Source organism: Leucopleurus acutus, assembly GCF_964270905.1.
Source record: "Leucopleurus acutus genome assembly, chromosome: 20".
NCBI classification, from domain to species: Eukaryota; Metazoa; Chordata; class Mammalia; order Artiodactyla; family Delphinidae; genus Leucopleurus; species Leucopleurus acutus.
The window spans coordinates 4,149,848-4,291,599 of record NC_139162.1 but is presented as its reverse complement, the minus strand read 5'-3'; the positions used below and the strand labels follow the sequence as shown (position 1 = coordinate 4,291,599).

Sequence of the window (141,752 nt, the reverse complement as noted above, 5' to 3'; positions counted from 1 at the left end):
TCGGCACCGTGGGCACCTGCGTGTGGCCAGCTGTCCTGTGCATTGTGGGATGTGAGCATCGTGGCCTCAGCCACTGGATACCAGTTGCACTCCCCCTCCAGTTGTGACAACCAAAAACATCACCAGACATGGCCGAATGTCCCCTGGGGACCCAAATCACCTCTAGATGAGAACCACTGCCATAGCGAATTTGACCGCTTAGGACTTCATAGAAACAGCATCATAAAACATGTACTCCAAAAAAAACAAAAAAAAACATGTACTCCACACCTTCTTTCACCCAAATAATCTGCAGTTATAATTGTCCCCGTAGCAGTGTTAACACAATCCTTTTGTGTTGAAATCTGCAGGGGGCCGGGGCCAGGGCCAGGGTCAGGATGGGAGGCAGATTTAAGCTCACAGAAATATATGCAGAGTGTGCCAGTAACTAAAGTATCAGTGTATCCACTGGTAAGTGATTCTCAAAATGATAAACTCTCATAGTCCGGATAGAAAACCCTTTTATTCCTGGTTACTGGTGATTGAATGGTCCCCTGATAAGCAAATGCCAGGGTAACCAGGTGACATTGAGTTTTCGCACAGCAGCTTCTTAATCCCCACCAAAATCTTAGGAAGGGGGCCGGCTAGTCCCGTTAAACGAGGAAACAAGCTTACCTGGTGGTGGTTTGCAGTCGCTGCGTTCCGTCCACCGTGGAGCGCCTCCTGTCAGTCCACCTTGGAGAGACGGGTCAGAAAACAGTGTCCCTGTCCTCTGGAGGAAGTTTGCTGAGGTGACAGTGCTGGGATCCTGCTTTCTGGTCCCCGGGCCAGCTCACCCTGCTGCCCACAGGAGGGCGACCAGTGCATCTTGGTGGCTCCAAGCTTTAGTGGAGGGGCCAACGGCTGGTTAATCACACAGCCCTGCCCCTTCATCTCACCCATGCATTTGCCACCTTGAAAGCCAATTCCGAAAGCCCAGTGCAAAACAAAAACAGAACAACCCCCTTCCCCAGAAAACCTGAAAGCAAATACCTTCATCCAAACATCACCAGTGCTTGTCTCTGTAGGTACCTGCCCCCAGTCTATTCGTGTATTCCAGTTTTTCTACACCGGGCATTTTTTACTTTCTAAGTTTAGAAATATTTTCTCCTCTGTGTCTCCAAGCCTGTGTTGCCAGACCAGGTAGCTGCTGTAGCCCCCCCCTCCCATCCCCCACTTCTCGAAGACCAAGGGTCCGGGGTTCTCTTAAGTTCTGAAGTTTGGCCATGTTGCAATGCCAGAGGCTTATCTTGATTCCAGTAATTAGAGAAACACATCTGTCAAACCAGTACCCTCTTGGAATTCAAGCACTGGTTTGAGAATTAATACGAAATTCAGTTGAGTGCATTCGAATGCAAGCATCGAAGTCCACGTTTGAATAAATACAGAGAGCACAAGTTGTCTGGGCACCGCGGGCCGTTCTGTTGGGATGAGTTCAGCACAAACGAATCCTCAATCTGAGGGTTAAACTCTTATGTAAATGCTTATGGGTTTACAACTTCTGGGGGAAATAATGCCTGGGAAAATGTCTTTGGGGTTTCATCAAACACTTGGAAAATAATCTGAAAACATTTTTCCAAACCCCAGGTAGTTCCAGCCCGGTCCTAATTGATAATAACTGTGTCTTCATGGCCTTTCTCTGTCCATTCTTAGTACCGTAACTGCCAAGGAGACCTTTGCGCTGAGAATTTATGCTGGTGCCAGTGGGGTCTGGGGATCAGGCAGCTCTGGCCAGTCTGTCTCCACCATCACATAACAGCCTCCCCCTCCTCCAGAAATGCTCGTAACTATTATGAGAGTCAGATCTTGGGTTAATTTTAACTGAATTTAGTTCATTCATCAGACCATTATTTGGTACCGACTCAGTGCTAGGTTTTTCTTCTTGTTGCAGGCAGCTCATAAACGAAATGAGGCGAGGAGTCTGACAGCTCCCGTCTTGAAGGGTTCGCAGTTAGTGGGAGAAAGCAGGACCTAGGCAGTGGGGTGGAGACAGCAGTGAGTGCTGGTCACAGAACAGGAGTTGGGGGCTGGGAGAGCTCAGAGGAGGGGCTGTCTGGGCAGTGTGAGTTCAACCCTAGTCTTACTGTGGATGTCTTTTACCAGATTAAGGAAGTTCCTTTCTACTCTGAGTTTTTGAGCGTCTTTAATCATGCATGGGTGTTGAATTTTGTCAGATGTTTTTTTCTACACCAATTCATATGATTCTGTGTTTTTTCTTCTTTAGTTTATTAATATGGTGGAGTGTGTTGATTGGTTTTTTGCCTGCATTACTGGGATAAACACCATTTGGTCATGGTGTAGTGTATTTTTTATACATTGCTGGACTCTATCTGCTAATATTTGTTGAAGATTTTTGTGTCTGTGTTTGTGATGCACACTGGTCCATGCACATTTCTTGTATTGTCTTTGTACGGTTTGGGTGTCAGAATAGTACTGGCCTCTTAAAATGAATTGGTAAGTGTTCCCTCCTTGTGTAGGACTGGTGTTATTTCTACTTGAAACGTTTGGTAGTTTTCACTAGTAAAACTATCTGGGCCTAAAGATTTCTTTTCCGGAAAGTTTTAAACTACAAGTTCAATTACTTTAATACATATAGGACTCCTGGATAATCTCTTTCATCTTGGGTGAGTTTTGGTCATCTGTGGCTTTTCAGAAATAGTTCTAATTCATCTAAGTTGTTGAGTTTAAGTGCAAAGAGATGCTCAGGGTGTTCTCTCATTATCCTGTTAGTGTCTCTGTGGTCTATCTATGGTGTTAACTCCTTTTTATTCCGCATATTGGCCATTTGTGTATGTCTGTCTGTCTCTCTCTTTTCTCAGCCTTGTTAGAGATTTGTCAAATTTTACTGGCCTTTTAAAAGTTTTAGCTTTTGATGTCATTGATTTTCTCATTGGTTTTCTGTCACTGGTTTCAGTGTCATTAATTTTTGCTTTTCGTCTTTATTATTTTGTTTCTTCTGCTTCCTTTGGGTTTATTTTGCTCTTGTTTCCCCAGTTTCTTAGGGTGGGAGCTTAAATGGTGGATTTGAGACCTTTATTATTTTTTTCCTAGTATTTTCTAATGCTATAAATTTCCCTCTAAAGATGGCTTTAGTTGCATCCCACCAATTTTGATACTTTGTATTTTCATTTTCAGTTCAAAACATTTTCTAATATGTCTTGAGAGTTCCATGCATGTGCAGCACGGAGATGAGCCTAGGAGTTCCTCTGCCACATCATGGGTCGCTTTCTTGAGTTCCCTCCTCCTCCCACCTCCCCAGACTCCAGTTCTCCTTCCCCCTCCCATGGCCACAGAGCCTGGGCCTTAGTTCCTGGCTCTGCTATGCTCTTCCTGCCCCTGTCTGCCTCCAGGACCAAGTGGCAAGAGGTCAGAGTGAGGGAAAAGCTACGGGGGTGCCCCCGCATTCTTGGGACCACAGTTTTTCTGATTAGAGAGAAGCTTTTCAGATTTTGAAGTTCCAGGTGCCTGCCCAACCGCCTCCCTGCCGCAGACTCCCTGGAGGCCGGGACAGGAGACAACGGGGGAAAAACAGAACAAAGGGAGAATAACTCAGGGCACTCCCCACTCTCTCTAACTCTTCCCTTTGCTGTTGCCCAGTGCAGAAACAGAAGGGTTCTCTCGGAGCTCTCTCTGCCCCGCCTGGTGCACGGTTCCCTCCCAGCGCCTGTGAGCTCAGGCCAGGAGATACCAGGAGAAGCGTGGAAACTCACCGCCGCCCCAGGATGCCTTGAATTCTAGCTCTTCCCCCAGTCTGTCTGCCTCTGTTTACTTCTGAGTTGATTTCAGTGGGAGAGGCAGGAAGGACAGTGCTGGTGCATCTTGACAGCACCAAACCTCCATGGTTTTATTTTTAATAATGATAATCACTGTGGGAGCCCATGGCAGCTGAGGGTGTCAAGGAACTCAGCACGTCCTGGCATCGCAGGGACCCAGAAGTCAATCAGGTTTAAGCTTAGAAGCCTTTTTCCTCTATAATAGTTTAAGGTTCACCCTGAATTCAACTCTCCTGGGCGCGTGTGCGTCCATCTCCATCCCGATTGTATGTGTTGAGCTGATTTTCGTTCTGCTTTTCGTTGGAAAAGTGGAGAAGGTCAGAGTGGATTGGGTTCTTAGGGAGCTGGCCGAGGCCTGTCGTGTTACAGACGGAGAAACTAAGCCACAGAGAGGACAGGTGTGGCAGAGTGAGGGTCCTACCTGGCCTCTGTGTCCCAGGCCCAGGCTGTGACACCACTGGAGGGTGCTTGGGGTCTCGGCTAACAGAGCACGATGCATCTAGGCAGTGGAACACTTGGGTCAAACGCACGTGGCACAGAGTCTGTATTTTAAATACTAATTATAAGAGCTACCACTTAGTAAGCACTTAATGCGTCCTGACCAATGTGCACTTCATAGTCCTCTCATTTATCTCCACAGCGGCTCTTGGAGGTAGATCATGCTTACCATCCTCGGTTACAGAGGGGAGTGAGGGCCAGAGAAGGCAAGTGATTTTCTCAAGGACACACAGCAAGGAAGCACTAATGCAGGGATTCAAACCCAGGCCCATTTTTATGGTGCCTCTTAGCCAGGATAAACTAAAAAATCAAATTCTGAAGACACGTCTTCCCGGTAAACACAGCGGGCTGGCTGGCTCATCCTTCAGGGACATACTTTGGCAATTTCAGCGTTCTGCTGGTCACAACCTTTCTGATTCATAACCGGCGGATCAGCCCCTGTGTCACAGAGACCTCGTAAACAGCTAAGTCGTTAACCTCTCAGATGAGTTTTGTTTACTGGCAGGAAATACTGGCAAAAGAAGAGTTATCCTTGAAGAGTTTGTACGTTGATGATGTTTTGTTTTGATTAAGAATTCTGGGAGGCCAGAGATGCCTTTCTGTGTAGAGAGCTGCCGTTTCCCTGCCAGAGTTGGCTCCTTCTGCAGATGCAGCAAGATCCCGTCACTCACGGGACCTTTAGAACCTTGTCTTCCGCTGACCCATCCCTGTCCTGGTCAGCAAGACTGACTCAGCGGCCCGAACCCTGACCCGTCGTCCCCTAGGGCTTGCCAAGAGGTGGAAGTAGGAATTTCCCTTACTCCTCATTTTTTTTTTTTTTTTTTTTTTTTTGCGGTACGCGGGCCTCTCACTGCCGTGGCCTCTCCCATCGCGGAGCACAGGCTCCGGACGCGCAGGCCCAGCGGCCATGGCTCACGGGCCCAGCCGCTCCGCGGCACGTGGGATCCTCCTGGACCCAGGCACGAACCTGCGTCCCCTGCATTGGCAGGCGGACTCCCAACCACTGCGCCACCAGGGAAGCCCCCTCCTCATTATTTTGATCAATCTCAGAAACAGGCTGCAAGTGGGGCTACCCTGGGACCCCACCCACGCACGAAAAGCACTTGGTCCCCATCATTTGTGCGTGCGCCGCACAGAGGCCGGAAGTGGATTTGCTTGGTGTTCTCAATTAATGGGGAAGCAGCACCATGCCTCCAGCTGCCCTCAGTCCATACTGAGGACAGACCAGGCGGCTGCAGGTGCGAACTGTTTGACAGGCACGTGTCTCCTCCACGTTCACCTGATGCCCAGCTCTTGCAGGTACCTGGCAGGTCGTCGTACACTTGATGGTGCCTTAGAGGGTGGGGAAGCCCTCCCCCATCTGCTGTCCAAGATCCCTGGCAACAGGTGTTCCTTTGCGCCCTCTGTTCCTCCCCCTCTCCCTTCTCTCCTTGTTTTTTTCTTTCTCTTCCCTCCCTAATATTTCTTTCATTTTCCTGTTTTGCACATTTCCCCCTAAGGTAATACATGCTCACTGGAAACGTGTTTGTTAGTCATTGAACAGCAAGGAAAAAAATCCCAAACCTCTGTAATCTCAACATTCATATGTGTGAATATTTCTTTTTGGCCTTTTTATATTCACACACTCACACACACACACACATGTATGTATATGTATGTTTTTAGGTTTGTACCCTTATATGATGCTCTTTTTCTCTGTTTTTGTTTAGTATGTTTTAGAAGCATTCCCTCTTGTCATGGAAAACACCATTATTTTTTTTTTTTTGGCCGTACGCGGGCCTCTCACTGTTGTGGCCTCTCCCGTTGCGGAGCACAGGCTCCCGACGCACAGGCTTAGAGGCCATGGCTCACGGGCCCAGCCGCTCCACGGCACTTGGGATCTTCCCGGACCGGGGCACGAACCCGTGTCCCCTGCATCGGCAGGCGGACTCTCAACCACTGCGACACCAGGGAAGCCCAACGCCATTATTTTTAATGGTCGTTCTAGGGATTTCAATAGGCATCTTTAACTGATCACAACCTACGTAGTGTTCCTATTGAATTACTCCAGGAGAATACAGGACCCTTGCGACAGTATATTTTCATGTACCCCTCCCCCATACTAAATGCCACTGTAGCCACATATATCATCTCTATACACATTGTAAACCAGCAACTCATTGTCATCCCAGTTATCAACTTGTTCTTTATGGATTGTGCTTTTGATATTGTATCTAAGAAATCACCTCCTAGCCCAAGGTCTCAGAGAGTTTCTCCTGTGTTTTCTTCTAGAAGTTTTATGATTTTAGGTTTTACACGTAGGTCTCTGATTTGATTGGGTTCATTTCTGTATATGGTACCAGGTATAGATCAAAGTTAATTTTCTGCATTTAGATATTTAATTCTTCCAGCACCTTTTGTTGAAGGTACTCGAAATCCTTTCCTCATCAGATTTGCCTTTGCACTTTCACAGACAAAAAATTGACCATATGTGTGTGGGTCTTGCTTTCTTGTTTTATGTTAACAATCTTGAATAGGAATGTAAACCTACCTTTTTTTCTTTTTTCAAATTTGTTTTGACTATTTTATATTCTTTGTGTTTCCATGTGTATTGTAGGATCTGCTTGTTAATGTCTACCCCAAATAACTTGCTGTGATTATTAGTTTTTGTTGTTATTATATAAGTATTAGGTATACAGCATTATAGTTCAACATCTGTATATACTACAGAGTCGTCACCACCATGAGTCTAGTTACCACCCATCACCATACAGTGGACCCTCTTCACCCGTTCCACCCACCCTCCAGCCCCTTTCCTCTCTGGTAACCACTAATCTGTTCTCTGTATGTATGAGGTTGTTTTTAATTGAAGTACAGTTGACGTATAATGTGTTAATTTTAAGTGTACCGTCTATGAGTTTTGTTGGTTGGTTTTGCTTCGTTTTTTAGATTCCACATATGAGTGAAATCATGTGGTATTCGTTTTTCTCTGACTTATTTCACTTAGCATAATACCCTCTAAATCCATCCATGTTGTTGCAGATGTCAGGATTTCATTCTTTTTTATGGCTGAGTAATAATATTCCATTGTATATATACACAGCATCTTCTTTATCCATTCATCCATCAGTGGACACTTAGGTTGTTTCCATACCTTAGGCTGTTGTAAATAATGCTGCAATGAACATAAGGGTACAGGTGTCTTTTTTTTAATCTTTTCTTTTGTTAAAAATTTTTTTTGATTTATTTTTGGCTGTGTTGGCTCTTCGTTGCTGCATGCGGGCTTTCTCTAGTTGCGGTGAGTGGGGGCTACTCTTCGTTGCGGTGCGTGTCTCATTGCAGTGGCTTCTCTTGTTGCGGAGCATGGGCTCTAGGTGCGCAGGCTTCAGTAGTTGTGGTGCATGGGCTCAGTAGTTGTGGCATGCGGTCTCAGTAGTTGTGGCTCGTGGGCTCTAGAGTGCAGGCTCAGTAGTTGTGGTGCATGGGCTTAGTTGCTCTGCGGCGTGTGGGATCTTCCCAGACCAGGGCTTGAACCCATGTCCCCTGCATTGGCAGACGGATTCTTAACCACTGCGCCACCAGGAAAGTCCCCAGCACCTTGCTTTTTTATACAATCTGACAACCTCTGCCTTTTAATTGGAGTGTTGAGATCAGTTATGTTTAAAATAAATAACATCGTTGGGTTAAAACCTGCCATCTTGCTCTTTGCTTTCCATTTGTCTTATCTTTTGTTACTTTTTTATCATTTTTTCTTCTCTTAGATTAATTGCATAGCTTGTCTGATTCTAATTTATCTCTTTTATTTACTTGTAGATATTTAGAAAGTTGAAGTTTCATTAGGGATGTACAGAAAGTAGCCATTTTCCCTAAAATAATAAGACCAGTCATGAAACAATTAATTGGTTAAGGAAAAGGTCAATAATAATAAAAATGCATATTTGGGTTTGCCTCTGGTTACCAGTAGGAAACAGAGTAAACCTACCCCAGAAGCCAAGTGCCTTTTATTCCCCAAGCTCACAGGTGTGATGTCTATGGTTTGAATTGTCAAAGGAGCAAGATGGAGAGTTCTGGAAATTTGGGAGAAGTGAGGTGATGGCTAAAAGCCCAGCCCGCAGCAATGACGAGCTCACCTCGGCTCCCCTTTTCCCTGTGGTTTTCCTCCCTTCCCTTGTGCTAAGCGTCTCTCTGCGGAGCTGCGTGTTCCATGCTCCAGAATGTCCCTGGCCGCAGCATACTTCTGACTAGTGTTTTCCAGTAATCGCGAAGTCCAGCAATTACTCTTGGGTTGGCTGGCGTGTCTCTCCAGTGCGTCGGTTTTAGGGCATATTTTGGTGACGGGCGTGAGTGACAGCGCACCAGGCACCACACTCAGAGCTTTGTCTACGTCAGTTCATCTGCTCCTTCCAGCAGTACTGGGAGGTCCCCGCTGTCGTTAGCCCCACTTTGTGGGTGATGAAACTGAGGCTCCAGCCCTTCCAGCAGAGGCTGGAATTCACGTCTGGGCTGTCCACCCATCAGAACCCATGCTCTGAACCCCGGAGCTGTCCCCGAGGGGGCCCGTTGTGCTCGGATCTCCCATTTTTGTCTGTTCTCCCCCACGGCTGAGATGAACAGTGAAATGTTTAACAGGGCCTTCTGAAACGTCTTCCCCTTAGGAATCAGCCCTGTGCTGGTGCTGAGCAGACAGAGGGAACGAGACATGGTCTTTGTCGTAGAGATGCTGTTGCTGGCGTCACCTGGCTTCCACGTCTGCAGGTAGCTGGGGAGGGGGGTGGGGATCACCTGATCTGTGCCAGGTTCCGCTGGGCTTGCCTCCAGGCGGCAGGTTGGATCCCATTCCAGCTCCCACATCTTTGTTCTGTGCCCAGTCCCCCAAGTGTGGCCTGTTCTCCTTGTGGCCATCATAGAAGCCCTTTGAACAAAGAAAGTGATCAGACATGGCCAAGTTCAAAGCCAAGAGATGGGGCGTAATCTCTGCCCACCAGCCACGCAAGCCCCCAGGCCATGGGGCCGCAGAACAGTCTTCCAGCCTAGTGACGAATCAGTAATTCAGTTGATTCCATTTACTTCATCCGTTTTGACAGGTGAGTAAAGTAAATTGCATGATAAATGCAAGAAAAGAGGAAGCACAAGGTGCCGCTGAGGAAGACAGTGACCTAAGCACCTGTGACCTGCCAACCATCTGTCTTCACCGAGGAGGTAGCGTTTGTGCTGGGTCATGCGAGGCGGGAGCTCCCCAGGCGGAGGGGGTAGAGCACGTGCCAAGGCCCAGGGGCACGGAAGGGCCCTGTGGGCTCAGCGGCAGGAGGCGGAAGCATGGGTGGCTGTATGTGTGAGGGGAGGCGCAGGGAAGTGGGTGCAGTAGCGGGAGAGGACCCCGGAAGGCAGCCAGGGATGAAGCTGGAGTGTCTTGGTCAGGCTTGAACTTTCAGATGACAGTTCTGGCCGCAAAGTGGAGAAGAGAGGAGGCACAGCAATAATGACTATCGCTTACAGGTTTTTAAAGAAGTGCTGGGCACTTTGCGTTTAAACCTCACAACCACCTCATGACATCTGTATTATTATTATTGGGGGGGGGGTAGTTTTTAATTTTTAATTTTTTGGCCGCTCTGCTCGGCGTGTGGGATCTTACTTCCCCGACCAGGGATGAAACTTGTGCCCCCTGCATTGGAAGCGCAGAGTCTTAACCACTGGACTGCCAGGGAAGTCCCCTGTATTATTTTTTTTAGCATACAAAGCAGTGAGTTTTAACTTACTGTAAAGTCTTTCCTCACTGGCCAGGCTTGACGAGCTGGAGGCTTGAATGTGCTCACCTATAGGGGAAGGGAAGGGTCATCTCTTAATGCACTGTATGATCCCATTTACAGGACCTGCTGGAACAGGCAAAGCTGGGGGAGGTGGGAGGGGCGGGGAGGTGAGGGAGGGCCCAGGGCTGACTGGGGAGGGGCATGAGGTGGTGGAAACATTCTACCTGTGATTCTGGTTGTGCGGTATAGACGTTTGTTGGAACTGGTTGAGCTCTATTTGAAGTCGACCTCCTATAGGTTTGATTTTAAAACGCCTCTGCGGCCCCCTGCTGGTGGGTTTGGGTCAGTGTGGGCGCCGCTAGTCAGTGGAAGGGGATCATATGACAACACGCAGATGCCCCTTCCTCTTTTGTGTTTCGGGGTACCTGGCCTTTCCCCTTCTCAGCTGAGGCTTCTGTCTGCCTCTGGGGGACCAGGGATGCTTCAGGAGCTCAGCATGAGAGAGGAGTCGGAGTCTAGCTTTTAGAGTTCTTACTGAGATCAGAGGCCTGAAAGTGGACACCGGTAAAGAGAAAGGTTTTCTAAATCCCTTTAGCTCCCACTTATGCGTCAAGAGCCAGGCCTGTTATCACCAAAAATTCTACAAATAACAAATGCTGGTGAGGGTGTGGAGAAAAAGGAACCCTCCTACACTGTTTGTGGGAATTTAAGTTGGTGCAACCACTGTGGAGAACAGTATGGCGGTTCCTTAAAAAACTGAAAATAGAACTACCATATGATCCAGCAATCCCACTCCTGGGCATATATCCAGAAAAGGTGAAAACTCTAATTCAAAAAGATACATGCGGGCTTCCCTGGCGGCTCAGTGGTTAAGAATCCGCCTGCCAATGCAGGGGACGTGGGTTCGAGCCCTGGTCTGGGAAGATCTCACATGCCGCAGAGCAACTAAGCCCGTGTGCCACAACTACTGGGCCTGTGCTCTAGAGCCCGCGAGCCACAACTACTGAGCCTGCATGCCACAACTACTGAAGCCCATGCGCCTAGAGCCCCTGCTGTGCAACAAGAGAAGCCACCACAATGAGAAGCCTGCGCACTGCAACAAAGAGTAGCCCCCGCTCGCCACAACTAGAGAAGGCTTGTGTGCAGCAGCAAAGACCCAACACAACCAAAAATAAATTGAAAAAAAAAAAAAAAGATACACGCACCCCAGTGTTCATAGCAGCACTATTTACAGTAGCCAAGACATGGAAGCAACTTCAGTGTCCGTCGACAGATGAATAGATAAAGGAGATGTGGTACGTATATACAATGGAATACTACTCAGCCATAAAAAAGAATGAAATAATGCCATTTCCAGCAACATGGATGGATCTAGAGATTATCATACAAAGTGAAGTAAGCCAGACAAAGACAAGTAGCATATGATATCACTTATATGTGGCATCTAATAAAAGTGATACAGATGAACTTATTTACAAAACAGAAACAGACTCACAGGCATAGAAAACAAACCTATGGTTACCAAAGGGGAAAGGGTAGGGGGGAGGGATAAATTAGGAGCTTAGGGTTAGCAAAGACATGCTACTATATATAAAATAAACAAGAAAGACCTACTACATAGCACAGGGAAGTATACTCAATATTTTTTAATAACCTGTAATCAGAAAGAGTCTGAAAAACAATATATATATAACTGAATCACTTTGCTGTACACCTGAAACTAACACAACATTGCAAATCAACTGTACTGCAATTAAAAAAAAAAAAAGCGCATTGAATTTGGCCTCCACGCTGATTATCAGCCATAGGGGAGTAAGATTCAGGGCTTCGTGAAAGGGGCATCCTTGCAACACAAGAAGGTGGGAAATCCTTCCTTCCCAGCTCCAGCCGGGTGAGGGAGGGGGGAATGAGAAAGAAATGGGGGTGGCGAAGTGCCCTGGGCTGTCCCCCTGGGTGCCCCCCCTGCCAGAGCTGAGGGAAGGAGGGAGATTAAGGGGGAGGCTGAAAGCAGAAGGACTCAGAGCCACCCCCAGTGCGGCATGGAGGGGAGAGCACCGTGCACCGGGCGAGCTCCAACATGGGGCAGCGCCGTGGGCCCAGGCTGCTGCAGTGGCCTGGCTAGGAGGGAGTGGCCGTAGCTGAGCCCAAGCTTGCTGGAGTGCATTGAAGGGGCCTGCTAAAAAGCTGTGTCCACGTGCCAACCCCCAGAATGGCGAGTGTGACGTCGTTTGGAGAAAGTCTGCAGATGTGATCAAGTGGTCATGTAGCAGATCTCAAGATGAGATCATCCTGGGTCACCCAGGTGGGCCCTCACTGCAATGACCAGTGTCCCTCTGAGAAGAGGAGAGGCTGTGTGAGGACGGAGGCAGAGATTGGGGTGATGCAGCCACAGGAATGAACGCCTGAGCCCCCAGAAGCTGGAAAGGGCAGGAAGGATCTGCCCACACTTTGATTTCAGACTTCTGGTCTCCAGAACTGCAAGAAAATGAATTCCTGTTGTCTTCAGCCCCCCTGTCTGTGGTCATTTGTTCTGGCAGCCCCAGGATGCTAATATTGGCTCCTGTGTCTCGTAAAAGGATCTGGGGGTTGGGTGGGTTCCCCTCCCCTGGGAAAACCACAAAGACCCTAAACTTTCCTCCCACCGCAGGAGGCATCACAGGAAGGAGTCAAGGAAGAAGCAGCCGTGAGAGGCTCTGGGTGGCGCCTCTCAGATTAGTGACCTGAGACTTTTGAATGAGCAGAGATGCTCTGAAGTGAGAGAAACTGGGATACTGCTTATTGTCAAGTCCGAGCACCACTTCCCACATCACCTCCAACCGCCCCGTTATAGAAAATAGAGACACACCTCTGAGCACATGTGTGAGCGTAGCTGTCAGTCCCACGGGGATGAGAAGTGCACGGAGGAGCAGGACAACGAGGGGAGACGCCGAGGATGCCCGGAGTCTCTGCCCGCGGTCTCGGCCACGGTCACGTCCAGTCTGGTCCGAGCTTCTGCGGGCGTCCTGGGGCTCCCCCAATGGTGGAGGGTGGCTGCTGCCCACGGGGATGAAGGCTGAGCCTGGCCCCTGTCCGATTTTTGCATCTGGAAAGTGTTACTTGATTGCTAGAAAAATAAGCAGGCGAACCCGGGTCGTTTCCGGTGAAGAGGCTCTAAAGCGGCACCTCTGGAGCCAGATGACTCAGGGCTGAGCCGAGTGCCGTGTGGTGTGCGAGCCGCGCTGCCTGGAAGCCGTTCCCTGCGCTGCAGCTGACTCACAGTTGTTTCCCCTTTGAGGGGCAGCACGGGAGCCTGTGGCCCAGCTTCATGACTGCCCCGATGCCCTTTTGCAGCCACAGCGAATCATGGATCAGTGTTAGTGTCCTCTGGCTGCTGTAATAAGTGAACCAAACCTTAGAGACTTAAAACAGCATATAAATCAACATAAATCTATGGTCTTGCAGGCCTGCAGGTCAGAAGACCAAAATGGGTCTCACTGGACTACAGTCAGGGTGTCGCAGGGCTGGTTCCCTCTGGAGGTTCCAGGAGAGAATCTGTTTCCTGGCCTCTTCCTGCTTCTAGAGGCGCCTGCATCCCTTGGCTCTTGGCCCCTCCTCCAGCCTCAGAGTGCACCCCTCCAACCTCTGCTTCTGCATCACACCTCCTCCTTCTCCGACTCTGACCCCCACCTCCCTTTTCTTTTTTTTTCCTGTTGAATTTTTCTATTTCTGTTCAGTAACAATACCATAAAAATAATACCTTGAGATTTTTATATAATTTCTTTCTTCCGTGAACACATTTATCCTCACAACATCCCTGTGAGGTAGGGAGAAATCAGGTACTCTTTTTGGCAGTTTCAGGAAGGGAAACTGAGTCACACAGAGGTTAAATCACTTGCCTGGGACACAGAGAACACCAGCAGAGTAAAGTCGGGGAAGTGGGAATGCCAGGGTGAATCACTGCTGAACTTAGGAACCAAAACATTTTCAGATGTGGGAACATTTGGCATAGATTCCAGAAAACTAGAAATGAACTACTTCCTAGTGTTAAAGATTAGAATATTGGTCATTCTTTTAAAAGTGATATTAGAGGATTACTTCCTGAGTTTTCCATTCTTACACTGAGAAACAATAATAAGTACTAGTAAGGAAAAGGAGCTATGACTTCACCATTAGCATAATCAAAATAAGATTCACCTATAATTTTTTTTTTTTTTTTTTGCGGTACGCGGGCCTCTCACTGCTGTGGCCTCTTCCGTTGCGGAGCACAGGCTCCGGACGCGCAGGCTCAGCGGCCATGGCTCACGGGCCCAGCCGCTCCGCGGCATGTGGGATCTTCCCGGACCGGGGCAAGAACCCGCGTCCCCTGCATCGGCAGGTGGACTCCCAACCACTGCGCCACCAGGGAAGCCCACCTATAAATAATTTGAAGTGACTGTTAAAAATAATAAGACAAGTCCTAGAAAACTGAACTAGCATCAAGGAACCTAATCATACTGTGAAGTAAAAAAAGCAAACAAAAACAGATAAAAGCTTATGGAAGACCTTCACTATCTGAAAAAAAAAAAGGGAAGAGAAGGATGGGTGATGGTGGGGGCAGAGTATCTCTGACAGACTAATTTGTCACATAGTGACACACATTTTCTTTAATTGGAGCCCAGACATGTTTTGCTCTGCCAGGGCTGCTGCTAAAAAGGCCATAGGTTGCAATGGAGAGATCTCGAATGCTGTCTCCCCTAGATGCCCGGTGAGGTTCCCAGTGTTCCCAGCCCCTGTCAGCCTGTTTGCCACGTTCTGTTAAAAGTTTGAATCCCCTTGGAAATTCCCATGATTGTTTGGACCAGACTCCATGGTAGACGTACCTTGTGCATTTGGCATCATTCCTGGTGGTGGCTCTGCCATACTTTGCTGTCCTGAAGCTCCTCTTTGGGCAAATCCAAGCTTGAGCCAGTGCAGCCCAGTCAGTCTGGCTGGGATCCTCCTGGTGCTGGAGTGACTGCATCCGTTGTTGCTGATGCCAGGGCCACTGCTGCCAAGGCTGTCCTCCTTGAATCCACATCCTGACTTCTAAAGTATATCTGACTTTCTCAGAGGTTCACCTCCTGTTTAAAATTTAGGTGGATTCACAACTACAGCTTGGAAGCATAGCAGCAAGATTACTTACGCCCCACTCTGGTTCCGGAACACCGTGTCGCCACTGTTCCTATAATACCCTGCCTCCCTCTTGTAAGGACGCTTGTGCTCACACTGGACCCACAGGATAATTCAGGATAATGTCCTCATTTCCAGATCCTTAATCACATTAACAAAGTCCCTTTTACCATGTGTAGTGGGTTGCCTAGCATTCCCCCAAATTTCATCTTCACCCAGCCCGCAGAATGTGATCTTATTTGGAAATAGGGTCTTTGCACATGTAATCAAGTTGGGCTCCCACTGGAATAGGGTGGGTCCTCATCCAGTCACTGGTGTCTTCGTAAAAAGAGGGAAATTTGGACACAGACGCACAGGGAAGATGGCCGTGTGACCATGGAGTCAGAGATCGGAGGGATGCAGAGCCTAGGAACCCCAACTTGCGACCAGCGGAAGCTGCCGGAGGCGTGGAACCCATCCTTTCCCAGAGCCTTGGCGGGAGCAAGGCCCTGCTGACTCCTGGATTTTGGACTTCTGGCCTCCAGAACCGTGAGAGCATAAGTTTCTGTTGTTTTGAGCCTTCCCATTTTTGGTCCTTTGTAGTAGCCCTAGGAGGCTAACGCATCATATAAGCACATTGACGGGCTTCAGGAATCAGGATGTGCACATTTTGGGGGGCCGTTATTCAGCCTGTCACAGAGCCTTGGAGGAGCGGAGAAACTTCCATGCTGGGGAGGAGCTGAGTTGCTGGAGACTGCAGTTAACCCAGGTATGAAGTCTAGGTTTGATACCATGGGCTTTAGCGCAAGTGACGCCATTTCGGGCCTGCGGTTTTCTTTTTTTCATTTTTTTTTTTTTTTTTGAGGTACACGGGCCTCACCTCTGTGGCCTCTCCCGTTGCGGAGCACAGGCTCCGGACGCGCAGGCCCAGCGGCCATGGCTCATGGGCCCAGCCGCTCCGCGGCATGTGGGATCTTCCCGGACCGGGGCACGAACCTGTGTCCCCTGCATCAGCAGGCGGACTCTCAACCACTGCGCCACCAGGGAAGCCCTGTGGTTTTCTTTTTAACAGACTTCAACATGCAGATTTGGGGGGCGGGGTACACAGTTCAGCGTATAAGAGAAATACAAAATATTCCCTGGGATTCTTCCCTGGGAAAGTTGGCTGTTTGGAGGGGGAATGTATGGCTTTCAGGACATTCTATCCTTGACCAGGTTACATGGCGTGGTCTGTTTTGGTCAGCCTTTGCCATGTAACAAAGCATCCCGAATCATAGGGGCTTCACACAATGCAGTGTATTATCCTCAGGTTCTGTGGGGTGGTCCTGTGGTGTCACTGCAGGGGACTGACAGCTTGGCCAGGGCTGAGGGTCCAAGGCCGCTCGCTCATGTGCCTGGCGGTTGGGGCTGGCTCTCAGCTCAGGTACTGCGGTCCCCAGCCCCCCGTACTCCCCATCGTCTCATCCTCCAGTGGGTTAGACTGGGCTTCTTTATAGCACAGTTGTCTCTGGGTCTGAGGGAGTGACAGCAGAAGCTGCAGACCCTGTGGGTCCCAAGCTTGGAGCAGGTGCCCCATCACTTCCACCGTAATCTATTGTTCAGAGTAAACCACACAGCCAAGCCAGGTATAAGGGCCGAAGAACAGACTCCACCTGGTAAGGAGCTGAGGGGCAGAGCCACAGCAGGGCGAGGACACGGGGAGGCGGGGGTCACTGGGAGCCGTCATGCTAACGATTGGCCACGTGGTCGTGACTCTCCTGAGGAGATGATTCCAGGTTTGGCTTGGGTTGACAGCAAGCCCCAGTAAGCAATAGACCCAGGTCATTCAACTGACGATTGGGAACACATGTGCGCAGGGAGAGGCCCTTCTCACAATTGTCCCCGGTCGGAGACCCGCTAGGGCTTGCACGTCTGCACGAATCCACTGACTCACCCCGCCACAGCCTGCCAGGGACTCCAGAAGTCTGTCTTCCATTAGGGCCAGTATTTAATAGGAACACAGAGGCCGCCCCATCATTTGGAAATAAGAATCTCAATTTATCTTGGTTTAGACAAGAAGGAAGACAGAGCCCTGTCACGTTCTATTCAGTAGATCACGGGGTATTAATGACTTCGGTTGTTGCCATTGTCGAGTGCTTTCTTGGGAGTCAGAGATGATTCTGTTACAGTCAGCAAACATTTGATGACCGCATTCTGTGTGCCCGGCCCTGTGCAGTAAAAGCAAGGAGCGGATTGACCCTTCCCGTCCCTGTTACCTGTCGCTGCTGTACAAGAAACCGCCGCCAAACTTACCACCTCAGGACAGCACCGGTCATTGGTTTTGCTCGTGCATCAGCTGCGTCTGGAGGACCCGCACTTGCAACCGCACGTTGGTGCTGGCTGCCGGCTCTCCTCTCCGGGGCAGCTTGGGCTTCCTCACGGCATGGCGGTGGGCTTCCAAGTACAAGCGTCCCATGAGGAAGAAGTGGAAGCTACCAGGTTCTTAAGGCCTAGTACAGCGTTACTTCTGCTGTATTCTTGGGCACACAGTTCAGAGTCAAGGTAATAGTGTCCTTGCAAAACTCATGTCCGCTGGAACCTCAGAGTGGGGCCTCGTTCGGAAAAAGGGCCTTTGCAGGTGTAATACCACGAGGTCATGCTGAACTAGTGTGGCCCTAATGCATTGTGACTAGTGTCCTTATATGGAGAGGAGGGGACATGGCAGATCAGAAGCTGGAAGAGGAGAGCAAGGATCGTCCCCTCCAGGTTCCAGGGGGAGCCTGGCCCTGCCGACACCTCGATTTCAGACTCTGGCCTCGGATAGTGTGAGAGAACAAACTTCTGTTGTTTTGAGGCACCCAGTTTGTGGTCATTTGTTCTGGCACACCTGTGACACGGATACGCTCATTTACCCTGCTTTTCAAACTCTGACCGCACACTCCATTTATTTGATAGTTTTCTGGGGTGGGGGAGATTAGGGAGGGTGTCCCATAGGTGATAGTGCTTGGGAGGGACGGTATTTATAGAAATAGGAGTGACAGGACTTCCGTGGTTAAGAATCCAATGCAGGGCCTCCCTGGTGGCACAGTGGCTGAGAGTCCGCCTGCCGATGCAGGGGATGTGGGTTCGTGCCCCGGTCCGGGAGGATCCCACATGCTGCGGAGCGGCTGGGCCTGTGAGCCATGGCCCCTGGGGCTGCGCGTCCGGAGCCTGTGCTCCGCAACAGGGGAGGCCACAACAGTGAGAGGCCCGCATACCGCAAAAAAAAAAAAAATCCAATGCAGGGGACACGGGTTCAAGCCCTAGCCCGGGAAGATCCCACATGCCGCAGAGCAACTAAGCTCATGTGCCACAACTACTGAGCCTGCGCCTCTAGAGCCTGTGCTCCACAGCAAGAGAAGCCACCACAATGAGAAGCCTGCACGCCGCAACTAAGAGTAGCCCCCGCTCGCCACAAGTAGAGGAAGCTTGCGCGCAGCAACGAAGACCCAACACAGCCATGAATAAATAAATATATTAAAAAAAAAGAAACAGGAGTGTTGACGACTCAGAGGACACAGGTGAGAGGGATGATACTGAGAACTCTCGACAATTAACTCGTTACTACAGCAGCTCTGTAAAGTGAGTCTGTTACTATTCCCATCTCACAGATGGAGAGATCGAGGGACGGGGAATCAAAGCACTTGCCCAGGGTCTCAAGCCAAGAGGGACAGAGCTTGGATTCAAGGTCCAGCAGGAGATCTAGAGGCTCAGGGCCCCTCCCTAGCAGGAGGGTGCAGTGCTGTGATTCCCTTCCTGGGGGCTGGAGGGGAGACCAGTTTTCATTCTGTTCATCCGTCACTCCCCCGGCTGGTGTGCAGGGGTCCAGCTCACATAAGGACCCAGCACACACACTGGGGGGTGCCGTTCGTGAGAGAACAGGCAGCATGGGGATGCTTGGCTTCCCCCCAGGCTGGCAGAAAGGTTTAGGATCTTCCAGAAATGCCACACCCTGGGTGTGGAACCCAGGGCCCAGCCTCCTCTGGAACAGCCTGATCGTCATCCGGGGAGAAAGCAATCACCGTTGTAGCGTTTGCCAAAAGAGCTGTGTTTCCTGAGGCGTTCCCAGCCACAGTCATCGGTGTTCTCTGGCTCTTCTCCTTGGATATTGGAGAGAAGAGAGGGGGGCAGAAACCCTGGTGATGGCGGGAACCCAGGCATGTTTCAGGTTAATGATTTCAAAGCAGTGTGAGCAGGGAGTCTCATGGAGTTGTGAAATGTAGTCTTCCCGTTTTCATAAAGACACAATCATACTTCCATTTTGTTGTTTGCCTCCAAGAATGAAGAGGTTCCAGACGGATGATTCAAAAGAGAGAAAACAGGGACTTCCTGGAGATCCAGTGGTTAAGATTCTGCACTTCCACTGCAGGGGCCGCAGGTTCAATCCCTGGTCTGGGAACTAAGGTCCTGCATGCCGCGCAGTGCGGCCCAAAAAAACCCCCCCAAAACCCCAAAAACCCAACGAAACAAAAAAACAGAAGAGAAGACAAACAATAACAGCAGAAAACAGCCTCCCTTGTTCTGACGTTAGATTTATTATCACTTTTAAACTAAAGACGTTATCAGGATTGGCTACTAGGGAGGAACAAAAACCCCACCCCTCCTCCCCACCTACATAAGGATAGAAGTTTATTTCTCTTTTATATAAAAGAAGTCCAATGTAGGTAGTAGAACTGATATAGAGACCTGTATGAGTCATGGACCCGAGTGCCACCATTTATGGCTTCTGTTCCCAAGGTACCTCATGGTCCAAAGTGGCTGCTGCACTCCAGCCATCATGCCCATATTCTAGGCAGGAAGGAAGAAGGAGAACCGCGAAGGGCAAACCTCCCCCTCCCTTTAGGGAGACTTCCTTGAAGCCACACAAAACTATTCCACTCACTCCTCCTTGACTTAGGTGAAGTTCTACGGAAAGGAGAAGGCGCAAGGCTGGCTGAGAAGTATCATTTTTTAGCTGAGTGACAGTGCACTCGGTTAGAAATCAAGAAGCTTCTTATTTTTAAGGAAGAAAAGAGATGAGCTCTGTGGAGGCAACTTGAGCATTCTGTGTCGCTGCTGGGGAATTTTGTGGTGAAAGGGATCTAGCACTGAGACGGAGCATTGGGAAGCTGGCATTATTGTCCCAGGATGGCCACAAAGTGTGTCACCCTGGGTGTTGATGATTTGGCAACCTTATCACTTTTCATAAGCTTTTCCTCGGTTGAGGAGGAAGGATTCACGAGTGTTCCAGGATAATTGTTTGTACTTCAAAACCATTAAAGCGTGTCCATCCCAAATCCTGTAAAGAAAAGCTCCCTGAATGTTCCAGTACTTTCTAACCAAAGAATTTAATAGGTTACTCCCTTATGACCACCTCCTTGCTTCCACAGGTATCCCTTGCTAGCTGGAAGCTCACAGTTGGAACTCGGGACCTGAATAGATTCAGAAAGAGAGGGAGGGAGGGAGGGAGGGAGGGAAAGAAAGACAGAGAGGGTGCCCCCCGTTGGACCTATTAATGATCAATTACCACATCACAGATTTGTTAAAAGCCCAGGTTTTGGGGTCCGCTGGGTTCACAGCCTCTGTATCTCTTGTTGTGAGATCTGGGCCACCTGTTTATGCGTGTGAACCTCAGTTTTCTTTTCAGTTTAATGGGGTTGCTACAGATCCCACCTCACAGTACCGGCATGAGGGTGGGAGACAGGATTCATGCAAAGCACTCAGATGATGAGCTGGGGTTCCTAGTTCCCTCTTGTGGGCTCGGGGTTCACCCAGCACCCAGGTGCCCAGAGAGAAAGGAGCTGTTTGGGGGGCTGTGGCTGACTGTCCTCTTTGGTGCCAGGAGCTCCCCCCAAGACATCCATTCCAGCTCCCCTGGCCCCGGGCCATCCTCCCCATGGCTGCCTCATGATCTTCCCCAGATGGAAGTCTGCCTTTTGGGGGCTCCTAATTCTCTCCCCCCAGGTTCACATCTACATTGCTTAGCAGGCTCGCTCAGGCTCCCACCCCCAGCCTCGCCTCCCCAATATGTCCCTGTGTTCCCTGTTCATCCTTCTAGACCCATCTCTCTGGGCCGGCTCTCTGCCAAGCCCCCCTGCCTTGGATCCTTCCCCACTCGGATCAACAGCTCTGGCTGCCCCGGCCACTGGGTGAACACGTGCGCCGGGTCCTGTCCCCCGGCCACAGGCTTGTGGTGATGGCTGGGTGTATTAGTTTGGGTTCCCCCCAAACAGCCTGTGAGACAGGATGTGAGTGCAAGTAGTTTATTGGGGAGATGATCCCCGGAAATACCAGGAGGAGGGGGAAAAGGGAAAGAGCGAATGAAGAGTGGGCATCATGTCAGCTATCACTGGGGCACCCGGAGCATAGTCCCCTGGGTTCTCTGGCAGCAAGTGTCATCCCCTGAGCGGTGAGGGAGCTGGGGCACCTATACTCCAGGTCTTATTCAGTTATTGGTTGAGGGCTTCCCTGGTGGCACAGTGGTTGAGAGTCTGCCTGCTAATGCAGGGGACACGAGTTCGAGCCCTGGTCTGGGAGGATCCCACATGCCGCGGAGCAACTAGGCCCGTGAGCCACAACTAGTGAGCCTGTGCGTCTGGAGCCCGTGCCCTGCAACAAGAGAGGCCGCGATAGTGAGATGCCTGCGCACCGGAGTGAAGAGTGGCCCCCGCTTGCCACAACTAGAGAAAGCCCTCGCACAGAAACGAAGACTCAATCCAGCAAAAATTAATTAATAAACTCCTACCCCCAACATCTAAAAAAAAAATTATTGGTTGATGCTCTTCCAATGGGTGTGATTCCATGCCAGTTTTGGCCTGCCATGGGCATCGTGCCCAGAGGCAAAGGAATGTCTGTGCCGGCAGCTGGAAGTCAGGCAGGCAGGCACTGCAGCCGTCGGGGTTTAAGGACCAGGATGGGGCATGACAGCATCTCCTAAAGTGGACGTGTGGCCTGAGCAGGGCCAATCGTGTCTTTGCCTGGGATTTTACTTCTCAGTTTGTAGCCAGGTGGAAGGTGTGGCCTGTTGAATCATAGCTGCCAGTGGCCACCTTCTCTGCCTCGTGGGGTGAACAGAGGAGCCAGGCAGAGCCCAGAGAGACGGGGGGAGGTCAGGGGAGGGGAGGGGGATGTGACCATCTTCTTTGAGGCCCTGGTCCCAGGTGTACCTGAAACTGTCTCTCCTCTGGGCCTCCCACTCACAGTAGCCGATACATCACCTCTTTTTCTTCCTCAGTCTGTCCTAGTTACGTTTCCACAACCTGCATCTGGCCCCCCATCACGTCTATCCGTGACGCCTCTGTTCACCCCTCGGTCCAGACACCCGCCCCCTCTGGGCTCCTTGGAAGCCTGTAGGTCCCTGTCACTGCCCTCAGCACAGAGGATGCATTGACTGTCCACCCGGGGTCCCCCCATCACAAGGCTTGTCTCATGTCTGCCTTATTCATCTCTTTATTCCCAGAATGCCTGGTCCAAAGGAAGTCCTCAGTAAATGTCATCAAATAGAATAAAAAGTGAACTCCAGCATTCATTAATTTTAAAAATATATTTACATTTTCTGCCTGTATTACTTCTTGTGGGGTAACTTGAGGTGGATAAGTTTGCTTTCCACCGTTGGCTGAAGAATTCCTTTAATTTGCTCTAAACTACCTCTCTCGAACTTTAAGGGGGTGTTCATCATATTCTGGGATTTGGTGTTCACTTTTCCTGTGTGAGTCATAGTTTTTATATAGTTAAATAATACCACAGCTCAGCCTTTGGCGTCCCAATTTCTTCTTGTAAAAAGCCTTCCTCTTTGTATGGCTAGACTTTTTCAGTTCTTTCCTATTTCTCTCCTATATTTGCCCGCACTTTGTCTGACATATAGTAGGTGCTCAACTAATATTCAGTGCATAGAAGAATGAAGGCACAGATATCCTCAGAGAATAGAGAGACTCCTGGATTTCCTTCCCTAGACCTCAGGGTCCTCGTCTTAGTTTGGGTTCCCAGAAGCAGACCCTGAACTGAGGATTTGCGGGCAGGCAGCTTATTTGAGAGATGCAAGGAATACAGGAAGGAGATACAGGGAAGGGAAGGAACGTGGTAAAGTGTACAGCATTAAGCCGACAACTGTGTGATCAGCTAGAGAATCCTTCTGGGAAACATCCACCTCGGAATCATCTCAGCCGAGAGCGCAGGATCTGGGGTATTTACACCCCCAGCCCTGTTAGCCTCTGTCAGCCGATGCCTCAGGGGCATTAAGTCAGTCCCAGGCAGTTTGGGGCTTTGGTCTCATTTGATTGGCCATGGATTGACATTTGCGCCAACAGGGCCCGTTAGATTCTCTCTCTACGAAGTTAGAACTGGGAGATGATTGGGCATAACCTGAGCTGGAACCTGCAACAAGGGAGACGATAACTCCCATGCTGGTGGGATGGTCATGTCCACAGGGGATGGGCAAGGCCTGGCTGCAGAGGGAGAAGGGAGGGACCCCTTTCAGAGTGTGAGAAATAGACAGTACTGCCAGCGTGCTTGACACCCTTCCAGGACTCATGCTAGTTCTTTGAGGGTCTTGGCAGTGCTTGAATTCCCCAAGAACCCAGTATCCTACCAAGAGCCCCCCTTCTGTGCTTAAGCTAACTTGAGTGCGTTTCTGTTACTTGCAACTTCAATTGATCAAGATCTTACCCTAGATTTACACCCGCCTCCGCCAAAGAGTTGCCTGCCAACATAAGATGTGGAGCTCACACTTGTACCCTTCCTCTCCGACAAGTCAAGCAAATCCACCCCACTGAGATCCCGGAGGACCGCGTGATCGGCACCTGTCAACAGAGGTGTCATCATCTTCCCCGTCCTTTTCGTTCCTCTTTCTAAGCCATGCCCATCACAAGATGGTAACGCCTGTGTCTCCTTGACTCAAATTGTTAGTGGTCTTTGATGCCGAATTGAGGCTCAGTGCAGCTGCTGAATGGGTGTGGCAGGAACAGACGGGAAGCTGGAACTCCACAGCCTTAGCTCTTGGTGTCCAAATCAGAGGCGCCAATCAAAACAACTGGTGAGAAGATGTTGGTGTGAGTTCAAGACCCATTAGTTCTATGGCAACCACCTCACGAGATAGGAAGGAAAGACCTTGATGCCGTCTGGCGCAACCCCACCGTTTTGCAGACGTGGGTGGTCCTCCCATCAGCCCGTCTTGGTTCCAAGAGAGCGAGTGGAGAGAGGGGTGGAACCTCTACCAGGCCGGAGCGTTCCTTTTTCCAGATCGCGCTTCATTATGACCAGAAGGGCCTTTTCCTTGGTCTCAGACTCTCCATGACTTAACTCCTGCCTGGGTACAAACGGGATCCTTTGCTGGGATTTCCAAGGATATAAGTGGCCAGTCCCTTCTCAGGAGGACTCTTGGGTGCCTCTCGGTTCTTTCCTATCCGGGACCTCCCAGGAGCCCATGTTGCCCATGACACACCATTTTATTCAAATTCAAATGTTATTTTTTGGAAATTAGAGTCTAAGATTGCACAATGATGGAAAAGTTGATGGAAAGCAAACCCCTCTCTCTGTACCTTGTTGGCCCCTCATAACAATAATATTAACTAATACTTGCTAAGTGCCAGGCCGTGTTCTGTTTTCCATATATTAACCATTTAATGGCAGCCCTGAAGAAGGAAGATGCTGTTATCATCACCGCACTCTACAGATGGGCAGCTGAACACAGGCCAGGCTTGGAAGTACAGGAGCCAGGATTTGAACTCAGCTCTACTGGTTCCAGAAGGTGGCACGACCCACAAGCTACAGACTCAGACTCAACCTGCCCGTGGGGTGATCCAGCCTGGGAGGCAGTTGCAGCTCAGAGAGGCCAGGTGACTTGAGCAAAGACACAAAGCTGGTGGAGTCGGGATTCAAACATCCGTCTAGGCCCTCCTTCCCCTGGACTAACTAGTTAGCGCCCTGAGAAGGATTGATTTTCTTCCACTGAGTGTCTCCTTGGTGCTTGGCACTGTCTGTGTGTTTCCACATATTGTGTCTGTTTTATTTATTTAACTAATTAATTAATGAATTTGGCCGCGTGGCACAGCTTGCAGGATGTTAGTTCTCTGACCAGGAATAGAGCCCAGGCCCGTGGCAGTAAAAGTGCAGCGTCCTAACCACTGGACTGCCAGGGAATTCCCTATCGTGTCCGTTTTAAAACTTGGAGAGGATTTAAAACAAGCCTGCAGATTCTTTGATCTCTACCTGTTAAAAAGTGTGGTCCGTGCCCTCTCTCCTTGACTCCAAGCAGGCTCTGTGTCTTGACCAAGGGTACGGCAGCCGTGATGTTCTGTGACTTCCATTGCCAGGCCACTAAAGGTGCCGCATCTTCTGCCTGGTTCTCTCGGGAGCCTTGCTCTGGGGGAAGTAAAAAGTCTGGCTACCCTGAGACTACCTTCCTGGAAAGGCCACGTGGCTCTCCTACCACGTGGGTGACTCAGCTCAGACGACCAGCCCAGTGGAACCTTCAGACGTCTGCAGCCCAGCCAACCTCTGACTGCAACTGCACAATGAAGCAAGGAAGAACCATCCAGCGGGTCCCATCCCAGATTCCTGAGCTACAAAACGATGAGCAAAATAAGATGGTCATTTTAAGCCACTACATTTTGGGATGTTTTGTTACACAGCACCAGTGGCCATAACATCCCATCTGAGAAGTGTTAACCCCACTGAGATGTTAAAGAGAAATGAAGTCGCTCAGAATGCCCAGCGGGTTCACACTGCGGGCAGTCCTTCTCCCTGTTCTCAGACCCCCTGGTTCAGGGCCAAGGTCCCAGGCATGAGTGCTTGCTGGATGGAAGTCAGCAGGCAGTGCTGGGCACGGTCAGATCCCGTCTCTCAGCACAGCAGACGAGAAGCAGGTGGACAGATGAAGAGGAGACCAGAGAGGGAGAGGAAAGGAGAAACGGGAGATGGGGGTCTGGAAGTTCCTTGGTGCAGGGCGCTGGGGCAGCGGCTGCCAGTCTGGGCAGGAGTTGGCAGCTCGGCTGGGGGGCGACATGGTAGAGAGGCGCCCTCAGCTTGCAGCTCTGCCAACAGCCCCCCTGGAACACCTGAGCTGGGAAAGGTGTCCCCAGAGCCATGCGGGACCAGTGAGGAGCCTGCAGAGTTGCCACAAAAAGGAGGCGGAGGCCCGAGCAAGCTGAGCTGTGGCTGTTTCGGTGCTGACCACACCTCCCCACCCCAGCCCAAGTGTTGGGCCCATGAGAAATCTGATTCTGTGTGGCTTCCCGTCCCCTCTGCTGGGGCAGGGCCCACTCCCTCCCACTCCCCCGGCCCCCAGGTTTCATGGTACACAAGGTGGGGCAGCTGAGTGGGGGTGAGCGTGAGCTGAAATCCCAGTTCCTTGTGATGGGCGGGAGTGTGCGTGAGAGCAGGGAACCAGCCTGGTAGGCGAGAGGTGAGTGAGGCCTTAAGGAGCTGCTCAGTATTCCTAAGATTCAGATGCACAGTCACTATTCTACCAAAGTTTAATTGAAATTGTAAATGTGAAATAAAATTTCTCCCCTAGTACAAAAACAAACAAAAAAACAAATCCCAGTTCCTCCACTAGGGAGCTGTGTAACCTTGGGAAAGCTGCTTACCTCTCTGTGCTCAGTTTCCTGATGATGACAGCAGCAGCCTCAGAGGGCCGCTGGGAGTGGGGAGTTTGCCAGGATGATGGGTATGAGGCTGGGTACCTGAGAGGCATCCGTCAAGAATACAAATCTGTGACTTCCCTGGTGGTGCAGTGGTTGGGAATCCACCCGCAAATGCAGGGGACGCGGGTTCAAGCCCTGGTCTGGGAAGATCCCACATGCCGCGGAGCAGCTAAGCCTGTGCGCTAAAACTACTGAGCCTGTGCTCTAGAGCCCGCAAGCCACAACTACTGAACCCACGTGCCACAACTGCTGAAGCCCGTGCGCCTAGAGCCTGTGCTCTGCAACAAGAGAAGCCACCGCAATGAGAAGCCCACGCACCACAACGAGTAGCCCCCGCTCACCGCAACTATATTAAGCCCGCGCGTGGCAACGAAGACCCAACAACGAAGACCGAATGCAGCCAAAGTAAATAAATAAGTAAAAAAAAAAAAGAATACAAATCTCTTCTCCCCTTGGATTTGCTCTTTGTCAAACCGAGGACACTTGTTCTGCAGCAGTCTTTTGCTCACCACTAAATGCCCCAGTACTTGGGACAGAGTCTGGCAAATAGTAGGTGCTTAATAAGTATTGGATGAATGGATGTTGAGCTGAAAATGTTGCTTCAAAAACTGAGAAAAGGAAGAAAAGTAAAAGAAATGAAAATAATATGAGTTTAAAAAAGATAACTGTTTTTTATCTGCATTTGAGCTGCACCAAAATCTTCAAGAGCTTCCAGCATTCTGAATCCGTGTCACACATGTCTGGCCAATCACTGAGGTTCTTCCCTTATCTTTGCCCTATCCCTGTCCACACCCCCTCCCGCCCCGTGTGCTCTGACCTGTCCGGGTGCCCCAGACTCTGAGATCGCCCCGCATAGCACAGGGGCGGGTGCAGAGTGACTGGATGGGGGTTGCGTGTGGGGAGTCGATTCTGAGTGAGCTGATTCGGTGTCTTCATGCAGGAATAAGCAACGTGGTGAAGACAGGCTCCATCTCGCCCTTGGGTACCACCAGCACACAGTAGGTCCACACTATGTGACTGAGTGGGGAGCACGGGGGAGTCCTTTAGCTCCTGCAGCCTTGGTTTCTTCCCCTGCCAACAAGGGCCTTGGCTTTACATCCCTCAAAGGCAGTTGCTTCTGGCTCTCAAAGGATTAGAGTGTTAAACTGCACTGTCCTCTGGGGACTTGGGGCACTCTGTTCTCCAAGCTTCAGTTGCCCAATCTGTGAAATGGGATTGTTTTCGTCTCACTGGATTCCTGTGAACCGGTACTGGAATAATGACGGTAAAGTGCTTAGCCTGGACCTCAGCTTTACTGCCTTCATCCAGTAAGGTCTTCCTGTCTTCATTCGCACCTTGGAAATTGTGTGTGTGTGTGTGTGTGTGTGAGGGTGGCAAGAGTGAGCGCGTAGAGGATGGAAATAAATTAGCAAGTGTATATTCTGCACCATAGTTGGTGGAGCCCCCGCCCTTCCTGATTTCATTTGCTGCAATCCACAGGAGATAGCTTCCCTTTTCCCATTTTCCACTTGAGCCGCAGAGAAGTGGAATTTGGTAAATTTGCACACCCCTGGTGGAAAGTGCCTGGCATCGCGCTGGGTGCATAGTTAAGCTGTCAATGGAAACGATACTTTTATGGTCATGACGAGAAACTGAGCGCGTCCTCCTCTTGTCAAGCGGAGTTCTTTGGGCGCGGGTGGTCCCGCGCTCCCTGCGACGCCCCCCACCCGACCCCGGGCGCCCGCGCCTCCGGGTGTCCTCCGGGCTCCCGGGGTGGTGCGAGGCCGGGAGGGGCGGGGCCGGTGGGGTGGGGGAGGACCTGGCGGGGCGAGGCCGGGAGTACAAGGGCGGGGCCGCGACGGCGCGGCGCGATGAGCGCCGCCGACCGCCGCGGGGCGTGGCCCCGGGGCTCCGGGCAGCCTACAAGAGGCGGCGCGCAGGGTCCTCGGACCCACTGCATCTCTCGGCGGCACCGGTGTCCCGTATCCCGCGACCTGCCCGCTGTGGCCGCTGTGCCTGTGCTGCTGCTGACGCTGCCGCCACTCCACTCAGAAGACGCCGGCGAGGAGGTGGCTGGAGCCCTGCGGAGGGAGGTAAGTGTGACTTAAATTGTTCTCTCTGCACCGTACGATCCGCTCCCGCAATCTCCGAGAAGCTGAAATAGCCAGAGCAGATGCCGTCTCTTATGGCTTACTGTGTGCAGGCTCTTAGCTGAGCGCGCCACTTGTATCTCACAACCGTGCTCGGCAGCATGCCCGTCCACAGATGGAGAAACTGAGGCTCAGCGAGGGCAAGTTGCCTGAGACCTCACATGCTGCAAGCTAGGGAGCCAGGACTCAAAGGCCGTCTGACCGCACAATGGTGCTCCCTGAGGCTGTGTACTCCTCCCTCACCTGTGCAGTTCGCTAGCATCTGTTGCGTTCCTGTGTACACAGTGGGCGTCAATAAATAGAAAGCTGGTGGTGTGTATGTGGCAGGACTTCGAATGTGTCCTGCCCACGTGTGGAGGGCCGGGGTGATCCTAAGGGCGTGTGTGTCCTGCTTGGCAAGTTTACAGGGCCACGCCCCTTTATGATTTTGTTTGGAACAAACCTTCCAGGTAGTCTTCCTGAGGGTCAGAGAGGTGAAGTGTCCAGGCAGGGCGGAGGCTGGGACCCAGTTCTGTCTGCCTCCAAAGCTCCATGTGGCTGTGGATGCGTCCAGGCGTGGGGCATATCAGAGTTCCTACAGGTCTGGGAAGAGTTCCTGGGTCTCTTCAACCAGAGTGGATATCTGCATAAACTTCTTGTGGGGGGACGGCTGGGAGCTGAGGGCTCAGCTCTGGGGTCTAGGAGATCTGCAGCCCCAGGTGGAAGAGCCAGGGCGAGCCCCTCGTGCAGTGCAGACCTAGAACCTCCCTTGAAAGGGCTGGGCTGGTGGACAAGCCAGGAAGGGCTTAGCTGACGTCTGCTCATCGCAGTCCGATTTGAACTGGGTGTCTTTTAGCCAGAGGTGAGTTACTCCTCTGGTCAAGAGAAGCAGCTGGGAGTCTGACAGGCGCCCAGCTCAACTTCCAACCAAGAGCGGGCTTGTGAGTTTCTACCTTGAACCTTTGGTCTCCTTGCCCGGGCAGAATAGGGTGAGCCTGCCTTCCCCAGTGGGGTCAGGACACCAAGGGTCTGGAGCCTGACAGATGAGAGACCATGTGAAGGTCAAGGTGAAGGCCGTGCCCCCTTCTCCAGATAGACCCAGAGGGGAGCTCTCAGGGCTCTCTGTCTTGTGCACCTGATTTTCGCTTTCTGCCCCTGACCTGGCTGTTTGCACGTGGGGGAAGGAGCAGAAGGTATGGGAGCTGTGTTGCTGGTGTGCTGGCTCTGAGGGCCGTTGCCGTCGTCTTTACCTGCAACACACCTGGGCACGAGGCCTCTAGGTTTTCATTACAGATGAGGCAACCGAGGCTCAAAGAGGTGACGTGCTTGCCCAAGGTCCCCTGGCTTGCGTGTGATGCTGTCACCCTAGGTCTCTCTGTCCACTTACCCTACACGCTTAGCGGCTGGGTCCTGCCTCCTTTAAAGCACTTCTCTGCCCAACTGCTGATTCTGCGTCTGAACCTGACCTTCAACAAGGAACCGTTGCGTTTGAGAGGGGCTCCGCGTGAAACAGCAGCAGAGTTGAGCCCCAGCCTCGTCGCTGGTGACGCAGCCAGGGAGGAGAATGAAGAGAGTGATTTTGATTTTTACAGCCTCTTAAAAAATAGGAGTACGAATAGTAATGCTAGCATCTGTAATCCTCCCAGCAGCTGACATCTATCTGGCGCACACCGTGGCCCAGACGCGCCTGGGGTTTTACACGGATGACCTATCCTGCTGGCTTTTTTATGCGCTGGACTGTCCTGCTTTTTACAAGGAGGCAGTCGAGGCTCAGAGTGATTAAGGTATGTACCCCACGTGACACGGCCAGAGCGAGGGAGAGCTGCCATCCTGGCTGGACCCCACCCGAGCTTCTGGAAGAAGATGCCCGTCCGGTGGCCGGCCACAGGACTGTCAGCGCGGAGTACGCTGCTGCGCAAGGCTTCTGCCATGTGGGTTCTGAATCCCTGGCCCCGGTTAAGGGGGGGCCTGGAGAGGGGCTTGGGATCCACTCCGCTGACAGCTACCTGTATCAACGTGCAGAGGGCCCCGCTGGGGAGCCCAGAGCAATGCCAGCTGCTCCCACAGTCCTGCGTCTGGAAAGGAGAGCTGGCTTGATGGGGAGGGGCTGGAGCTCAGCCGAGGAGCATGAGCTTCTGAAAAGCCCCCAAACTGCGTCCCTCCCTCAGAGACCTCACGTTGGATATCTGGGGTTTGTGGTAGGTTGTATTTGAAAAGTGGCTTTTCAAGGCAGGACCCCCAAATGCCGACCTCTTTGGCCTTGTGGGAGCTGGAACATTTCTTGTCTCTGTCACCAGAGTAATTTACTGCGAATGGGAGGTGCCTCTGTGTCTGCTTGCTCCCGACCTAGGAAGCTTTTTCCCCCCCTTTTTTGCAGACTCACTGGTTTTTGATCAGTCCCAGATGTGCAAATCCAGCATCACTCAAAGGGGCTCATGGCTTGTCAAGAAAGGAAAATATAACACAGGCGTCATTTCATTTCATCTTCAGTCCATTGAGCTGAATAGCTTCTCAGACCTTCACGGGATAGGGCATCTGGAGCCCCTCATAAAGTCCCAAAGGGAGCACACTCTGTTCTGGAACAGGGAGGGTCAGGCACATCTGGGTCGTGGTTGGTAGGGCCAGCCATGCTCTTTTTTTCTTTCTTTCTTTTTTTCCTTGAAAAAAAAGGTTTTATTGTGGTAAAGTACTCGTCAACATAAATTTTACATTTTAAAGTGCACAGTTGGGTGGCATCTAGTACGTTAACAGTGTTCTGCAACCGTCACCACTGGCTAATTCCAGAACGTTTTCATCACCCCAAAAGGAGACCCCATAACCGTCATTAGCAATCACTCCCCGTCTGTCCTCCCCGGCCCCTGGCAACTCCTCATCTGCTTTCTGTCTCTCTGGATTTGCTTATACTGGACATTTCATATAAATGGAATCCTACAGCATGTGGCTTTTTGTGTCTGGCTTCTCTCACTGAGCACAACGTTGCCAAGGTTCATTCATGATGTAGCCTGTGTCAGTGCTGCATCCCTTTTTATGGCTGAATGCTATTCCAGTGTATGGATAGATCATCTTTCATTTATCCCTTCTTCCACTGATGGAAGTTTGGGCCATATCCACCTTTTGGCTGTTGGGCATAATGCTGCTGTTAACATCTGTGTACACAGTCTTGTTTGTACACCTGTTTTCAGTTGTTTGGGGTCTACCCCTAGGAGCAGAATAGCTGGGTCACATGGTATTCAGGAACACGTGTCCCATTTTCTTGACTTCCCTCTTGAAGAAACATCAACTGAGATCATCTCATTCAGGAATGAGAATCTGGCGTCTGGGTGTTTGGGGGGAGGTGTCCACAGTTCCCCTGCCTCTGCACCAGGAGAGCACCTGACGGAGATTCCTGTCGGAGATGTTGCCCTGGGGGAGCTCAGCTTTCTACCCCAGGCTGTGCAGTTGTGGGTACTCACCGACAGACACCCCCTCTTCAAGGCTGTGGGGATAGACAGTTTCTCACGCTACAGCCCGAGGGAGATATATCTTCTCTGATTGTCTCAAATGCTGTGTCAGCTTAGACAAAAACCACAGATTGAGGGGAAAAAGGAAAGTCCTAATGAGGATTATGCAACTTTTGGACCATCATTTTTTAAAAATATAAATTATGAAATCCCACATTTTCAGTCCAAGTTTCTGGATCGCATCCCACGGTGAGTACAGAATGGTGAAATCCCAGAAGGGAAAAGAATCCAGCTTCCATTTTGTTTGCAGTCAGGTGTCCCAGAATGGACCCCGCCCTGAGGTTCTTTTGTGCTGAAAAACTCCTGGATCTCTCTAGAACTGGGAACTGGCATTCAGCCGGCAACTGCTGAGGCTGACTTGCTAAGATCCTAGAAGTCCTTTTAGAGCAAGGAGGCAGTATTCTCTGGCAAGGAAAGGTGACGTTGTGCGGGGGAGATGTTGGGGGGTACACCAAGGGGAGGGACCAGGTATGTGCAAAGGCCTGGAGGAGGGGAGGGTCCTGGCACCCTGAGAATGACAAGCTCAGGGTGTCTGGGGTCTAAGGGTCAGGCTCAGGGCGGAGGAGCCTGCCCTGCGGTGGGGTCAGCTGTACTGAGCTTGGATTTCCTGCTCTGGGCTGCGGGGCACAGGAGAGTCACAGGGTGGCCTTTGTACTTGAGAACAGATCACTGTGGGATGAGCAGTATCCCCCAAAGTGTGGGGAGCCCATCCTGCTGGTCCCCGAGGTGACTGAGCGTGTCTAGTGACCCAGCAGCAAAGGCCTCCCACCCAGGCGCTGTTCTCTCCTCTGTGTCACAGCGAGGCGACCGTCTCAGGGGGTGCCTTCTGCCCCGAATGCCTCCCCACCCTGACCTCGCTACAGCAGAGAGCGCCCTCTACAGTGACGCCCCTGGCCCCAGCTCTCTTCTGCTTTCCTCGTGCTCCGTTTTCCTCTAGCCTCAGGTTCTCTGCACCTGCCGATGAGAGAAGTTTCCCTTTTTAAAGTAAATTTCTTTGAAGCCCCAAAGCAAGCCAACTTCAATAAAATACGAAGTGTGAACTAGAACAGGGAGATGGTAGGAAGGTGGGCAAAGCTTGGGGAAGGGGGTGTGCCAAGGGCTGGAGTTCGGGAAACACTGGACTGAGGTGCGGCGTGAGAAGATTTGAGAGGCTGTTACCACCTAGAGCAGCGGTTCTCAAAGTGGGGTCCCCAGACCAGCAGCGGCTCCCAGGAGCTCGTCCGAATGCCGATTCTCAGGCCCTGCCCCAGGCCTCCTAAAGCTATGGGGGGGGGGGCGGCAATCTGCGTTTTCACGGGGCTTCCAGCACTTTCTGGTGCGGGCTCCAGGGTGGGACCCGTTGCCCTGGAAAGCTGAGAAGACTTGCCCTGGGCCCCGGCCCCAGAATGGGGTGGGCGGGGCTGGCTGATGGGGGCAGAAGGTTCTGTTTACAGGACCTGGTGTGACCAGAAACAGGTCACGTGGCGAGAATGGAGCCAGTGGCTTGGGAGCTAGAATGACCTCTTCTGTCCAGAGCCGAGGCCCCTGAGAACAAGCTCTTGACGTGTGCCTAGGACTTTATTCTGGAAGAGCGCTCGGCGTTGGCACCCGCTGCTCTGGGGCCCGAGCAAGTGTCCTGAGGATTCCCGCCTTTTCCTTCCGCCTGTATTTAGAGCCCCGCGTGCCCCGGAGCTTGTGAAGTCCGTCTGTTTGTAACCCCTAAGCGGCCCCTGTGAAAGAATGGGTTGTTTCCCTCCCAGCATTTAAAATACATCTGTGTGTATGCACGTGTGCGCTGCACCTCTCCATCCCGCCCCCAAACCGGCTCCCAACACAGCCAGTCTGTTCTCATGGGGGAAGCACGGGCTGCTGTAAAAACACTGTTTATTCCCGGGAACCTTCAAGGCCGGGCTTCCCGGGGACTGAGATATTTTCGGCTTTGGCATTGCTGGACAAAGTGCCCTTCAGACGGGGGATGAACTGGGCCCTGTCTGGGAGAGTCGGTGTCTGGCCCAAGTGGGAGGCTCTGGCAGCACGGAGCTTTATCTGGGCTCCAGCACCTTCAAGTTCACTTTGAAGGGCTGTAGGAGACCCGGCCCCGGACTTGTCTCACTGCGGAACCTCCTTGGGGGAGCCCTGGAGGATTTTCTCTTGCATAATCTGTTCTCCAGCTTCTCTGGAGCCGTTCTTCCAACAGAAGCCAGAACTTCTTTAAATTTCTCTTAAACTTTTTATTAAAGTTCAACATGCTAGAGAAGAATGCACATGCATTCGTGCGTCGGGTGATGAATTTTCTCCAAGTGCGCGTACCCGTGCTGTGGCCCCAGAGCTACAGAGCCTGACCGTCCCCCAGGAACCCTCCCATAGCCCCACCTCCCAGAGTAACCACTTCCGGACTTCTGACGGTATAGGTTGGTTTTGCCTGGTTTTGAACTTTACGTAAATGAACCATGCATGTTTCATCACTGGAGTCTGGCTTTGGTTCAGTGTTATGTCTGTGAGCTTCGTCTGCAATGCTACATCTGCCAGGCTCTCAAAGCATAAATCAGACCCTGTCACCATCGGCTTCATCTGCCCTGCACCCGACACGCACACATGCACACACACGCACACACACACACACACACACACACACGCACCCCTCTTTGCAATTAGTTTTTAAATTTTTTATTGTTTTTATTTTATGGCCATGCCACATGGCACGCGGGATCTTAGTTCCCCAGCCAGGGATCAAACCTGCACCCCCTGCAGTAGAAGCGCAGAGTCTTAACCACTGGACCACCAGGGAAGTTCCCCCTCTGTGCATTTAGAATAAAATCTTTGTCATGGCCCCCAAGGCCCCTGGCTGCTTGGCCCTGCTCGCCTCTGTGACCCCATTTCTCCCTGGCCACACTGGCTTTGCACCCTTCCTTGCTGAAGCCAAGATGGTGACCATCTCAGAGTCTTTGTGCTTGTGGTTCCTGCTGCCTGGAGTTCACCCCAGCCAGAGTGGTCCCTGCCCCTCCCTCTGCCCAGCCTCACCATCCCGTGTCCCAGGGCTGCCTTTCTCCAGCCTCTGTATCGTCTATTTGCTGCGATGTTCCCTCCCTCCCCGCCCCCCGATTCCTGGGGACAGAGGCTTGTTCACTGGCCTATCCCAGGGACTCCGTGGCCATGTGAGGGTTGCCCTGGGGATGTTCATCTGTGAAGCAGCGTGGAGATTCCATAGCCTGCTGCTATAGAATTCTTGAGCTTGGTTCAAGGCTGTGACTCATCCTTGCAGGTACCACCCAATACCAGTGAATCATGCATTTCAGGTGGGAGGCTGGTCCAGGTGCTGTCAGCCTCGTAGCCTGGAGCAGAGATGATCTGGGATGCCCGAATCCACCCAGGAGGAGGAAGGGAAGGAACAGTCATTAAGCACCGGTAGATCCTGGGACTCTGCTGCTGGGCTCTTTAGAACCACCATCTCTATACTCTGCAAATCCCCCCCCCCCCAGCCCTGGGAGAAATTCAGGGCTTCGTTTTGCCCATGAGGAACTGGAGACTCCACGAGGTTGAGGGACCCTCTGGGCAGCACCCAGCTCAATGATGTGGAGTCAGGATTCGAACTGGGGTTGACCCCATGTCCACGCTTATCGACGCTGCCTCCTGGGGGTCCTTGATTTCTTGTCCCTTGGAGGTGGAGGTTTCCTGCCATTTATCTAAAGCTTTGCTGGGAGCATTGTTTCCAAGGAAGCATCCACACATCTGCAAGAAGGGAGAAAGGGGCCCCAGGAGTTATGTACTGGGTATTTTAAGAACATATTAATTTATTATCCGTTCACTTTAAAGTGGCTTCTCATATATTATCTTGGCTTGCACTGAACAAACCTGGTTTTTAGTTCTTTTTTTTTTTTTTTTTTCACACAGAGTAGATTAAGTAAATGATTGTTGAGGGAGTGTTCTCTTTTTGTTCAGAATTGTCTATATTCTCAGCATAGTATTTAAAAAACTGAATGGGTTTTGTATATTGTATTTGTTCAAGTAAGCATCCCGAGATATTGCCCTGTGTGTCCCATAAGGATGTATCTCTGGCTGAGGGGACAGGAGGAAAGAGTGCCTGCAGCGGGGCGGGGTGGGGGGGGGCATTTTTGTTAAGCCTAGTGTCTATCTTTGTGGGGTTGAGAGCAGAGCAGTTGGCAAGGGAAGGGAAGGCCTGTTTCCTCCATTGTCGTGCCCTAATTATGTTGAGAAAGGTTTAAGGAAAACTGGCTCCAGTGGAGGAGGGAGATCCCCACCCCTGGGGTGTCTGATACTTACCCAGTCCTGGGATCTGCCTGAGACAGGCTGGGGTGTCCCGCCCCCCTCCGCCCAGCCACCACTTCATTCCTGGAATTTCTGGGTGGTTTGTGGGTCTGACTCTGCTCTGCCCTTGGCCTCGCTCACGTTTTGCGTTCTCCCTTGTGCTTCTGAAGAAGAGAGGAGCCTGGGGCACCCCGGGCTTGGGGGTTAGCCTCGAGGTCTCTCGCTGAGTCCGGCTGACGTCGGGGCACAGGTCAGAACGGCCCTGACGTTTTGGAGAGCAGGATGGGTAGGCGGTCAGAGTGTGGCAGGCTCTGTATGACCGTGAGCAAGCTGTTGTCTGTGTTGAGCCTCAGTTTTCTCATCTGTAAAATAGGGATCATAATTGCAGTGACCCCATCAGTCTGTGCAGAGGATGAAATACGAGATTCTGGGAGTAGAGGACCCAGAACAACGTCTGCCGCTTCGCCCTCACTCATCAAGTGTTGGCTGGGTTATTGGGGATAAGTGTTTGCTGGGCAGTTAATACGCGCTGAGGATTCAAGTTGAATAAGACCCAGTTGGCCAGTGCTGTGCTGGAACTGGCCGACTGGGTCATGCTGGCTTGTCCCGGCTTGTGAGAGCCCGTGGTTAAGTATTCAGAAAAGTTGTGGTTAAGTTTCTGAAAAGTTCAACCCAACCATCATTTTGTTTTTTTTTAATTGAAGTATTGTTGATGTCCAATGTCGTGTAAGTTTCAGGTGTACAGCACAGTGATTCAGTTATATACACACATATATGTATATATGCCCGTATTTCTAGATACTTTTTTTTCCCTTATAGGTTATTACAAAATGTTGAGTATAACTCCCCGTGAACACCACCAACATTAAATAAACTTATAGTGAAATAAGTCTTATTTAAAACAAAGGTAATAAATACTCAAAACTTCGCGCATCCTAATTTTTTTACCTCGCTTTACTATTCTCTCTGCCCTTGGGGTGGTTGATGTCTATTCTGTGCATGTGATGGAAAAACGACATCATTCTGTGTTATCGTGAGGCTCTTTCCAGAAACTCCATGCGCAGTGACCCCACATTGGTGGCTTCAAGTTGCCGTGGTGGGAATATTTACACCAAGAGAATTGGCAGACACTACAGATCAGGGTGGGTATTTTGGGGGTTTTTCGAGCATCAGCTGTTAAACATTTACCAGCACAGCAGTGGTTCCAGCCACCTAGAAGCGCCCAGTCTTAGCGGGCAAGGCAGCAAGCGTGAGCAGACAGGAGGCAGGCTGCTGAGGCCTCGACACCCACGGCCGGTGAACTCAGCCGAGCTGAGCCCTGGAAGGGGACCCAGCACTGCAACCGCATTGGCCTGTGAACCGGCTGACTGTCACCACTGTGAATCCAGGTCCCGGCCAGTTGGTCACATTCACGCTGCAGACCCGGTCTGTGGCGTCTCGGAACCCACTTCCCCAGAAAGCTGGGAAAACGTGTCCAAGGCCCCAGGCATGCAGTGAGCCGAAGCATGTTTCAAGTTTAGGGGTGGGCTCCCCCGCCCCCGACAAGCATTAAGACATTTATTGGAGTTTTAAAAATTAGATTTTTGTCTCAAAGCAGAGGTGGGGCTTTTTTTCTTTTTTTTTTTTTTTTTTTTTTTTGCGGTTCACGGGCCCTCTCACTGTTGTGGCCTCTCCCGTTGCGGAGCACAGGCTCCGGACGCGCAGGCTCAGCGGCCATGGCTCACGCGCCCAGCTGCTCCGCGGCATGTAGGATCTTCCCGGACCGGGGCACGAACCCGTGTCCCCTGCATCGGCAGGCGGACTCTCAACCACTGCGCCACCAGGGAAGCCCAGAGGTGGGGCTTTGAAATAATGTGGTGAAGAGAGAACAGCCTTTTCACTGTGTTCCCCATTGTTAATCCCAGCCTTCCCCACATCCCTCCACACCATGATCTGTGGAGCACTTAGCATCACCATCACTATCGTCATAGCCAGTACTATTAGCCATAGACCTCGTAGCGAACCCTGTAATACTGTAACACTCGTGTTCCTCATCTCCATCGTTCCTCGTACCACGGCTCGTCCCTTGACCCCGGCCTGCCCCCTCCGCTGCAGGCTGATCCGTCCCCGCTCAGCAGGGAGGCTCAGCCGAAGGGTCGTCACTTTCTGGAAGCCTCCTGGAGCTGAATCACACGTGCAGACCTGTCAGTCCTGTTCACCCACAGAGGCGCCAGCGGTGTTCAATAAATATTTACGTAGTGAATGTGCGGATCTCCTCGTCCCAACGAGGTCAGAAGCTGGCGGTTCAGCGGTGAACAAGGCGGACAGGTCTGGGGCCGTGATGAAGCAGCGACCCTGCAGTTGTGTCTTAACCCACGAGCAGGACTTCATTCATCAGCGGGACCCGGGCGGGGGAGGGGCAGGCTGGGGTCATGAGATGAGCCGCGAGAACAGCATGTGCAGAAGCAGAGAGCTTGGCACGGTCTCGGGGCTGACGGCTGGCAGGCTCCGTCCTACGAGTCATCTTTCTGGCAGGCTTTCTTAAACATAGGCGAAGGCAGCCCAGGCGGGATGACATCGAACTCCAACCATGTTCTCTTTCTTTCTCTCGTTCCTGAGAGTTGAATTTGGCGGCAGCGTCCCCCAGGAGCTAGCCCTCGAGGAGACCCCTGGCTAGATGGGGGACATGCGGGGCTGTGGATGCCCTAAATGTCCCCAGAGCCTTAGCCGGGATAGAGGGGTGATGGCAGAGCTGACGTTGCAGCACCCACGTGCTCAGAGTTCCCCACGCTTCCAGAAAGCTGGATTTCAAGCCTTGGTTTCACTTCAAACCAGACCCGCAACCTCACAGATACCACATAACGTCTCCCGGGCTCAGTTTTTGTTTTCCAGAAAATGGGGTAGAAAACAGCCAGGGTCCAAGTGCATCTGAAAGCTGAGGCCGTGCTGCAGGAATCTGACCCCAGGTTGGGTCTGGACGTTGACCGTGGGGCGTGAAAGCTTTCTTGGTCCCCTCCCCGCCCCCTGGTATGTGCTTATGGGACCCTGGCGCCGTTATCTTGTTTGTGGTCTTCCGGGCTGGGTTTTGCAACTGGGGCCAAGGAGACGATGTCTCCCAGACGGCGTTTCTGTGAATTGTACGGCCGTCCACGCGGGTGTTTCGGGCTTTTGGCAGGAGGCCAGGGACAGAGAGTGGAGAAGGGCTTCTCCAGAAATGAAGCTTGCCTTTGGCAACCCTAGGAGAAAGCGGGGACAAAAGTGCAGAGCTGGGGAGTGTGGGCCTCCGTCTCCAGGAACAGAAGGGAGCTCGGGTTGACCCCCTGAAGTGTGAGCCCCTCGGGAACGTTAGGACGGCTGGAGGGTGCCCGGCAGAGAGGGTCCGTCGGTGCGGGCGTCATATTTTAGTCAAAGGTACGTCAGCAGATAGAGACTGGGTGGGTGCCAAGCCCCATGACGGGGAGTATCTTGGTGAAATGTAACCATGATGTAAAGGTTTCATTCCCCTGGGGGCGACAAACGGATGCCTTCTCGACAGAGTCACTACCTGGGGTGGGGCACGGTGCCTGTCTCCACTGAGCCCCACTGTCCGCGCAGGAAGCAGAGAAGGGAAGGGAGGGTCGCAGTGAGTGCTGGGTTGTTTGTGGGCGGCCCTCCCCTGTGTGGGTAGTGACGGGAAATCCCCAAGGAAGCCCACCCCTTGGGAAGGCACTGTGGCATTGAGGAAGGGGCTTGGAGGTCAGACAGAGCTGCATTCCAGCCCCAGGTTTTCTGCTTGCAGTTGTGTGACCCTGGGCAGGTTCCTGACACTCCAGGGGCCTCAGTCTCCTCACCTGTAAAATGGGAGCAATAGAGCCCAAACCTCTGACTCATCGGGAGGGTGAAGTGAGAAGTGCAGCAACGGGCTTGCGGTAGGTCTCCCTCCATGTAAGCCCCGCTGGCCTCCCTGGTGGGGGCCTGTACGTGTCATTGGAAAGCCCCTGGTGGTGGTGGGCAGTGTGTATGTCTCATTGGGAAAACTTTTTTTTTTTAATTTATTTTATTGAAGTATAGTTGGTTTATCATGTTGTGTTAATTTCTGCTGTACGGCAAAGTGACTCGGTTATACAAATATATATTCTTTTTCATATTCTTTTCCATTATGGTTTATCCCAGGATATATATATATATTTTTGTGGTACGTGGGCCTCTCACTGCTGTGGCCTCTCCCGTTGCGGAGCACAGGCTCCGGACGCGCAGGCTCAGCGGCCATGGCTCACGGGCCCAGCCGCTCCGCGGCATGTGGGATCTTCCCGGACCGGGGCACGAACCCGTGTCCCCTGCATCGGCAGGCGGACTCTCAACCACTGTGCCACCAGGGAAGCCCTATCCCAGGATATTGAATGTAGTTCCCTGTGCTATACAGTAGGACCTCGTTGTTTATCCATTCTTTATAGAATAGTTTGCATCTGCTAACCCCAGACTCCCACTCCACCCCACCCGCCATCCCCTCTACCCCTTGGCAACCACTAGTCTATTCTCTATGTCTGTGAGTCTGTTTCTTTTAAATTGTAGATGGAAAGGGGGCTGAAGTGCTTTTTCCCTAGGCTCTTATCGAGCTGTTTCGGCAGTGGAAGCTGAATGCCAAGGGGCTGAAGGCCAAGGCGGGCTGGCGTGGCCCCGGCCAAGTCGCCTCGGCTGATGGGCTTGTGCTGTGACACAGCGCCGATTGCCACTGCCCAGGTTCCAGCCACGATCCCACCCTTGGCCTCCCCATCTGCCTCTCTGCTCCTCCCTTACCCTCTTCCATACAGCTGCCAGTGGGATACTTAGAACACAGTTCTCCTCGCTTACTATCTGATGCTTGTATTAGTTTGCTAGGGCTGCCAGGATAAAGTACCACAGACTGAGTGGTTTAAACAACACAAATTCATTTTCTCACGCTTCTGGAGTCTGGAAGTCCAAGATCAAGGTGTCGGCGGGGCTGGTTTCTTTTAGGCCTTGCTCCTTGGCGTGTAGACGGCGGTCTCCTTGCTGTATCTCACACTCTCGTCCCTCCGTGTGTGTCTGTGTCCTAAACCCTTCTTCTTATAAGGACACCAGTCATACTGGAGCAGGGCTCACCCAGATGACCTCATTTTAACTTAACCACCTCTTTAAAGACCCTCTCTCCAAATACAGTCACAGTCTGAGGTGCTGGGGGTTAGGACTTCGACACAGGAATTTGCAGGCCACACAGCTCAGTCCAAGATTCTGTTTTTTTTTTCCCTGCGTGCCAGCCCAGTGCTGTGTTCTGGAATGTAGATGTGAGATGCCAGCCCTGTTACTGTTACAGTTCTGCTTAAATCTTCAGTGTTCTCCTATGGCCCAAACTTAGTGGAAGCCATCCAGGTACAGGCGTTGCCCCCTCCCCAGCGTGGACCCCACCAACCCTCCCTGAGCTGCAGCCAGGCCAGACCGTTTTCAGACCCAGTAGTGCCGCCCAGCACCATGTCCCGCATGGCCCAACCCAAGACAAGTTGGTGTGGTCCAGGCTAGCGACTGTCTCAAGGTGGAGAAGCCACTTGGAGAAACACCTCTTTTCACTTGTGTTTCTCCCCGTGGGAAGGTTTGACTAAACCCCATGGTTGGGAATTCCCTGGTGGCCCAGTGGTTAGGGCTCTGTGCTTTGAGTGCCGAAGGCCCAGGTTCAATCGCTGGTTGGGGAACTCAGATCCCGCAAACCACGCGGTGTGGCCATAAACAAACAAACAAACAAACCCCATGGTTCTCCCAACTCTGAAGCTCCAGCTGAGGCTTTATCAGTTGTCTCTGGACCCTTGGAGGGAAGGACCCGTCTGCGGCCCATGGACCAAGCAAGGCCCTTGAATGTTCAGAGTGAAGGCGGCCGACCAAGTCTTCCGGAGTAAGGTCACCCTCGTTCAGGAGAACATGCCGGGAGAATGCACTTGGAACCAGCAGTGGTCTCACTGTCCTTTCATGCTTTGGCATTTTGCTTTGTTTTATTCATTAATATTTAAAAAGTTTAAAGTAGACAAGTCCAAAGGCTAGTATGCGCTCACCACCGATGTCCGGCCCCCGAGGACACCCTCCTCTGGTGACTACATCACATTCCTGCCAACTCAGCCTGTGCACTCAGCGTGAACGGAGCTTACACTTTGCAATATTTGCTTGAGAATTTGTTTCTTCGATAAATTTACCTATTTATTTATTTATGGCTGTGTTGGGTCTTCGTTGCTGCGCGCAGGCTTTCTCTAGTTGTGGGGAGCGGGGCTACTCTTCGTTGCGGTGCGCAGGCTTCTCATTGCGGTGGCTTCTCTCGTTGCAGAGCACGGGCTCTAGGTGCGCAGGCTTCAGTAGTTGTGGCACGCGGGCTCAGTAGTTGTGGCTCACGGGCTCTAGAGCGCAGGCTCAGTAGTTGTGGCACACGGGCTTAGTTGCTCCACGGCATGTGGGATCTTCCTGGACCAGGGTTCAAACCCCTGCATTGGCAGGTGGATTCTTAACCACTGCACCACCAGGGAAGTCCCGAGATTTTTAATAGAAACAATATGTTAGACATCAAGGTGAGTTCCCTCATATTCTCCTTCCCGGTTCAATTTACCTCACCCTGGCATTATCTACCACCATGAACTTAGTCTGTTCAGTCCTGGTTTTACCATACAAGCACATGCAGGTGCATGTGCGCACACACACACACCGTATACATATATGTACATACATGTATAATACATGTGTATGTAATACACACATATGCACAGATGTATGTACATATACACATATCTATAAACTATACAAGGTATGGTTTATACAAGGTATGGTTTATATGCCTTAAAATGCACACAGATAGTGCCATGAGCATAGTATTCTACAACTTGCTTTTTTAGCCCAACATTAGATTTGAGCTTTGTTTATGCCAACACTCACAGAGCTCCAGGCCATCGTTTTTACTTGCTGTATAATATTCCACCCACACGGACTCACAATTCATTTACCCATCCCCCTGCTGAGAGTCGTTTGAGTTGTGCCCGTTGGTGATTTAAACCAAACCCAGTTTAGTTGAGTCATGGAAGCAATTCCTATTTCATGCCTTTTGGGGTGCCCTGCCCCTCGGGTTGAAGAGTAAAGCCAATCGGCTGTGGCCGTGATACCCGAGTGGACGCTCCGTGATGTTGATTCCGCTCCTTCTTTGTCCTAAATCTTAACCCAGTGTCAGTGCGTTTTGGCATCCTTTTCAGCCTGGCCTCTGCCGCTGGGAAATGCTCGTATATGGTGGTGTGACTAAGCAGGGAGACGTCAGGGACCCTGAGAGCGTCTGCGTCTCTGGCTTGATCCCCACAGGGCGAGCGAGCACTCAGAAGTCCCCCACCCTCACCCAGGTCCCTGAGGCTCTGCCCCAAAGGGAACTCCTCGGGAGGGAGGCCACATCTCACCCACTCCAAGGAGTCAGGCCTCCCCCTAGATGGCGTAAGCTCGGTCAGGACCCTGGAGAGTTTCCAGGGTTGGAGATGGGAACTGCTGCGTTCCCATAGCTCCTCCGCTGCAGCTCTGTCTCCTGGGATGCCCTGGATGCGCCCTTGAGGATGTCCTCCTCCAGCTGCGAGCTTGCAGCCCCAGACCACGCGACCGGTGAAAACGCAGCTGTTGCCCGTATAGGAGAAGACCAGAGGGGCCACCCGGGGTTCCGGGTGGGTCAGCGTCCAGGCTTGGCTGCCTCCCCCCCATCCAGGGGGGCCCTGGAGCCCCTCCCTCCAGCTCCCCGCGCTGTCTTGTCAGGCCTGTCCCGCTGGGTAGGGGCTGTGGGTTTCCTTGCCTGTCGCCCAACTGGGAGCTCCCTGAGGCCAGGACAGTGCCCTTTTCATCTTCGTGTCCCGGCACCCAGCACAAAATAGGTGTCTAATAAAGGTCATTGGGTGACTGACCGGCTCTCCTTGGGAGTAAAGCAGAGGCGAGAGGGTGAACGAACACACTCATTCAAGCCCTGCCTTGTCTTCTTGGACCAGACAGTAAGCCAGGGGGAAGACCATGCTTTGTGACCTTTAGTGTGACCCCGTGGAACCAGGGTAGCGTGATGGAAAATCCAGGATCCTCAGAGACACCACACCTGGGTTCGAGTCTTACCCGTGGAGCGGCCTTGGGACCAGCACGTCAAGCCTCAGCCTCCCCCCTGTAAAATGGGAGCGATAACAGGCCGACCTCCTGGGTTGTCGTGAGGACTGGAAATGGCATAATGAGGTGGCGGGCCCACGTAGATGCTCAGGAAGGGTTCTGGGAAGGAACACAAGGCACAGCGGAAATTCACCTCATAAATTAACTTCGAATTTTAAAATTACTAAGTGTATTCCAAGACTAAGGCAGCTTTTCCTAAGACACTAAGAAAAGTTAGTAAGCGGCGTTATTTGGGAAAAGGGCCTGTTGCCCAAAGGCAAGGAGGGATCGTCAAGATCCTTGTTGGGTCATAAAGCGAGGGATTCACTGCAGTCGGCACCGGGGGTCTCTGAGAGGGGTGAATCCCAACCGCTGTGACCACGAGGCCGTGCGCCACGCCCCCAGCCCGTCACGTGTCAGGGTTAGGGTTCCAGAAATACTGCTTGGGAAGTGCAGCTCCAAGATGGGCCTTGCAGGACCGGGAGTCCCAGCCACCATCTGCTGTCCCCTCAGCCCTACTGATGCCGTTGTTGGGTACTAATAACCCCTATGAACCACTAACTTAGCAGCCAACTGGGTAACACCCGGCAGTGCCTGTAACGGGCTCATTGTCAGACAGAAGCTGCCTGAGGCAGGCTGCACGCCAGGCTGTTTAGGGGCTCTGCCAGGCAGGGATGGGATGAGAGTGGGTACACAGATACCCCTGGAGGTCCTCTCTCTTTCTACTGTCACTTTCTCCAAGGAGCAAATCGGCAGAGTGCGCGGCTGGGTCCCTGGCTGGGTCCTGGGAGATGGTGTCGTAGTGTGTGACGGTTACACGGGTGGTGCCCCGTGGAAGGGCCGTGATAGGTGGGGCCTCATGCGGTGATGGGTCTGGGGATGCCTGACAGTCGCTTTGGGAACTGAGTCTTACTTCACAGGGACCAGGAAGTTTGCCACTCACGCTGGTTCACGGCACGTCCTTTCGTGACGTGAAATGACTTTAGCGATCTCTTTGGGGGGCGGGAGATGGAACTTAATTCAGGCCGTAGGCCCACCGCAGTCCTGAATGAGTCCAAATGCTGACTCCGAGTGAGAATGGATGGTACCGTGAGAAGCTGAGTCCAGGAGAGACCCAGCCAGGATATCCCGTGTGGCGTCAGGCCGCTTGCCTTGCTGGAGACCCTTGGCTTGAGTCCCAGCTCCACCACTTCCTGCCTGCGGGACCTTGGTGGTTCAGCTTCTGTGGCCTCAGTCTCCACATCTGCAAAGTGGGGAGAATGACGTCCAGTACGGTCAGTGCCGTCGTGGCTTTGACACTGACCGACTTCTCCTGCCGCCCTCTGCTTCTTTTCAGAGCACGCAAGCGCCTCAGGAGCCCAGGCCCCCCTGTCATCCCAGCCCTTGCTGCCAGCGTGGAGCCATGAGCTGTGTCCTGAACGGCCTTGTGCCCTTGGGGCTGGTGCTACTGCTCTGTGGAGCCCAAGGCTTTTTCCTGCCCAATGTCACACACCTAGAGAAGCTGCTCAGCAAATACCAGCAGGACAGACCCCACTCCCGGGTCCGGAGGGCCATCCCCAGGGCGGACAAGGAGGAGATCCTCATGCTTCACAACCGGCTGCGGGGCCAGGTGTCACCACCGGCCTCCAACATGGAGTACATGGTGAGCGCGGAGGCACCACAGGGGCTGGCCCCATCCGCGGGGGGAGGGGGGGATGGCAGGCTTGGGGACGTCTGGTGAGAGGGCCCCCTGCCTCTGTTCTGGATGCCCTACCCGATCAGCACAGGCTGCACCGCTCTGTAGCTCAGCCCAAGCTCCCGGCCCTCCTGGAGGGGGAGGGGAGGGGAGGGGGAGGGGAGGGGGGGAGGGGGAGGGGGAGGGTCAAGGGCCAGGCTGTGGTGAGTCCGACCCCAGCTCTGCTACGTCTTCACCGTGTGACCTTGACGTCTCCTTAGCTAGTCTGAGTCTCAGTGTCTACTTTGGAAATCCCACCTCATGTGCCCCCCAACCCCCGACCATCTAACGGCACATGTGTTGACTGCCTGGCACAGATGCTCAGCCCTGGGGCTGTGCTGTTACCGCTGTCCTTGTGTCACCCTTAGCTTCACCCCACCATTTACCGGCACCTTCCGTCTGAGTAGCGAGGGGTGGCCGAGTCCGTGAGTGATGGGGTGTCTGCTGGGGAGGAAGGAGTAGAGAAGGGACAGTGGAGGGTCCCCTGTGTGTCTGGAGAAGCCCTGCATTTCGGAGCAGAAGGGGCACCCAGCTCCCCGGTGCACGTCCCCAGCTCTGCCCTCACTCATGTGTCTCCGTGTCCCATCCCCCCAGCCCTGTGAAACGGGCGCCGTGGTATCCCCCCACTTTATAGACTGGGAAACCGAGGCCCGAGGTCACACAGCTGTAGAGGCGGAGGCGAATGCTGACCTGGGTCCAGCTGAGTCCAGGACCCGTGCTCTTGTCCCCTCTCCACGCTCAGTTGAACGCCTCCCCCCCTCCCCTGACCCCACCAGCCTTTTCCATCCTCCCCTGATTATTGGGGCAGCCTCAACCCTGGAGTGGGGGCAGGGGCTGTTTCACCTCCCATCTTGCCCTCTTCCGGCCCCTTCTGCATCCTGGTATCGCGTTATAGTTTCTAAATCTCACTCTCTTCCAGCCTTTGCCCAGGCAGGAGCCTCGGTGGCCCTCTGTGCTTCCTTCCCGGCATCCGAGGCCTCCTATCACAAGCCCTTGTCCGTCTGGATAGCCTGTTTCCCTCCCTTGCCTTTGGCCAGAGAGACCTCTGGGTGCTGTGTGTGTTACAGACCCCACCCCCTGCCCCCACCCCCAGAAGGGCTGCACCCTCATCACTCCCGTATCCACCTCCCTGCAGGCCTGGCCCCGGGCCCTCTCCTTCCTCTGGACTCTCAGCTTTCGCTTTCCGTGTGGCCTGTGCTCCGACCTCCGCCACCCTCACGGTCGGTCACCTGCCCACGTGCCTGTGAGTCCCTCTGCGTCTGTGCTTGTGCGAGGTGGCGCATCACCAGCTGTGGGACGGATGAATGGATGCCCGTCCGCGCAGAGCCCTGAGCAAGGCCCCAGTCCTCTGGGAACTCGTTATGAAACCATTTCTTTTTTCTCAGCATTTATTCCGAAGGGGCTGTGATAATTTTAGGAGGCAGAGCGGGCGCCCTTTCAACATGGGGCGCCTAACGCCTGGGGCAGCTGCGCAGACCTTTATAGGGTTAAGGATGGAGAGAATCAGGGTGGATTTTCTTTTTAGGGCACGGACTCCTCCCCGCTCCTTCCCAGCAACTGGTCATTTGGCTTCTGTCCCTGTGGGGAAAAGACACTCTCCGCCTCTTTCTGGATCAGTCGCCCTCCATCCTGTGCCCCTCCCCACCCCAAGGCCCTGTGTGGTGCCTACCAGGGAGCAGGCATTCTCCTGGGCCTGAAGCTTGACCGAGCCCCAGCCCCGCCGGGGTCCTGGCTGTTTCCTGCCTCCCGTGGGGAGCAGGCTGGGTTTCTGCTGCCCTTTTCCTCACGCCCTGTGCTTGTCTGGTGCCTGTGGGGGAGATTCAGGGCAGCGGAAAGGAGCTTGGGTACGCAGCAGGCAGGGACAGGCCCTGGGCAGCCTGTGACTAGCCTGCTGTGTTTTCCTATTTTTTACTTTATGGTATCTCAGGATGGGAGCTGGTATCTCGCTCCTTCCGTCTCAACAGCCCCCCTGTGGGGGAAGTAGAGCCTTTAGGGGTGTTGTTGAGGCCGCCTCTGCGCAGGGGCCCTCGGGGCGGGGCCGGCCGTCTGAGCCTCAGCACCGTCCCCTCCCTCTGGGCATCCTCGGTGCAGTGCTGCCCGGCCCCGTCTCCACCCAGACAAGTGACACTGATTTGAGAAAGTGCCTCAGAGTCATGGCTTCCTGCTCGGCCCTGCCTGCTGGGGCTTCTAGCCACAGTGCTTTGAAACAGGCTGAGCACTGAGACGTGGATTTTAGCACTCCAGAGGTTAAGATACCCCATTTTGTGGTTTTATGAGCGGACAGGCTCTGGGCTTAGGTAGCTGCCACGTGCCAGCTGTGTGGCTTCGACAGGTTACTTAGCCTCTCTGTGTTTCTAATTCCTCACCAGGCACAATGGGGGAGGACAAAAGTCCCTTTCTCACAGAGTTGTTTGGTGGAGTCAGTAAGATAATGCGTGATACTAAATAAATGTGAATTAGACTGTTGCTATTATTTTAGTAACCATTATTTTAGTGGAGTGGGACCAGCACCTGGTGGCAGCGTGCAGAGCAGGAAGATGGAAGATCCCCCTTGGAGGCTGGGCTGTTAGAGTTCTAACAAGTTCCTAGCTGGGTGACCTTAGGCAAGTTGCTTAACCTCTCTTAAACTCAGAGGTTTTTGTTTGTTTGTTCATTTTATCTGCAACAATGGAGAGATAAAACATACCTCCAGGGCTTGTTGGGGGAGTTAAATAAGAAAATGGTTCTAATGTTACCTGCAATGGGCAGGTGTTCAGATGATGACTGCCCTGGCGGGTGCTTGAGAAAGTTAACTTCCTTAATATCCAGGTACCATTGACTGAGAGCTCCTTTGCTTCTCATCTGGGGGCTCCATGCCTGCTGTCAGTCAACCTTCCCCCAAATCCTATTCCAGGTACCATTAGCCCATTTAGAGATAGGGAAACAAAGGCACAGAGAGGTGAAACCATTTGCTTGAAGTCACACAGCCAGCAAGAGGCAGAGCCTGGCACCGTACCCAGGTTCACCTAACAAGAGCACCTCACTGCCCCGCCCTCTGAAGGTGGGAGGTGCGTGCTCTTATCAACAGGCCCGTCTCCCACTGACTGAGTGTGGCCCCCGGAGGGCGTTGACCCCCTGTTTCAGGCTGTGCTTGGGCACTGGAGAAAGATCCGAGGCAGAAGTGGTACAGGGTTTGGTGGGCGCTGAAGGTGGGGCACTGTTGGGGAGAAACCCAGAATGTCCCCTGCAGCTGAAATGGGCAGCGGGTCCAGAGGTGTGACCCCGCCCCCACCCCAGGCGTCTGCCCTGGGGCAGGAGTTGCCCCTGGGTGTTGAGGAGTCGCAGTTATCTTGGCCAGAAGGAGACAGCGAGACAGGAGGAGGAGAGGGCAGTGGGCAGCTTCCATTCAGGGGTCCCACAGTTGGTTCAACCAGTCTCCTGTTCCTGTTCCGGGATGGTCCCGGGGCTCTGCCTCGATAGGCTTTCAGTGAGCAACTACTGCGTGCCAGGGCTGGGGCTTCCCAGAGCGAGGGGCAGCCCCTGGCTGCCCATGAGCTGCAGCATCTTCCCCAAGACTCCGGGAGGGGGCGGGACAGCCGCTGGCTCACAGCTGGGAGGGCCGCTTGGCATCTGTTCCTCCGCAGAAGAGAAGTGACCCTACTTGCCTTGTTCACCGTGTTCTTTCTTGAGGAGTTATGTGTGCTCCCTGGGCCAGCTGGGAGGCAAGAGGGCTGCAGATTCTTTGGCCCAGACCCCTGACTCAGGGAGGGCTGTGTTGGAGGGTAACAGGACTGGGCGAGTTGAAGGCATTTCTTGCTACCTAAAAAATATATATATAATAGTAAAATGTACGTAATATATAACTTACCATTTCAGCCATTTTTAGATGCACTCTTCAGTGGCATTAACTACATTCACACCATTGTGCAACCATCCCCGCCATCACCGTCATTCATCTCCAGGATTTACTCATCCTCCCATTTCACAGATGAGGAGAGTGAGGCTGAGAGAAGGGACTTGCCAGTGTCCCCGACAAGTTAGTGGCCGAGCAGGTGCTCTGAGGATCGGGGCTCCTCTAGGTTCTTTGCTGACCGGCCACTTCCCACCTCCCAAGCAAGGAGCCCATCGGAGACAGGCACGAAGTCCCTGCGTCTAGTGTCGCGGAAGCCAAAGCCCGGCCCTTGGGGTCTCCCAGGGCCTGAGCTGGGGCGTCTCTGCGGTTTGGGTTCTTATACCCACCCCTGACCCTGACCTCCTGGTGCCCACTTCTCGTCCTCCTGCAGACCTGGGATGAAGAGCTGGAGAAGTCGGCGGTGGCCTGGGCCCAGGAGTGCATCTGGGAGCATGGGCCCAACAGCCTGCTGGTGTCCATCGGGCAGAACCTGGCCGTGCACTGGGGCAGGTAAGAGCCACTGTGACCCCCTACTCGTGAACAGGGTCTCACTCACGCCGCCAGACCTCCAAGGCCTTGACAGTGTCTGTTAAATGTCGTCCACAGACCTTCCCCCAGGTCAACCGGGCCACATTCCCGAGCCCCCAAGCCAGCTGGCAGCCCCTCCCGGGCTAGGGCCTGGCTGCCTTAGGGGAAATGGACAAAATGTCTTCTGACCGGCTAAGACTCACTGACCACGTGCTGTGCACACGAGTCCTCCGAACGGGGGCCCAGGGGCCCAGGGTCTGCTTTCATTGAGCCACACTTACTGAAAATTTGGCCGGGGCTGGAAACAGCCCCTCAAAGTACATGTCAGGGTGTGCTTGCCTTCAAGCGCCTGTTTACTCTATTTCCAGCTCTTGAAGCGGGGCGTGTAATGGGGCCACGAGTAGCTGCATTCTCCTTTAGCCAGTGCCCTTCCGGGAAGCACCTGGGCAGGTGTCACCGTGTGTCCAGAGGTGTGACTTCGTGGAACCACAGCAACCCAGCACTCTTTTCTGCTTTTTATGAAGTCAGTCTTGTGACAGCATTAAGAGAAAATGTCTAAAGGGAACCAAACCCATCGATCCACTGCCCTGGTTCAGCAATTTGCGTGTTCCTGGGCTTCTGGGCTGCATCTGGCTGTGGGCCGGCATGTTTTCACGTAGCTGTAACTGTGGCCAGGACAGCTGTTAATTCTTTTTTTTTTCCTTCTCATACGATATCAAACAATTTTCTGTTACATAGTTGCCATGGTTATCACCTCGTCAAGGCTGCCTTTGGGCCATGAAGTTGACAGACTGGAATTTAGCCATTCCATTCTTTTTTTTTTTTTTGCGGTACGCGGGCCTCTCACTGTTGTGGCCTCTCCCGTTGCGGAGCACAGGCTCCAGACGCGCAGGCTCAGCGGCCGTGGCTCACGGGCCCAGCCGCTCCGCGGCACGCGGGATCCTCCCGGACCGGGGCACGAACCCGTGTCCCCTGCATCGACAGGCGGACTCTCAACCACTGTGCCACCAGGGAAGCCCCTCTTTTTTTTTTTTTTTAATTAATTAATTTAGTTGTTTTTTGGTTTTTTTTTTGGCTATGTTGGGTCTTCATTGCTATGCGTGGACTTGCTCTAGTTGAGGCAAGAGGGGGCTCCTCTTCGTTGCCATGCGCGGGCTTCTCATTGCGGTGGCTTCTCTTGCTGTGGAGCACGGGCTCTAGAGCGCAGGCTCAGTAGTTGTGGTGCACGGGCTTAGTTGCTCCGCGGCAAGTGAGATCTTCCCTGGCCAGGGATCGAACCCGTGTCCCCTGCATTGGCTGGAGGGTTCTTAACCACTGCGCCACCAGGGAAGCCCAAGCCATTCCATTCTTGTAGCTAGGTTGTTTTTTTTTTTTTCTTTTCCCCCTTGGCTCATTTGAATGATTTCAGTAGGAAAACTCTGAGGGGTAGGATTGATGGGTCCCAGGGCACAAAGACTGTCCCCCTTCTGGATGAATATTGCCAACTCACTTTACAAAAGAGACCCTCTTCTGAAGGCCCCTCTGCAGCCAACTGTTCTCCTTTCAAAACCACCCCAGCCTGGCTGTGAGGTTCCAGGGAAATAGACAGACTGGTGATGGGTTCCCTGTGTCCCTAGAGCTCTGTTGCTGCGTGTGTCTCTTTCCCCGAGCTGGCTCCAGGAAGGGAGGCTGCTTCTCCAGCCACAGCACTGACCACCACCATTGCCTGGGTCCCCACCCGGGTCCCCACGGTGCCCTCAGAAGTCACCAGTCGCCACCACATCTGTTCTCTTTATTGAAACCGCTTTGTTGACACTTGCTGGTGACCGCGACCGGGGGTTCCAACCTGGTTTATTTTCTTTCCCGGTGCCAACCTGGCGGACAGGGCTGAAGCGAGGGGGTGGTGGCCACCAACAGTGGCTGGGGGCGTGCTCCTCAGGGCTGGGGACGAGGGAGGGCTCAGGTGATAAAATCCCAAAGGGGAGCTTGGTACAAGGGTTTGCCCAGCTGACTGCAGGGCTCTGCACACCTGTGGGTTCCTGTACCTTGAATGAATTTTCTTCCTTGAGTCTGAGTCCTCGGGTCCCCAGGCAGCCAAGGCACGAAGCTGGTCATGACGTTACAGAAACGTGAGGCTTTAGGCTGCTCTTTGGCTGTGTGTGTGTGTGTGTGTGTGTGTGTGTGTGTGTGTGACAGGAACCTGTCTGCCCTGTCTGCCATAGCCAGCTGTTTCCCAACTTCCAGACCCTCCCCTGCCACAGTTCAGTTATCTGGGCAGGATCTGTTCAATTATCTACTTACTGTTTTTCTCTACATTGACTGTAAAGGGACTTGCACCTTCAGTTTTGTCTTAAGCAGTGATATCTGTGAAATACGGGATTTGTTCTTAAGCGGTAATATCTGTGAAATATGGGATTCCCCAAACGTACGTGAAAATTAATACATAATTATAAACATAAAAAAGAACTCACCGGGAGCCAGGTAAAAGTTTCCCGCACACACTGGTGGCTTGTAGGTCACCCAGGGACACTCCTGGAACCCAGAGGAGGCCAATTCGGGTTTTAAGCACTTTTAACAGATACTGGGTGGGATATGGGGCTGTTGGCCCAAAGAAGCACCCCCTCCAGCTGCCCCATGGGTGGCAGTGCTGCCAGCGGGGGTCTCTGTCGTTGGGTGCTTGGTGGCTGGCACGTAACAAGCTGATCTGCCCCTGCAGGTATCGCTCTCCTGGCTTCCACGTGCAATCCTGGTATGACGAGGTGAAGGACTACACCTACCCCTACCCCCACGAGTGCAACCCCTGGTGTCCAGAGAGGTGCTCTGGGGCCATGTGCACCCACTACACACAGGTAAGGCCGAAGATCAGGTGTGACCTCAGCCTGGCACCCCCAAACACTGTCACTCACCTGGCCCTGTGGGACTGTTGCCCAGTCAGAAAACCTCTGCTCTATCATTGCCTTAAGCTTTTCCTTTAATTGAGCATTACTCAAAGTATAGCTGGTGGGCCAGGCTGTTTGTGGCCAGTTCACAAATACGGAAACTGAGAGTAGGCGCTAGAAACTTCTATGGCAGCTTTACATTGCTGGGGAATTTTCCTCGTGTGTTTTTTTGTTCTTTTTTTTGTTCGTTTTAAAGAAATGTGTGGCTCTTTAATGGGTTAGGGGAAGAATCTGCTCCTTCACCTCTTCACCACACACCCCTTTAGTGCCAGCACCTTGTGGATCCAGACCAGATTATATCACCCTGGTCATTGGTCCCTTGGGCTCAGATGTATGGATGTCATCTTTTCAGATAGTTTGGGCCACAACCACCAAGATTGGCTGTGCTGTGAACACCTGCGAGAGGATGAATGTCTGGGGAGATGTTTGGGAGAATGCGGTCTACCTCGTCTGCAATTACTCTCCAAAGTAAGAACAAGTGACGTGGTTTTATGGGTTGGGGTGTGTTCGCCTGCTATGGAAGACCCAACTGAAACTGGCTTCAGTGGTAAAATCTCTTTATTATTTCACAGAACAAGGCATCTAGAGGTTGGTGCATCTAGGTTAGCTTAATAGCTCAGCATGTCAATGAGAACTTTCTGTCTTCTTGCTGTATTGTCCTCTCCTCATGGTCCCAAGATGGCTGCAGAGCACCAGGCATCACATCTTCCCAAACAGAAGGGAAGAGAATGGTAGAAAAGGCCTGTCTCCTTAGGCTTTTCTCACCCCTGGCCCACTTTCTCCTTATGTCATTGGCCAGAACTAGACCACTCATGGACAAGGGAGAACAAGAGTGCCCCAGTTGGCTTTGACCAATGAAATTGCCCCAGTTGGCTTTGCACGTCACCCCCTGGGGCTACTTGAATAAGTCAGAAGCAGGAGTAGTTGGCTGGGCAGCCAGTGGGGTCTGTCATAGAGATTCTTTTTCTCTGAAAATACGCAGCAGATAGCACTCTAGAAAATAGGTATTCATGCTAGCCCTAGTTTTTGCATCTTTATATTTCCCCTCCCAGAAGGGACCTCGTCACACCTTTAGGTCATAGTCCCACTTCCTCTTGACAGCATCCTGATGTCATCAGTGTGTCCCTTATCTCTTTACTCATTCACCTCCGTTGCTTATCAGACAAGTGTGTGCTGATTCTCAGAGACCAGCTCACCCAGTTATAGCCTATGGTTTGCACACTGGCCACTGGGCTGGCCGCCATCCTAGCACTGGGCCCTGCACGCAGTGTGCCCTTGAGGCATGTTTTCTCCATGACTGCATGAAACAGGAATGACCTCATTTACTGGGTTGGATCAGGAGTGGCCGTGAGAAGGTAGGATGAAGAGGGAATCGCTGAGGTTGGGAGGAAAATAGAAACCATCTGGCACGCCTGTGGTAATGATGTCTCAAGCAGCCCACGGGGATGAGGGCAGGGGGGTTACGTCATCCATGGGAGGGACCTGAGCCCCATGGAAGAGCAGTAAGTTGGTCCCCATGGTGGAACTCCTTGCAGAGTGGCAGGTGGGGAGTGAGGAATCATTTGATTTAAGTCTTTATATTAAAAAATACACTAGAAGTTCCACCCAGAAATACCATTCTTCCCTTATTTAGTCTTTACCGCTTTCTTGAAAAAATAATGACTTGTGTACAGTAAAGTACACTAATCCTAAGAGCACAGCTGGATAAATTTTCACACATATAGACATGTGTTAGTCAGCTCAGGCTGCCGTAACAGAATACCACAGATTGGGTGGCTTGAGCAATACACATTATTTCTCACAGTTCTGGGGGCTGGAAGTCCAGATCAGGGTCCAGCAGGGTCAGTTTCTAGTGAGGAGTCTCTTTCTGGCTCACGGATGGCCACATTCTCCCTGTGTCTCCACATGGCGTTTCCTCAGCATGTGCTGGGGGTTGGGGGGGGGAGAGGGAGGGGGAATTGAGCTCTCTGTGTCTCTTCTTATAAGGACACTAATCCTATCAGAGTCCCACTCTTGTGACCTCATTTAACCTTAATCACCTCCTCCGAGGCCCCATCTCCAAATGCAGCCACGTTGGGGGGTTAGGGTTTCATCATACGAATTGGGGGGGCTGGGCACACACGTTCAGTCCATGCATATGTAAATGTATTATGTATGCATTATGTATACCTGTGTAACTAGTCCCCAGGTCAAGGGAGGGAGTATTTCCAGGGCCCCAGGCTGGAAGCGGGGGGCTCCCTCATGCCCCCCAGAGTGGCTGACATTCTGACACCCCTCCCCATCGGTCAGTCTGTCTGGTTCGGACCCTCCTGTGAATGGACAGATATGCCCTCTTGTGCCTGCCGTCTGCCTTTCAACACCGTGTCTGGGAGATTCGTCCGTGGTGTTGTGTGTTCGGTGGGCATTTTTTTTCAGATGTCTTTGTGGTTTTCCATGATGTCCACAGCCTCTTTCTTCAAGAGTCCGAGCCCCCGGCCATGCAGGGGGCAGTGGCTGAGAGGGTGGGCCCTGGGGTGGTGTCTGGGCTCAGGTGTCTTTGGGAGGGGGTGGGGTGGGGTGGTCTTGCGCCCTGACGGCCTCACGGGTGGGGGGAGGGTGCTCACTTCCTGGGGCTGTTGGGAGCGGGGAGGGTGCCCGTCTACAAGACGCCTAGCACCCAGCCCGCATCCACGACCGGTAACCCGGAGAGCTGCTGCTCCAGCTGTGTGGGAGACTTGGTTTGTCGCTGAGGAAATGTGGAAGCTACCTGTGCTGGTGCACTTGGCTGGGGGAGGGGAGGTGCCTGTCTGGGAGGCCCGGAGTGTCTGAAGAAACCTACTGAGCCCCACCCGGTGACAGGGCAGGTGCTGGGGTCCCCTGGGTCTGCCGGGTGATGGTCCATTTGGGAGGGCCATCCCGAAGCCCCCCGTGCACCCCTAGCCAGCCTGCACGTGGGGCCGAGGTGCTCAGCGAGGCAGGGTCTGCAGCCTGGTGGGGGGTGTTATTTTCCATCCACGGGTGCAGATTATAACAGCACCCCCCAGCCGCCCTCCCACCATCCCCAGGCCCGATGCCCGCGTGGCCCTGGGTGATGCCGATCCGCTATTTTGAGCCATCCGGGGCCAAACAGAGAGTGTGTTTTCTGCAGTTGCCTCCCGGCCATCACTATCAGGACCCCTCCTTGGCCACCCTGGACAGCTGTCAAAAACGTCAGCCAATGAGGATGCTGATTTAGTAAATGCTCAGAGAGCATGTTGCCGTCACCAGGGGCTGGCCCCAGTCTGAGGCATCCACACAGACGCCCTCTCATCTCATGACCACCCCCCGTGCTTACCCCACTACAGAGAAGGGGGCAGAGGCTCAAGGTCGAGGGGCATTGGCTGGGTTCACCCGGCTGGCAGGGCCACGTCCAGCCCCGGGAGTCTGCTCATCACCGCTCGGCCATGCTTGGCCCAGGATCGGGGCCGCCAGTCTCTTTCCTGAGTGGACAGGCAGGTGACAGGGCACCCATGAAGGAAGTTTCTAGAACAGATCACGAAGACTGGCTCCCAGTCACTCACCTCTCCGGCTTGTGCTGCTAAAGGCCCAGGTGCTGGGAGAAGGGCTTGGGAATTCCACTCACCACCTGCAGCCTGGCCCCTGGAGAAATCCCACTGACCGGCCTCTGGTTTTCCTGCCCTGGGAACTTCAAAGGGAGGCGGATGGCACCTGTAATGCCCAGAGGGACCTTGGTCCCAGCCCCGAGAGGAGAGTGTGGTCAAAGGCTCTGAGCCCCACGGCCTGGGTTCAAATCCCAGCCCTCCCACTCCCTCGTTGTGTGACCTTGGGCAAGTCCCTTAACCTCTCCGAGCCTCAGTTTCCTCTTCTGAAAAAGGATTGAACTCCAGCACGTCCCTCCTGGGGTGTTGGAAGGATGGAGTGAGCAGGTAGGTATGTGGTAAACATGAGGCTCTCCCTGGAACAGGCTGACCTTTACTCATTTGAGAAATGGCTTCAGAGGACCCCAGCAGCTTCCAGCGCAGAGGCATCGGGGCTGGGACTGGGGGTGGCTGACAGCATTCAGAGTTGCGTGAGGCCACAGGACAAAGGTGCAGGGAGAAGGATGCTTTGTAGCTCCCGACTGGGATTCTTCTGGAATTCTCTAGACTCTGTACTCAGGAGGGGCTCAGGGCAGGTGCCTTTCCCCCTTCACCCCTTCCTTCCTCCCTGACCGTGTCTGGGGTCCCGAGAGGCTCCAGAAAGGAGCGAGAAGCCCCCCGGGCCCTGGCGTGGCGGCCCCCTGACGGGGTTTCTGGTCTGTCCTCAGGGGGAACTGGATCGGAGAAGCCCCCTACAGAGCTGGCCGGCCCTGCTCCGAGTGCCCGCCCAGGTACGGAGGCAGCTGCAGGAACAACTTGTGTTACCGAGGTAGGAAATGACTTCAAAACCCTTTGGAATGGGCGTCCCCTCCAGTCCCTGAGTCACAGAGTGGCTGACGTGAAACAAACGGGGAAGTTGGACAATTTGGGGGGGAAATTGGTCCCTCCTGCCCTCCCCCTCGGCCCTCCCGTCCTCGCCTCCCCATCTCTGGACTCAGGGTTCAGCCCCAGCTCCCCGGGGATACAGCTGCCCCTGGGACGTCCCCCCAGTGGGCGTCTCCCGTGGGAGGCATCCCTGCTCTCTTGATGCTCAGAGTTTGGTATAAAACAGACAACAAACAAGGAATTTAAAACAGCCACGTGATTGATGGTCCGGGCGAGCTGCAGGCCGGGCAGGGGCCGCCTCCGTGGCTTGTCAGAGCCCCTCCTGCCCGTCCTTGTCCCCCGCAGGCCACCCAGCCGCGTGTGCAGCTCGTCCGGCCCTTACTCGTCAGAAACCTGTTTCCCCTACCCCACAGCTCAGGCCAAGCCGAGCTCTCAAAGGCCGTGTTTTCCAGCAATGCCAGCATTTGCTTATTGCCTGCGACTCAGAACGTTCCCACGTTCCCCGCTCCTGGAATAATGCGCATTTTTCGTGCCTCAAGTGCTCCTTGCATTTGGGACTGTTTCCTCCGGCTCCGTCCCAGGAGCAGAGCCCACCAAGGGGCTGACCGTGTTTTTGAGGTTGAGGTGTGTTTTTTTTCCCGTGGCTCCATTAACAGGTCTCGTAATGGCTGAGAGGGTTCTTTCAGGAGAGGTGGGATTCGGGGGGAAATGCAGGATCAGTCCAGTGGGCTCCAGGGTGAAGCGTGGGGCTCCCAGACCCTCCCAGGCCCGCTGTTCACTACTGATTCTGCGCACTGCGGGGAGGGCGTGGGGATCTTGCGGGGGGGGAGAAGCAAGGATATGAGAGTCCAGTCCGTGCTGGTCCCCTGGGTCATGAGTTATATGCGGGTGGCTGAGCCCCCAGGGGGAACTCAGGGGGCCCAACCCAAAGTCTGGACATTAGGCTTCTGGTTCTGGCTCTGCATGATTGGAGGCTGTTCGCTCAAGCCAGCTGATCACTCTACCCATCAGCAAAATGGGTATGATAACTCCAGCCTTCCATGACGTATCTCGGGCTCAGATGAGAGAGTCGGTGCACTTCGCGCGAGTGTATTGAGCACCTGCCGTGTGCCAGGACGTTGCCAGGGGATAGGGGTGGGGATGCCTGTGGGGACCCGACAGTCACGGTCCTGCCCTCGGGAACATGAGGTCCAGCGGGGCCACTGCCCCAAGGAGGGACACGCGTCTTTCAGGGGACGTAACGGATGCCTCAGGGCTTAACGGCAGGAGTATCCACCATCAGCCAGGTCAGGGAAGGCTTCCCAAGCAGGCGGCTATTGAGGCAGAGGACATGGCCTAGTAATGAGAGAAGGTAAGGGTGTTTCTGGCAGGCGGAACAGCATGCGCAAAGGCCTGGAAGTTGAGATGAGGCATCGCGGTCACGAGACTGTGAGGCAGTAGGGCCCACAGGGATGTGCAGGTCCCGGCAGTGCCTGCCACGCAGCTGGGGCTCTGTAAGCTTTTGTCAGATGGAGTTTCTTCTGCTCTCCCACCCTCTCTCAGGCAACACACCTCTTCACTCTCTTTGAGAGGGAGGTGCCCACACCTGTCCTTAGTGAAATATTCCCAGATAGCCGAACTCTGACTCCTGGATTCGTGGGATAAGCGTGGGTTTTAGAGTTCGGCACACCTGCCTGAGGAATATCAACCCTACACGTTCCAGCGGTGAGCACCTGGGCAGGGCATTTCATCTCTCTGAGCCTCAGTCTTCCTGTGTGAAAATGGGGTGATGTGTCAGCCCCTGGGGGTCGTAGGAGGGCTGAGAAGAATGCAGGCTGACACTCTAGGCATATCAGGCCGCAAATCCCCATTCAGGCAGGTCCTGTGGCTGCTGTCCAGTCACCCAGAGGGGCAAATCCCCCCATCAGATCCTGAGTGCTGATTTGGGGACCGTGAGGGAGGGATGCCCACTGGGGCTCCCCGTTGGTTCTCGCATTGGGAGGGGGCTCCGTGTGCGCACAGGGCACGCTGTCAGGGTGCAGGGCAGGCAGAGCGGGGCGTCTCTGCGTTCCTGGACGCGTGTGCTCAGGCACACTGCTTGCCGCCTTTGAGCCTCGGTTTCCCCATCTGTAAGAGCGATGACATCGTTCTCCCGCAGATGATTTGCTGGGAGGATGCAACACGGAGGATGTGAGTTGCTAGGACAGCAGCCTGCACATGGTGCCTTATGAACACAGCTCATTACTTCCTTGGAGAGGTGGGAGTGGGGAGGTATGACTGCGCTTATCACCTGGCGTGGGGTTCTTCCTCACCTGGGAGGTACTGGGGGCCCTCTCCCAGCCTGGGGGCCCCATCCATCTCAGGATCCTGGCAGACCCCTTCTCTTCTCGGGAAGCACAGGTCTGGTGTCACACCTCCTCCAGGGAGACTTCCCTGAGTCCACAGACAGGCAGCCCACCTGCCTCCGTGCTCTTACTGCACCCAGACTCTCCTTGCACTTGATTCACCTGTAGTTACAACGGCTGGTTCACTCCCGGGCCTCCAGGGCCACGTAGCAGGTGTGTTCCGCATGTTGTCTGAATAAATATACCCCTGATATCCACAGAGGGTCATTTTCGAAGAACAAATGCACACAAAGATAGCCTAGATGCTGGTTAACCCACCCAATGAAGCCTCCTAGACTTGTTTCTTTATTTTTGGTGGAAAATGCCCAACTTCACTTGGTGGGCGTCCCGATTTTCTTAGCTAACTGTGCAGAAAGTCTCTTCTAAAGCAGCTTATCTGCATAAGCTACTTAATAAGCATTTATTGAGGTTCCTGGCAAGGCCTTGACCTATAACGGAGATGGAACAGGGATAAGGATAAACCGTAAGAGAAGATTCCATCCCTCCAGCCCTTCCCTGTGTGGCGAGGAAGGGCGTGGACTTTGGGGAAAGGTGATTTGACTCTCAGCTGTGTGAGCTTGGGCAGGTCACATAGCCTGTCTGAGCCTCAGTTTTCCCGTCTGTAAAATGGGGCTGCTCATGCCTCCCAGGGAAACGAGAGGATGAGGTGAGAGCTTCATCCCCACTTATGGAACCAGGCGGGAGTCTGCAGAATGATGGAGCAATGCTGTGTGCCTTGAGACCCCCGGTCCGGAGCTGGACGGTGCACGGGGTAACCTTGCCGCGAACTTGGGCACGGAATTTCCCCAGGCCTGTGCTGGTCCACACAGGGGATCTTAATTAGGATGTGATCAAATACAGGCCGTCCTCTGGGTAAGCATTCCACTTTTCATGTGTGTGTCTGAGGGCGAGGACCGTCTACCCATTTTCTTAAATAGTGAGTCCTCAAATGCTTTAGACTGCTTTACCCAACTATATTTGGCTAAATAAAGCCACGATTATGAGGTATAAAAATCCTAAAGGCCAGTGGAAGAAAACCCAGCTTATTCCAGAGACAGCTCTGGCTTTCAGTGAAGGACAAACCTGAATAGCCACATTGACGGGAAGACAGACAAGAGACGGCCGCTGGGTCCCAAGTGGTGTTTGCAAACCCAGCATCTTCATAAAGATTTCACCTATAGCATTTGGCTACAAATGATGTGTTCAGAATTCCCTTCCTGGATGTCTTTAAGCTTTGCTGGGACTATTTTTTTTTTTTCCCCCAAAAGAATTCCAAGACAGAATTTGTTGGGCATTTTGATCATCCTTCACTCAGCACATTTTGTTGAGCAGCTACTACGTTTTGGGAGCTGGGTGTAGTGTGGTGTGAAGCAGGCTGGCTGCTGGCCTCAGGGAGTTTCCAGCTGGTGGGGGAGGTGGGTGGTGGTGAGCACGCCGTCCAGGAGCAGTACATGGAGGTCCATGAGCTCTGATAGTGAACTTGGGACTCAGGGTTGCTGTTCTCCTCCGGCTTAAATCCTGTCCGTCCTCCTATGAGTCAGGGTAGTGGTTGTGCCGTGATGAATCGGCCAGTGAAACAGCTGCAGAGCATCCCAGCCTTGAAAAGCATCAGAGAAGTGTCACTTGCCCTTCATATTCTTGAATGTCTTGTATCAACGCAAACCCTTGGTCTGCTTTTTGGAGAAAAGTTGTTGCTCTTCAGAAGAAGTAAGGATAAGGCTGGGGATTGGTGAACACGTGATGGGACTTGAGTTTTAATCCGTTGACACAGAGAGGCTGCGAGGGCGCTTCATTCCTGCTCCTTGAAACCGTTCTTTGCCCAAACACGTCTGTTGTCTTTTCTCATTGGAGGAGCTTGGAAGGCAGGGGTTTCCACCTCGGGTCCACAGACATCCTTGGAGGGGCGGGGGTCCCCCAGCAGAGATGCGCACTGATTCATCTTTGATAAGGGTGCTCAACCAAACTCAAACAGCAGTACTTTGCTCTACTTTGGCTGGAATTTATGCTTTGGTGTCCAGCTGGCCTGATTACACATCACAGTGAGTGGTTAATAGTTGACTTTCATGACGAAAACTGGAAGATAAACTGATGCTTAATAAATGCAATGTATTCGGTGAATTAGAATGTTTTGAAACATGAAGGTCATGGTCATGGTTGGAGAAATAATAATATTTGGGTGGGGAAAATATTGGGACCCGAAGAACTAAGTGTTTTAACCAAGAGTTGGGTCTTTGGCTCATTCTAGATGAGGGTTCCAATGTTACTGGACTTCGAAACTTCAGTGCAGAGAAAGGTTAAGTGATCTTGGTCTGCAGGAGTGGGGAAGGAAGCAGAATGTGCTGGTGGTGAAGGGCATTGGGGTCCAAGACCATTGACGAGGGTCTTCGTGTGCCATGACGGCGTGTAAATGAGGCGGACCCCTCCTCCAGTGAGAACCTAGGGCCAGAGGCACCTCAGCGGAGACAGCTACGGTTTGGGGTCAGAGGATGAGGCGGCTTCCTGAAGCTGCTTCCTTGGGCAGAGACGGGACAAGAAACCATTCTGATGATCCAGGGGTGGGCGCCAGGGCCTTCTAACCTCTGGTCAGCCCAGCCGCTCTTGTGTCCAAAGCAAACACAGTGACCAGAGAGCCATCCACCGCCCCTTGGCGGGGAGAATTCCACCTGGCCAGCACTGTCCTGAAAGGTAACTTTCTCTTTGCCACTGAAATGACCCTTTGTGAAGCCAAACCTTGAACAACTTTAGTTTCCAAATTGCTTCTTTATTTTTTCCTAAATGCACTTTGGTTGAATCCCAGCATGTTGCTTTTCTCTCCCTCTTCACTATTAAGAGACATACGACCAGAAACCTGAAACGGACGAGATGAACGAGGTGGAAGTGGCCCCCATTCCTGAAGAGAAGCACATCTGGGTCCCGCCGAGGGTGATCAGACCCACGAAGCCCAAGAAAGCCCCTGCCGTGAACCACATGAGTGAGTGGGGCTCTGCCCTCTGCCAGCCGCCTCTGGAGGGGGCAGTTTTCTTTGGGGTGGGCAGAGGAGGGAAACTGGTGGGTTGAGAGGTCTCCAAGTCGACAAACAGCAGGGAACAGGGTGGGGTGTAGCTTGCAAAAAGCACAACCTGAAGATGTTTCTAAAAAATGATATTTTTAAGTCATTTCAAAAGAAGCATTATAGGAGCTGTGCTTGGGTGGCCTTTTCCCCCCTGGCAGGTATTTTAAGGTTAGACCTTCTCTTGTCCTTTCAGAGAGGACTTGGGCTAAAATTGGGTTCCTGTTGGAAGTGCCTGGCTCCCGAAGGGAGAATGAACGTGCAGCGTGGAGCCCGGCTCCCGTGGTCATCATGCACCAGCCCTGTGACTCGCACAGTCACCCGACTCTTTGAGAGTCGATGTGCTCATCTATAAAGTGGGAGCAGTGATGCCTCTGTCAGCATTGTTTTAAATCAGTGAGATATGGACCTGTGCATTTCATATGTCCATATTTTACAAGAGGCATTGGGTTCTTTGTTTTTACTTATTTTTGGCTGTGTTGGGTCTTCGTTACCACACGCGGGCTTTCTCTAGTTGTGGTGAGTGGGGGCTACACTTGGTTGTGGTGCGCGGGCTTCTCACTGCGGTGGCTTCTCTTGCTGCGGAGCACGGGCTGTAGGCGCGCGGGCTTCAGTACTTGTGGTGCGCAGCCTCAGTCGTTGTGGCTCGCGGGCTCTGGAGCGCAGGCTCGGTAGTTGTGGTGCACGGGTTCAGTTGCTTCGTGGCCTGTGGGATCTTCCCGGAGCAGGGCTCAAACCCGTGTCCCCTGCACTGGCGGGTGGATTTCAACACTGCGCCACCAGGGAAGCCTGGCATTGTGTTCTTGACAAAGGAGAACTGCAGCAATTACTAGGGAACAAGGCCATGGATTCTAGACCTGGGACAAAGCTCCTGGGCTGCGTGTCAGTGTTCTCATCTGTTACTCTCACACATCTTACCAGAGCAGTTGCAGCTCCGTCAGTTTGCTGTGGGGATTATTTGCAGTAAACGGGGGCCGCCCAGTGTCAGCTGTGCTTTGAGCTCACCATCAAGTTGCCTCCGACAGCCCCCCCAAAGCCGGAGGAAGTTGGATGTCCTCCCAGAGACTTCCGGAAGTCCCCAGACGCCTAGTGTTCTCACGCTCACCCCATCACACTTTCTTCTGCCTGGTCTCCCAAGACGCTTCGCCGGCTCGGGCTCGCTCCTTTCTTTCTGCCCTCCCCTGCCGGGCTCCGATTACCCCCTCCGCTGCTCACCTGTGTCGGCGGCACCTTTAGTGAAGGGTTGAGGCTCTGGAGGGCATTTTCTTACAGACACGGCACCAGGTGTGGGCTCTCTGCCCACCGGTGTCTCTCTTTTCCCTCCAAACCTCACACAGCATAAAACGGGACTCACCCCTGAGTGAGGAGGCCAGCGCATGCCCATCTTTCTCAAAAATCCTCTGCTATTCTGTCAGCTGCCCTGCCCTCAGCCCCCACTAGTCTCTATCCTCTGGGCCTCCAGACGTCTTTCTCCTGGGCTTCCTGCCTGTTTAGTCAGCTGTGGCTTTCCTTGACCAGGAAATACGCTGATGTTCTTGTCTGTCCAGAAATTCCGAACGCTTCAGTTGTTTTTTTTTCTTTAATAATGTAACGTTACAAAGTAATATGTCTTTTTGTCAAACTGTGACACTACTGCAAGATTCTGATACGTCCCTATAAAATACACCAAAAAGGAAAGCTTGGCAAAGTCATCTTGGCCGGGGGCGGGGAGACGACACTGGTGAGAATGGCTGGGTGCCCGCCAACCGGGCTGGACAAGGCTCACCCTCCAGAGCCCTGTGAGGCTATGGGGCACTTAGTGTGCCAGGCTCCCTTCCAAGCCTACATTTACTTTCTCATTTAAGGCTCACAGCAACCGTTGGAGGTGGATACTGTGCTCATCCCCGTTAGTAAGCAGAATTTGAACCTCAGAGAGGGGAAGTAAGGTGTCCAAGGTGACAGTGCTACTAGAAAGAGGATCTGGGATCTGAACCTCACCCTAAGCCTGCCGCCATTGGGCCATGCTCTTGCTTTCATTATGGCATGGATTCCAGAATGTTCCAGAGAGTTCCTCAGAGGGGGGGATGGGGTCTTCTAACTCAGACTCATCCTCCCACTTCTTGCCTTGACAAGTATTTCTGCATTTCTCTCCTAGCCCAAGTCGTCAGGTGTGACACCAAGATGAAGGACAAGTGTAAAGGGTCCACGTGCAACAGGTAAGGCCTGGCCCATCCCTGTCTCGCTGCCTACAGCCCTCTGAAGCACCTGCTCTCGGTGATGGGTCACATCGTGGTCTGTCAGCTGATCTACATCTGTAAAATGCCAGATGTGCCAGCAGCAGATGTGCTATCGACAGGGAGATCCTGACCGATGTTTTTGTGAGGCTGGGGGCTCCCTCCCATCTCTCTGCATGAAGGGGTTACCCAGAGCTAGCGCAGGTTAGCCCAGAGCTCTGTGCCGGGGACGACTGGGGCTGTGGCAGCGTTAGGGCAGGTGTGGCCGTGGACGGGTCCAGCACGGCTGCTGTGGAATCCAAGTCGGCCTGCTTCCCGAGGGGCCCCACCAGACAAAGAGCGGCCTGCGTGTCGCCCAGTGTTGAACAAATTCATGTAGCTGACGGAGTCACTTAGTATCGTCCATTTCAGATGTTGAAAACACCTGCCAAGAAGAACAAGCTTGGTTTTGGCAACGTAGCTGCTGGGCTGCGCCTTCTGGCAGTGAGTGGCCAACAGGTGTAGCGGCCCTACATGGGTCCTCAGGTTCACGGCAGGAAACTGTGTTATCGGTGGAGGGGCCCTTACTCTTCTTCCTATGGATTCTGGCGTCCATTCATCTAAAGCTGAATTGCATTTTTATGTTTTTTTCATTTATTTATTTTATTTATATTTATTTTTGGCTGCATTGGGTCTTCGTGGCTGCACACGGGCTTTGTCTAGTTGCGGCGAGCGGGGGCTACTCTTTGTTGCGGTGCGCGGGCTTCTCATCGCGGTACCTTCTCTTGTTGCGGAGCACGGGCAGTAGTGTAGTTGTGGCACGCGGGTTCAGTAGTTGTGACTCGCGGGCTCTAGAGCGCAGGCTCAGTAGTCGTGGCACACGGGCTTAGTTGCTCCATGGCATGTGGGATCTTCCCGGACCGGGGCTCGAACCCGTGTCTCGTGCATTAGCAGGCAGATTCTTAACCACTGCGCCACCAGGGAAACCGTGAATCGTGTTCTTTAAAGCACACGCTAAAAGAGAAGGTATATGGTATTACCTAAAAGAGAGGGTCCTATTTTATACCATGGGGACTTTGTGATCTGGTTTGCCAGGGCAATGCATCACTCAGGCTTTGGCAGTAGTGTCCTGGGACAGACAGAGCAGCCCAGGATCAGATGTCCAAGGGGCTCATACGTCATCCCACGAGCAGCTGGCGATGGGCCAGCAAGTACTACGAAAGTAGAACCAGGCACTTTGTCGGTGAGATGAGCAAGACGTGGCAGTGAGGGTGGTGGAATAACTGTCTGTCCCCTCGCACCGGAAGGGGTCTTCACTCCGCAAACTCACAGGTCTGGGATTCCCGGGATGCTCCCGAGTTGCCCCTTGGTGGTGATGTGCCTTTCTGAACCGCAGGCTTGTTACAAGAGCATCACGCCTGAATATTCAATGGGAAAAAATGACAAGGTCTGGAGAACATTTGTTGTTAGCATCAAAAGAGTTGCAGGGTTGGGGGTAGTGGGACCCTCCCCAAGCACGGAAAAGGCAGGGGTCTGTCCACATGAAGACTGTTAGATGCCTCCAGTCAAGATATAGAACTCAGCCCACCTGCGACCACAAGAACGTTCACGGTGCAGCTCCTGGAAGCCGTCCCGCCATCTGTCACATCAGTTTTCTGTACGTGGTGCTTTGACAAAAATAATATTTACTGGACTTTTTTTCTGACTTTAAAAGGTATTCTTGTTCATTGTAATTCAGGAAAACAACAACCAAAAAAAAGTATAAAGGAAAGAATAAGTGTCCCACAGTCTCGTGAACGTCAGTAACCATTCTATGTAATTTCTGTGCACTGATTACGCTATACTGTTATGCAATCTTGTGTGTTACTGGTTTCACTTAAGGTTTTCCAAAGTCAATAGCTATTCCTCAAAAACTTCATTTCTAGTGGCTGCATAATACTCTGACATTTGGCCACACAAAAGTATATTTGGCTATTCCTTTGACACCTGCTGACTTATTTACAGTTTTTCCCTATTACAAATGTTTGGAGTAACATGGAGGTCTGACTTTCTGTCTTTTTACTTGGGAGATTCAAGAATTAAGGGATATGAATTTTTTTTTTAATGGAAGCATAGTTTATTTACAGTGTTGTGTTAGTTTCAAGTGTACAGCAAAGTGATTCAGTTATACATACATATATTGTTTTTCAGATTCTTTTCCATTATAGGTTATTATGAGATTTTGAGTATAGTTCCCTGTGCTATATAGTAGGTCCTTGTTGGTTATCTGTTTTATATATAGTAGTGGGTATATGTTAATCCCAAACTCCTAATTGATCCCTCGCCCCGCTTTCCCCTTTGGTGGCCTTAAGTTTTCTATGTCTGTGAGTCTGCTTCTGTTGTGTAAATAAGTTCATTTGTATCATTTTTTTAGATTCCACATATAAGTGATATCATATACTTACTTGTCTTTGTCTGACTTACTTCACTTAGTATGATAATCTTTAGGTCCATCCATGTTGCTGCAAATGACATTATTTTTTTATGGCTGAGTAATATTCCATTGTATATATGTGCCACATCTTCTTTATCCATTCCTCTGTCGATGGATACTTAGGTTGCTTCCGTGTCTTGGCTATTGTGAATAGTGCTGCTGTGAACATTGGGATGCGTGTATCTTTGTAAATTAGAGGTTTTCATCTTTTCTGGATATATGCCCAGGAGTGTGATTGCTGGATCATATGGTAGCTCTACTTTTAGTTTTTTGAGGAACCTCCATACTGTTTTCCATAGTGGCTGCACTAATTTACATTCCCACCGACAGTGTAGGAGGGTTCCCTTTTCTCCACACCCTCTCCAGCATTTGTTATTTGTAGACTTTTTAATGATGGCCATTCTGGCTGGTGTGAGGTGATACCTTATTGTCATTTTGATTTGCATTTCTCTAATAACTAGCAATATTGAGCATCTTTTCATGTGCCTCTTGGCCATCTGTATGTCTTCTTTGGAGAAATGTCTATTTAGGTCTTCTGCCCATTTTTTGATTGGGCTGTGGTTTTTTAAAAAATATTAAGCTGTATGAGCTGTTTGTATATTTTGGAAATTAATCCCTTGTCGGTAGCATCATTTGCAAATACTTTTTCCCAGTGCAGAGGTTGTCTTTTCGTTTTGTTTATGGTTTAAGGGATATGAATTTTGAAGGCTTTCTGGAAAGATTAACTGTTGTTTGTGAACATGATCATCATCATTTAGTTTTATTCTATTAAAAAACCCTTGATGCCCGGAAAATGCCAACTCCTTTCAGTCTGCACATCTTTGGTGACTGATATCTGAGGATTTTTTTTTTTTTTGGTGCCTTTGAAGGCACTTGTCTTTATTCTGTGAATTGTCTATCTGTTCATAGAATTGTCCATCTATTCAATTTGAACCTGAAGCACATGAAAATAGTCTTTAAGGAGGTCAAGTTGAATCTAATTGTGTCTGTGTGACTAGAAACTTCAGCCTGGGTGAATTGTGAGCTGCTCCAAAACAATGCATGCTATATCACTGACGCTTTTCTATATGTAATAATATAGAAGGGAAAACCCCCAATAAATTCACGATGAGGTTTCATGAACATATTTACCTCTGAAAATCATCTTCTTTCTTCTCCATCAGGTACCAGTGCCCAGCAGGCTGCCTGCACCACAGGGCAAAGATCTTTGGGACTCTATTTTATGAAAGCGTAAGTATGGCCAGCATTTCTTTAAATGGCTTGTGTGGACTCCTGTCTCTGTTTTAAAAGCAGGTGGCTGGTTTTCAGGTGCACAGATTTTCTTTCCACTCCTTAGTCAAACCCCCCTTTTTGTAGAGCTGATCCGTGTGTGTTTCTGGGGTCACAAACTTGTGAAGCCACTTTTGGGAACTGGGGATGACCCTCGAGCAGACCAGTCTCCATTGTAGGCCGAGCGTTAAATGCTCCACTGGATGGGGAGAAAGGGCTGTGTGTCCCTGTTCTTAGTTTGTAAAGCAACTCAGATGAGTTCTTAGAGATAAGCGCCCCCTGGAACAAAGACGTGTTATAGAGTGCAGCCAGAGTGAGAAGTGGGGTGAGCCTTGGCCCGACTTTTTGTGGGTTGAGGACAAACATCTTGGATGTTTGGGGAAATGATCGCAGACAAAGATGAATTCAGACTTACTTACAGTCTGACCTGTCCCCCGCAGGCGTCCAGCATCTGCCGGGCCGCCATTCACTACGGGGTCCTGGACGACAAGGGAGGCCTGGTGGACGTCACCAGGAATGGGAAGGTCCCCTTTTTCGTCAAGTCTGAGAGAAACGGCGTGCAGTCTTTGAGGTAACTATGCGGTGATCAGGGTTCCCGAAGACTTCTTTTCTGCTTATGAGAGCACTGTTGAAACTTTGTAAAGTACTGAACAATATAAAGAAGGAGGAAAACACTGAAGATGACCTTAATCCCATAACTCAGAAATCGCCCCATTGGCCGTTCAGCCTATTTAATCCCAGTGGGTTTCGGTGTGTGTGTTTAATGTGGTTGAGTTTTGTTTCTTGTTTGTTTGTTTTTGTAGGTTTTAGGAAAGTTTATTGCGTATTTAAAATGAACACTGCTCTTAATTATGAAATGTACACATAGCCATGAAGATACAGAAAAACGGAAATAAAGGAATACTAATCTCTTCATTCCCACTTCCCAGAGATAATCTAGGTACATGACCTTCAAAAGCATAGCCTTGCAATCTGAGTTCTGAATCCTGCTTTTTTTCCCTTCCTTGTCCCTGAGAACTCTTCACACACATCAGTAATGACTTATGGTATCTTTGAGTTTGTAGGCTAGTTCTTTTTTTTATATACACCTTTATTGGAGTATAATTGCTTCACCATGGTGTGTTAGTTTCTGCTGTATAACAGAGTGAATCAGCTATGCATATACAGATATGCACATATCTCCTCCCTCTGGACCCTCCCTCCCACCCTCCGTATCCCACCCCATTGGCTAATTCTTGACTGGCACTTTTATTCCCCCTGAGAACGAGGCTTTCATTTTTTAAATACACTTACTTGTTTTTGCAAGGTGTTTTTCATGTAAGGTATGTGGATGGCTGACGGAGCAGACCATCTTCGCCATTCTGACTTTTGGGGGTTGATGGGGTTGGGGGGACTGTGAAGAACTGCGGGAGATCATGTCTTGATCTGTCCATGGCATCTGAGGCATAAGGTGACCAGGAGCTGGTGGGACCCACTGGGGGCTCTAGGGTCAAACAGACCCGGCTCTGACTTCTCCCTTTGCGTGACCTGGGCTGGCTTCTTCATCCCGTCGGGGTGGCAGTACTCTCATTTATAAATGAGGGCCACGGCAGGACCCGGGGCTGACACCCAGCTAACCCACCACATGGCAGCATGTCAGGGACCCCCGTGTCAGTGCCCATCCCAGGGTCTGCAGCAGGAAGGCACCCAGCAGACGTTCCTGTGATAGTTACAAGGTGGCATGTCCACGTCCCTTCCAAATAGCGAGGCCACTCAGAACATTTCAAAAACTACATGAGTCATTCTGTTTGGAAAGGCCTGGTTCTTCGGGCAGTGTTGCAATATTCCTTCTTCTGTCTTAGCTGGGGATTTTATGTAAACAAAAAAAGAGCAAGGAAGTTTAAACGAAAGCAAAGAAAATATTCATGGAGAGATCGGTTGCGTGACCTCAACCCCAGCCTTGATGAAGCTCTGCCCCACCACCGGTGGAGCTGTGGGCTTGACCAAGGGTTCAGGTCCTGCATTACCTGGGACCCTTGTCCTGAATCCATTTCTGGTCCCTTCCAATGGCCAACTTTACATCTAGAGTGGGGTTCTTCACATCTTAGAATTAGAGTCGGGGAGTGTGTGAATGCAAAGCAAATTAAAACTTTAGTTTCACTCACCTCTAATTGAAATGTGGTATTTTCTTCCCTGACGGGTGTTAGCCCCCAATCTGAGTAGCACTCGTAGGGCCAGCGACTTTCTCACGGGTGGGCATCCACGTGATGGAGACACCTTGAAACCGTCTCTGCTGTCATGATCCCCAAATGACAGCAGTTAGAAGACCTGCCGCTAGGTTCTGTTTTCAGTACATTAATAAAGGTGCACAGCTATGACGCTAACACACATTTGTCTTAATACTTCGATGATGATATTAATAATACCTGATTTCCTTCTACTCTTTTCATTTTATCATTGCATTTTAAAACCATTGTTCTGAGAAGGTGTCCGTAGGCTGTACCAGGCTGCTAGAGGGACCCTTGGCACCAGGAAGATTAACGAGCCCGGCTCTAGAATCTTCTCCTTCTAGATCCTGCTCTAGAATGTCCCAAGGGCTTTCAGGCTGATGGGAAACAAGTAGAAAAATGTAAAGTTGAGGCCGTAAATAAAATAAGTGCAGGAACAAGCGTGTACTTTCAGACGCGTTTCTGTTTGCATTTACCTAATGATTCCTTTTACAGCAAATACAAGGCCTCCAGCTCCTTCACGGTGTCAAAGGTAAAAGGTAAGCCGGCCAGTCTTTTCTCATATGACCGCGATGCGCAGCTTGTCTTGGGTCTCCCTGGAGCGTCGCTCCTCTTAGTTATTGATTTAATGTTTGCCGTGTCTGCTGGTGTTGCTTTTCTCAGCACTGTAAAGATGGTTAAGAGGTTCCTCAGGAGGCTGATCCTTTAACTAATTTTTTTAAATATCATGACTTAGGGGGAGTTGCCCGGCAGTCCAGTGGTTAGCACTTGGCGCTTTCACTGCTGTGGCCCAGGTTCAGTCTCTGGTTTGGGAATTAAGATCCCGCAAACCGTGGGGCACGGTGAAAAAAAAAAAATCTGAACTTGGCCATGGACCTAGATAGCTAACCTGAAACACAGGCATGGGTTCCCAGCTGACTGTCACAGAAATACTAATGCCTGGGTCTAGAGTAGCTAATAGGTTGCACAGGGAGTGTCAACTTCTAGTGAGCGATAGTGGCTACCTGGAGCGTCGTTTTGAGAAGGATTCTGAGGCCTCATTCTGGGCTCAGCAGAGCACGGAGCTTGATAGATTAGTAATGTCTGCCATGGACAAGAGAGGGAAACGTGGGGAAGTCTGTGGCCCATACTTGCTGTCTCTGGCGCAGCTTTTTGTATGGCCTCCGGGATGTTCATTTGGCAGGGTGGCATGCATCCACGGGAGAGCACACCGTAACCAGAATTGGGGTCTGGTTTATGGTTGCCCAGACCGGGCACTTGACGGGAATAGTCTCAGGCAGGTGGGGAGGCCAGGGTGCCCCACCCAGCACCCTCCCCTGGGCCCTCTCCGTGATTCTTGCCCACTGACCCTTTCTTCTTTGGGGAAACCAATTCTTGTCATTTGCCCTGCATACAAGAATATCTGGTTAGATAGCTTTATAAAAACATATAGCAGGGGCTCCCCTGGTGGCGCAGTGGTTGAGAGTCCGCCTGCCGATGCAGGGGACACGGGTTCGTGCCCCGGTCCAGGAAGATCCCACATGCCGCGGAGCAGCTGGGCCCGGGAGCCATGGCCGCTGAGCCTGCGCGTCCAGAGCCTGGGCTCTGCAATGGGAGAGGCCACAACAGTGAGAGGCCCGCGTACCGCAAAAAAAAAAAAAAAAAACAGAAAAAGCATATAGCAGCTTTTCCCCCTATTACAAAAGTAATGGCTGTTTATTCCAGATAATTGTTGAAAAAAAGACCTAAATTCCACCATTCAGAGATAACTGCTCTGAACATTTTGGTGGATAGCTGTAGTGTTTCTTTTCCCTCTGCATTAAGAGTATATACATTGGTCATGTATGCATTGATATGTTTTTAAAAATTGAAATGGAATTGGTAAACTGATTTTTTTTTCAAATAATAATATATCAAGAATAGTCTTCTATACCTTTAAGTGGACTTCTAAACCTCATTTTAATGATTTCCCCAGCATCCCATTGTATAGCAGACCCTCGGTGTAGTGAACCAATCCCCTTGCTGGATTGCTGCATAGACCCCTGGCCCGTCCAAGTGATCGGCTGGACCAAGAGTGGGCAGACTACAACCCTCAAGGCCAATCCTGTCTGCTGACTGTTTTGTAAATACAGTTTTAGTGGCACCTGGCCGCACCCATTCCTTTCCACATTGTCTGTGGCTGGTTCCTGCTACGGTGGCAGAGCTGAGGGGTTATAACACAGACCATAGGGCCCACAGAGCTGGAAATATTTACTCTCTCGCTCTTTAAGGAAGAGTTTGCCGAGCCCTGGACTGGACAAGGACAGGCTGTCAGAGACTACAGGTGGCCAGTATTAGAACCGCTTTCTTACATCTGTTGTTAAAACACAACATGTGACCTTGAAGGAAAGAGTCACCTGCCCCTTGGGAAGGGTGTGAGCAAAGAGCTCTAGGCTGGGAATCGGAAACGTGGACCCTCAACCACGTCCTGTGCAGCCTCAGGAGGTCTCTTAGCTTTTCTGGACCTCAGTTTCCCCATCTGTATAGTTAGTATAATACCCGCCATGAGGCTCCAGCAGGATGAAGTAGAGGCAGAGGCTTCAAGGTGGAAGAGCACGATGCAAATGAGAAGTTTGCTCGCCCCACAGGAAACTGTTTAGGGTGGTGACACCTTCGACCTGTAGAAACGCTTGGGCCTTGGGTTTTATCTCATCCCTAGAGTGCCCCTGGGGGAGGTGCCAGGAGCATTGGGGCCTCATCCCAGCTCTCATCCCGGTTCGGGGGCCCAAGGAACCCCTAGGACCCGTTGTCCAGCAGCCTGTTTCACAGGCCAGTAGCCTGAGGCCCAGGCCTGCCCGTGACCTGACCCTTCCCCTCCGTGTTCCTATTCACAGTGCAGGACCTGGACTGCTACACCACCGTGGCCCAGCTCTGCCCATATGAGAAGCCGGGGACCCACTGCCCAAGGTAAGGCTCCCTGGCATCTGGATCGGCAAACGTGGGGGCCGAGAGGAGGGCCAGGTTGGGTGGCGGGTCACTGCCCGGAGCCACGCACAGCTGAGTTCTAGACGTGGCCCTGGTGTGTGTCCACCCAGGAAGTCAGTCACTTTGTGCTCCGGGCCAAGGCCCCACTTGGCCTCCCCCTGAGACCCCTCGTTCTCAGCCCTGGCTGCGCATTGGAATTGCCTGAGAGGCATTAAAAGAACACGTCCCAAGCTCCGGGCGTGGCCCAGCAGGACAGCCACATCTTGAGAAGCTTCTGGGTGAGCCCCGTGTGTAGCCAGGCCCCAGGGCCCCGCTCTGGGAACTTAACTGAAAAGACGGCTTTGCCCTTCTCGATGTCACCTCCACTTGAAGGAGAGAGTATTTGACTTCATTTGCCGCCAGGCTCTTCCCAAGCCCCCAGACAGACCTTGGGACCTGTCATTCTTGGCCTCTTAGATCCGTCGAGAGCTCTGGAAGCTGGGTGTCACTGGTCCCCTTGGAATCAGCTCCTTGGTTCTTGTACTTGATCTGTTACGCTTTCTGTGGGTCACTTTAGAACTAGCTCGTTAAAACTCAGCTTTTTGGAGGTGTAATTTACACACAACAGAATCCACCTGTTAAAAGTATACAGTTCGATGTGGTTTGACATATGTACACCACCATCCAGGCAGAGAACATTTTCATCACCCCAGCACGCTCTCTTGCTGTCCGCACCCCTCCCTCCAACTCCCACCCACATCCCTGCCAACCACTGACCTCCCTTCTGTCCCTGTGATCGTGCCTTTTCTGGAATCTCATATACGTGGAGCCGTCACAGCACGGAGACTTGGGTATCTGCCTTCTTCTACTCTGCACAGTGCTTTGCGATTCATCTGTGTTGCGGAGGGAATCGGTGATTTGTCTTATCCTTTCATGTTGCCGAGTGGCGGGCGTTCCATTCTGTGGATGTACCGCAATGTGTTTGTCTAAGGAGTGGGTTTCACATGCATCTGCCCAAACCTTAATCGGCTGAGTTTTGGGAGGATGTTGCATCAGAACCAAAGAAGGGGTATCTCCAAAGTACCTGTTAGATCCTGTCAGAAGCTGGGTTATGTAGCTCTGAGATTCCACAAGCTGTGCGGCATGGCCAAAACAAAAACAAAACAAAAATCTAACAGGTGGAGAACCCCGAGGTGTGAGCAGGGAAGAGCCCCGGGAGGGGGGCCAGTGAGGGGACCAGATGGGGTTCCTGAATCCTCCCCTTTGATACTCACAAGCCAGAGGGCTTCCAGATGCCATTTTGGTTCCTTGGTCCCTGGGCTCCAGCCCATGGTGCACCTGTTCCGGATAAAGACAAAAGACCTTTGTTTAAGTAAAGCTCATGTTCTTTCCTGGTGTGAGAGATTCCAGTTGGAGGCACTCTCCTCATCCCCTATGGCAGGGATGTGCTGACTGACGCAGCGGTGAGCCAACCCTTCCTGCCCCGGGTTATCAGTGCCCCCTGCCTGGAATATTCTGTGACTCACGGAGGTGAAGGCCTCCACCCTTTCCTCCCCTACACAGGGAAGTGGTGTTTCCGAAAATCTATTGATTGTAATCGCCATAATGTAGCCACAGTGTGAACCAGCCAACATCCAAGAATGGGAGGCACAACCCCTTACAATCCCATACTCGCCTCTCTTCGATTGTTATTTCCTTTCACCTTTGCCGTTTGTACATGTCTTGTTGTATGGAGGTTTTTCCTCCCATAAAGATATTCCATTTTATTAATAAGTGACTGGTCAGAAAAAAGAAACAGAAAGCATGCATTACTAAGGTACACTGAGTAAACCAGCAACTTTAATCAACTAATCAATCAGCAAATGACCCAAAAACCTTTCATTCCTTTCATTTGAGTTACAGCTTTTAAAAATTTTATTTATTTATTAAAAAAAAATGTATTGGAGTATAGTTGATTTACAGTGTTGTGTTAGTTTCAGGTGTACAGCTAAGTGAATCAATTATACATATATCTATCTCCACTCTTTTTTAGATTCTATTCCATATAGGCCATCACAGAGTATTGAGTAGAGTTCCCTGTGCTATACAGTAGATCCTTATTAGTTATCTATTTCATATATAGCAGTGTATATATGTCAATCCCAGTCTCCCAATTTATGCCTCCCCATACGGGGTTTTAAAATTCTATATGCACTTTTAAGGAAGAATATCTTTATCACTGCTAGGGTAGGAGAGGCATATCTTTTTCTTAAAGAGTAAACCGTGTGGTAGTTGCCTTTCACCCAAGTGCTTAAATCTTGATGTTCAAATAAAGAGGGCCAGCTGCTTTTCTCAAGAAATTTTGTTTTCTGCTGATTCTAACCATCACCTAAATGCTGCTTGTTTTCCAGAGTACATTGTCCGGCGCACTGCAAAGATGAGCCATCCTACTGGGCTCCCGTGCTTGGAACCAACATCTATGCAGACGTGAGTATTTTGGCCTTTTCAACTGCCACCCCACAGAAACCACATTCCAAGGTCTGGACACCAGAAACTTGAGATCCCATTCCTGTGCCTCTAGCTAATTTTAGATCACTCATTTTTGCTACCATTGCCCTAGTTTCTCCATTTACAGAAATATTTGAACTTCCACCAGTGTGTGCTCATGAATACGGACACAGGTGTACCTCCTCTTACACAGAGGGCTTCAGAGTTTGGTGAACTGAATTCTGCTTCTCTACTGACGTGCTTTTTTCATATGAAGGCTCCCATGCATCACATACATCATTCCCCCAGATATCTAATCACGCTTCTGGCTCTCCTGATGCATTTATAAGCTGTTCATCCACTGTACTCACTGCATTTCTTTGTGGCTGTGCACACACGGAGCTAAAAGCACATGGAAGAAAATACAAGCTACCTCCAAGTTACTACTTGTTAATAACCACTCTTATTATATTGGAGTCTGTTCTTCCATTTTTCCCTCCTAACTTTAGCAAGGAAGCTTTAGCCTGATTTTTCTTTTTCTTTTCCTTTTTTAAAAATTTTATTGAAGTATAGTTGATTTACAGTGTTATGTTCATTTCTCCTGTATAGCAGAGTGACTCAGTTACGCATATATAGTTTCCTATTCTTTTCCATTATGGTTTCTCACAGGATATTGAATATAGTTCCCTGTGCTACACCGTGGGACCTGGTTGTCGATCCGTCCCATGTATAATAATTTAGTTTGCCTAGGCTGATTTTTCTGAAGTGAGGCCTACAAAATGTAGTCTGCTCCCTCCGGTGGTCCAGGCTTTAGGGACATGGTGATCCAGAAGATGTGACTGTGGTCACAGTTCTGCCCAACAGACTATTTGATCTTCTTGCCAAGTTGTTTATCTCTCCGTAGAATGAGCCAGAGCTGGGATTTTCTAGTCCAGGAAATCGTCTAGGTTTAAAAGTCCATGATGAGATCAGCATCGCTCATCCCCGGCTGACATTTTTACTCAGCCTTCATTTGTACCGTTCTCCCTCACCCACGACCATCCCCTTCGCCCCCATCTGCCTTCATTCATTCTGGAGTCCTGTAAATGGGAGGTCACTGAGTTCTGCCAAGTCAAAGCAACCTTCGTGGTTACCTGCCCCCCACCCCCATCTTCTTTTCTTTCCCGATTCAATGAGTCTTTTTTTCCTCCTTGAAAGCTGCTAATTCAAAATTGAGTTCTAAAAGTTTAATGAAGGAGTAAAATAATGTATACCCATTGTTATAGTAAATGTTGGAACCCAAATCTGCTACTGAAAGACAGCGTCCTCGATTTTCAAGTGCTTGAAGTGTAAAGGGATGAGCAAAACGATTCCAGCCAAATACAAAGAAACCAATAGATAAAGCAGGAGTGGCAATATTGCTATCGGAGGAAGTGGAATTGAAAGTTAAACATACTGAATGGGACAAGACAGTTCGTTATGCAGTGGCACGAAAGGTACAATTCATGAAGATATGAAAATCAAATCTGTATGCTCCAAACAGTGTAGCAGCTAAACGTATAAAGAAAAAAAAGAAGAAAAAGAAAAGAGAAAAAGAAAAAATATTTAGAAATACAAGAACTTGATGAAAATTTAGTAATGTTACAAGGCTACTTTTTACCGTATTTTAGGCTCTTAAAGAAACACCATCTCTAGGTATTGTTATCCCCATCTTACAGACAAGGAAAGTGAGGCTCAGAATAACCTGCCCCAAATCACACAGCTAGTACATGGCAAAGGCGAGATGCAAATGAGGGTGTATCTCGCCTTAGGGTCTGTTCTTTCCCTACCATGTTCTGCCTTGTTTGAATGCACCCACACTCATATATGCACAGGTGTGAACAGGCCTGTTGGTGAAATCCTGTATACAGTCTCTTCTTCACTAGGATTTTGAGCTTTTGGAAGCACTGTGCTCATGACAGGGCTTGGCACCCAATAATTGTTCTATTCATGTTTGTTGAAACAATAAATCAGCAAAAATACTACAGTAGTCAGTGCTTAAACAGCTCTTCCGAGAATAAAAGAAGGAAGCAAGAAAGGGAGAAAGAGAAAGCTATCTCCATATCAGAGGTTCTTTTCTGGCCTTGGTTTCTAGGTCACTCTGTATTCTGGGAAATGATGATGCCTTTTGGAAAATGTCTGTTTCGCTGAGAGATTTATTTTGGGAGCGTTGTCTCCAGACCTTCGAAGGGCCTAACAGTGCCTGCAGTTCCTGCCTGCTCCCCCGGAGTGCATTGGCTGGCAGAGCCCGTACTTTGTGGTGAGCTGCAGGCAGGAGAAGCAGCAGGGTGTAGCCTACGAATGAAGTCTGGGTCAGAAGATGCAGACTGAAACCCCAGCTGTGCCATTTACCAGTCGTGGGATGGTGGACAAGCCTTTTTCCCTGCTCTGAACCTGAGTTTTCTTATCTGTCCCATCTCCCTCGGTGGCTGGATAAATTCTCACACTCGTGCATACGTCAGAATCCCCCAGAGGGCTGTTCAAACGGTTCCGGGTCCCACCCCACGTGTTTCCGGCTCACGGGGTCTGAGGCAGAGCCGGAGAACCTGCATTTCCAACGAGTTCCAGGTGACACTGACGTTGCTGGTCTGGGACTACACGTTGAGGACCACTGGGTTAGAGAGGACAGTCCCTTGAGAATTTTCGATAATGGTGGTGGTGAGAGTGATGATTATGGTGATATTTGTCTTATTAACGAACATCTCTTGAGCACTTACTGTGTGCAAGCCTGCATTTAGCCCTTGGTCTTACTTAATCATCTCGATAGGCCCTCTTAGGTTCTTACTGACCCCTGTAGAGCAGTAACGCGGCTTGCTGGTCTGGGTAGCAGTCGCAGCTCTGCTGTTTGCTAGCCCAGTGATTGGGGGCAAGTCATTTAACCCCTGTTAAGAGGGAATAATGATAATAAAATAATAATAATAAATACCTACCTCGCAGGTTAGTGGGAGATTACCATATCAATCATGTGAAATACCTAGAACTGGGCCCACCCTGGTAAATGCTCAAAAGGGTTACCAATATGATCCTCACTTTATTAATTAATTAATTTTATTTTTGGCTGCGTTGGGTCTTCGTTGCTGCACGCGGGCTTTTTCTCTAGTTGTGGCGAGCGGGGGCTACTCTTCGTTGCGGTGCGCAGGCTTCTCACTGCGGTGGCTTCCCTTACGGCGGAGCACGGGCTCTAGGCGCGCGGGCTTAGTTGCTCCGCGGCATGTGGGATCTTCCCGGACCAGGGCTCGAACCCATGTCCCCTGCACTGGCAGGCGGATTCTTAACCACTGCGCCATCAGGGAAGCCCCTGATCCTCACTTTATACTAAGAAAATAGGGGCTCCGGGGGTTAAAACAGGTCATCCAAGACCACACAGCCAACAAGTGGTGGGGACAGTGTTGCTGAGACCAGATCTTTGTTGATAGTGGTTGTTAATAAATATTCAGATATCGGTGTTGCCTTGGGTCCTGAGGAGAGAAAGCAGATAACTTGTACCTCTGGGGAAGAAGCAGGGAGAGGAGAGGGGTGGGAAGAGGTAGGGGGCAAGGGGAGGAAAGGGTTTGTCCAGCATCAGCGGTGGAAGACACGTGCAGTGATTGCTGGGCCCGTGCAGGAAGGATCAGGCTGTGCGTGTGTGGTTTCCATTCCCACGGCTGGATGTTATCATGGGAAACTTCTGTGCCTCTGGTGCCCAGAAATCCTCCGGGGACGGGGCAAAGGACTGTCACAGAGGCCACAACACCAAAGCGCCCACCTCCTGGCAGCTACCATCAGAGGATGTGCCTCCCCAGGCAGGCCCTGGGGCTGGTAACTCAGAGGGTGTGCAATACTGAGGGAGACAGAAAAAAATCCCAGCTCTGCCTGCCGGTGAGAAGCCCCACCCACGCTCGCTTCCACAGCTCAGCCCCGCTCACAGCGAACTTCGAAGGATTCTACAGTGATCATTTCATTTCCAAGGTCTCCCTGCCTCTCTTTTAGATGGCAGCAGATTTATTGCTGCTTAATCTTCTGGGGGCACACACCCTTCTGAGAACTGAAAAGCTGTGGATCCTTCCTCCAGGAAGGATAAAAGGCTTCCTTGTGCCGGCAGGGTTGACCAACCATCCCAGTTTTGCCTGAGATGCGGGGTTTCCTGGGCTCGGTGCTAAAACCTCGAAAGTTCTTGCTGACCCTGTAGGTCCACAGAGTTATGACCGTAGCCTCAGGGCCTCACAGACTGCCCCACCCCCACCCCAGAGCCCACTTCAGGCTAAGGAACCCTGCCCTCATCCATTTAATTTATTTACTGACGACAAGACATGTTTGTGCGGGGTTAGAAAAACTGGCCTTCAGTTACTCAAGTCGATTAGTGGTGGAAACCGAGAAATCCAGTTCTCCCGTCTTTAGCGTGAGGGTGCCTTTCAACTCTGAGCCCCTCCACCTTTTTACAGCAGTATTAACTTCCCAGGGAGCAGGCAGGGCGGGGCCTTCTGCAGTGAGCATTTTTTCCTTCTTCTGCAAAACCAGTAACTTGTCTGGAATGACCTGGATTTGGAAGGGACGCGGCAGGAGCTGACCGTCTGCAAGGCTGTTGGGTCTTTCTCATGCTGCTTCTCTCTGCCTCTGACCCTCCCACCTCCCTCTTGTAAGGACCCCTGAGATTCCACTGGGCCCACCCGGGCAATCCAGGATCCTCTCCCATTGCATGTGAAGTCCTTGTGCCATGTCAGGTCACATATCCACAGGTTCCAGGGACGAGGATGGGCATTTTGGGGGCCTTTATTCTGCCGACCATAGAAGCACAGACTTTGCCGTCCGCCAGACCTCATTTGGAATCACTCCCAAACCCTGAACTGTCTGCAGGGCGTTGGCAACGTCATCTAATCTCGCTGACCCTGTGCTTTCTGGCCTGTAAAGTGGGAATGACAGTAGTCACCCATGTCATTGGAAGATTAAATGAGGTGACAAACAAAAGGCAGCCCAGGCTGGTGTTTAATAAGCTCAGAGTCGACGATAGCTCCACTTACCATGAAGGAGGCTGTTCACCCCACAGATGGACTAGCTCCGCTCGTGTCTGCAGCCCCGGCTACACCTGACAATCACCCAGCAAGTGTTTAAAATACTCAGTCAAAATAAAATAAAATAAAATAAAATACTCAGTCAAAATAAATAAATAAATAAATAAAATACTCAGTCTCGGGCTTCACCCCAGAGCAAGTGAATCTGGGGGTGGGAGGGATGGGAAGGGTGGGGACTTGGGCATCGTCTTCACATAAAGATGCTGCAGGTGGCTCTGAGCTGCAGTGAGGCTGGGGAGTCACTGCCAGGGCCAGTGTTAGGTTCCAGCACAGGCCAGATGCAATGACCGCGGAAGAGGCAGGAGGGTGCTACCTGCCTGGTTCTTAACCTTGAGTGTGTGTCAGGATCGCCTGGCCCTCACCTGAGGAGGTTCTGAGTCAGTAGGTCGGGGGGAGGCCCAGGAGGCTGCATCTTTAGCGGACACCAGCCAGCGCACCCCTGAATGAATTTCCCCAACTTCGGGAAATGTTGATTAGTTACTCTCAGACAGTCCAATCTGAGGGCCATTTTTCTATTGGATCAGTTAAGCCCCTAATGAAAGTTTAACTCGACAGTTTTGTTACCCAGGAATTAGATGATTTGATGACTTTAGAAAACAACACATCCTACCCTTGCTTGAAACCCAGTGGCTCATTTGGCACCTGGAATGAACCCAGACCCCACCCTGTGGCCCTCACACACCCACGTGACTGGCCCCTTCTCACCTCTCCCCCTCTCCTGCCACATTCTGCTGGACTCACTGTATTCTAGCCACCCTGTCCCTCCTTCTGTACTTTGGACATGACAAGTTCATTCCCACCCCAGGGCCTTTGCACGAGCTGCTCCCTCTGCCTGGGACGCTCTGGCCAGAGATATTCCCATGGCTGTGGCTGGTTCCCGTGTTGTCACTCTGATCTGAGCTCAAATGTCACGTCAAGAGCAGTCTTTCCTTGTTAACCGTTCTAGAAGAGCTCCCTCCACCAGTCATTTTATCTCGTGATCTGGTTTTGTTTTCTTCATAGCCTGAGTCCCTTGTTTGTCCGTCTCCCTTGACTTCATGAAGGCACAGTCTTTATTTTGTTCCCCGCCGAATCCTCCTGTATCCAGTACAGTGCCCGGCACGTAGTAGGTGCTCAGAAACTATTTGTTGATAAGATGAACATATGAATGAATGGACGGATGAGGCCAGGTCTCCCTGGAGAGACCACTGAGGAATCGAGGTAGCCATGGTTACTTCCTAGGCCGCGGTTACTTCCTAGGGGTTCCTTGGCCACCAGCCAGGAGGCCAAGTAACAGTTGACCCCAGCAGGGCTTCTTCACCCGAGCACCTGCCCTTGACACTGATCACAGCTCTTCCTGGGCTTTCAGACTTCAAGCATCTGTAAGACCGCCGTGCACGCAGGAGTCATCAGAAACAAGAGCGGGGGTTACGTGGATGTGATGCCCGTGGATAAAAAGAAGATCTACGTGGGCTCTCTCAGGAACGGAGTTCAGTCTGAAAGGTAGGGCGGCTGCGTCCTCGGACCCTCGACACCCAAGGCCAGTGAGGGGCGTTGGAGGAGGGCCAAAGACAGTGCCCTTTAAAATATCAGAACGCCCAGGACAAGCCTGTCCTTCTCTTTTCTCTTCCTTTTTTCCACAATAAGAACTTTCCTCTGTGACCAGCACATGTTTTGTAGACGATTTAGAGGCGTCAGATAAGCCCAAAGGAAAACAAGCATCTGTTACCTGTCACCTGGGAGAGTTGCTGAGAGTTTTGGTGCGTGTCCCAAAAAAGGGTCCTTTTTGTACATGTGTGTGTGCGGCCCCCTGCCCACGTCCCCAACAAAACAGTGGGATCAAACTGTTGTCACACAATGGTTATGTATAGCTGCATCAGAATGTAGTTGCATCTCGTTACATAAATAAGAGCCGAGTCTGCAGTGCGGCAGACCTGCTTCTTACCAGCTTTGTGACCTTGAGCAGGGCGCCGGAGCCTCTGTTTCCTCGCCTGTGACATGGGTATAACCATAGTCTCCACTTTAGGGGGCTGTTGGGAGGCTTGGTGGAAATGTTGCCTAGCTCTGCTTTTTTTTTTTTTTTTTTAATTAATTAATTGATTTATTTATTCATGGCTGCGTTGGGTGTTCGCTGCTGCACGGGCTTTCTCTAGTTGCGGTGAGTGAGGGCTACTCTTCCTTGCGGCGCACGGGCTTCTCACTGCGGTGGCTTCTCTTGTTGCGGAGCACGGGCTCTAGGCGCGCGGGCTTCAGTAGTTGTGGCACGCGGGCTCAGTAGTTGTGGCACGCGGGCTCTAGAGCGCAGGCTCATTAGTTGTGGCGCACGGGCTTAGTTGCTCTGCGGCACGTGGGATCTTCCCGGACCAGGGCCCGAACCCGTGTCCCCTGCATCAGCAGGCGGATTCTTAACCACTGCGCCACCAGGGAAGTAGCCCGCCTAGCTCTTCTTGCCAGGACACCAGTCACGTTGGATTGGGGCCCACGCTAATGACCGCATTTTAATTTAATCACCTCTTTGAAGTCCCAGATAAACTTGGGGGGGGGGCACGATTCAGCCCATAGCAGAGGGGAATGCTGAAGAGTTTATGTTTGAGGGAGCGCTTTAGAAAAGGGATGTAAAATCAAGAATACAAACTATGTCGGGTGCCTTGAAGCCTGGGCTTTCACGGCTCCAGGGAACTTCTCGGCTGTCCCCACCCTCCCAGCCCCCTGGGGCGCTTTGGGCCCCGGATGGTGCTTCCCAGGTATGGGAAGACCCTGCAGAATCAAGTGACGCAGAATCCCAGGGTGCTGAGCTAGAGTTAAGAGCTTCTGCATTTTCTCCTGCAAAGTTTGCAACCTCTGTTTGGGAAAAGCGTAATGAAGGGAAATTCCATTGATTTAATGGGAGGGAAATGAAGCAGCTGATTAGGTGGAATTTCCTGGCCAGGCTGGAAGGAAATGCCAGGACCCCAATCTCTTGAGCTCTTTGTGCCCCTTTAGGAGAAACTGTCTTGGTGAGAAGCTGGTAGGCTGGGCTTTGTTTTCTCTCCCCACCTTAGAGAGAAAAGACCCCAGCAGCCGCCACCCCCATCCCAGGGCTGAGACACAGGTGGGTGTCTGGGGAGGGTTAGGGACTGAGAGGGGCTCCCCCAAAGTATCTTCTTCCTCACTGTTAACTCCCCCGCCACCTGTAGTTCTCTCTGCCCAAAGGACCCGCCCAGATTGCGCCGTCATTATAAGTAGAGTGGCCCTTTGGTATCCGCGGGGCCTCGGTTCCAGGATCCCCCAAAGATACCCCAATCTGCAGATGCTCAGGTCCTTACCTACAGTGTCAGAGTACAGGAGGCCGTCTATATCCACGGACTCCGCGGCCGCGGATGGTTGAATCGTGGGTGCACGGATGCAGAGCCTGCGGATGCGGAAGGCCGGCTGTATCTTCTTCCAGGCAGCCTTTTCCAGGCCCCGGGGTGGTTGATGCCCCCACACTCTTCAGAAGAGTTTTAGCGAGTGGAGATTCTGCTTCCCTTCCTTTTCAAACCCTTTCCCCCTGAGTAGGTCCTGCGTGCTGGAGTCTGTGGGGATGTCTGGGTGAGTTTCCCAAGCTTTAGAGGGGAAAATGATAGCACCTGCCCCCTGGGGTGCTGGTAAAACAGTGGGTCTCCAAGTGGCTCCCATACCAGCAGCATCGAGATCAATGGGGGCTTTGCTAGAAAAGCACGTTCTACAGCCCCCCTCAGACACACCCTCGGGGAACGGGCTGGGCAGGCTGCGTGGACCTGCCCTCTGGGGGTCCTGATGCCCACTGGAGGGTGAGAGCCGCTACTGTGAGGGTGATGCCAGGGTGACCACATCCCTGGCACACAGTCGGCACCGCCCATGATTCTGATAGTTTGTGATGCAGAGTCATTGATTTACTACGTATTCAGGGTGGCCTGGACTGGTGCTGGGATCCGTGGGCACCAGCATGATAGAGTCTGCCCTGCACGTACAGAGGGAAGAGACCAGGCCAGGAGGGCACACAGGGTCCGATGGCGTTTGGACCCCGCCGCACTGCTCACCAGCTGGGTGTCCTTGGGCAGGCAGTCTTCCCACACCTTGGTTCCCCCTCTGTCAGTGGCTACTGTGAGGATTAAATGAGACAGTATGTGCGAAGCACTCACCCAGTGGCTCTGAGTAAGTGTCTGATGGATCCGCTGGCCTCGTTGCTATGACATAACCTCTAAGGCCTGTTGCAAACCTCAAGACGCTATGGTTCTTGTCACGTAGGGGCAGGTAACTCGGTCGTAGGAAATAGCCCGCATGGATTATCTTCTGGACAAGGACAAAAGCATCCTACAGGAATTGTTTCTTCGCCCTGGCATCCATCCTTTCCACCTGCACTCACCCATCAGGTGGCATGTGCGTGGTGAGCCCTTACGATGTCCCAGGCACTGGGACCTCTGCCCTGGTGGGGCTTATCGTCTAGTTGGGGCACAGACCATGCAGAAATAACATCATCTGTAGCAGGGCACAGGCATCATGGCTGTGGAGGGAGGTACCAGGGAGCCGAGTACACCAAGCGGGGCCCCACCTTACTATCTGGAGGTGCCTCCCCGGTGACGTGGCTCCTTCAGAGATATCTGGATGCCCCAGGCAGGGCCATGCCCCATCCTCCCCTTGTTTAGATGGGACCTTGGTGGCCCTCTGCGTAGAGACGAGGGCTGAGAAATTTCCCCAGAGCCTGTTCCCATTAGGAACTCTGGGAACCCAGCCTGGGACCGGAGGGTGGCTCTGTCCCCAGTGTCTGCTGGGACCGTGGAGTGGTCACAGCAGTCCCAAGGGAGATATGGACACTGGACATATAGCAACCCGTTCACAGCAAGCTGCGTTCTAAATTTAGGGAATCCCTCAATCCATCAAACAAACAAAACCTCCTCTACAGAATTCTCAGGACACGGGCCAAAAGTTGTTTCTGCTTCAGAGTGGCTTTGGTTTAGCAATTGTCTGTTTTTAGAAGAGGATTTCCTGAAAGTTTTGAAAGATGACCATGCAGAACTGGGATAATGTAAGAGGACGGGCACTTTCTCTCTCCCGCACGTGCGCGTGAAGGAAGGGAAGGAAGAGGGGTGTGGAAGAGCTTCAGATGTTGGGACCAGGGTTTGTCCATATGTTCTCGGAAAGAAGCTGAACATCTGGATGGATATCAGTTCAGGATTTTTTCTGAGACCAGGACTACTTTTTTTTTTTTTTTTTTTTTTTTTTGCGGTACGCGGGCCTCTCACTGCTGTGGCCTCTCCCATTGCGGAGCACAGGCTCCGGATGCTCAGGCTCAGCGGCCGTGGCTCACGGGCCCAGCCGCTCCGCCGCATGTGGGATCCTCCCGGACCGGGGCACAAACCCGTGTCCCCTGCATCGGCAGGCGGACTCTGAACCACTGTGCCACAAGGGAAGCCCCCAGGACCATTTTTTAAGACAGATTTTACAATGAGATTGGGAAATATACCACACAATGACAGATAACATCCTTGGTTACTTGGTTTTAACAGGTATAACCTGTTTATAGAGCTTGATGGTATGTATGTGGATGGACCTTTATCCAAATAGTAGACTCACTGAACTAGCATTTATGGGGCAGCTCCTGTGTGCTGGACACTGTCCTCGGGGCTGGAGCCATGGCAGGGACGGAAGAGACAAAAATCTTCATCCTCAGGGGCCTCTGTTTACTGCGGCATGTCCCAGACGCGTACCGCGAGCCACATATGGGATTTTGAAGTTTCTAGTAATCACAGTAAAAAGAAACAGAAGGGAGAATTTAGAGTATATTTCATTTAATCCAGTGTATCAAAAATATTATCTTCAATACGTATGAATAGAAGTATTGATGAGAAACTTGCACTCTCCTTTATTCACAAGAGCTGGGAGACCTACCGGGTATTTTGCACACAGAGCACGTCTCAGTTTGGGCGAGCTGCATTTCAAGCACTCGGTAGCCACTGTGAGCTCTGGGAGTTTCAAGCGTTGGACATCTGAAAATCTCTCGACATGTCCAGAAACTCTGGGAAGCAGAAACCATTGAGCCGTTATTTCCAGATCGAATGAGCTTAGCACTCTCCCCCAGGCCAGCTGGACCAAGGCTGAACTGGTTTCCTCTGCCGTCTCCCTCCCTGCCTGTTCCCGCTTCCCAGCGCTCTTAAGATCTGTACACACATTAGCTCATCTCGTCCTCCCAATAGCGCCATGAGGCAGGGACTACAGTTTATCAGTAAGGAAAGGGAGGCACAGAGAGGTAAAGCAACTTGCCCAAGGTCACTCAGCCAGCAAGCAGCAGGGCCAGGACTTGAACCCAGGACGCCTGCTCCAGCACCCATGCTTATAACCAGCACACGTGACTCCTCACTGCAGACAAGTCATTGACCTTGGGGCACAGGCCCTTCCCAGAAGGGGTTGGGGTGAGCCTTACAGTCCTAAGGTATACTTGTTTGTAACCCTAAAAATATTTATTAGAAAAGAAATACATACTTATTATTTAAATAATATGTCTAGGGATTAGAAAAAAAGAGTTCCCGCAGGCACCCCATTAACCTCTGTTAACTGCATACTTATAGCTCTTCCAGGCCTTTTTTTCCCCCGGGCAACACACGTAAAAATGAAAATGGAGATTGTGTATACACCCTGCTCTGAAATGTTTTTCTCTAAAAAATATTTCATAGTTCATGAAATAAGATGAAGAGGTTTGCTGATTCGTTGGGGGTTGGGCTTTTGTGTGGATAACTTGTTCATCGCCGTGCATGTACCCACCATTCTCCTGATGGGAGAATGAGGCTTAAACCTAGCAGGGTGACGGTATCCATGGCCCATGGCTTTGAGCGCCTGCTAACTGCGAAGCACTGACTCAGATGCTTTCCCTGGATAAGCTCATTCACTTCCTACAGGGTCCCTGAGGAGGGGGTACTTTTATGGACCCTGTTTACCTATGTGGGAACTGAGACTCAGAGAAATAGATTGACCACCCCAAGGTCCGACAGATAAGATCTGAAACTGTGTCTGACTCTTGAATTTTCCTGGAAGATCGGGAGAGGGTGCGACTGTGGGAGAGTAGGGTTAGAATCTTCAAAAGAAAAATTGTATATATATGTATAACACACACACGTATATAAATACAAAGACGTACGTGTATACATATAAGTGATATTAATAATAAACAAGATATTGCACATTTAAAAGCCAGAAGAGCAATACTCCGCCATCCTTTTATCGCTGGGTTCCGTGACTCCATGGGGTCAGCGGCCAACTGGTGGACAACCCCTTCGTCCCTCCCAGGACAGATGGCTGGCTGTCCTCTCTCTTTAATCCAGTCTGTGTTGTGTGCTGCCGCACGCCGATCAATTCCTGCCTGAGTAATTTTCACCGGCAGGAGTGAGCCTCCAGGACGCAGCCTTATGCTTGCGGCTCCTGCAGGACCTGCGACCTCCCGCCTGCGAGGGGCTCCCAGCCTCTGAGTCCCCCCACTGCCATGCGGGCTTGGCCAGTGTGGTCCTCAGGGATGGCGTGGCCACAGCCCACCCATTTAGGATAAGGGTTAGGAAAGGGTCCCAGAGCATCGACAGACCTGCATCCACCTCCCAGCTGTACCTGGAACAGGTGTTGGATTTGGGGCAAATCACATCCCCTCTCAGAGCCTTGGTTCCCTCTCTGTAAGTGGGAGGAACCCTAGAGATCTCGTGCGGGGCTGTGAGGCATGGACGGGGTAAGATTACTTAAAGGATGGAGGCAGCGTCTGGGGTATGGTGGTGTGTGTGCTGGGTACAGCCGCTGGCACAAAGAGCTGAACCCTGGAGCCGAGGGCAGGGTGAGTGGCCGTCAGGAGCCTGGAATCACTCACTGGAGCTGGGCTGGTGACACCGCCCGAGGCTGCAGACACTCGACCTTTCCCAGAGCACCCATCCCAGCTCATCCAATAGGTCAGCGACCCTTGGGCACTAAGTCAGCCCAAGGGGATGCCCCAGAAGCTTCTCAGTCCAGCTGAGCTTCTCTCCCCGTTCTGCGAGGGGATTTTTGTGCTGGTTTTCCCTCCCTTCCATCCATCCCGCCCTTCCTTCCTCCATTCCTCTCTCCCTCCCTCTCTCTTCCTCTCTCTCTCTTTCTTTCTTTTCCTTTCTCTCCTCCTCCCTTCCTTCCTTCCTTTCTTCCCCCCTACTTTTCATAATAAGATTAGAGAAACTTCAAGAAATAGCGAAAATAATATTAAGAAATTACTATCATGGGACTTCCCTGGCGGTCCAGTGGTTAAGACTCTGCGCTTCCACTGCAGGGGGCGTGGGTTCGATCCCCGGTTGGGGAACTAAGATCCCGCGTGCTGCGCAGTGTGGCCAAAACATTTTTTTAAATTAAAAAAAAAAGAGAGGAAAGAAATTACTATCATGGAAAACCCCATAGCCAGAAACACCCACTGTAAACATTCTGGTATGTTCCCTTCCAGATTTTTCCTGTTTACACACTAACAGCTTATTTCTTATGTGTTTGTTTTGTTTTTTTGTTTTTGTTTCTACAAAAAAAACGGATCAGACTCTCTGCATCGTTCGGTTCATTTTTTTTTTCAATCGGCAACAGGTTGTGAGTGTCTTTCCGACATTTCCAGTGCCTGACATAGCCACGTCGTCATTCCTGTGGCTCCACGCTATTCTATTGTGTGGCCAGACCATCATTTCTTTACCCAGCTGACTGACATCTGGGTTATTTCCTTTTTCTCTTTTGCTCTTGTAAACAACACAGCAAAGAACATCTTTGCACAAGCCCATGTGCTTTCCCCACACTTTTCTTAGGTAACTTCCTTTTATCAGAGTAGCCACAGCTCCCAAATCGACTTCTTTCTGGGATGCACAGTGTGCCTCTCTCCTGTTGGTACCCTGCCACCTAGGGCTGAGAATAAAATCCTCCTCCCTTACCCCTTACGGGCAGTCCACACCTACCACCACCCACCCACTTCTCCACCCTCCTGGTGCATCACCCTCCTCGTCACAGCAGTGCCTGTCACTAGCCTTCTCTCTGTTCCTGGATACCAAGATCTCGCCTCAGGGCCTTTGCACCTGCCGGTATCCAACCCCAGACCCTCCCAGCTCCTATACCTCCCATGGCTGGGCCCGCACGTCGTTCAGACCGACATACAAATGCCACCTGCCCGAGGAAGCGTCCTCCTGCTGTTGGGTCTCCAGTAGCCCTCCTCCCCGATCTAATCTGATCCCGTCACCCTGTGCTGTTTTCCTCCCAGCACCCGCCACTGTCTGAAATTATTGTGTTTCTCACACATAGTTAGCTGTTGATCTCCCGCCCCCCAGACTATAAGCTCCATGAAGGCGAGAATCCCGTCGGTCTGGTTGACCCTGTGTCCCTGACACCCAACTTGATGCCTGTGCGTAGTAGGTCTTCAGTAAACACTGGTTGAATGACAGACAAAACGCTGAGTTCAGCTCTTCGTTCAGAAGTGCTTGTAGGAGTTTTAATGCCCATTACGAAAATTGTTCAATATCTTTTAGAAAATTCATCCAGTACCCTTTGTGAAAATTGTCCAGAAATGCTGTACCAATTTACATTCCTTTTCGTATACCTGTGGGAGCTACGAACTAGGCTAAAAAGAGTCAGAGGGCAAGATTTAGAAAAGGAGATTATTTTATAATTTATCCGATCACACTTGTTTTTCATCAGACGCACACAACTGGCAACTTTCCTCGGAGGAGAACTAGAGCTCAGTCAATGTTTGAAGCTTGAACAATAGGAACCCCCCCCTTGCCTGAAGCAGTGGAAGGGACCACAACTGGTGTCACATGATACCTAGTCGGCCAGCTGTGTGCTGTATTGAGAAATTCACACCCGGTTCAGCGGGGCCCCGCTCGTGCCTTCCGGGTGGGCCGGTTGTTCAATGGGGATGCTTGGTAGGACTGGGCAGGACCTCCAGGAACCTTAGGGTACCTGCCTGGACGACAGCCTGAGGGGCCCCTTGTCCCTGGGTTGTCGGGGGGCCCTGTGCGTGGAGGCACCCACTGCGCCGTCTGTAGAATCGCTGGCAGTGAGTCAGCATCACGGAGCCTGGCAGTGGTCCCCAGTGCGGCTTACCCACCACGTCCAACAGCTGAGTGCCTCGTAGCTCTGGGTGACTCTCCCAGACTAGTCATTCGGGCAGAGGATCCAGGGAAATCCTGTAGCCCAGAGGCCTGAGGAGGGCCCTGGAATCTGAGCTTTCGAGAAGCGAGCAGGGCAGCCGGGGTCACTCCACAACTGGATGGTGGAGATGATTGCACAAGCCCCGCCCCCCATCACTAAACATCATTGAACTGTACGCTTCAGAAGTGTGAATTTCATGGCATGTTATATCTTAATGAAGTTTTTGTTTGTTTGTTTGTTTGTTGTTTTTAAAGGCATTCAGTTAGCTAAAGGATTTAGCTCCTATCTTGAGAGGGTGGTTTTTACTGGCTGTGTGACCTTGCAGAAACTGAATTTCTCCTTTGCCTGCAAAATAGGGATACTAATGGGTCTTCATCGGAAGGAGGTAAAGGCGTATAGAAAATCCTTGGCACAATATCTGAGCCCAGTCGGATCGGTGCGCCCATTCTAGTAACAGGAGCACGTGCATTCTTGTTATAATGCCGTCCTATTCATCGGTCGAGCAGGTGGCCACTCTCTGGGTTGACAGGTGGTACCAAAAACCAGGCAGAAGTCTTGGAGGCTGGGTTCAGTTCAGGCAGACAGGGGCCAGCAAATTCCAAGTTAACAGCCGTGACCTCAGTTGAGACCCAGGCGCGTCTGCAGAGGCAGTGGGCTTTGCCAGCCCCTCCTGGCTGGGGCATGCTCTGCTCCCAGCAGCTTCGCCAACTGTCCCTCGGCCGTGCTTCCTCCACCGCGGGGACTTGGGGACACCCAGTTCCCCCCCGTTCCCGCTCCAGCCCTGCAGATCTTTCGGTAACATGTGCTCTCCCTTCTTTTTCAGCTTGAGGACCCCTCGAGACGGAAAGGCCTTCCGGATCTTTGCCGTCAGGCCGTGAGCTTGCAGGGTCGGGGAGAAGGGGGCGTCTTCAAGAGGGCTTTGGGGGTTCGCTTTTTATTTTTATTTTGTCATTAGGGGGGTGGGCCGGGGAAACTTCCTTTGATTGGCGTCGTGTCCCATCCGCCGTGCCTTGGTCTCAGCTCCACATGGGGGAGCATCCTCGGGGTCCTGAGCAGACAGCCGGTGGCCATCCTGCTGAGGCCCGGGGGTCTCCCCCCGGGAGGTGTTCTTTTGTGGATGCAGAGAGCATTCCAAAGGATGTGGAGCTGACGCTGCGAGGCATTCAGGGGTGTGGGAAGGGGCGTACTGAGAACGCTCAGGGGGGAGTTTCAGGGATGGAGTAGAGGTAGCTATTTAAAACATTAAAAAACACAGGCCGTCCCTACCAATGGAGAAAAATGGGTTTCATGTTTGCTGGTCAGACAAATGGGCCGGAACAAGGGGACTCTGCCCTGGCACCCGTCCTCTTCCCGTCCTGCTCTGTGCAGGCTGGTTCTATACACAGCAGTGCTGGTTTCCTTCGAGTTCAGCCGTAACTCCAGAGATGTGTCTTGTCTTGGTCCTTCCCTTCGTCCACGTGGCCCGTCTGTTTGCTGCCGTGACCTTTGGTCTCACTGAGGACTAATGAACCAGGACCCTTTCTTGATCCCCTCCCTGCTGTGGGTCACGCCCTGCCCAGACTGGTTTTTGTGTCTCCCGCCAGGGTCTTTGCTTGGCAAACAATTCTGTTTGAAGCCCACTTTTTTCTTTCCAACTCCTTGTCTCTGTGGGTTCCACCGAGATGTCTAAGAACAGCCAAAGTAGGGCTGTTTTGTTGCTGCCTTTAAAAAACGGCACTGAATGGTGCAGATTTCCCGTCCATCGGATGACCTATTTTTTTAGCCATGAGAGGAATGGCTTCATTCCTCAGTACATTCCTCGCCGAGGTTAGCAGCTCTGGGAAGAGGGACAGCCTGCAGTTATGAAACCGTCCTGCGGCATAACAACAGGAGATGGTAACACACTGGAAGGATTTCTCTTCCTATTTTTGTGAAACGGTTCTTGCCAAATGTTCCTGAGGCTCTGAGGAGTGCGGTGCTCTCTGGCTGCCGTCGCTGTACAAAACTGCTTCAGCAGCCTAGACCCAAAACCCACAGTGAAATAAAATACCCTTTTGTAAATAGCGTTTCTTTGCAGAAGGTAACATTCCACCCTCCTCCACCAGGCTGGCCAGTAGATCACTTTCGTGAATGCTGACTTCAAAGTTGATTTCAGTCTCCATCAGAATATTTCAAAGGCAGAAGAAGGAGCAGAAAGTTTAAAATGAACAAACAAACAAAACCTAACAGAGTCTGGACAAGGAACTCCACCTGGGGAACCACGTTGGTGTGTTGTTTCAGGGCAACCCTAATTAGTGAAGAAACAGAAGGTAGATAGCTTCCCCCACCCCCACCCCGAAGGAGTTTGTAAAAGTAATGAAACTCTTAGCTTGACAGAGCTGAGATGCGCGGACTGTGTTTTTGCTTCGTGCATTGTGGGCTTGTCATAATGCGCAAGTACTGACCGTTCGACTCCAAATGTCAGTGCGGAAGAATTTGGTCAGACTGTCCGATACCGCGTCTAGTTCCTGCCAAAGATCTGAGTCCTTGGAACCGTCCGGATGCTAGGTATTACGCTGTCGGACTTTTGCTTGTCACCAGGCCTTTATGTCTGTGGCCACGTCCAGACTGCAAGCTTGGGTTTTTAGAATTAGTGACGGTCCTGGGGAATTTCAGTAGGTTTGCTTTTGAAGCATCCTGCCGGAGGGAGAATCTGAAACGTCCAGTGTGAGTGGACTGCTCTCATTTTGAAATCAAATTCCCGAGTTCCTGAACGCCTCATTAACCGGCCGTCTAATGGGCTGGAAACTCCTCGCCCAGAACCAGACCTTGCTGTCTTTTTCACCTTCACAAACATTGTGAAACTGGAACCATTTATCTTCTGGAAATGGACACAGTGCTACAAAGTATAAGACCTTGTAATCAGGGACCCCCTTCTAATTTAGCGTGTTTAAAGGGCCATCATGCCCTCGGCACTAAACCCATAAAAACATGATAACTCCGGCCAACAGTGTTACTGGGCCCCCCAAAATGAAAAATTTTGGTGTCCTTCTGATTTGTTCCCCATCGTGTTCTGATTTTTCATACTGTCTGTAGGCTCACTCAGCCCGCAGCTTACGTGTGTGCTTTTTTCTATGAAAAATGATGTATTTTGCTACTTCCTGTGTACAAAAGTTTATTGTAAATGTTGTGTGTGCTTCGCATGAACAGGGACCACGTTGCTGTCGTTTCAATAAAACTGGTTTGATTTCTAAAACGTCTCTGGGACGTATCTCTTACGGACACATCTCAACAGTCTGTGGAATAAAACAATGGAAACCTCCTTGCAGGCTCGTTACTCTTTTCTACGCCACTCCTCCCAGGAACGTGGCGCCCGGGGCGTCCAGATGCTAATTGCTGCAGTATTTTCACCTGAGACGTGCGCGAATCACGTGGGGCGGGGGGCGGGGCTTGTCGAAACGCAGGTTCCGGGTCTGGCAGGTCTGGGCTGGGGCCTGAGGGGCTGCAGTTTCCACGGGCTCCCGGTGGCGCTGAGACTGCTGACCTCCACATCGCACTCTGCGTGCTGAGTACGACAGGCTTAGCCTCATTCCAGCAGTGTCCTAGTCAGCTTGGGCACCGCAGGCGGGGGAGCTCACGCCACAGAGGTCTATTTCCCCACACTTCCAGAGGCTGGCAGTCCAAGATCAAGGGGCCGCAGGGCTGCTTTCTCCTGAGGCCTCTCTCCTTGGCTTGCAGATGGCCACCATCTCACTGTGTCCTCTTCTTTGTTCGAGCATCCCTGGTGTCTCTTCCTCGTCTTATAAGGACACGGGTTCTATAGGATCAGGGCCTTATCCTGTAGACTCCATTTAACTTTAATTATCTCCTTAAAAGGCTCCATCTCCAGATACAGTCATGTCAGGTGTTAAGGCTTCCAACGTATGCATTTGGGGAGGGGGGAACCCAATTCAGTCCTTAACAGTCACCATCTTCCCAGGCATCAGCCCCCTTGTGCTCAGTTGAGTCTTGTGTCCCCGTGTTCCAAACGCTGTCAGCTACGAGCGACTCAGGGAGCTCCTGGCTGACTTCCTTCCCGCCACCCACCCTCCGCCTTTGCTCTCATGGGCCTTCTGTTTATAACAAGTGCTTCTCATTTTCATTGATGGCGGGGTTTTCCTTTTTTTTTTTTAAGTTTTTAAAATTCTTTGGCTGTGCATGTGGCATGCGGGATCTTAGTTCCCCGACCAGGGATCGAACCCGTGTCCCCTGCAGTGGAAGCTCAGAGTCCTAACTGCTAGACCACCATGGGATTCCCAGCTTTCCTTTTTTTTTTTTTTTTTTTTTTTTGCGGTACGCGGGCCTCTCACTGCTGTGGCCTCTACCGCTGCAGAGCACAGGCTCCAGACGCGCAGGCTCAGCGGCCGTGGCTCACGGGCCCAGCCGCTCCGCGGCATGTGGGATCTTCCCGGACCGGAGCACGAACCCGTGTCCCCTGCATCAGCAGGTGGACTCTCAACCACCGCGCCACCAGGGAAGCCCTCCCAGGTTTTCTTTTTACTAAGTATATCTAAGGCTTTTTAAATGTTGATTTTAAAATATCACATAAGCAGGTGTGCAGGTGGGCCGCAGAACCCACGAAGATGGGGGAATAGTGACTGATGTTTGGGAAATACTGGTTTCTGACGGACGCATTGTCAAGGCCGTAGAAATGCCCTCCCCAACCCCACTGACAGCAACCCCAGGGCATTGGGAGCCTTCCTTCCAGCTTTCCTCCCGCAGAATCTGCAGCCTTCCTTGGTGTGCCTCTTTCTCCTGTTTCTGGAAGTTCTTCTGACCTCCCAGGATGCCACAATCCCAGGCCCCAAACTTCTGGGCCCCAAACCTCCAACATACAAACGATGTACTGGCAGCTGAGGAGGGAGCTGGCCCTTCCTTCTTGCAGAATCCGTCTGAGACGCAGCAAAGGTCTGCAGGAGTGCTGTAAGCGGGCTGAATGCCAGCGCCACGCTGCTTGGGAACCCCCGACAGAGGGGGCGCCGGCACAAGGTGACACAGGGACAGAGCACGGACTTGGGAGTCCCTGGGTAGCTCCACCTCTTACCAATCGAGGGACCTCAGACAAGTCACTCTTGCCTCTTTGGACCTCAGGCTGCTCATCTCGGAAGTGGGAATTTCTCACAGCATCCTCACCGCAGTGCAGAGATTACAAGGGAGCTGTAGGCTGAAAGGTGCTTGACTAATAATGGCAACTCTGCGTACTGGTTGGCATGCTTTGGGGCTGCAGATAACACAGACCCCATCTAACAGCCCCAGGACTTGTCAGAAAGACAGATTCTCAGGCCCCAGCCTAAACCCAGTGAGTCAGACCTCTGGGAGTTAACAAGCCCTCAGGGGGATTCTGCTGCTGGTTCAATTGCAGAATCATTGCTGGGAAAAACGTTCAGATAGCTTACGTGAGAAGTCAGGAGGGAGATGATTCGGGGACAGCAGCTCAGAGATGTCGGGACACCTGGTCAGCAAACCTCGCCCCATCCTCTGTGGTCAGGACGGCCACCGGCCGCAAACTGTCCCCACACTGAGTCTGAGAAGGGACGAAGGGATGAGGGGGTGGGTCCTCCTCACAGCATTCTCTCTTTTCTCAGGGAAGAAGATCTTTCCCGGGATCACCCAGCAGACTTGTTTCTAAATCCCTTTCATCACGGATGGGTCACGTGCCCATTCCTAGGTTTATCACGAGGAATCGGGATAGAACAGGAAGGTTTAGAGTAAAGAGAGGCTGACCGGGGGCCGTGAAGGGGTCATGCGGTGTAAGAGTTAAGAGCTCGGTCGCAGACATGACCGCAGACAAGGCCGCAGTTTGACTCCCACATCAGCTCTTCACCGGCTGTGTGATGCCGGGCAAGTCGCTCAACCTCTCTGAGCATCAGTGGCCTCCTCCATTAAAGGGAAATAATAACAGTGTCTACTCCAAGGGGTGGTTATGCGGATTCAATGAGGTCGAACTTGAGACGTGCTCAGCCCTTGGTGGGCACACACAGCTGCCACATTTGATCACTGTATTGCTTTGCAGCATGGAACTAGTGCCAGTGGTTACATGCCACAGGGAGACAGATTTCTACCAAATACAAAAAAGAAGATTCAAATTGGTGGAACTTCCAAAGATGAAATGGCCCTTGTGAAGAGGGAGTGAGCTTCTCATCCTTGGAAGAATACAAGCAGAAGCTGGAAGATCCTCAGACTAGATCTACTTTAAATCCTCTTTTCGGATTCTGGCTCCCAGCAGAGACCTACCTTTCCCTCCTCCGCCCTGCCCAGAGGGCCCTGGGGACCCACGGAAGGGGTGACATGAGCTGTGGAATCCTGGCTCCTCCATCCATGGCCCCTTCATTCTATAAAGGAAAAACGAAAACCCTACAACTTTGTAGGTGGTCCTGAAGCCGTTATGTCTTACCGGGTTCGATTTTGTTTGTTTTATCCATTTTCCTTCCAGTTTTTCACATCAAACCAAAACCTGTCCTAGCTGACCACTGGGCCTTAAAAAGTCTTTTAGCCCCTTAAAAAAATTAATTTGTTGCCAAAGGCCCAGGTGTTGAAAACCTCATGGCATTCCTTTGACTCTTTCATCTTGGCCAACTAAACTGGTAGCAGCCTTCACCCAAGGACCAGGGAGACAGACCATTAAACCAATTCTTCTGTCAGTGCCTGGCCTACCTCTGAGGTGGGCAGAAGGCCTCCCTGTGGGACCTGGCTGCCACCACGCTGGACGGGGCTGGCAGCAGGCTCCCAGCTCACCTGCTCTCACCTTCTTACACCAAACATGGCTGTGGTCCCAAGGATATTTCCTCTCCATCCTGCTGTCACTAGCCCAGGCCCACTGCCCCGCCCCTACCTGACCCAGGAAGATGGCAAAGGAACTCACCTGTGCCGAGTGCCACTATGTGCCAGGACTGAATGGGCACCAGACACATGCTGTCTCATCTAATAAGCACACATCTCCATCAGCAACTTGCTAATTCAATACACTTGTCAAATATAATAATTCTAATTAGATTTTCTTTGTCAAAATGTGAGCTAGGAATGTGTTGGGCTGCATGTAACAGAGACCCAACCACAGTGGAAGGTAGGAGGGTGAGGATGCTGTGAGAAATTTCCATTTCCTAGATGAGCAGGGTGCAGTGCTTGGGAAGTTCTCAAGGACCAGGTTCCTTCCCACTTACTGCTCTGCCAGCCACAGCACATGGCATGTGTCCTTGTGGTTGAAAGATGACTGCTTTGGACTTCTCTGGTGGCGCAGTGGTTAAGAATCTGCCTGCCAGTGCAGGGGACACAGGTTCGAGCACTGGCCCAGGAAGATCCCGCATGCCACAGAGCAACTAAGCCCATGAGCCACAACTACGGAGCCTGCGTGCCACAACTACTGAAGCCGGTGCGCCTAGAGCCTGTGTTCTGCAACAAGAGAAGCCACCGCAATGAGAAGCCCACGCCTGCAACAAAGAGTAGCCCCCGCTTGCCACAACTAGAGAAAGCCCACGCGCATCAACAAAGACCCAATGCAGCCAAAAATAAATAAATAAATCAGTTAATTTTTAAAAAAAGAAAGATGACTGGTTCACCTCCAGCAAGTCATAGACATTCCGGAAAGGAAGAGACGTTTCAAAAGGCAGAAGCCATCTGGCAGGTGATGTTGCCCCCTTTTATTACAGATATTGTATTTTTCAATTCTAGAATGTCCAGTTGGTTCTTTTCCTACTTTTCTAATTCTTGGTGAAATTTCTCATTTTTTCATTTATTTCGAATGTATTTTTCTTTATGACGTCAACATAGATATAGATCAGCTAATCCGTGTATCTGGACCAGTCACCATTCACTGTCTTTTCCCTGGAACAGGGGTTGGCATACCCTTTTCTTAAAGGATCCAATTGATAAATATTTCAGGGTTGTGAGCAGTAGCATCTCTGTCACGATTTAACTTCGTGGTTGTAGTCTGAGAGCAGCCATAGGCGATATGTAAGTGGATGAACGTGACTGTTCCAGTAAAACTTCATTTTTAAAAGTAAACCAAAAAAAAAAAAAAGAAAGAAAAAGCAGACGGCCATCCCCTGGGCCATAGTGTACTGACCTCTTCTCTTGAGGATGGACACATTTTTTGGTTTGTTTATTTCTTTGTATGTCTAGTAATTTTAGATGGTATCTTGGACATTGTCAGTCAGGCATCCTGGAGATTCTAGATTGTTACATTTTGTTTGAGCAGGGAATTAACTTGTCTGGACTCCAACGCTACTCCACTGCAGTGGCCTGTAACTGAAATCACTCTCGGTTCTGTTGGCCTTTGCTGAGCTGCTGGGAGTCTGCTGTGTGCATGCATGGTTCAGGGGTCAGCCAGAGACTTGGGCAGAGCTTGTACCCAGCATTTGGCATTCCTCTTCTACAACTCTCTCCTTTCTGGAGGTTCCCTCCTCACTTTCCAGCTGCTGCATCCGCTGGTTCTTCAAGATTTAAGGCTTCTTTTAGATGTTTAGCCACTCCTATAGGATGCTGACTAGGGCTGTGTTCAGGCAAAAAGTTGAAAACCACTGGAGACTCACACAGTGCAGTCCCCTTCCTCCAAGTGTTGACTCCCATGCAGTTTCTGCCTGCCTTTGCTTCTCCCAATAACCATCAGAGACTTGTATTTTATATTTTGTCTGGAGTTTATGGTTGCCACGTATAGAATGGTTGGTCTGATTGTAGCTACTCTGCCATCGCTGGGAGAGTAGAACCCAAGTCTAACTCACCCAGAAAAACAACGGAAGCATAGCTTTCCCAGAGGTCGCAGCCGGTAAATTTCCACTGACAACTTGTTGGTCAGAATTGGGTCCCACAGCCACTCCTAGCTGCAAGGAAGTTGGGAGAGATGCATGTTTTCTCCTGAGCACATTGCAAACCCAACTGTAAAGCGGGTCCTGTGGAGAAGAATGGGAGAAGGGACCTTGGGTAGTTAAGGTGCAGCTCACTTGGGAACTTCCACAGGTGTAGTTTCTTAGAGCTGCTGTAACAAGTGACCACAGGTCCCGTGACTTAAACAACTGAAATGTATTCTCTCACAGTTCTGGAAGCCAGAAGTCTGAAATCAAGGTGTGGGCAGGGCCACGCTGTCTCTGAAGATTTCAGAGGAGTGTCCCTCCTGCCTCTTCCAGCTTCTGGGGGCCCCAGGCATCCCTTGGCTTACGACCTCATCACTCCAATCACTCTGCCCCAGCTTACATGGCCATTTCGAGATCCTTAACTAATTACATCTACAGAGATCCCAATTCAAAACAAGGTCACGTTCTGAGGTTCCAGGAAGGCATGAACTTGGGAGGGATACTGTTCAACCCCATCTAACAGGTAGACACCAGTCCTGCAGGCTGAGCAGTGGTAGCTGTTGTCCACGTGATAGCTTATCTCCCTGGACACTTGGATTTGCCACCATTCAATCTTTGGGGTCTTTGCCCCAGCCCCTCTGTAGCTCACTGTTGGGCCAGCACTCTGGGAATTAGTGAGTGTTGTGGCTCCAGTGTCCAGTCTGTGCCCTGTGTCCCATTTTCCCTTTTCAGCCCCTCATAGTTTGAACCTTTAAATCGCCCCAATATGACACTTTTGAGGGGTGGGAAAAGAATCTGGAGCCAGTGGGCCTGGGTTCAAATCCCAGCGCTACTACTTATACTCTGTGAAACCTTGGACGGGTTACTCAACCTCTCTGTGCATCAGTTTCCTCATATATAAAATGGGAACAGTAATAGCAGCTACTTTGTGCTTTTTTTAAATTTATTTTATTGAAGTATAGTTGATTTACAATGTTGTGTTAATGTCTGCTGTACAGCAAAGTGACTCAGTTATACACATATATATATTTTTTCATATTCTTTTCCATTATGGCTTATCACAGGATATTGAATATATTTCCCTGTGCTCGACAGTAGGACCTTGTTGCTTCTGCATTCTCTATATAATGGTTTGCATCTGCTAATCCCAAACTCCCACTCCATCCCTCCCCCACTCCCCCTCCCCCTTGGCAACCACGAGTCTGTTGTCTTTGTCTGTGAGTCTGTTTCTGTTTCGTAGATAAGTTCGTTTGGGTCATATTTTAGATTCCGCATATAAGTGATATCATATGGTATTTGTTTTTCTCTGTCTGACTTCACTTAGTATGATAAGCTCTAGGTCCACCCATGTTGCTGCAAATGGCATTATGTTTTTTTTATGGCTGAGTAGTGTTCCATTGTATACATGTAGCACATCTGTATCCATTCATCTGTCTACATTTAGGTTGTTTCCATGTCTTGGCTATTGTGAATAGTGCTGTAATAGCAGCTACTTTGTATGGTTGTTACGAGATTCCAAGAAGTTAGTACAGTTGTTTTAAAGCATTTGGAAGCCTGGTGCATAATAAATGCTGTATACACGTTAGTTGGATACCATTATTTTAGCAAATATGTTGTGCGTTCCTGGCATTTTTTTTTCCATCTAAAACCCTGCCCTGGGCCTTCAGGCAGCAGCCCCTGCTGTTCTCAGGGAAGGGGGACCACAGCAAAACAGGAGGAACAAAGAGGTACATTTTATTTAGCTTTTGATTTACTAGACAGATTTCTGGTTTTTTTAATTTTTTCTTTTGACGTCATTTCAGACTTGCAGAAAAGCCACACAAATACTCCAAAGAATTCCTCTCTACCCTTCATGCAGCGTCCCCAGATGTGAACACTCACTGCATTTCCATGATCATCTTTGCCTTTTTTCTTTTCTATTTAAGAGGGAGTTGCAGACATGAGACCCCCTTTATCTCTCAATGCTTCAGTATTTCCTAAGAACAAGGACACTCTCTTCTGAGGAAGGAGACGTTTTCTTACAACACCTGGTATAATTGTCTGCATCAGGGAAGTTGACACGGATGCATTATGGGATCTAATCTACGGACCTGATTCAGATTTTGCCGATTGTCCCAGGAATATCCGTTATCGCAAAAGAAACTCTCAGCTAATGAATCATATTCAGTTTTCGTGTCTTAATTCGTGTCCTTGAATCTGGACAACTCCTCACTTATGTTCTTCTTTTATGATGTTGACATTTTTTAAAAGATTACTGACCAGATGTTTTGTGGAACGTTCCTTAAATCAAGTGTGTCTTGTGTTTCTTCCTTATGAGATTCAGATGACACGTTTTTGGAAGGAATCTCACAGAAGTGACATTGTAAGCTTCTCAGTGCCTCATACCAAGGGCACGTGTCTATTTGCTGTGGGCTCTGATGTCAGTTTTGAGATCTTGATTAAGGTGGTGTCTGCCAGCTTTTTCCGCTGTGAAGTTCCTATATTTTTTGGTAATAGATAATGATCTTGCAGAGAGATATGTTGGAACTATGTAAATCTCCTATCCCCAGAAAACCTTCACTCACCGGTTTTACCCTCTAGTGATGCCTCTTCCCTGGAACAAGTATTTTATGACGGCTGTCAAATGGTGACTGCTCTAATTATGCTACACCTTCCACATTTATCGGTTGGCATTTTCCTCTAAGGAAGAGGTTTCCCTTCTCCCGTATTCGTTTATTTATTCACACACACATTGTATTTTATAAACACATATTCCAAGTGTATTACTTGGAATATACATGTTATATACAATATATATACACACGTTATATACAAATATATATACACACAGGCATATATTGTTGTGGACTCAATAATTCTTATTTTATGCAGTGCATTACAATGTTGTTTTTCTTTTTTTTTTTGATGCTCAGATCATCCCAGATTTGAGCGGTGGGAACCCCTTCCAGCTGGCTCATGTCCTTTTCACACAGCCCATCAGTTGTGGCTCAGTTTCCTGGCACAAGGTGCTCCTGGCTCGCCTTGTGCTTTCCTTCCCCTAGTCTTGGAATCAGTCATTTCTCCAAGGAGCCCTACTTCCTTTTGGTGGAGACTGTATCTAAATAGATACGTGAAACTCTCTGGTGGAGAAAATAGGTTGAGGAAAAGGATGCTCAGATCTCAAAAGCCACATCTCATGGACCACACAGCAGATTTGGGGAGAATCTGGTTCTTCACCCTGCCCAGCCTCTGCAGATAATAGGAGAGCAGAAGCCTAAACCCAGCTGCCGGCCATGGTCTGAGGGGCTCCCCAACCCCAGGAGGCTGAGCCCACCTCGTGCTGTAGAAACTTGGAGACACTTGCTTTCCCAGGATCCCTTGCAGCTAGGGTGCATGCATGGGACGTGTTTCTATAACTTCCAATTGGGAGCCCCTGGTGCAAGGAAGGTGGTGTCCAGAGACTTTTCTCGGGGGAGCAGTGGGACTTCAGGGATAGCAGGCAGGGGTGCCAGATTTAGACAAAGTAGAATAATAATAACAACATTAAAATATTGTATGGAACATACCCTTACTAAAATACTATTGTTTTTGTGCAGTTCATAGTGGACTGGCTCACCTCTGTTTCATCTGGCAACCCTAGGCATGGGGTAACAGGAGAGTCTGGACTCCCTCCCCGGCGGGCTGTGTGGCAGCCACCCACAGGTAGGTCCCACCAGACCATTCTGCGGAGTGATTTCGGGTGTCATTTCTGGCTGCAGAACCCTCCTGCCTGGTCCTCCAGCCCTCCTTGATATTCTGTGGGAACCACAGTGTTCTTGTAACAAGTCCCTTTTTGGCTTAAATAAGTACAGGGTGCTGTGAAGGGCCACCTGTGCCTGCCTCTCATTGTGTTGGAGTCAGGTGGGGACAAAAGGAGGAATCCCCCAGGTCAGTTCCAGGAAACTGGAGAGTAGAAGGGACTAGTTCCCCACTTCCTTCCAGAACTTGCAGGATTCCCCAGCCTGCAGCCTGAAGACAGCCACCCACCCATCCCTCCATCCTCCATTATCTTCCATCCACCCATCTACCCATCCATCCATCATCCGTCCATCATCTACCATCTACCCACCCACCCACCCATCCATTCATCTGTCCATCCATCCATCATCCTTCCGTCCATCCATCCATCATCTACCATCTACCCACCCATCCATTCATCCACCCATCCATCTATCTACCCATCCATCCACCCACCCACCCATCCATCCATCCATCCACCCACCCATCCATCCATCCATTCACCCACCCACTCACCCACCCACCCATCCATCCATCCATCCATCCATCCATCTACCCATCCATCCATCCATCCACCCACCCACCCACCCATCCATCCATCCATCCATCCACCCATCCATCCATCCACCCATCCACCCATCCACCCATCCACCCATCCATCCATCCATCCATCCATCCACCCATCCATTCATCCACCCATCCATCCATCTACCCATCCATCTACCCATCCATCTACCCATCCATCCACCCACCCACCCATCCACCCATCCACCCATCCATCCACCCATCCACCCACCCATCCATCCATCCATCCATCTGACATTTATTGAACACCTACTGTGTGTTAGGTACTGTCTGGGTCCTAGAGACACTACAGATGAAAAAAACCAATAGATACAAGTGTGTCTGCTCCCACATGGAGCTTACATTCATGTGGGGGAGGCAGGCATTAAACAAAACAAGTTACACACGTTCTATATCAGTTGGTGAGAAGTGCTGTAAAGATCAGAGAACGGGGAGGGGGCAGGGAGTGCCGAGGCTGGGCTGTTGGTATTTTACACTGAGTGGTCAGGAAGGTGAGGTCAGGTCCCTGAGAAGGTGACATTTGAAAAGGGGGATGGAGGTGAGGGAGGAGCCCAGTGGCAGTCAGAGGGCAGAGAGTTCCAGGTGGAGGGAGTGGCGAGCCCCAAGGTGTTGGGGAGAGAACATGCCTGGTCCAAGGGCCCAACGGAGGCCACAGGGAGGGAGAGCACGGGCAGGGGCGGCGAGAGCTGAGGACAGACTGGGGACAGCCATCGGGCCGTGGGAAGGACTGGGGTTTGACTCCAGGGGAATGGGGGCCCCAGGTGGGTCCAGGGCCATGGTGGGCTGGGCTCTGACTTCTGTTTTTAAAGGCCATTAAAAGCCACCTCAAGGAGAAGGGGGGAAGGAGGGCCTTCCAAATGAATGGATTTAAACTTGAAACAACAAGGAAAACGAGGATGCCTTTCCCTGAATGACCAGTTTTATTCTACCAAGTTCATTAGTTGGGGAGGAGGGTCGGGGGGGACTTGAGATCTAAAGGTCAAGTTTCCTCACAGGCGTGGGTGGCTGGAAAATTCACCGCACCTCACAGGCATCCCCTGTTTATTCCTCGCCACAACCCCACAGTACCCCATTTACAGATGGGGAAACCGAGGCCCAGCGCGGCCGAGCACCTTGCCCAGGCCCCCAGGGCCACGGTCCCGCCCAGGCCTATCTGTCCCGAGCTCAGTCCCAGACCTGCCTTGATCACGAGTTTCTTTCCAGCCTGAGTTGCCTCTGGCGAGCGCTTGCACTCCGTGGGACTACGGAAATCAAGACAGAAATGACCAGAAGCCCAGCCTGCCCTTCCGGCTGCCGATACGTCCCGACCCTCCCTGCTGGGCTGGCCCGGAAGCACCAGCCCTGGCCCATGGGTGGATTGAGATGAAGCATCTCTACTGATGGGCGTGGACCTGGGCTAACACGGTTTTGCCCCGCAAATAAGATGGCCTTGTCACGCAGGGGTGCCTGTGGACACAGCAGCGAGGACAGCTCTCAAGTCCCAGAGAGGCCCAGGCGAGGTCAGCGAGGACTGTCTTCCCCCGCCGGCTGGTCTGGTGGCGCAGGCAGGCCAGGCCTGGAGCAGGCGGGAGGACCAAGACCCCCCTTCCCCCTTCCCAAGGCTGCTAGGACGACCTGCCCACTTCCGGACAAGGCTGGCAGAGCCACGAGACGTCTGATCCCAGATGGAAAATTGAAACCACGCTGCTCCGTCACTGCAGCCATTTGTCACTGGACGAGTGTGCACATAAACAGCTTAATTCAAACCACACTGCCACCCCCTCCACTCCTGCCTTTCCGGAGCTTTCCCTTGGCTGGCTTCAAGGTAACAGATACAGTGCAATGTCCAAGTGAAGGGCCCTCTTTCCTACTCCTTGTTGAGCTGAGCATGCTAAAATGCTTTATCTTGTCTTCACGTCAGCCCCATGACATAAGAATTGTTATTATGCCCACTTGTCAGAGGCCCGAGTTAAATCATTGGGCCAAAGTCATGCAGACAAGAGGCAGAACCAGATGCTAGCCGAACCTTCCCGTAGACCCAGCTGCCCCTCTGTGACCTTGGCCGCTACGCCGGGGCACACAGCACCCAGGTGCACAGCCGGAACTTCACACCTGCGCTGGATCCCAGGTCCACTCCACTTGCTGAGTGTAGGCGGTCTTTGAGGTCCCTCTCTGAGCCCCAGTGGGAGACCCACCCGCCTTGGGGACTGGTCCCACAGCTCATAGGCCTGAGCTGGGCTTCATCCTCCAACCACGTGCCCATCAGCTTCTCTCACCATCTCAAAAATCTTTTTCATCTCTGGTATCATCAAGCAAGGGAGTATAACTAAAGAATGAGGAGCCCCCGGGTTAGAGTCCCTGTGGGGTCCCTTCTGGCTGTGTGATCTTGGGCAAATTCCTTAACTTCTCTGTGCTTCCATTTCCTTATCTGTACAAGGGGCCCAATAATAGTACCTATCTCATAGAGCGCTCGCGAGGAGTCGATGAGATAGTGTGTGTAAGGTGTTTAAAACAACACCTTACACCTTGGTATTTTACACTGAGTGGTCAGGAAGGTGAGGTCAGGTCCCTGAGAAGGTGACATTTGAAAAGGGGGATGGAGGTGAGGGAGGAGCCCAGTGGCAGTCAGAGGGCAGAGAGTTCCAGGTGGAGGGAGCGGCGAGCCCCAAGGTGCTGGGGAGAGAACGTGCCTGGTCCAAGGGCCCAACGGAGGCCACAGGGAGGGAGAGCACGGGCAGGGGCGGCGAGAGCTGAGGACAGACTGGGGACAGCCATCGGGCTGTGGGAAGAACAGGCTGTGGGAAGAACAGGCTGTGGGCTATTTAATAAAGGCTGATGAATAATACAATAACAAAGGAAGCCCTGCAAATGTGTCTGATTGTATCACAATAATAAGTGAATGGTTATAAAAATAGCTGAGCAACAAAAAGTGCTCATACCAGCAATACATGGATGAACAAATGAGTGAATGAATGAACATGAAACTGAGCAGACTAGACCGGCAGAAGCCCATGCGAGCCTGGCCCTGTTTTCCGGTGTCAGGAGCCCTGGGCTGTTGGTGAGGATGTGTGTGGTTGTAAACCAAGCCCACACGGATGGAAGGGGGAGACTTTGATTTCCCTGTGCAGGAAACCTGCGAGCTGGATCCGCAGGCTGCTTCCCCAGCCCTACAGGAAAAGGATTTGTTTCTGCAAGGCCCCCGTCCCCATGTTCACCCTGCCAGCCTCGTTCAGTGATTCTAGATAAAATAGTGAAAACAGTGAAGGGGAATAATGCTCCTGCTGAGTTGCCTGGGGAGTGGCGACCAATCCTTTTCCAGCCAGAGTTTCGGAAGGCAGTGGATTGGAGGCTGGGAGCTTCAGGTGACAGTTTAAATGTCCTTCCCGCCTGGTGTTCTGGGCTTAGAAAATGAACGGAGAAGAGGAGGTCTTGTGTTTCCTCGTGTGTGTGTGTGTGTGTGTGTGTGTGTGTGTGTGTGTGTGTGTAAAGGGAGAGTCCAGGGTAAAGGAACAGCGGGGAGCACGAATACTTTCATAAGACCGAGCCACTGTACCCAGAATTAATGTGACACACACTGCATCTTTAAGATTGTATGGTTGAAACCAGACAGCCACCGTATTCCAAAAATCCTCCCCATTTCACCCGAGCCAGGCACTGTTCTCAGCTCTTTACAGATATTAACTTATCAGTCCTCAAAACAGCCTCATGCGGTAGCTACCAGTATTATCTCCGTTTCACCGATGAGGAAACTGAGGCACAGAGAGGGTAGGTGACTTACCCAAGGTCACACAGGCTGGGAGGAACAGAGCCAGGATTTGAGCCCGAGCAGTTGGGTTAAACTGCCTGCTCCTGACCGCTAGGCCACGCCACCCTCAGAGGGAGTCCCTGACCCAGGGTCGCTCACGGCCACATTTCAGGGCCACGTGACAGGATGTGACCAGAAAGGTGGGCATCAGTCTCGTAACACACTTAATTCTCCAAACTTGGCTCTGAATGGCTTTCAGAGTTCCCAACTCATGTGTCAAAACAAGAAGGGCACTCTTCTTGTTGTTGTTGTTATAAATTTATTCATTTATTTATATAGTTTTTTGGCTGTGTTGGGTCTTTGTTGCTGTGTGCGGGCTTTCTCTAGTTGCGGCGAGCGGAGGCTACTGTTCGTTGCGGTGCGTGGGCTTCTCATTGCGCTGGCTTCTCTTGTTGTGGAACACGGGTTCTAGGCGTGCGGGCTCAGCAGTTGTGGCACACGGGCTTCAGTAGTTGCGGCACGCAGGCTCAGTAGTTGTGGTGCACGGGCTTAGCTGCTCCGTGGCATGTGGCATCTTCCCAGACCAGGGCTCGAATCTGAGTCCCCTGCATTGGCAGGTGGATTCTTAACCACTGTGCCACCAGGGAAGTCCAAGAAGGACACTCTTAAAAGCAAGTCAAGAAAGAAAGACGGTCCAGGAAACCATTCCAAATCGGAGGAGACAAAGGAACGGGGTAACTACACACACGTGGGTCCTGGACCCGGGAAATAAAGGCTTCTTAGAGGCTTCTCTGGGCTGACCTTGAGAGTGAGCTGTGGCTTACACAGTAGTATTGTGACATGTTAGAGTACACGAAATATACTATGATGCCCTAATAGTACAGGCCAACCTTGGTTTATTGCACCTCACTGCACTTCGTGGATACTGTGTTTTTTACAAATTGCTGGTTCGTGGCGACCCTGCGTCTAGCAAGTCTACCAGCGCCATTTTTCCAACAGCATTTGCTCACTTCCTGTTTCTGTGTCACATTTTGGTAATTCTCACAGTCTTTCCAACTTTTCCATTGTTGTTATATTTGTTGTGGGGATCTGGGATCAGTGAGCTTAAGGTGACTCTTGTAATTGTTTGGGGCGCCCCGAACCACACCCATGTTAGAAGGCAGACTTAATCCATAAATATCGTGTGTGTTCTGAGCAATCCACAGACCAGCCGTTCCGCCCTCTGTCCCTCTCCTCGGGCCTCCCTATTCCGAGACACAACACTACTGAAATTAGGCCAATTAATAACCCTGAAACAACCTCTCAGTGTTTCAGGAAGAGTTGTACGTCTCTCACTTTAAAGCAAAAGCTAGAAACGATGAAGCTTCCTGAGGAAGGCTTGTTAAAAGCCAAGACAGGCCCAAGTCAAGGCCTCTCTTGCCAAACTGTCAGCCAAGTTGTGAATGCAAAGGAACAGTTCCTGAAGGAAATTAAAAGCACTGCTCCGGTAAACACACTGATGGGAAGAGGAAACAGCCTTACTGCCGATATGGAGAAAGTCTGAGTGGTCTGGATAGAAGATGAAACCAGCCACATTCCCTGAAGCTACAGCCTAATCCGGAGCAAGGCCCCAACTCTCTCCAGTTCCGCGAAGGCAGAGAGAGGGGAGGGAGCTGCAGGAGGAAAGTCTGAAACAGAGGTCGGTTCATGAGGTTGAAGGACAGAAGCCGCCTCCGTAGCACGGAAGTGCCAGGTGAAGCCGCAGGTGCCGAGGGGGAAGCTGCGGCTCAGGTCATCCATGAAGGTGGCTGCACTGAGCAAGAGATGATCACTGCGGAGGAAACAGCCATGAAGAACATTCATGGTTCATGGGAAGAGGTCGATTCCAGCCCTCGTGGACAGCTTTCAGGGGTTCAGGATTTAGTGGAGGAAAGAACTGCAGATGTGGTGGAAACAGCAAGAGAACTAGAATTAGAAGTGGAGGCTGGGGGCTTCCCTGGTGGCACAGTGGCTAAGAATCCACCTGCCAGTGCAGGGGACACAGGTTTGAGCCCTGGTCCGGGAAGATCCCACATGCCACGGAGCAACTAAGCCCGCACGCCACAACTACTGAGCCTGCGCTCTAGAGCCTGCGAGCCACAGCTACTGAGCCCACGTGCCACAACTATTGAGCCCGTGCGCCTAGAGCCCGTGCTCCACAAGAGAAGCCACTGCAATGAGAAGGCCGCACACCGCAACGAAGAGTAGCCCCTGGTCGCCACAACTAGAGAAAGCCCGTGCGCAGCAACGAAGACCCAAGGCAGCCAAGAATAAATTAGTTAATTAAGAAAACAAAAGTGCACTGGAAATAACGTTTAAAAAAACAAAAGTAGAGCCTGAAGACGTGACTGAATTGATGTAATCTCATGATAAAACTTGGATGGATGAGCAGTTGCTTCTTACAGATGAACAAAGAAAGTGGTTTCTTGAGATGGAATCTACTCCAGGTGAAGATGCTGTGAAGATTGTTGAAATGACAACAAAGGATTTAGATTTTTTTTTTTTTTTTTTTTGCCACGCCGTGCGGCACGCAGGATCTTAGTTCCCCAACCAAGGATGGAACCTGCGCCCCCTGCCGTGGAAGCGCGGAGTCCTAACCACTGGACCGCCAGGGATGTCCTAAGGATTTAGAATATTATATTAACTTAGTTGATAAAGCAGGGTTTGGGGAGACTGACTCCAATTTTGAAAGAAGTTCTATTTTGGGTCAAGTGCTATCACACAGCACGATATGCTGCAGAGAAATTGGTCACCAAAGTCAATCGATGCGGCAAACTTGACTGTGCTCTTATTTTAAGAAATTGCCGTGAGTGAGGCGGCGGGGCAGGGCTGGCCCCTCCCCCAGCAACCACGGCGTATACCGGCCTCACAGTGCCTCTCAGCGTGATGAGCGTGTTCTGGGGCTTCGTCGGTTTCCTGGTGCCGTGGTTCATCCCTCAGGGTCCCAACCGGGGAGTTATAATCACCGTGTTGGTGACCTGTTCCGTTTGCGGCTACCTCTTTTGACTGATTGCAATTCTGGCCCAACTCAACCCTCTCTTTGGACCACAGTTGAAAAATGAAACCATCTGGTACCTCAAGCATCATTGGCCTTGAGTAAGAAGACCTGCTCGCCAGGGCTCAGTCTTTGAGGTCACGAAGAGGACTCCTCTAGATGGAAAATCACCTCCATACCCAGACCACCTTCCTTGCCTCGCCCACTTTGGCCGTCAGCTGCCTTAAACGTTCCCACCACATTTGAATATCTTATTCTACAATGCAGTATTTTTTCCTGTCGCCTTTTTTGCACTTTGATGAATGATGTGCGTATTGGATCTAAACTGTGCTGCCTCTATAAAATGTTTACGTACTCTTCCGAGATAGAAAGTGCTGTTCTTCTGAGAAATAACGTTACTCTCTCCTTGGAGACTGTGGATGTGAAGATGACTCCCGCCTGCTCACAACGTGAGAATCAGCGAAGTGTTTAAAAACTGTTACATGACAATAAGACTCCAGCGGGGCAGTCAGTAGGAGAACATGTTCAGAGGGAAAATCTGTCCCATCAGAATTATACCAAAGTATATTTTCAGGATGAGTTTCTTATTTCTGTGGTCCTTTGGAATAAATTATTTTTCTGCTCTCTAAAAAAAAAAAAAAATATTGCCACAGCCATGCCATCCTTCAGTAGCCACCGCCCTGATCAGTCAGTGGCCATCAACACCCACGCAAGACCCTCCACCAGCAAAAAAGAGGACGACTCGCTGAAGGTTCGGATGATGGTTAGAATGTTTTAGCAATGCAGTATTTTTAAATGAAGGCACGTACATTGTTTTTTCAGACTTAATGTAATTGCACACTTAACAGACTACAGTATAGTGTAAACATAACTTTCATATGCACTGGGAAACCAAAAAATTCAGGAGGGCTTCCCTGGTGGCGCAGTGGTTGAGAGTCCGCCTGCCGATGCAGGGGACACGGGTTCGTGCCCCGGTCCGGGAAGATCCCACGTGCCGCGGAGCGGCTGGGCCCGTAAGCCATGGTCGCTGAGCCTGAGCGTCCGGAGCCTGTGCTCTGCGGCGGGAGAGGCCACAGCAGTGAGAAGCCCACGTACCGAAAAAAAAACAAACAAAAAATTCAGGAGATTTATTGCAATATTTGCTTTATTGCAGTGGTCTGGAATCGAGCCAGCAACATCTCTGAGGTTCGGCTGTATTATACTCTGGTAAGATGCTAAATTTACTGATTTGGGTCATTTTATTGTATTTAGGTAATAGAAAGTCGTGTTCTTAGGAAACACACACCAGAGTGTTCAGGGAGAAAAGTGGCTGATGTTTGCAACTTACGTATTTATTATATTTACATGAAAGCGTATATAGGGAAAGAATGTAAACTGTAAATGAATCTGGGTGAAGGTACACGGGAATCCCCTCTATTATTGCAACTTTTCTGTTGTAATTATACCAAAATAAAAAGTTACAGAAAATAACAACCAAAAAAAAGGAAGTAGCCCCAAATCTGTGATGTGGCAGCGCGGCCCGGCACCTGTCTTTAAGATTCTCGACATCCACCGACACTGAAACACACCCGTGCACTCTCAGTCCCCCAGTGGCTGCCGCAGATTACCACGTTCAGGGGGGTGGCCCATTGCTCGGATTGTTTGAGAGGCCCCGGCTGCCCTGGACATCCTCGCCTCTCCCTCCCAGCTCCAGAGATGCCAAAAGCACCCACTGTGTGCCAGGCACTGGAGCTGACCCTGGTGGTTCCAGGGTCAACGAGGCAGACCCCGCCCCCGCCCTCGCCCTCAGGGAAGCAACAGACACAGGACAGGAATTTCAAGGGTGAAGGAGGGTCCAAGGAGAGGTGCTCCAGGAACCTACTTGTCCGGAGCAGGGTGGGAGCGGAAAGGCTTCCAGGTGGAAATAATTTACACCAAGGCCCAAAGGAGGAGAGGGAGCAAAATGCTTCCCGGCAAATCTGTGAGTTAGGTACCCTGAGCCCATTTTACAGGTGGGAAGACTGAGGCTCCAGGCGTGTAATTAACTTGCCCGAGGTGCTGTGGCTAGGACGTGGTGGCCTTGGGATCCACACCGGAGCAATGCCACACCCTCCTAAGAGCAAGAGGGGTGACATCTATGGGGAGACCAGAACCCACTCCAGGAGAGGGGCCACCCCTTCCATCCCCAGGAGCCAAGCATGGAGATGGCTAACAGGATTTTCAGGAACCACTGTCTCTAGTGTCTACTTTTTGCTGAGCTATTTCCCCAGAAATTCTATAAGAATTTCTTTAAGAGCCAGATTTCTTCCCCCTGATAATGAAATTGGAGTGATCACACCAATGGGAAAATTGGGCCCAAGGTCCCCACTCAACCTGATCTTTCAACTTCTCAGCCGTCTACCTGCCGGAGCTGCCTGGATGTCCGGGAAGCAGGGGAACACCGCAGACAAGGATGCCCAGGTAAGGAATCTGCGTGCGGGGCAGGCCCAGCCCTGCCACTTAGAAGCCCTGACATCTTGAGTCTAAACCTCCACCTTCCTGTCCCTAAAATACAGACAGTAATAGTGCCCACAGCCTTGGCTCAGGGCTGGACAAACTTTATGACGATGGCGGTAATGTTGATCAGAATGACGATGATTTTGAGGCTGAAACACTTCATTTTCTCCATTCGTGGCCCAGATGCTAAGGAACTGCGTCCAAATCTCACTGTTTGGCCAGCTCCTTTCCTTCCAGACTGTGTGGGTTTGTTTTTCCCCTTGTTTCTTTGCCAAGAGCAAGAGTCACAAACCTCACCACCTGCCCCTTTGGAAGAGAATTATTATTTTAACCAAAAGAACAGCGATGGCAAACCTTAGGGGACCTTAGGAAAACCCTAAAGTATCAGCAGGCATGGGTGCCAGCAAACCTCAGGCTCCACGTCTCACCCCTTAGTAGCCTCTTCCTGTGTCATTGCTACATTGGCCCCAGGGGCTTGGGGACCTCACCCCAAAGTATAGTCGAGGAGAGACAGTTCAGAAGCTGGCCCCTGGGAAGATTCCAACAGTGTTTTCATTTGGGCTGGACCTGTGTGGCCTCAGCTCACCTGGGCAGCTGCCTTTCAGAATGGCCCCAGGAGGCTCTCTCTTTGACAGTGGTCTTCAGTGATTAGTATAATGGTCACAGGACAACTGCATCTCCTGACCCCAGGAGAGGGGACATCCCAGGTTGGGGCCGCTCCTTCCATGCCTGGGAGGCAAGGATGCAGGTAACTAACAGGGTTTTCAGGGACCACCGTCTCTAGTCTCCACTTTTTTGCCGAGCTATTTCCCCAGAAAGTCTATAGACTAAGAACCAGATGAAATTGGAGTGATCACACCATCCTCAGCATTTAAGATGGCAATGCCAAAATTTTGTGGCTGTGTAGAGATGCACCACACTGCGTGACCACGTATCCTAACTTCCGGCAAGAAGGCAAGACTTAAGGAATCGCAGTGTGAATAATAAGGCTGCTCCAACACTGTCTACGGATGGCGCTCGTTCATCCACAGACGCGTTCTCAGAGTGCTTACTCTTCGCTGAGCGCCGCCGATGGAGTGGTTCCCAAAGGTGCCGTGATTCAGGGATGCTGGGCGGTGGACCCGCCAACACCCTCGAGAATGGCAGTCGGGGGCGGGCGGTGCCACGAAGTGGGCGCGTTCATGTGTGCAGTCAGGGAGGCTTCCTGGAGGAGGAATCCGGTCTTTATCCTAGGAGCAGTGGGCTACGGCAATTGAGGTTTTAATCAGGGCGGGGGACATGATCACATTTGCATTTTGGAAGCGTGTTCTGGCTGCAGTGTGGAGAATAGATGGTTGGAGTTCAGAGTGGGAGCCAGGGAACCCGGGAGGAGACCTTAGCCCAGCCCTGGTGAGAGGCCCACAGCCAAGTATTTCTAAAGTGCTTCCCTCCACTTCTGGGCGGTGTGGCCGAGGGGATGGAGAGAAGTGGGTGGGTTGAGAGATACTGAGGGGGCCACCCTGACAGGACTTGGGGGTTCACGGGCTTTGGGCAGAGGGAGAAGGCAGGGTCACAGTCACCTCCAGGTGACTGGCTTAGAGAAACTGGTCCAGGTGGTGTCTGCCTGGCCAGGTAACTGAGATGGGAGGGGGAAAGAAAAATCTTTGTCGTGGTAAATTTAAAAAATACAAAACATAATCTGCAGTACAATATCCTTGTTTTAAAATGTACAAGAAAAAGACTGAAAGGAAATTCACCAAAGATCAACAGAGGTTCTCTCTGAACACGGGATTCTCCTCTTTCTACCTTTTTCTGTTTCCCAAATGATCGCTAATGACCATGTACTAATACAATAATTAGGGAAAACCACAAGTGAAAATCGATACGCATTCGATCGATTCTAGGACAATCCTTGCCTCTGATGGAGGTCGTTTTTCAGTTTTTTCCAGAGAGTAAGTCTGGCTGCTCAGAGCAGGGAGAGAAAAGTCCCATAGTTGGGACTCCATAGTTTAACCTCACCCATTTCCACCAGGAGCTGCCAGCCAGGCTCTGTCCTCACCATCTCTGCAAGAAATTTTTGCTCCATTTGTTAAATCCAGGTGTGTGGATTGTATTCTGAATTCTAAAAGAGTTTTCTTTTTTGAGTTCAGTGTCACATTTGCTCCCTTGCTCTCCCAAAGCAACGTGCAAAGCACACCACACTCCTAGTGCTTGACATCTTCCTGCGGTACTTGGGCCTTTCTAAAAAAGTGAGGTGTTCCCTTCCCTGGCTTCAAAAACGTGGAGAGGTGCACTGTTGTCTTTCACGCCTGACCCCGAGAAGATAGGATTTGGGTGCGGAAGGGCCACTCGGAAGCAACCTCCCCCGTAAATCCCATCTGTTTGCTCAGGAAGGACAAAAGGTTGAAACGTTTTAAAATGTGAGCCTGAGGGACTGAGTCCGGCACAGGGGGACCCTGCCGACCGTCTGGGGAAGATCGCGGCCCCATTCCAGGGAGATGAACCCCCCAAATGCAAATGCAGGGGAAGGAGGCCGTGCTCCAGGCCTCTGCGGCCTCCAGCCAGTGATTGCCAAAGGGCTTTCCCCCACCGTGGGTGCAGCCAGGTGCTGTAGCACTGGAGGCCCGGGAAGACCTTGACCCCTTTGGTTCTGCAAAGGGTTGGACTTTTAGTTGCGTTCCTGATCCGAGAGTCCAGAACTGAGCCTGCATGAGAGGTGACTGTCCCTCCTTAAAGGACTTTGGAAGACAGCGTTCTTCCGCCTTGACAAAAAGCAGCAGTAGTAAGAGTCATCGTAGCAATAATACTAATAGTAATAATACTAACAGCAGTAATGATAGAAGCTGTAGCAATAGCAGTGTACTACTGATTGTAGTAATAATGGTAATAGTATTAATCGTAGCAATGATAACAATGCTAGTAATGATAGTAATAGCAGTGGTAGTCATAACAGTGATGATAGTATTAATACTGGTAGCAAGAGTAACAATAGTCATAACAGTGGTAATGATGGTAGTAATAGTATATTTTTTTTTTAAAGAAGATGTTGGGGGTAGGAGTTTATTAATTTATTTATTTTTGCTGTGTTGGGTCTTCGTTTCTGTGCGAGGGCTTTCTCTAGTTGTGGCAAGTGGGGGCCACTCTTCATCGCGGTGCGCGGGCCTCTCACTATCACGGCCTCTTTTGTTGCGGAGCACAGGCTCCAGACGCGCAGGCTCAGTACTTGTGGCTCACGGGCCCAGTTGCTCCGCGGCATGTGGGATCCTCCCGGACCAGGGCTCGAACCCGTGTCCCCTGCATTAGCAGGCAGATTCTCAACCACTGCGCCACCAGGCAAGCCCGGTAGTAATAGTATTAATAGTGGTGGCAGGAGTCATAGTAGCAGTAGTGATCGTAGTGATCGTAATCATGGTAGTAATTAGTAGTAATAATATAGCAGGAGGAATAGTAAGAATTGTCATACTACTACTGCCAATAATAGCAACTCCCACTTACTAGTCGCTCTGTCCCAGACGCTGCTGGGAGCACGAGACAGAAATGAACACCTTACTCTCCGTGGCACCTGTGAGAAGGGTTCTGCTACTACTGTCCTCTGTTTGTAGATGAAGAAACTGATTTCCCCAGAGTCTCCCAGCTGTTAAGAGGCAGGGCCAGGATTTGCGCCCAAACCCGTGTCACTTCCCAGGCCCGGTGTGTGTTCGCAATCCGGCTGCCCAAGAGAATCACGGGACGCAGCTAAGGCCCGGCCCCGTGCCAGGGACTCTGCGGCCTGCGGGGAGCCTGCGGGGAGCCTGGTGCGGTTTTGTGCCGTAGGCTCCCAAGGGGATGCTGGCACTCAGCCAGGGTTGACCGTCACCACGCTACACAGTAGCGTGGTGCCTCCTCCGTCGGGGAGGCAGCAGGACCCACAAAGGTTATATAGCTTATCACCCACTCATCGGCTTTCTGATTCAAGAGGTCTGGGTGGGGCCTAGGAACCTGCATTTCTACTAAGTTCTCAGGGGATGCTGATGCCGCTGGCCGGGCACCCCACTCTGAGAAGCCCTGCTCGGCCCAGATCCCACCTCCCGGGCAGAAACATGGTCCATGCGTCTGTGCATCCACTCAGCAAACTCTAGCGAACGCCGACTGCATGCCAAGCCCTCCGGCAACTGAGTGATGAAGCAAAAGGAGAGCTTACACGTGTGCATCCGCCCTTCCTCCCCCGGCAGCGTGGAGCACGCGGGGGTCATGCGGGATAAAGGACAGTCTCTTCCCAGGGCTGGGCTAAGGGCTTCTCCCGGGTTCCCTGGCTCCCACTTAAGGATAAGGGATGGTCCTCGTTACACGGACTGGATGGGAGGGGGAGGGGCTGCCCTGACCCGCGGCGCAGCGTGTGGGCTGCTCCTTTGTCCTCAGCCCCCGAGCTAATCCACCGTCCAAACGTCCCCTCTGAACTGCTTACATAAGTGTTCCCTGAGGCCCGGAAACTTCCAGATGGGCCTGTGGCCCATCCCACCAGCTGCTTCTGGGATGTCAGCCCCGGCCTCTTTCCTGGGCCCTGGAATTCCTGGAAGATCCTGACATGCAGCAGCTGCTGAAGTGTCTGGGAAGGCCAGGCGTGCAGAGGGAGCGCGTCAAGCAGGCCTTGTGCTCCTGGCTCCTCCCACAGGCAGCTGCAACGGGGAAGAGCTGGGTCCCTGTGACCCCGGACATCTGGCCCCAGCACACACCAGCGTCGCGGAAGCCACGCCAGCCACCTCCCCTCAGCAGAACACTCTGTCCTTGTCCCTCCTGTTCTGCTTTCCGGGGCCCTCAGTGACGAATCTCCTCCCACCTGCCCTCAAGTCACCCTCACGGCCACATCCAGGGGACCACTGGAGTTCCAGGCCTCCGGGTCCTTCAGAATCACCTGGGAAGCTGGCTTAAAATGCCCATTTGGGGGCTGCACCCAGAGAGCCTTGTCCTGTAGGTCTGGGAGGGGTCAGGGGATCTTCACTTTTGATGAGGTCCCCAGGCAATGCAGGGGTTCCTCAGACCACACATTGAAAAACACTGACACAGCCGGTATACTCTCATTTTGTACAATATATGATATGTATAGGCAAGGGAGGCTATCTATTTTATATCTATATATGTATACAGATATTTCGATATTTATTATATTAATTTCCTAGGGCTGCCATAACAAAGTACCTAAACTGAGTGACTTAAAACACCAGACATGGGGCTTCCCTGATGGTGCAGTGGTTAAGAATCCGCCTGCCACTGCAGGGGGCATGAGTTCGAGCCCTGGTCCGGGAAGATCCCACATGCTGCAGAGCATCTAAGCCCATGCACCACAACTACTGAGCCTGCGCTCTAGAACCCGCGAGCCACAACTGCTGAGCCTGTGTGCCACAACTACTGAGGCCCGCGTGCCTAGGGCCCATGCTCCACAACGAGAAGCCACTGCAATGAGAAGCCCCGCGCACCGCAGTGAAGAGTGGTCCCCGCTTGCTGCAACTAGAGAAAGCCCACACGCAGCAACGAAGACCCAACACAGCCAAAAATAAATAAATTAATTAAAAACAAAAACAAAAGAAACCCAGATATATATTTTCCCAGTCTGGAGACCAGAAATCCAGAAATCAAGGTATTGGCAGGGTCACCTCCCTCGGAAGGCTCTAGGGGAAGATCCTTCCAGCTGCTGGTGGCCCCAGACTTTCTTTGGCTTGTGGCCGCATCCCTCCAAATTGGACTTCAAACAGAAGGATGGGGAAGGTGCCTGAGTTCAGTTCCACCCCAGGAACAGAGCCGCAGGCTGGGTCCCTGGCCCCTCTTCAAAGCAGTCAGGCTTTGCCCTACAGCCAGCAAAGTGGCTGATCATACGACAGGTTTTTCTGAGACCGCACATTTCCAGCTGGCATCTGCCTGTCAACACCTACAGTCCTCACCCCCCGCCCCATTCCCCTCCCTCCTGGCGTCTCCTGCCAGCTCCTTTCCTTCCCCTCTGACGCCTGACCCTGGGCCTCTTCCCTCCCCCTTGGACCGACCCTCCTGAAAAGCTTTAAGCGCCATTAACGTGCAGGTCACCCTACATCCCCCTTCAGCTTTTGCCTCCCTGAGTTCCAGGTCCATAGAGTTCCAGGGCCAACCACCCACTGGCCTGCCCACTCAGATGTCTTCCAGACACTTGGCTTTCCGGTTATGAAGGTAGCAAGCCTCTGAGCCTATCTGAGCCCCTGCTAGTAACCGTGACCTTGGAGGGCTGCTGTAAGATGCAGCAATAATGCTAAGCACAGGGCAGGCGCCCAGAATCAGAGGTGAGCATCTCACGAGGCAGATGTAAAGTGCACACCCGCCCTTCCAGGTTGGAGTGCCCAGAGCTGGGAAACAGGGCCTCGGCCAGGTTCTCCCACCTTCCCAGGTCAGAGGAGGCAGCTGCTCTCCAAGGTTCTTGGAAGGACCCTTCCCTTTATTCTCTGTTGCATGAAACTTAAAGCCAGTGGGGAATCCTTCCTGTCCTCCAGCATAAGCTTTGGGATTTAAGTGGCAGTCGGCCCTGGAACGGAGCTCGAGGACTTGAACTGACTCTTACTAAAGTGTAAATGACTGACAGCAGATCAGTTCCCAAGAAAGAGCAAGTACCAGGACCCTGGCCTTGGGGTCGGGGGAGCAGGCACCCCCACCTACAAGGGGCACCTCCCAAAGGAGGCGGTACAGAATTGCCCACCACTAGGGGGCAGCAGAGCACCAGGGATCAGTTTACAAATACAAAGGGAGGGGTCTGAATTGGTACTTTGATAAGTTGTGAAACTCCTGCCCACCCCATCTAGGCAGCCCCTCTTCTTCCTCCCAAGTGAATCCACGTTCTCTCCAAGCATCCCCCAGGTGGAGGTCCAGAATGGTCCCAAATGAATCAGGAACCTCATTCCTCACATGCAGGTTTGCCCAACTAGAGAAAGCAGCACATTACACCTTATTCAGGTCATACGGACCAGCCCTAATACTGCTGACTTCCTATTGCCTCAGACCAGCAGAGTCAGCCTCACCTGGAAGCTCGCTGGAAATGCAGACTCTCAGGTCCCACCCCAGACCCACAGCATCAGACTCTCTGAGGGTAGGCCCAGCAATTTGTTTTTGTTTTATTTATTTATTTATTTTATTGAAGTATAGTTGATTTACAGTGTTTGTTAATTTCTGCTGTACAGCAAAGTGACTCAGTTATACGTATATATGTTCTTTTTCATTATTCTTTCCGATTGTGGTTTATCATAGGATATTGAATATAGTTCCCTGTGCTCTACAGTAGGATCTTGTTTATCCATTCTTTTTTTTATTAAGATAGATTTTATTCATTTTTATTTTATTTTATTTATTTATTTTTGGCAGGGTTGGGTCTTTGTTGCTGCACACGGGCTTTCTCTAGTTGAGGCGAGTGGGGGCTACTCTTCATTGCGGTGCGCAGGCTTCTAATTGCGGTGTCTTCTGTTGTTGTGGAGCACAGGCTCCAGGCGCACGGGCTTCAGAAATTGTGGCACACGGGCTCAGTAGATGTGGCTCATGGGCTCTAGAGCGCAGGCTCGGTAGTTGTGGGCTTAGTTGCTCTGCAGCTTGTGGGATCTTCCCGGACCAGGGCTTGAACCTGTGTCCCCTGCATTGGCAGGTGGATTCTTAACCACTGCACCCTATCCATTGGGAATGGATAGGGAAGCCCTATCCATTCTATATATAGTAGTTTGTATCTGCTAATCCCAAATTCCCAATTTATCCCTCCCCCATCCCCCCTCCCCCTTGGCAACCACAGGTGTTTTCTCTATATCTGTGTCTGTTTCATAGGTAAGTTCATTTGTGTCATTTTTTTTTTTTTTTTTTTAGTTGCAGCACGCAGGATATTTAGTTGCGGCATGCGGGATCTAGTTCCCTGACCAGGGATCAAACCCGGGCCCCCTGCATTGGGAGTGTAGATTCTTAATTGCTGGACCACCAGGGAATTCCCTGTGTCATATTTTAGATTCCACATATAAGTGATATCATATGATATTTGTCTTTCTCTTTCTGACTTATTTCACTTAGTATGATAATCTCTAGGTCCATCCATGTTGCTGCAAATGGCATTATCCTGTCCTTTTTCATGGCTGAGTAGTATTCCATTGTGGATACATACATCTTCTTTATCCATTCATCTGTTGATGGACACTTAGGTTGTTTAGGCAGTTTGGGTTTTAACATCCCTCCAGGGCATCCTGATCAGCTCAGGGTTGAGAACCACTGCTTTCAATGTAGCAGGCAAGATGGTAACACTGGTTCGTGTTCAGTCACGTGTCAATACTGCTCTGAGGAAGAAAAGCCCAGTTTGGTCCAGTTTGCTGCAAGGATGTTGTTCTGGAGCAGGGATCCAGCCCGGCAGGACTTGGCCCGAGCTGGGCCAGGTGGGTGGTTAATGTGAAGGACGAGTGGGTCAGTTATGGCCATACAGCATCGTGACCCAGTCCCTAATCCACTCCCAGGAGGAGGAAGTGGAAAGTGGTCTTCGGGTTGTCAGTTCTCCAAAATGAGAACATCTACAGCTAAAAAGGAAGCCCAGTCCTTTTCCTGACACTAGAATAGAGGCTGCCCATCAGGGGTGTTCAGGAAGGAGGGGAACCCCTTACCTGGGTTCAAATCCCTGCTCTACATTTAGAAGCTGGGCCACCCTATTCAGTGATTCAACCTCTCTGATCCCCAGCTCCTGCCCTATACAATGGGGACGACAATAGTACACACCATATAAGCTTGTTGTGGGGACGAAATACGATAGTTCATGTGACACTCTGGCCAGAGTAAGTGCTCGACAGGTGTTAGTGAGTTTTTAATAAATGGGTCGTTTAAGTTGCAAAACTCTATGGTTTCCCAGTCAGTCCGGCTGCTCCTTAAAAAGTTATAGAGTTACTGTATGATCCAGCCATTCTACTTATGCACCCAAGAGAAATGAAACCTTAGGTACACACAAACTTGCACACGAGCGTTCATAGCAGCACTACTCACAGCATCCCAAAAGTGGAAACAACCCAAATGTCCATCGACGGATGTATGGATAAGCAAAACGTGGTCCCTCCACAGGATGGAATAGGATTTTGGCCATAAAAAGGGATGAAGCACTGACACAGGCTGCAACGTGGATGAACCTTGAAAACGTTATGCTCGGGTGAAAGAAACCAGACACGGAAGACCACGGCCTGTAGGCTTCCATGTATATGAAACGTCCAGAAGAAAATCCATAGGGACAGAGAGCAGATTAGTGGTTGCTGGGGCTGGGATGGGGGTGGGGGGATCGGAGGGGGATGGCTAAGAATACAGGGATTCTTTTAGGGGTGATGGAATATTCTAGAAGTCATTGTAATGATGGTTGCAAGACTCTGAATATGCCAAAACCCACCCAATTGTGTACTTTCAAAGGGTGAATTGTGTGGCATGTGAATTATATCCCAAAAGAGCTCCTTTAAAAAAGCCCATGTAGGGCTTCCCAGGTGGTGCAGTGGTTGAGAGTCCGCCTGCCGATGCAGGGGATGTGGGTTCGTGCCCCGGTCCGGGAGGATCCCACATGCCGCGGAGCGGCTGGGCCCGTGAGCCATGGCCGCTGAGCCTGCGCGTCCGGAGCCTGTGCTCCGCAACGGGAGAGGCCACAACAGTGAGAGGCCCGCATACCGCAAAAAAAAAAAAAAAAAAAAAAAAAGCCCATGATTTGCCCATGAGATGCCCTAAAGCTATTTTTTTTATTGTTAATGAGGGGTGGGGAGGGAAAGAGTGACCTGTGAACATTTTGATTTTTTTCCCAACTTGACCCCTGAGCAAAGAAGTTTCGAAAAGGTACCCGAGTTCAATTTCATCTCCAAGTTAGGGCTCTGTCCTGCAGCCCCTCCTTCAAGGTCAACCCTTCATAACACAGCAAAGTAGGGTAGCCCATCACATTGTGGGTTGTTTTTTTTTTTAAGGCTACAGACTTTCCAGCTGGATTTTGTCTGAAAACATCATACAGTCCCTGAGGTGGGTTAAGCCCCTAAGATCTTTGGGGGCTTGGGGCTAAATTATCAGCAGAAGAATTGCAGCATCTCCAGGCCCAGAGAGCCAGGCCCTGTGTCTACAGCTGTCCTTGCAGGCAACTGCCCGGGAGGCCTGCCCTGGCCTTATCTCCAGGAGGAAATGTCCCCACCCTGCTCCAAATGTTTGTCCAGAAGGATGGGGCCAAGCAGAGTCCCACATCCCCAGCCAGAAAGTCTCCCCCCACCCCACTCTGGAGGAGGAGAGCCACCAGGGAATGGATGGGGCTCCTGGCACGTGTGCTTCCCACGGGGCCTGAAGGACTCTGTCCGCAGTCTCCCCTCTGGCTCAGATCACCCCACACCTTCCCATCACCATCTCAAGACTTCAGTTTCAGGGCTGGGGGTGGCCCTAAGGTCTCGGAGCCTGCCCCTACCCCCAGTACAAACTTATCACTTCTCCCAAGTCCCCCACACCCCAGGGCCTTTGCACAGGCTGTCATGGGAAGGTTCCACCAGGTGCCAGCTGTGTGCCCTTGGACAAGTCACTCCCTCCCGGGCCTCACATCCTCACTGGTCATTTGAGGAGCTTCCTCAATGACCAGTGGGGATCGGAGGGCCCAGAGTCTCGGGGTGAGTTCGTGTTCTGACTGCCTCATGCCTCCAGGATTGCTCTTTCCCCAGAGTCAGACTGCTAACTGCCCGCTCATCCTTCCAGCTGCAGCTCCCTTCCTGATGTTGGAACCTTCTGGAATGTTCTGGCACTCTCAGGTTCCTAGGCCCATCTATGATGGTCTGGTGGCCTGTTTGCTTCTTGGCCACACTGACGGCACCTGGAGGGCAGGGCTCACGGGACGGTCCCCCTTGCATGTCCCGTTCACCAGCCCATCCCGTCACAGGCTTTCTACCAAAGTGTTTAAGGGAGTGAGTTTCCAAAATACTTCCTCTTCCACGATCTCACTGGCACCTGGGCACAGGAAACAGGCTATTGCTCCATTTTACAGATGAGAAACTGAGTCTCTGAGCTCTGGGCTCCCAGCCAGCCTGCTTCTCCTCCTCAGCTTCTCCCAGGTTTCCAAGACGGTGGGAGAGGGCGAGGGTGGTACCACCCGCGGCCCCTCTGCAGCCCGTGTGGCTCCTTGAAAGGACGCTGTTTCGGCAAAGCCTCCCGGCCCGGCCAGAGCAAGGGGTCACGTGTCCTCTGGTGGAGAAGAACCCGTCCTTCGGGCCGGGCCGTGTGCGTGCTGAGTCATCACTCCTGGCCACGGAGTCCCTCTGCCCCCCGCCCAGCTGCCGACCCACAGTGCCAGCTCTTTCCCGATGGGAAGAGAGCCGTGGCCTTAGGGGACCCCGAGGGCCACCCTTCTGGAAGCAAACATGGACAAGCTGTTCTGGCTGGTGGAGCACATGGTCCTCTGCAGGCGGTGGAGCGGCTGGAGACTGTGCCCGGCCAGGCCGGAGTCCAGCCCACGCTCCTCTGCCTCCCAGTAAGGTGACCTTGGCAAAGCACCGGACCTCTCCACCCATTTCCTTCCTGCAGCAGGGGCGAGGGGTGCGTAATAACACCCACCCTTATTCTGAAGGATGGTTCTGAAGTTTAAAGGTCATGTAGGCCAGCGAGTCTTGGGCAGAGCGCCCGGCACACAAGAAACCCTCGGTGAATAGCACTTATTTGTAAAAAGGTTGCTTATTTGTAGAAATCATCAGGAATCCTCCAGGAAGAGGCAGAGTACGAGAGGACTGTGGTTTTGGAGTCAGAGAGGATAGAGGGCTCCTCAGTGAGTGGGGGCCAGGAGCTGTGGTCCCGCTGGAGGCTGGGGTTGCTGAGGCCTGGGTGAGAGCGGACACTGGGAGTCGGGGAGACAGAGCCTGGCCTGGGGGGCTCAGTGAGACCGGCCACTCTGTTAGAGAACAGGGAGGAAAGAAAAGGGGCATCTAGCGCTATTGCAACGACCGCTGGATTGGATGCACTCGAATGCTCTCTCAAAGTTCCCTGGTAGTTGCAAGGCAGAGGCTGATGGGTTCTTTGAGGACTTGCTGAGCATCCGTGGGGCCCGCGATTTCTCCGGGTTACATATGATCGTCATTGAGCAGCGGAAGCTAAGTCTGTGCTTGGTAGAGGATGGCTCCAAAAAGAGGCCTCTTGAGGCCACTGAAGGCCTGGTCTAAGAGCAGGGCCCGCGGGAGCAATAAAGAACCCAGGGCTCTGTGGACGCAAACCAGAAGGACCCCGGTGAGCTGCAGGGCTGTTTCTCCCTAGCACAGTCTCCTACAGCTGCTGTTAGCAAACTGTCGCAGACCCAACACCTTAAAACCACGTAAATGTATTCTCTTAACAGTTCTGGAGGCCGGAAGTCTGAAATGAGTCTTGCAGGTAAAAATCAGGGTGTGGGCCGGGCTGCTCTTTCTGGACACTCCGGGGGGGGTGGGGTGGGGAATCTGTTTCCAGGCCTTTTCCAGCTTCTAGAGGCGCCCGCATCCCTTGGCTAGTGGCCCCCTCCTCCATCCTCAGTGCTCATCCCTCCAGCCTCTGCTTCTGTCCTCACATCTCCTATCTCTGACTCAGACCCTCCTGCTTCAGTCTTATGAGGACCCTTGTGATGACATTGGGCCCATGGGATAACCCAAGATAATCTCCCCATCTCTAGGTCCTTAATCACACCTGCAAAGTCCCCTTTGTCATATAAGGTCACATAGTCACAGGTTCTGGGGATTGGAGCATGCACATCTCTGGGGGCCACTCTCCCACTGACCACACACTCTGTACATGCATAGCTGGGGCAGGCAGCCTCTGCCTGATGAGGCTGTTGGAATATCATTCACACAACTTCAAGTCTAGGGTTTTAATGCAACAACTTCTCTTCCTATCGACGTCACCAATATCCATCCCCTTTCTTCCTTTCACGGTAGAACGCCTCAGCCTTCGTTGGGCTGAAGACTGTTCATTTCCCAGCCTCCCTTGCAGCTAGGAATGATTGCGTGACTCTGTCTGGCCAACAGAATGTGAGCAGAAGCATTATGTCCCACTGCCAGACTGCACCCTTAAAAAGAATGGGCAGGGGCTCCCTTTGCCTCTTCCCTCTTCCCACTCTCTGGGATGTAGACACGATGGCAGGGGCTGGAGCAACCACTCTGGATCCAGAGACAAAAACTATGTGTTGAAGGTCACAAAACTGCCCTCCTAGCAGTCACCTCCCTCTGGACTGTGAGAGAAATAATACCTTATCTTGTTTAAACCAGTGTATTGGGGGCCTCTTTGTCACAGCAGCAGACACGGTACCCTGACTCAGACCCACGGGCCTGTTTATCTGAGAGGCTGCCTTGTTCTGCCCACTGCTGAGGACTCCAAGGGCTCTGCCACCTCTCTCCTAGACCTCACCCCTGCTGCGCTGGCAGAAGCTGCAGGCAAGGTTATTAAATTCTTCCTATGTTGGGCGGAGAGGGGAGACTTTCCCAAATGTGCAGGCTCAAAGCCCTGGCCACGGACCAGCGGCCTCAGCAGCACCTGGGAGCTTGTTAGAAATGCAGAGGCCCTGGCTCCAGCCCAAACCTTACGCGTCGGACTCTGCGTTTAACACGACCCGCAGCTGATGGGTGTGGAGCTGCTGTTGGCAAAGCTCCGGTCTCAGCTCCTCAGATTTTCTACATGTCCGTGCTGAGACCCCTCCCACTCCACGTGAGTGGATATCAAGCTGTCCCCTGAATCCCTAGGGTTGTCCAAGGGCCTAGATCCCTCACCCTTGCTTTAATGAAGGCAAAACCACATTTTTGGTTTTATTTGATGGGGTTCTGCATGGACTAATTTTCTAAAGTGAAGAAGTATGAAAGTCCTGGTTCTGGGCCATGCCTCCTCTGATGACAACTGCGGGGATTGCTGGGGGCTCACAGGGCACGAGGCATCAGGGCTGGCAGCCGAAGGCAAGTATCAGGAACCCCCTCGGTCTCTCGGGCGTCTATACGACATTTCCCCAATTTCCTTCGGAGGAAGCGATCTCCGTGGGTGGAAAGGCCTGGAGTCTCATCTCCAGGTGCCTTTGAGACCATTCATTCCACTTCCTGTTGTTTTAGATCATATTTGTTCATTTATTAGTGGGTAGGTGTTTACTAAGTGCCAGGCGCTGTTCTGTGCAGTAGGAACACTGCACTGATCGTACCTAACAAACTTCCCTCATGGAGGTTACCTTTTGCTATGGGTGTGTCTGGGGAGAAGATTGCCAGGCAAAGGGAGCAGCCAGTGCAAAGGCCCTGAGGTCAGAGGTGCCGGGAGCGTTTGCGGAACGTCGCAGCTGGTCGGCGTGTGGTGGCTGGTGGGTAAGGGAAGACAGCAGGAAGGATGTGGGGAGGTGTGGCAGTCATAGATTTATGGGGGTGACCGGCCTGGTGTAGCAGATAAATGCTAGATGTCCTCTGCCCGTGTCCCCTCTGAACTCGCCATCGTGATTCATGCCAACGGCTTCTTACCTGCAGTGCCCTAAGCAAGGGCTTTCTCTGGCCACAGGAGCAAGCTCGGGGTGCATCAGGGGTCCCCAGAAGGGCCAGAGAGTAGGGTGACCCACTCGTGTCTGGCTTTAGCACTGAAAGCCCCAGAGCCCAGCAAACCCTCAGTCCCAGGCAGACCGGGGCAGGTGGTCACCTTGCAGAGGGGTTAACGTCCAGGGAGCAGCCCTCAAGCAGGGAAGGATGAGGATGGTATATGAACCCCAGGTCCTGCCCCTCCCATGGGACAACTAAGCGCCACGCCCCAAGTCTTGGGGTCCCCAGCAGGCTGCCCGCTCAGGACCGCTCTCTTTATCGTCTTCCCCCTGCCCGCCTCCCTCCGGCACCTCCTCACTTGTGCTTCCTGGGAGCACCTCCCCAACATGCTATTTGTACCAAATCCTTGTCTCAGGCCCTGCGTCCAGAGAACTCAACGTAAAACACAAGGCAGAGGGGATTCATAGATATTCATTAGAATATGGGGTGGAGCTATAGTCGCCCTGACGTGCATGCAAGGTTCGTGGAATTTGCAGGGGTGTCCCCGTCCTGAGGCCCCTCCGGCCTGTGCTAAGCCTGGCTTTGAGTCAGAATGGACGTCACAGCTGAAAGACCGAAACACAGGGTACCTCCCAGACTCTTAGGGCATCCCAAGTGCCCTGCCGTGGCCGCCTCCCCTGCCCACACGTCACCTGCCCCTCCCGACAGGAGGCAGCCAAGGTCACAGGCAAGAGTGAATGGTCTGTGTCCTCGGCCGCAGCCTGGGTCACTGCCGGGAACCCCTGGGCTCCCCAACGCCCGGTCAGCATCCCTGTGCTGACCCTGGCCTGCCGCCGGCTTGGTGGGAACCCAGGGGCTGCGTGGGGCTGCTGGCCCCGGCCTGCACTTGTTCCGTCTGTCCGTCACTTGGCTCTGCAGTGCTGACCTTGAATCATTCCCTTGGCCTCCAGCCCCTGGCCTCTCTCTTCCTCTTTCCACGGGGAGCCCAGATGCGCTGATGAACTTACCGGATGGAAGTGGCCCTTTCCTGTGCTCTGACCTGTGGGGCCCTTGGTTCCAGCCGGCAGCTGTGGGCCAGTGTAGACTTCCTGGGCCAAAGTCAGGGGGTTCCCCTCACATCACAACCCACAGAATGGTAGCTGCTCTGGAGCTGTGTAAGGTGGCGAGCCGCCCTGCCCTCCTGCAGCCCCCATCCACACACTCATGGCAAAATCCAAGCCCCCTTCCAGACTGCCCCGGACCCCGGCACACACAAGAAACCCTCTCTCACTCATTCCCGGAAGCCCCTTTCCCAACACCTGCATTCCATCCTGCTTCCGTATCCGTTCGTGGAAAGTTCTTTCTTCCTCTAACTAGCTTCACAGCATTGGCTTAAGATTTTCCTTTGGTCTTGGTGATGAAAGAATGACTCAGGTGAGGGGTTGGCAAACCATGTCTTTCAAAAAGAGGGTCCCTTTTCTTTCAGATGAAAGGACGCTTAGATTCAGAAGAGAACCCCACCTTTAGCTGACTGTGAGCCTGAGCAAAGGAATCCCTTGGCCTTTCTTGAATCTCACCTGTTTCCTCCATAACAAGTGACCTTCCTGTCCAAAAGTGGATTCCTGGAGCTATCAGTTCCCTTTGGAGACTTTGCAGTATGAACTCATATCTTATGCGTAGGGAGAAAAAGTCCTTTACTGTTTACAATGTTTCCGTTTTACAAGAATAGTAACGGCTCCCATTTTTAAGTGTTTGTGATGGGCCATGCTCACAACCTCCCTGTGAGGTGGTCCAACTACTGTCCCCATTGTAGAGATGCGGAAAGCGCGGCTCAGAAAGGTTAAGTAATTTGCCCAAGGACACAGAGCAGGACTCAAACCTAGATCTTTCCAAGGGCCAGAGATGCCCTGGGTGACTCATTCCGGGTTGTCTGAAGATTCCTTCTGGACTCAGCATTTATTTTACTCTTCTGTTTTTTTGTGGGTTCTGTTTTTTCCAAATCAAAACTGGTGCTGGTTGTTCCAATTTAGCTGGGGCCTGGTCGGACCTCCCCAAAGCCGGAAAAGATGCCTTTCCAGGATAAATGGAAACGGTTTACACAATAGTGGTCAAATGCTTTAGCAGGAAATAAATCATACAGGATAACACTGGGAAAGCTGAAATGAATCTGTGTGGGCAGCTGGGTTTAACCCCCAAATTAGTTCCAGCCTTTTTAAAAACATTTTTGCCCTCTCTTTTCATGTTTGTTTGTTTCCTTTTTTTTTTTTCCCCCTTGTGTAAATTTTCCAGACCTGGCTTTCGGAGAGGCTACTGATGAGTCAGACCATTCTGCTTATCTAAATGCTAACCAGGGCCACCCTGGTCCCCAGTTATCTTCATTCCCGGGAAGTCACCAAGGTGGGGGAGGGGAGGGGATGTCCAAATGAGCTGTAGTTCATGGAAGTTCCCTATCCCTGGGCTCTAGATTTGGGGGCCCTCCCTAGAGAGGCAACAGGCCATGCCATCACCCCGAGCTCCTCAAGCCCCTCCACGCTGAGGGTCCCAAACCAGACCTCCTGAATTGGCCAAGCCCAGGTATCTGCATTTTGATGCACACCCCTGTTTTCAACCCCGGCTGTATTGAAGAAAACCTAGGCACGCGGCATCCTGTACCACAGTTCCCAGAGCACAGGTGGGAACCCAAGACCTCAGGAAAAAGTTCTTTGGAATGCTACAGGACCCTTCAGCCCTCCACCCCGACCCCACCTCCCGGACCCAGTCCAAAGGGCAGCTCTGCCCATGCAGGGCACAAGCCTCTGCAGGTTTAGGAGCAGCTGAAGAGCTGTGAAGAGTGTGTCCTGCAGCGTTCAGTCGCTGCAACATTGACAAGCAGCTGCTTCTTGTTTCTACTTCCTTTTCCCTCAGAACATCACAAGTATAAGAAAAGTTCGGAATTCTGTCAGCCACATGTCTCTGAACATGTTTACAATAGGAGAAACCAAATGGAGTCGAGAAAAACCCTTTATCAGGGGTTTCCAATGATCATCCGTTTATGCCACAAATCCTTTCCTGAGTTTCCACCGTGTACAAGGCACGGACGGATGTGAGCAGCCAGACACACCCCTGCCCGCCTGGGCCGACAACCAGGAGACAGACCTGTGATTCATTGTTTCACCAGGGGCTCCAAGAGCCGATACTGGGCTCCGACCCAGTTTAGGGAGACAGGGAATGTTGCCATGAGCTCTGAGGGGTGTGGGGAGGTGGGGAGGGAAGGGGGCTGATGAGTATCCAAAGGCCACAGCCCAGGGAAGGCCCCCCCTAGTGGGGAAGGCTAGGGGCGCACGAGGAAATGAAGCCCGGGGTCTGGGGAGAAGGCCTAAGATGAGGCCTGGTGCACCACATGGAAGGTTCCGGAACAGCTGCCCATCCTCTCCATGTCTGCACATCAGACAGGGCCCAAGTGAGATCTGCCTCCTCCGCTGACCCTCTGGCCACCAAGCGCGACGTTCCCACTGTGCTCTGGCCCCTGTCCCCTCTCCTGCGGGGACGGCCTCTCCTCGGGCCCACTTCTGCATCCCGAGGACAGCGTTCCCACCGCCAAGGGCATCGGTGGAGACTGGAAGTAGGCTAACAGCTTCCAGATGTCCATGAACCCAGCCTGGCTTCTAGAGGGACTGTTTGGCTTTCCAAGGTTTATCAACAGCAGGATAAGTTCCCCTCCTGACCCTCGTGAGGCCGGGGGCCCCCAGCCTGGCCGGCTGAGCACGCGGCAATCCCTGGGCATCTTGATGCGGGCCCTCCGGTGTTTCTGCCCCGATCAGGATAGGAAGGGCTCCTAATGCCCAAATGGCCGGATTCTGCCCCAAAAGAGAGATGGCTGGAGGCAAATCCGGCGAACCCGAGGGAAGGTTGGCTGAGCTGAGAGGCTCCTGGCCGTGCCTTTGACACGAGCACAGCACTGCCAGCCACAGGAAGCCCCAGCCTCTACGACCCCACCCGGCCCAGACACCCCCCCCCCACCCCGTCTGCTGCCCGCTGAGCTGACGGCCGCCACTCTGACCTCGGGGCTCAGCCCGGAAGCAGGGTGGGGAGGGAGGGCTGGTTCCGGAAGACAGGACATGTGGCCTGTCTTTCCAGGTAGATGTTAGCAGCCCTCCCTCTGACTCACTTGGTGGAAGAAGCTCACATGAGCAGCCCCGCTCCCTGACCCCGGGAGGGCCCCAGGCACCACGAACTCAACACGCAGACGGCTCATCACTCTTCTTCCAGAAGCTTCCGGGGGCTTTTGTGCTCCAGACGCTGGTGATTCCCACCATCAAGCCGGTCCTGCAGAAGCTGGGGCATCTCATCCTTTTCCTCCGTATTCAGGGGACGCCACCCTTCCGGAATCTCCGCACGTGCCGAGCTCCCCCCGCCCCTCCTCTGCCCACATCCCTCCTGCTCTGATCGGCAGCTCCAGCTGGTCTCGCCGGAGTTCAGCCTTGCCCACTCTGGTGGGTTTCGTTTCGGTTCTAAAATACTTTATTGAGGTGAAATTACATAAAATGAACGCTTTTAAAGGGATCACTTCGGTGGTATTTAGCACGTTCACAGTGTTGTAAAGCACCACCTCCATCCGGTTCCAAAGCCTTCCCCTCACCCCAGAGGAAAAGCCCACACCCGTTAGCCAGTTTCTCCCTCTTTCTGTCTCCCCCAGCTCCTGGCAGCCAACAGCCTACTTGCTGCGTCTATGGGTTTATCCCTTCTGGATGTCCCGTGTAAGTGGAGTCACACGCTCTGTGACCGATGGTGTCTGGCTTCTCTCACTTGGCCTAAGGTTTTCGAGGTTCATTCATGTCGTAGCTGTGTCAGTGCTTCCTTCTCTTTTATGACCTAATCATATCCCACCATCAGGACAGCCCACCCTTGGTTTATCCATTCACTGGCTCATGGGCAGGGAGAGAAGGAAGGAATCGCATCTCCTCCTAGGCCCAAGCCTCTTGCGCTCCATTTGGGGGTCTCAAGGCCCCCCGAGTTCCTGACGCCACGTAGGAGCGGGTCTCCCCGTTGGGTAGCTCGTGTGAGCCGAGGCCGTTGGTCAGGGAAAGCCCCGGCCTCTCTCCGAGGGCTGAGTCGTCTTCTCAAAGCCGATTGACGTTTCCACTTAAAAAGACCGTTGTGCAGCCTGAAAAAGCCCAGTGTTTCCGGCCTGCCTGTTGCTTGTTCAGCTGTGGCTGGGCTGGGCCAGGCCAGCTCAGGACTTTCAACGTACCGAGCCTTTAAATGACCCCCGATCTGGCTCAGTTTTAGCTGCCTTTGGCCCACCTACCATCTGTAAGCCATTTCCCGCCCGCTGCTGGCCCTCGCCTCTCATTTACCAGAGGCAGAGCCGTGAGGCTGGGCTGCAGGGCAGATCCTGGGTGGGGCCGGCGGGGCAGGAGCAGAGGATGGGCTTGGCCAGAAGCTGGTACTTGGTCTCGATCATGCTTTAATGCCACCTTGCCTCGGTCAGAAGGGTATGTGGTTAACTTCATGCTGCGGACAGGCCCCCACGCCAACCGGAAGGAAGTTGTACCAGGGCAGCCTCGGGTGCCCGAGCGGAGTGATGGTTGGTCACAGCTGACAGCAGGAGCCCCCTGCTTGAGGCTCACAGCAGCCCATCGTGCACTTATAAAGGGGGAAACTGAGGCCCCTGGGGCCCTGGCTGATTCTGGCAGAGGCGGCCGGTTAATTCCCCTTCCCTTCGCCTTTCCTATTCAGGGCAAGCTCGTTAAGATGTTTTTCCCTCCTGCAGCATTTCCGTATGTGTCACGCGTGATTCCTGCACGTTGCAGCAGGCTGAGGCCGGGACTGGGCCTGAAGTCGCACCTGTCCCGTCCGACTCCCAGGCCGCCATCCCAGGAGCACTTCCGTATCGCCTGCGCGCAAAGCCTCGCCTCGGGGGTGTGATGTGGGGACTCTGACCCCAGACACTGTGTGTTTGGGAGTTTCCTCCAGCACCTATCGCACAGTGAGCACTTAATTGATTTAGTCATTTATTCATTTAATGATTTATTCTTTTACTAAATAGATACATGTTGAGCACCGACTGCGTGCAGGGCACTATTCTAGGTGGTAGGAATGTCCATGCTCGTGTGTCTGTGTGTTTCTGAGTGTGTCGTGGGGGGGATATGTGTGTGTGTTTGAGATATTTCTATGTGACGAGCAGATGGTGGGTCACTGGTGACAGATGGCAGGAGTGGTCCTTCTCCATGCTCCTCACAGGGGGCAGGGGAGTTCTCATCGTCATAGGGACTGAGGAACCCCAGCTAAGGGAGCAGCCGCCGTCTCAACTTTGTGGCAGGGGTCACCTTGGCGATTAAAGGCTCTCACCTAGGCAGTGACGTGTCCCCACCACAAGGGGGCGGAAAACGCAATCCTACCAGGTGCCCGGAAGAATGAGGTCCAGAGATATTCGGAGACCGGCACTTAACGTCTACTATCACTGCAATATGGGCGTTATGTGGGCCTGAGGGTCCGTAGGGAACACGGTAACTCACGCGCTGACGGTCTAGCTGGGGAGACAGTGAACGAACCACGACAGAATTAATGATTTAATTGCATCCATGGCAAGGGCTACCAAGAAGCGCAAGACACCAGGGCACCAAACACGGCCACATAGCCTCATTGGGGGCGTTGGAAGACCTCCCTCTGCGGCTGAGCTGATGCTTAAGATAAAACCTAAAAGATGATGACTAGGGTTCTGTAGGTTGAGATGAATGCGAGAGCCTCTGAGAAGTGGGCAGAGTGATGGCAAAAGGCCTGTGGATGCAGGAAGTGTCCTCTCCAGGAACTGGAAGAAAGCCATCACTGCTGGAGCAGAGCATGGAGATGGAGATGAAGTTGGAAAGGTCAGCGGCCGGATCATTCACGGCCTTGTAAGCGGGTTTATGAAGCTGGCCTGTATCCTAAGAGCCATGGGGAGCCACGGAAGGTTTTCAGAAGGGGAGTGCGGTCGGGGGTTGGAGCTGGACAGCGCCCTCTGGTGGTTGTGTGAGGACTGGCGTCCGCAGTGCTCTCGGCCAGGGCTTGTCCTGAGCTTGTGTCTAAGCCCTTGCCCGCAGGCTGTGGAGATGCAATCCTTCTGAGACTGCCCGCCCCGTTAATGCTGGTGGACACAGCTCACAGGGGCCAGCCTCCCAAATGGCATGCCACCAAGCCACGCTGTCCAGGAGACACCAGACGGACATGCCAGGGCTGCGTGGAGCAGACCCAGACAGCGAAAGGTCTGGCTGGCCTGCGTTTTCTCCAACGGGTGCCTGGTCTGGGTCTGACTTCAGACAGGACGGGAGGGACCCTGATTACCTTCCCGTTCGCATCCTGGGTAATCTCAGACCTCACATGGGTGTGTGCTTGTGAGTGTTCGGACAGACATCCCCCCCTCCCCAAACGAGGGCCGATGGAATGATGGCCACTCAAATCCCCCCGTATTACCAAAGGCAGATAAACGCCAACCAGCCAGAAGCAGGGGATCCCGTGGCCGCTGCCCCCACCCTCCCTTGCATGCTTGTGGCCTGTTTCTGCCTGAAACTGCAAATGCTTATCACAGGCGAGTGATGAGTCATGGCTTGGGTTCTTCCTCAAAGGACAGCCTCGAGCAGGAGACGTTTATCAGCTGCTTTTCTTCTTTATTTTCAGACAGGGCGATGGAGCCAAATGAACTAAATGAACTTTGTGGAGAGGGAGAGGAGATGTTTTTCCTCCTTCATTTTCGGAGAGTGTGACCGTTCCAAAGTGCACTCAAGTCTCCCTCTGGCCCCGGAAGCCAGTTTCCCTTCCCAGCCGCCAGTACCTGCTGCCCTTGCAGAGGAGCAGGCACAGGGCAGCAACCACGGATCCGCCAGTTTCTACAGAAGTTGTCCTCCCGTGAATATGCTCTGTTCCTTGCCGGCCGCTGGCTCTACTTCTGTAGGGGAAGAAGATTTGGAAATAGCCCAGTAATTTTTTGGGAGGTGCCCCTATCGGCACCCCTTCTGCTGCCACAACAGGGCCACGAAATGTGGCTTGTTGCTCAGGGCGGAGGAGAATGTCTACAAAGGTATAAACATACAGCTTTGAGCAGGAAAATAATTGAGTTTTCTTCCTAATCCTTGGTGAGACAGTGGTCTTGAAAGCCGGGCTTTCAAGCATGAGTAAAAATATTCCTGGAATTCCCATTGCTGAGCCGTCTCCCATGAAGAGTCACGCAGGAGGACTGACCTCGGTGTGAATCAGGGCCGGGAGGTTGCAAGAGGCAGCTGAGGGAAGAGAAAAGCACATGGAGAGGAAGAGCTGGGGGGCAGGGCCCGTGGGAGAGACGGAGACTGGCTGCAGCCCTCTGCTGGGGAGACGGAGGCCCCATGCAGCCTTTCCCCGCTCCCCGGTGGGCCTGGAAAGGTGGCCCATGGCAGAGAGCCTCATTGTGGGCCCACGCAGCAGTCAAGGTCCAGCCCAGGAAGCAGACACCCTCCTGGGCATTTCAGTGGAGGGTACTGAATTCAGGGAATTGATGATGCCGGTGATGGAATGGCTGAGAAACTGGACAGAGGAAGGAAAGGACCAGGAGGGGATTTGAAGGCAAAGAGGCCCAGGACCCCACAGCCCGGCACCGCTTCCCAAATGGCCCCGAATGATAGAATAGAAACGGTGGAGACTGGGGCCCGAGAGAAGACCCCTGCTTCCCATGGCTTGGGAGTGGCATGTGGGGGTTTGAGAAGTTCCGTGTGCCCCAGTGGGGAATGTGGAATAGGGCTGAGGGGGCAGGTTGGTGAGCTCCTGGGGGGAGGGGGTCACCACTGGAAGGACCACAGGGACCCTAATGGAGGATCACAGAACAGTGAAGCTGGGGAGCGGTCAAAGTAACATCTGGATTCAGAGAGTCCCCCAACTCAGATATCGTAATGCGAGCGAAAGAACAGCAGCGTGGCTCTAAGAGATGACAAAGCCCTGCTGTGAAAACCCAAGGACAGTTTGAACAGAATGAGTCCGTGAAACGTGAGAGTAGAAAATGGCTGTATTCCTAAGGAAGCCTCTAACGTGATTTTAAATATGAATGTGTACATTAATAAAATAAATATTATGCACATATATTTTAAAGGAGAGCAAAGAACGATCACTCGTTTTTGCTCATCCGTAAATTTCAACAACCCCACTGCACAGCTTGAGAAACGCCTGCCGCATGCTCAGCTCTCCCAGCTCCCGAGTTACGCGTTATTCAGTGGTCTCCTCGGCCGCCGTGCTTTTTCTGCAAACTCAGCATCCTCTTCTTCATTCTGCATTTTAAGTGCTTTTTGCGGAGAGGAATCGCTTCTTAACCTGGAGTGGAGCTGAAACTCAACCCCCGCCCCCCGCCAGTTGGCAGAAACATAGTTTACTAGTTAAGGGTATGCTAGCTGCCCTAACAGGCAAGTCTCCACATTTCAATGACTTTAAATGCAATTGAAGTTTGTTTTCCTCTCGATAATGGAGAGCAGGTGTTAAGGGCTTTTCCACAAGGCAATTTAGCAACTGAAGGCAGAGAACTCTGCCAGCCCCTAGGAGCCCTTTGCTTCCAGCTGGTGGGAAGGGACAGGGCAGGAAGGAGCAGGTGTGGGAGGTTTTTAGAGGAGCACATGACTTCCACGTGAATCCCATTGGCCAGAATTCAGTCACGTGACCTCGCCTGACGGCAAGGGACGCTGGGAAATACCGGTCCGGCTGTGTGCCCTGGAGGAAGAGGAAGCGGTTGGGGTGCGGGGTGGTGAGCAGCCAGACGGTCTCCGTCACACGCGGACCCCGTGAGATTGCCTGTGCGACGCCGTTAAACGTCCCCCTGTAGACAGAGCTGGGGGGAAGGCTGCGCTTTGGAACTTTGTTCCCATGTCCCGTGTCCCACGCGGCAACCTCACCTCAGTGCTCGCTGCACAGAATCGGAGGACTGGCTAAGACGTGGTCCCCGTCCTCTGGGGCTTTCTGTGTCCCTGGAGTCAGCAGACGCAGGAAGAGAGGCCTGAGCGAGGCATGATGTCAGGAGTCCACACTGGCACCCGTGGGGCAGGAGGATGCCTCGGAGCTTCAGCGGAAGGCCCACAGCTGCGGGCAGCTCCCCGTTCTCAACGGGGCGGCCTGCCCTGTCTCCAGGGCTCACCCGGAGCAGCCAGGCCTCGGCGCCTCACCGCCGTCAGCCGTCCCGCCCCTCCAAGCGGGGCCGGGCCCTGCGAGCTGCAGCTTACGTGCAGGTGGGTTATTCACGTGTGGGGTCGCGCGTTCTGGCTACGGTCGAGTTTCCCACCCTCAGGTCCCACCATGGGAGCTGGCTAATTCCTGTGTGTGTGTGTGTGTGTGCGCGCGTGTGCGTGTGCGTGTGCGTGTGTGTGTACGCGCGCGCTGGGTAGGGTGCGTCCCGTGTACTGCAGGACGTTAACCAGCAGCCCCGACCTCTCTCTCCAAGACACTCTTAGCACAGCTCTGAGTTGTGACAACCAAAAGTGTCTCCAGACCTTGCCAGCTGTCCCCTGGGGGGCAAAACTGTTGCCAGTTGAGAGCCATTGGCCTGGAGAGTGGTTCTCACACCTGATTGCACATTTGAATCACCTGGAAGCTACAGACAATTACCATTCCAGACCCCGCACGTCCACTCCTAGGTATGGGCCTGAGATAAACGAGGCACGTCTACGAAAGACTGTAGGACTGTGTTCCTGTGGGTGTATTATTAATAGCTGGTGGCTGGGAACAGCCCAGATGTCCATCCATAGGAGACTAGATGAACAAATCGTATATATTCATATAGTGGAATAATACTCACCAAGAAAGACAGAAAAACCCCAAAACAGGCATGAATTGCACTGCTATGAAGTTGAGCAAAGGAGGCCTCCCACAAGAGTCCATGTCGTGTGACCCCTTGTATGTGGGGCTCAGGAGCAGGCAAAGCCGGTCTATCGTGACAGAGGTGGGGAGAGTGGATGCTTCCGGGGAGGGTAGTGACCGGAAGCCTGGGACGCTGGGAATGTTCCGTCTTGATCTCCATGGTGACACGTGGTGTGCGCGCATATAACGATTCATCGTGCCGTGCACTTGAGATTTGCACGTATAACTGTTACGCCTTGCATTCGCCTCCTGTGACAGCTGTAATAATTACCAAAACTTGGTGATTTAAAGAAACAGGAGTGTATTCTCTCAGAGTTCCGGAAGCCAGAAGTGTGAAATCAGGTGTCGCAGGGCTGTCCTCTCTCTGGAGGCTCTAGGGGAGGGACCTTCTTTATCTCCTCCAGCTTCTGGTTGCTCTCCCGGCTTCTGCTGTCACACTGCCGTGTCCTCTGTGGTTGTGTAAGCTCCCTCTGCCTCCCTTATAAGGATACGTGTGATTGCATCTCAACCCACCAGATACTCCAGGATAATTTCTCCATCTCAGGATCCTTAGTTACATCTGCAGAGTCTTTGCCATATAAGGTAACATTGATAGGTCCCAGGGATTCGGACCCGCTATGTTTGGGGGCCCTTATTCAGCCCACTGCGTAACTAAATTTAAAAGAAAAATTTTAATTACCGGTGTGATGGCCCCACCACACACCAATTGAATCAGACTCTCTGCTATTTCCGTTGATAAGTTACACAGTCCTGGGCGTAGGGGGTGGAGAGCCACTGATCTGGAGGTGGTTCTTCCCTTGTCAGCGCGTTCGGAAGGGTGGGGATGCGCCTGTCTTGCTCGTCACTTACCGCAGCGCAAAGCTGACTTAACGAACTTGCTAAACGTGGAATGAATTGATACATGAATGAATATAGTTACTACTAAGATCTGGTTTTTGCTCGTAAGACTTCTGACGCCAAACACGTAGATTTTCTCCACCAAGCAATTCTCCAGTTCTCTGTGGACGCCAGCTGGGTGTCCTACAACTTAATTCGATTCTGATACTAACCACCCAGAGTGAGAGCAGACCCCACGGTTAAGGGCTCAGTCCCGCAAGACTGCCCCCACTTCAGATGCTAGTCGCAAGTGATGGGTCCCCAGCTCACCCACCCTTCTCTCTGACTTGGCAACAAATCAAGGAATCCCACAGCCCCCTCCTCAGGTTCAATAATTTGCTATAATGGTTCATAGAACTCAGGGAAATACTTTCCTTACATTTACTTTTATTGTAAATGTAAATCCTTTACATTTATTGTAAAGGATACAGATGAATAACGAGACGAAGAGGTACGTAGTGAGAGGTCTGGAAGGGTCCCAAGTGTGGGAGCTTCTGTCCCCGTGGAGTTTGGGGTGCACACCCTCTCGACACGTGGGTGTGTTCACCAACCCAGAAGCGTTTTCATGGAGGTTCCATTATAGAAGCATGGCCGATAACCTCATTTGCCGCTGGGGATGCCCCACATGCCTCCCTGGAGGTCGGGGATGGAGCTGCAAGTTCCAATACTCTAATCACATGATTGGTGCCTCTGGCACCTGGCCCCCGTGCTGAAGCTCTCTGGGAGCCGCCAAGAATCACCTCGTTAGCATAAACTCAGGTGTGGTGGAGAGGGGCTTGTTACGGATAACCAAGGACACCCCTATCTCCCCATCAGCAAAGTACACAGGTTTTAGGACCAAATATACATTCTTTTTCTGTCATGGTATCACAAGAGAGGATGAGTGTGGCCACAGTAAATTGGGATGCTCTAAAGTCAGAGAACCCAGCTTCAAACCCAGCCCTGCCTCTTATGGGCTGAGTGACCGTAACCAAGGCCCCTCGCCGTCCCACCCTTTCTGCTCACCAGGAACGT

At 51.8% G+C, this 141,752-nt stretch overlaps 1 protein-coding gene and 2 pseudogenes across 3 annotated transcripts; 2 read left to right on the top strand and 1 right to left on the bottom strand.

Annotated features, from left to right (window-relative positions):
• Positions 1-14,766: 14,766 nt before the first annotated feature.
• On the bottom strand, positions 14,767-15,050 carry LOC309976612 (arginine/serine-rich protein PNISR-like; annotated as a pseudogene). Its single transcript has one exon. The product of its transcript is annotated as an arginine/serine-rich protein PNISR-like (transcript).
• A 13,691-nt stretch (positions 15,051-28,741) lies between these two features.
• Positions 28,742-93,212, top strand: CRISPLD2 (cysteine rich secretory protein LCCL domain containing 2). Its single transcript, XM_082863574.1, has 15 exons — positions 28,742-28,832; positions 46,053-46,358; positions 50,693-50,811; positions 53,525-53,657; positions 54,100-54,215; positions 58,033-58,133; positions 63,383-63,523; positions 65,736-65,796; positions 69,430-69,496; positions 69,976-70,106; positions 72,238-72,281; positions 74,595-74,667; positions 77,055-77,130; positions 83,545-83,678; positions 93,118-93,212. Exons 2-15 carry the CDS (start codon positions 46,119-46,121, stop codon positions 93,170-93,172), a joined length of 1,491 nt encoding a protein of 496 aa, XP_082719700.1. The 5' UTR covers positions 28,742-28,832; positions 46,053-46,118; the 3' UTR covers positions 93,173-93,212.
• A 17,616-nt stretch (positions 93,213-110,828) lies between these two features.
• LOC309977098 (V-type proton ATPase subunit e 1-like) lies at positions 110,829-112,256 on the top strand (annotated as a pseudogene). The gene is made up of 2 exons: positions 110,829-110,886; positions 112,006-112,256. The product of its transcript is annotated as a V-type proton ATPase subunit e 1-like (transcript).
• The last annotated feature ends 29,496 nt before the right edge of the window (positions 112,257-141,752 follow it).

Excerpts from the sequence above, each read along its gene's own strand:
- CRISPLD2 (XM_082863574.1), top strand. The coding sequence starts at position 46,119 with ATGAGCTGTGTCCTGAACGGCCTTGTGCCCTTGGGGCTGGTGCTACTG. Across the intron at positions 46,359-50,692 it reads CCTCCAACATGGAGTACATG|ACCTGGGATGAAGAGCTGGA; the intron begins GTGAGCGCGGAG and ends GTCCTCCTGCAG. Across the intron at positions 54,216-58,032 it reads GTCTGCAATTACTCTCCAAA|GGGGAACTGGATCGGAGAAG; the intron begins GTAAGAACAAGT and ends GTCTGTCCTCAG.